At 35.6% G+C, this 114,470-nt stretch overlaps 4 protein-coding genes, 3 long non-coding RNA genes and 1 pseudogene across 19 annotated transcripts; 1 reads left to right on the forward strand and 7 right to left on the reverse strand.

The window, feature by feature from the left end:
• Positions 1 to 4,909, reverse strand: part of LOC133877228 (disease resistance protein RPV1-like) — a 5,330-nt pseudogene extending 421 nt beyond the window's left edge.
• A 2,486-nt stretch (positions 4,910 to 7,395) lies between these two features.
• On the reverse strand, positions 7,396 to 12,142 carry LOC133877230 (uncharacterized). The gene is made up of 3 exons (XR_009901700.1): positions 11,887 to 12,142; positions 8,808 to 8,880; positions 7,396 to 7,685 (listed from the first exon to the last, which is right to left on the reverse strand). It is a non-coding gene; the product is annotated as an uncharacterized LOC133877230 (long non-coding RNA).
• An 11,203-nt stretch (positions 12,143 to 23,345) lies between these two features.
• On the reverse strand, positions 23,346 to 29,675 carry LOC133877227 (disease resistance protein RPV1-like). Its single transcript, XM_062315477.1, has 6 exons — positions 29,360 to 29,675; positions 28,358 to 28,898; positions 26,135 to 27,230; positions 25,482 to 25,757; positions 24,459 to 25,364; positions 23,346 to 24,365 (listed from the first exon to the last, which is right to left on the reverse strand). The coding sequence occupies exons 1-6, from the start codon at positions 29,439 to 29,441 to the stop codon at positions 23,850 to 23,852; spliced, it is 3,417 nt and encodes a 1,138-aa protein (XP_062171461.1). The 5' UTR covers positions 29,442 to 29,675; the 3' UTR covers positions 23,346 to 23,849.
• A 7,141-nt stretch (positions 29,676 to 36,816) lies between these two features.
• Positions 36,817 to 49,742, reverse strand: LOC133877229 (uncharacterized). 7 transcript variants are annotated; one of them, XR_009901695.1, is made up of 11 exons: positions 49,440 to 49,742; positions 49,031 to 49,092; positions 48,689 to 48,789; positions 44,940 to 45,305; positions 44,360 to 44,514; positions 38,972 to 39,170; positions 38,820 to 38,886; positions 38,219 to 38,300; positions 37,960 to 38,124; positions 37,410 to 37,806; positions 36,817 to 37,158 (listed from the first exon to the last, which is right to left on the reverse strand). It is a non-coding gene; the product is annotated as an uncharacterized LOC133877229 (long non-coding RNA). The 7 variants fall into 7 exon arrangements; XR_009901699.1 differs by lacking the exon at positions 49,440 to 49,742 and having other exon boundaries at positions 37,410 to 37,507; positions 37,606 to 37,806; positions 49,031 to 49,369; XR_009901697.1 differs by lacking the exon at positions 49,440 to 49,742 and having other exon boundaries at positions 38,972 to 39,162; positions 49,031 to 49,367.
• Positions 49,743 to 49,919: 177 nt separating this feature from the next.
• Positions 49,920 to 53,288, reverse strand: LOC133876941 (disease resistance protein RPV1-like). The gene is made up of 5 exons (XM_062315162.1): positions 53,049 to 53,288; positions 52,419 to 52,694; positions 51,340 to 52,314; positions 50,544 to 51,083; positions 49,920 to 50,450 (listed from the first exon to the last, which is right to left on the reverse strand). Exons 1-5 carry the CDS (start codon positions 53,286 to 53,288, stop codon positions 49,920 to 49,922), a joined length of 2,562 nt encoding a protein of 853 aa, XP_062171146.1.
• Positions 53,289 to 53,417: 129 nt separating this feature from the next.
• LOC133876942 (disease resistance protein RPV1-like) lies at positions 53,418 to 55,203 on the reverse strand. The gene is made up of 2 exons (XM_062315163.1): positions 54,680 to 55,203; positions 53,418 to 54,141 (listed from the first exon to the last, which is right to left on the reverse strand). Exons 1-2 carry the CDS (start codon positions 55,201 to 55,203, stop codon positions 53,418 to 53,420), a joined length of 1,248 nt encoding a protein of 415 aa, XP_062171147.1.
• A 1,991-nt stretch (positions 55,204 to 57,194) lies between these two features.
• On the forward strand, positions 57,195 to 57,911 carry LOC133877287 (uncharacterized). Its single transcript, XR_009901726.1, has 2 exons — positions 57,195 to 57,530; positions 57,602 to 57,911. It is a non-coding gene; the product is annotated as an uncharacterized LOC133877287 (long non-coding RNA).
• A 13,363-nt stretch (positions 57,912 to 71,274) lies between these two features.
• Positions 71,275 to 81,751, reverse strand: LOC133877600 (disease resistance protein RPV1-like). Of its 7 annotated transcripts, none has more exons than XM_062315973.1 (12): positions 81,321 to 81,751; positions 80,370 to 80,877; positions 78,041 to 79,130; positions 77,362 to 77,640; positions 75,686 to 77,263; positions 74,857 to 75,602; positions 73,695 to 73,805; positions 73,407 to 73,472; positions 72,399 to 72,473; positions 72,239 to 72,279; positions 71,812 to 71,960; positions 71,275 to 71,726 (listed from the first exon to the last, which is right to left on the reverse strand). In XM_062315973.1, the coding sequence occupies exons 1-6, from the start codon at positions 81,433 to 81,435 to the stop codon at positions 75,015 to 75,017; spliced, it is 4,158 nt and encodes a 1,385-aa protein (XP_062171957.1). In that variant the 5' UTR covers positions 81,436 to 81,751; the 3' UTR covers positions 71,275 to 71,726; positions 71,812 to 71,960; positions 72,239 to 72,279; positions 72,399 to 72,473; positions 73,407 to 73,472; positions 73,695 to 73,805; positions 74,857 to 75,014. The 7 variants fall into 7 exon arrangements, with proteins under 7 accessions (XP_062171957.1, XP_062171959.1, XP_062171960.1 ...); XM_062315975.1 differs by adding an exon at positions 72,772 to 72,916 and having other exon boundaries at positions 73,695 to 75,602; XM_062315976.1 differs by adding an exon at positions 72,772 to 72,916 and having other exon boundaries at positions 72,399 to 72,513; positions 73,695 to 75,602.
• Between the last annotated feature and the right edge of the window lie 32,719 nt (positions 81,752 to 114,470).

The raw sequence follows: 114,470 nt of genomic DNA on the forward strand, positions 1-114,470 counted from the left end.
GACACCTCCATTTCCTCTCCATTTACAATCTCCACTATTTTTCCTGAGGGATGTCCGAGCACCACCACTTTATTTCTTACAACAGGAATGGGTAAAATTTTTGGGAGAAGAACCTGTCGGTGGTTTCTAGTTTTATTATGGATTATCAAGGCCATTTCACTCATTGGCGGATCCAATTCTTCCTTTTTTGCATAAACAATGCAAATAAGCAATATGCAAAGCTCACCTTCTGCAAGAGAAGGAACATGAAAGGATATTGAAGATCCAATTCTCTTATGACAGAACCAATCTGGAACCTCAATGCCAGGGAGGCAAACGAAACGGTTACACATATCACATTGGGGTGATGGACACTGTTTCAAAAAAAAATGTTCACATCATTGAACGAGAGAGAGAGAGAGAGAGAGAGAGAGAGAGAGAGAGAGAGAGAGAGAGAGAGAACCAACCTGGAGGAGACTCTCCTTCAAAGCAGGAGATAGATTGTTGCAATCAAACAAATCAATGAATGAATTAGAATCCAAAATTAAGCCCTCAATATTATGCAGTTTGCAGCAGTCAAAAAGGTGAAGACTGGCCAATTGAGAAGTAGTACTAGTACTCTTCGAAATTGAGACTGTTTCCAGCATTGAGCAGGCAGCTGCAAAAAGGACCTCTACATTTGTGGGGAGGTCTAATATTGAAACAAGAGATTCACACTGATCTAAATACAAGTATTGTAATTTAGGAAGGCTACGGATGCAATCAGGTAGTTTACTAAAATTGTTTTGTGATAAATCCAAGCCCTGGAGTGAAGCTAAACTCCCAATATCCTTGACAATCTCATTGTCAGACAATTTGCAGTTACTGAGAGATAGTCTTCCCAAAGAACCAAATCTAGCTCGTAGCAAGCTAATGGGATTCATGTTTTTTGGAGATATCCACTATGAGAAACTTGAGAACCGAGGTTCTAAGAATTGACCCTCACATCCACTTAATGATACACCTTTGAAATTCTTTGAAAGACCAAAGGAGGATGGTGGCGTCTCTTCTAAAGATATCATATTCTCTAGTTTCTCCGGTAACTCATCAAGTTTCAAACCGGACAAGTTAAGTCTTTCAAGAGATTTGAAGTTAGAAATACTTCTTGGAAGATTCTTAAGGTTATTGCATCCATTTAAATTCAGTAAAACTAGACCTTTTAGATATTCAATAGACTCATGCAGCTCAACCAAGTTTATGCAACCTTCAAGTATTAGCATCTCCAAATGTGGGACTTGTAAGAAGTTGGGAGATTTGGTAAGATTTTTGGAATAGCTGAGATTAATAACTTTCAACTTGTTGAGTACCTGTGAAAAAGAAAACAATTATATTCTTTTTTAGAAAAGAAAGAAGCATTTCTTGTGAGTTATATATTTAACATCAAGGGACTAAAATGCATAGCAAGACTTGTCATACTCTGTTATCTTTCCAAATTTGCTTGATATTACTATGTTGCATGTCAAGAACAACAAGATTCTCTAGATGAAAATTTTGTGGTAGAAGTTTCAGAGGGCATTTATGCCAACAAAGCCATCTTAGCTCTTTGGAAAGATGTTTGAAACATCCTGTAAGAGACACAGTATTGATCTCAAGCAATCTCAAATTCTTCATCTTTGCAAATGTACATCTTCAAGTACAGGCAAATTTAGGACGAGACCTTCCACTGCTTTTGTTCCCTGACAAAATAGATAGTTGGATTAGCAACACATCTTCTCATCTCTATTTATAGCTAAAACACCTTCGAATTGGAGTAGGCTTAGATATTTTCACCTCCACAATTTTTTTTTTCCAAAAAAAAAAAAAAAACCACAAAATGATTTAGGCATGTACTAGAATGGCCTAAGACTTGATTGCGTACCTCTTATTATTTTATTTATTTTTAATGTTATAAGATTTAATTTAGAGAAATTTTGGATTTATGATCATAGATAAATGTCGATATGTTATTTGAATTATGACGTATGCTTGGCAAAAAGACAACTTTCATGTATACCTACATAACACATATCATGCGAATCTGTGTGTGTGTGTGTACACATGGCTATATATAATTGCAATGTCTCTTACCGTATGTTGTCTTAGTACATTTAATGCATCCTCATGAAACCACAACCTGCTAAGTTTTCCAAGATTATAAGGTCGCTTTTTGCGAACAATCTCCCTTCCCATATCTCGAATAAGATCATGCATCCTCAACTTATTTTGCATATCAATTGTTATGAGGGACCTCTAAACGAGAAGACTAAGATCACTTTTTGGAAGAAACCCACAACCATGAAGTATTCTGATGGCATATTCTTTGTCCATACCGATAAAAAAACATGCAATATCAAGAAATGTCATTTTCGCATAGGGTTCTAGTGATTCAAAGCTTAATATAAGAATTTTTTTGAATATTATTGTAAGGAATTCGTTGTAATTTTTCTAATTCACTTTTCCATTCAAAAACACTTCTTTGAGATAGAAAAGAACCCAAAACCTCAAGAGCTAATGGAAGTCCTCTTGCATACTCCACCACACTAATCAAAAGCTCCTTGTAATCATCTGTTGGACTGGCCATCTCAAAGGCATGATAGGAGAAAAGTTGAAGACACTCCCAATTATTCAATTCTTCAACCTTATATTTTTTATTGAATCTAAGTTGAGTAAGGATATGCTCATCTCTTGTTATTACAATGATTCTACTCCCTGAACCAAACCATTCAAAGTTTCCAACTAATGCTTGTAGTTGTGTGTTGTGATCCACATAATCAAGAATAACAAGAACTCTTTTGTCACGAAGTCTTTTTTTAATCTGTATGATTCCCTCATCAACACTGTCAATCTTCAAGTTCATTTTCAAAATATTATTAAGAAGTTGTTTTTGTAAACGAACTAAGTCATTGGGATTTTTTGAACTTTCTTTCAGGTTTGAAAGAAAACTACTTCCTTCAAAAACAACACATATTTCATTGTACACAACCTTTGCTACGGTTGTTTTACCAATTCCACCCATCCCATAGATGCCCACAGTGCGAACGACCCTTGTTTCAAGATTTAATAGATTTTTCATCTTTACAACATGAGAATCTATTCCAACTTGATGCTGGGCAACATTCATGCGAGCAGGATTTACTTCATACGAAGCTTCTTTAACAATCTCCTCAATGAATCTTGCTTCATACCTGATTATTAAGATTCATATATGTGTATGGAAAATAGAAAAAGAAAAATAAAGTAAGCACAAGGAAGGAAAAAGAATAAATAAAATGATGAGTCATCAAGAGGGTACGTATCAAGAAGATATGTTATCATCCCATATTCCCATATATGCCAGAGACTAAGATGTCATGGCAAGCATCTAAGTTATAACATATTTATTAAGAATATCAATGAAGTATATTTGTTCATAATTTATTGTCCTACTCAATGGCATCCCATATATATATATATATATATATATATATATATATATATATTATTTTCATGGACAAAGCCATTAACCATTTTACAGGAAGTAAAATGATTTAGCTATAGTCCACACGGTACATGTGGATCTCATCCCCATGAATTTGTATATAGCATGAAAATTTAACAAGTAGATCGAGTTAAATAACACATGACAAGCCTATCTCTATATTTTGATTGAATAAGACGCAAGTACTCTTACCACCGAAGAGATAGAAATTGATTAATTAATTAAGAGGGAGTAGAATAGAATTAATGGAATAGATAGGGTTATTTTTCCCCTTTTTTTTTTTTCTTTTTTTTTTTTTTTCTTTTTGACATAAAAGACAAAAACAAATTAAAAACTGCTTTAAAGAGCACAAGAGTTTGTAGCATAATACCCATTTGCAAAGCTTTCAAGATCCCAACCCGAACATTTCGCAGCTTCAGTAAGAGATGCTCTCCACCTTTGCACCCTCTTTATATTAGTTTGAAACCGCTTTTCATGCCTAGCAAAGGCTTCCGCAAAAGTTCCGGTCTGATTTCGAACATCTGAGGGGTTTACGTGATAAAATACCGAAAGAAGAATACTGCCTATGGTATTCTTACAGTGCACGATCTCTGCAAGTTCATTGAGGCACCACCTCGAAGAAGCATATCCTTTGGAGAAAACCACAATCGAAAACCTTGATCTTTGAATCGCGTTGAGAAGTTCGGTACAGATGTTCTCCCCGCTTCGAAGCTCCTTGTCATCTCGAAAGGTACGAATTCCAAGTCGTACCAAGGCAGAATAAAGGTGATCGGTAAAGTTTTTTCGGGTGTCTTTACCTCTGAAACTCAGGAAGACATCCCAACTAGATTCAAAAGATAATGGAATTGTTGTGGTAGCCATGGAAGACGAGGTGCTTCTTGTGGTTGGGTTGGAATGAACTGAAAAATGAGACATATTCGGCAAGTTAACGAGGAGGAGGATATTTAATTTTGCAAAGCAGATCGAAAAATGAGAAAGTTCATCTACTAAACATAAATCTAAATCTAAATCCAAATTCAATTTCTTTTTATGATGATTCATTTTTTTTTAGATCCTCTAAGGCCTGAGCAAAGTTTCACGCTACTAATTAATAGGCCAGGACACGATAATGATGATTAAGTGGTATCCAAACTTACTAATAATTTGGTTGCTGATTTTTATTGAAACATATAATTTCTCTATTATTGAAAAAAAAAAATAGCAACAAGAAATTCCTACCAGAGACCATAATTTCTCAAGCATTAATATAATTTCTAAAACATTAATATAATTTCTCAAAAAAATAGCAACAACAAAATGGGTTTAACGTACGGTCTGTTTCTGGGTTTGATGGCCGATAAAAGACTTGGATTAGATTTCGTGGGAAACCAAAACAAAAAGAGAGAAAATTTTGGGTTCAGACTTGAGAGAGAAAGGATTTGATGCACAAACTCCTCATAAAAACACGACTACTCCCTCAACTACTTCTGATTTGATAGGTTTGTTAAGTACATTGACTTATTAATCTTAATTCTAAGTCAACACGAACGTGGCACACATTAGTGCAAGAAGTTGACTTCCATATGTATTCTAAATGGAGGGAGTAGTCGTGTTTTTATAGACACAATTTTTTTTATAGACACAATTTTTTATAAACCAATTTCTAAATGTGACATATGTCCTTTAAATTATGAATGAAGCATGTGAGAAACACATGCAATTAAAAAAACAATTATAAAAAAAATTATATTCTAAATATATTCTAACAAATATAAAGAAAATTATAGGTATGCAACGCTCTGACTTAGAAGCAAAACTTCACATTAAACCTTTAGTTTTAAGATGAACGAAAAGATAATTTTTTTAAAAAATTATTAGTATGTAACGCTCTGGTCAGTCTTTCATAGTCGCAAAGTCATATAAAGTACACCAAAGCAATTTAAAGGAGAACATGCGAATGTATTATAAAATGTACTTTATTAAAAATATAAGTGAATGCAAAAACTCAACGCAATCATTTGAATCTGTCATAGGGTTCTAAGGCCCTAAGATGATTAGTTGTATCAATCACTACCTTCTTTTTTCTTTTTCTTTTTTAATGTTTGATAGACGGGATTTGATTCCTACACAACACCATCACAACAACTGCACAACACTCCCTCACATGGGAGTGGGCCCCCACACACTAAGTCCCACCCCATATGAGGAAGTATTGTGCAGTTGTAATGGTGATGTTGTAAATCTATCATTTTCGACCCATATTCATTTAATTACTTTTCGTTTCGATATGTTTGCATTTGCTTTAAGTAAATTGAAAAATTAAAAATACTTATTTAACAATATAACTCAAAGTCAACACCCTAGCCTGTATAAAATAGTGTCAAAGACGGGAGTTGAATTTTCCGAATGTGGGTGCACGTTTCACGCGTAAATGGTTATACCCCTCCATTTTTAATTTGGTCAATGAAGTTGAGGTCCCTCAAAGTGTGAGACGGTGACAATACGTTAACTATTTAAACAAACCAAAAAAAAAAATGAGATAAATAATCCCCTGCCGGCCTATGGGGTGGCTTACACACCATCCAAATCTATTTGGAGTGGCTCGCAGGTTTTCATAGAGCTGCAGCCACAGTGGCGGAGCCGAGACTTGAGTTTAGGGGGGTGAAATTAAAAAAATATATATATATATATATATATATATATATATATATATATATATATATATATATTGAGAGAGCAAAACTAAAAAAATAACTCCTCCCATTAACATAAAATTTCAAATTAATCAACAATTGAATTTAATTTAATTTTTTTCTATTTTTAATTTTATAGAAATAAATCTAAAGATTATTTGAGAATACTAAATCTTTCTTGTCAGATGAATGGTAGATAAAAACTATATTATGCAGCATTTTTCATTTTTTTATGCCTTAAAATAATTCTCTTTTTTTTTTCAAAGAACATAATAGTTTACTCATAGAGAATAATAGTATAAATAAATGGGGTGAAAAGTATTTATTATTTTTCAAAAAAGAAAAAAACTTGTAATTTGATGACACAGTTATCGATCCTTTGTAGATGCTTACCACAATAATTCCCTTTATGAATCCTCTGTAGACACAATAATGTGATTTAACGACACATTATTTTTCATCCAGAGACGACCATTAATTTCTTTTACCTTCTTATTTATTTATTTATTTATCGCCAAACTCTAAATTTTAGACAACCCCTCTGCTCGGCCAAAACAGGAAAAAAGTTTTCAACTTGTTCACTCTGTTTCAGTGTTTCACTCTCTCTCTCTCTCTCTCTCTCTCTCTACTATTGGTGGCTTTAAGGGTTTTTATCTGGTTCTATATGAGATGTCAACAGCCCTACAAACGACGAACACCTTGCAAACTCAATGAGCTTGGATATATTGGAAATGGTAGGGTTCATTTCTCATTCTTGGCTGGGTTTGGCAAAGTGTTTCCTGCAAAACTCATCTTTCTTTTTGTCTTTATTCGTAGTATCTACATACTCTCTCCCTCTCTCTACATTTTCCATGTATATGAATACTTTATAAGTAGAAGAGTTGTTGAAGATGAGGGATGGGGTGAGGGGGCCGGGGAGAGGCACTTGTAGAAAAATTAATTTTGTGAGGGAAAAATGAAACTTTTAGAAGGTGAGGGGGCACTAGTGATGAGTTGGGAGGGGGGGCGAGTGCCCCCTCTTGCTCCCCATTGGATCCGACCCTTGTGACGACTCTTTTTTTTTTTTTTTTTTTTTTTTTTTTTATAATATAAATCAGAACATTTGCATAAACATTAATCTCTTAAATATAAACGAGTCATCACAGTGGCACGACGATATGTCGTAAAGCCAACATAAGGTACATACCCCATAATATATACCTGATAATCAAAGTAACACACCTAATAACATCTATGCAGCGGAAAACATAATTTGAACAGCAGAAGTCACATCTATAAACATAAACTGATATTTACACAAAAAGAGCCATAATGTCTATTTGCTTAAGGCTTATCCAAATAATAATTGCATCGAAGAATGGCTTTACAAATATTATGTGACACAAGCGTCATAAGACATATACCAAACCTATAAAATAAAGGACACCCAAAGTCCCATAATTATGACCGTCGCGGCGAGCTTCAGTCATAATATCCCAAATACACTTTTACAACACCATCAACTACGATCGGAATACCTGCAACCAAAGGAACGTCATCTATACAGTTGTGGGGGTTTGCCACATCCGTATAGGTGGAATTATGAGCCCACCATCTTAGCATAAATAAATACACTAAGACCTCAGAGGTATACTATTCACTGAGTTTTCGCAAAGAACCAACTTTTCAATTTCTGGTCATGAGTGCACTATAACAGCCACTAATCTTATAAACTTTTGTTTGAAAACTCACATAGCTGATATAGCAAACACCGACTAATAGAAAACATTTAACATACTAGGCAACAAAGATTATACGTAGAAGATTCGTTATAGGAAACAATGGCATTTAAATCATGCAACCATCCGGTAGAAATATACATAAGTTCTTTTCCATTGAGACTCTTATGCATACTAATACGTCTAGCAAAACTACTCATAGTATAAAAACATCACTCATGAAAACAATGCTATACATGCTCATGTAAGTTTCGATTGTATTCCTATGGGGCGTTGGTCTCCCAATACTAGTCATGCGTATATTCCTAAGGGGCGTAAATCTCCCAATACTAGTTCATGTGTACGTTCGTATGGGGCGTAAATCCCCTGGGGCGTCGGTCCCCACATAGTTCATGCGTGTGTTCGTATGGGGCGTATGTCCCCCCACTAGTTCATACGTAAGGGGCGTATATCCCCCACTAGTCCATGCTTTTGGGGCGTAGATCCCCCTGGGGCGTATGTCCCCCTTCTAGTTCATGCGTTTGGGGCGTAGATCCCCCTGGGGCGTATGTCCCCCTTCTAGTTCATGCTTATGGGGCATAGATCCCCCTAATAGTTTGTTTATGCGTTCATGTTTCATGCTCAATGCTCATGCTTAAATACTATACATTTAATTTTATAATCATGCTTTTAACTCATGCTTTCTTTATAAAACATAAACAGTTCTACATGTCATTTCATAGACAATTTTCATAACTTAAATTTCCAACTTATACTCGTTCTAAAATCGCATATCATATTCATATTTCAAAACATCATCATAATTTCAATAAACTCAAAAGTACTCAAAGCATCTAAAACAGATCATAATCAACATACAGTTGGTTCAGGTTTGTAAAATACTATTCATTTTACAATTCATCATATATGAAAATAATACTTCTTAGTAAGTAGAATACTCACCTTGGCTGCATTGGACTCATGACTCGAACTCTACATTGGAGAACTCATTAAAGTCTCCAATCCGGACACTATCCTGCAAGCATTAGTAACATTAGACTATGTTATTGAACTCTATACTCAATGACACGTACACTACCTACGTGCTCACACGTCGCTTAATCCGCTTCTAAGGATAGTTAGGTACCTTGATTACCATTATGTTGATCATTGGTTATAGATTATTCATCTTATTATCTCTAAGATACCCATATTATCCTACTTGCTTATTTATTTATTTACCAACTTAACATTATATATCGGACCCATATGCATGTGTGTGTATATATATATATATATATATATATATATATATATATATATATACACACACAACACAAGTTAAGTTTTAGCCTAATTTGATAGTACATTAACTATTCCAAATGGATTCAAAGCCTTACTAGGTATCTTAAGCTATTATTAGGCTAATTCTCGGTTCTAGGTCCTTATTATATCTTGCTTATTAACCCAATGATGCACTTAGAGCACTAGTAGCAGATGCCCTATAAGTGGTTCTATTCCCTAAAATAAGGAAAATTTGAAAAAAATCACAAAAAATCAAACCACAATAGATGCCCTATTTTAGATGATGACCCTTGGGAAGCTACAGTGCTTCCCAATACATTGGGAAGCACTGTAGCTTCCCAACATGTTATTATAATCCAAGAAAAAAGATAGTCTCTCTCCTCTCTCCTCTCACGGTTCCCAATCGCCTCCCTTCTTCTTCCTCGTCGCGCGTCTCTCTCTCTTTCTCTCTCTCTCTCTCTCTCTCTCTCTCTCTCTCTCTCTCTCTCTCTCTCATGTCCTCTACTCTCTCATTCTCCAGAAGAACCATCGGAGAACAGCCAAAAATCAAACAATATCACTACAACCCAAACAAACAAACTCAGAGTAGATATCCAAGACTCTTTCTTCTTCTTCCCACCGCTTCTCTCTCTCTCTCTCTCTCTCTCTTTCTCGGATACTTGTGCGACTCCTCCCGCCGCCACGTGACAGCTCTGAACCTCTCTGGATTCAATCTCTCAGGCGCACTTTCGCCGGATCTCGGCCACTTGCCGCCCTGCGCTTCCTCTCCAACCTCTCTTGTCGCCACCAACCAGCTCTTCGAACCATCCTAGGCGAGCTATCGTCCCTCTCTGTCCTCCGATTCCTCTATTTAATCTCTCAACGCTCCCCGAGCTCTGGATCGATTTGGGAAGTGGGCTGTGCGTGGAGGAAGAGAGAGTAGGTGGAGAAGAGAGGGGGTGAGTTGGGGGATATCTGAGAGAGAACCGGAAGAGAAAAAAAAAAAAAAAAAGTCTCAGAGAGAAAAAGAAAGAAGAAGAAGAAGAAGAAGAGGAGGAGGAGCAGGAAAGTGGAATCTGGAATGAGTGGATGCTTCTGAATTGCAATGAAAAAAAAAAAGATAAAAAAAGAAGTAAAAGATAAAAAAAAAATATTATTTTAATATATAGGGAAAGATAAAGGGAAGCTGTTGTGGGGTGCTTTTGTATAGGGAAAAAAAAAAGTAGTTTGGTTCCCTAAATTTTCCCTAAAATAGGAAAAATGGTTGGGAACCTGCTGTTAGTGCTCTTATACATATTTGTTGTATCACATTATTATTGTTCACCCTTATGCATTTATTACATTGTCTTAGTACGCCCGTTGTACACTAATTCTTCCTCATTCCTTCTCTCTAATTCTGATCAATCTATACAACAAATCTCTCAAAATTAGCCCAAATGGTCCATAACAAAGAACTCCCGCCCAATACTTGAAATCCTCATTTACATATTAGAATCAACCCCCCTATGAGTCATACAACTAATCCACATCTCATAATCAAACTATACTCCAATCTAAAAATGAACACCCAATCCCAAGATATTAGTAATTTCAACATAAAATCAATCATCCAACAAACAACACAAGGATTAATTAAAATCATCTAACAAGCCATAGCTTACCTTCAAGACTCTATATAACCAATACTAATACGTCAATATTTAATGAAAATCAACTCTCAACAACCCACATGAAAACTAGAATTCTATTACAACACACAACAAGATTCCTTATATAAATTGCCAAGATTTTTCCTTATAACCAACCTTCAATATCAATGGTCATTCATTAAAATAAGTCAAAACCCCTCTTTTACATACAATCGCCCATAGTCATTAAGGACTACCAAGGATCAACCACAGACCTTAGACGCCACATAAAACTAAATCCATCACAAGTATTAACCTTAATCCTCAACAATTAATCAAAAACTAACATTATTAAATTACTAATCCAAAAATCCATATTTGAATCCATTAAAGCACAACACCAAATATAGCAAGGTTTTCCTTCACATCAACTCACTAAAATTCCAATGATCATAAGCCACAATTGTCTACCAAATTTCTTCCAAAACTAAACCCAATTCAATCAAACATTCTACCATCAACATAATGGAGCAATAACCATCAATTAACACAATTATCCCCAATTTACTACTACCGACCAGATCTGAATTTTCCCAAACTACCCTTCATAATCACTTTTCATTCCAACATCAAGCACTTACCACAAAGCATCCTTCATAGGTTATCAAAAATCAAGAATCAAAATCTATAACAACATCATTCGGCCATCACCAAGAGATCATTAACAATTTCATTTTCGCACCATGAATCCTATCCAAAATCAATTCATAACATAGTATAAATCATAGATAAAAACTATAAAACATTAATCAAATCTACCAAAAACCAAAACCCCATGAGGCTTATACCATTCGGCCATCCCACCCATTGAAACCCTAGATTTCTTCTATCTAAACCATACCCAAATCCAACCTCATTTTTTATAAGCATCAACCCTAAAATATAACTACAGAAATTACCCAAAAGAAAACCCTAGGATTTCAATTTATAAATCAAACCCCAAAGAAGGACCCATTCGGTCAAATCGACAATAACACACACACACACACACAACCGGCCAAACCCACAAAAGTGCCTATATGAAACCCATTCCGAAATCAAACTAAAAAGCTAGAGGAAGAGAATTTTACCTTGTTGATTTTCGTTGGTTTTCCCCCATGGCCGCGCTACACACACACACCATCACGGAAATCTCTCTCACGGGTGGTTCTGTATTGGTGTGCGAGAGATGAAGGGGGAAAGGGAAGGGAAGAAGAGAAAAGAAAAGGGGAAGTGGGTTAGGTGGCGTGCGTGAACAGAAAGGAGAAAGAGGTAAAGAAAGAAAAGAAACAAAAGAAAGAAGAAGAAGAAGAGAAGTGTGCGGTGAGGGAGAGAAAAATGGGGAAACGAAAAGAAAGAAGAGAGGTGATTCCCGTACATCACAACTACAACAAGTGTACAACACCCCTCTCACATGGGGTGGGCCCTATGTAGGGCCCACCCAATGTGAGAGGGGTGTTGTACACTTGTTGTACATGTGATGTACATTTATCATTTTCCAAGAAAGAAAGGGGAAGAGAGAGGGATTGGCCATGTGTCACTTTAAGAATGGTTGGGACAAGATAGAGTAATCTTCTCCTACCCAATCCGGCAATAACACGTGGCAAGATAGGATCTCCTTATATTTAAAATCCCCAAGATAGGATCTCCTTTATCAATGGAAAATGTTAGATTTACAACATCAATACTGGGGTCCACCCTCATGTGAGAGATTGTTGTACAGTTGTTGTATTGGTGTTGTACAAGAATCAAATCCCTTTATCAATTAATACTTGACCCCACATATTTTTAAACCATACTTTTATTAATGTAATTAATTATTTATTCAACTAGAACTCACTATAATAATTATTACTCTTTCCATTATTTTACCATAAGCTCATTTTATTTTAGTTACATAATTATTATTACCCATGATATAATTATAAACCCCATCAATTTAATAATTGTAATTTATTAATTGCTAAGTTACCTATTTATTTTCTTGGTCTTTACAACCCTGGCCGGAGGTGAGCTTCAAGCCACTCCTAGCCCCATCTAGGGTGGCTCGCAGGCCACCCTAGAGCTGGTGGTGAACTTCGAGCTACCCCCAGCCTGCTCTGGGGGCTCGTGAGCCACCCCAAATAGGGCTATGGGTGGCGCGCGGCTACCACGCCAAAGGTAGTGTAGGCCACCTCTAGGGGTGACTTGCAGACTAGTCTCAAACCCTAATTTTTTTTTTCTTAAAGAAAAAAAAAGGTAATATTGTTTTTAATTTTTAATATATTAATATATTTTCTATTAAGAGTAACACATATCACGCTTTTATTGAGTTTGACGTGGCAACCTAATAGTTTCTGTCAAGTAGTGAACGAAAATTGACTGTAAGGAGTAATTTTTCAATTTCACCAACCACAGAAACCTCTCAATTAATTTTTATACCACATAGAGTGATTTGTAAATTAAGTCAATCACAATGACCAATTTTACATTTTAACCAAATATTAATCCAAATCATATCAAAATTTAGGGGCTAAGTATGATTTTTCATTATTAATAACTTTTTTACTCAACTATTAATCTTTATAATATTGAAATGCACCAACCTTCCGTAAATCATTTCATCATTAAAATTAAGGGTTAAATGCAAAATTGGTCAATATGCTTTTACTGTGTATCAAATTAGTCATTGAGTTTTCAAAAGTGATAAAATTATTTTTGGGGCTTTTTAAGTGTGTAAAATTAATCCTTCTGTCTATTATCATTAGTACGATGGTTGCCACATGTAATAAAAAAAAAAAAAAAAAAAAAAAAAAAAAAAAAAAACCAATTATTCCAATTATATTGCGCCATATATATATATATATTTGAGCGTCTCCAACAAATTAGATAAACTCCTCATAATAGGTATTTTTAGCTAATATCACCAAATTTTCATCTCGAGCATATTAGATTTAGAAGAGATAGATATATTTTTTTGCTACAGCCAATATCTAGATATTGTTATTCGTTGTAGCACACTATAAGAATAAAATATTGTTTTTCTTGTTGGAGAAAGAGCCATCAGATTGCGTGCTCTCTATATCTTTACTTTTATCTTTATTCTTAAAGCATTAAAAAATAATATTTAAAGAAAGTAGATAATTTGTTGGAGTTTATATTAAAAAATTAATAGTTAAAATATAAAAATATGTATTTTAAATAGCTAAAATAGCTATTGTATTCATATTGCTGGGATGCTCAAAGATGTGACAAAGTCTAGTGTGTATATATATCCCCAATGACTACTAAACATTGTCACGTGCATCAAGTTTGTAAAATATTTGTGTAATATTTGTATAATATGTAACGTCGTTAGTCTTTTCTTTATTACACTTGTTCTTAGGGGCTATGCTAGCCCAAAATTTCGTTGCCACTAAATCTTTATCCACCAACCCCAAAAAAAGAAGATGGATGGTGATTTATCAATTTCTTTATAAAGTTTCACCATTTCTCAATTCACATATACATAGAAAAATTAGAAGATTTTTCACACTCATATATCACCGATTGATGTGGCTGTTGTAAAGAACTTTTTTTTTTTTTTTTTTATGAAAAAAAAAAACAAAAAATAGTACTAAGAAGAACCACTTAAAATATGTATACCATGTCAACCAGAGTAAACAATAACATTACTCCTATAAAAAAGATAGCGTGTAAACAACTATTTATTGCTCGACAAATACAAAGGTCAATTAAGGAAAAAAAATTTAAATAAATAAACAAGAAGGAAAATTACACTTTACCCTCCCAATGTTTCGCCCATTTTTCAATCTTGCCTCCAAAGTGAAAATTTTTGCAATGGACCCCAACAAAGTTTCCTAATTTTGCATTGTAGCCTATCCATTAGAGAATTCCGTCTTCCCTGGCGGAAAATGCCGTACGTGCGCAATAATTTAGTTTTTCTACTTTATATATACTTTTTATCCACTTCCAATTGACTCAACAAATGTGTATCTAAAGTTGTCACAATGATTCCACTTCCTATACCAAACCTGTGCTTTTCGACTAACATGTGTAGGTTTTCAAAGTCAATCACATCATCAAGAATAACAAGAACCTTTTTTTCCATGAAAACTTTCCTGAATTTTAATGATTCCTCTATGAGCATTCTCAATCTTCAAATTCATTGTCAATTTATCATTAAGAAATTCGTGTAAATGAATTAAGCCACCGGGCTTTTTTGAACTTTCTTTTTAAGGTTTGAAAGAAAACTACTTCCTTCAAATGCATGCATTACATATTTCATTATAGACAACTTTTTTCTAGGGTTGTTTTACGTACTCCACTCATTCTGTAAATGCCCACAATATGAACGACGTCACTAGCTTGTTTCAAAATTTATTTTTAATATGATGAACACGATACTTACTAGGTGTTTGGCGACTTCCAAGCTAGCGGGATTTACTTTACACAAAACTTCTTCAACAATCTTTCTAGTGATTCTTGATTTGTAGCTAATTATTATGATTCAAATAGAAAATTGTAATACCCCGTATTTTCAAATATTAAATAAAATATCTTAAAATAAGATTTAAGACCTAATAATATAAATTGAATAAATATGAATATTTATTAGATAATATTCATCAATCTTTTTATTCATCAATTTTAAGTATAAATGTTTATAAGATTAAATATTTACTAGAAATATAATAATATGTCTAATTTATTAAAGAGATTTAAATAAAAGAAAATTCGGATGAACAATATGTCGATCGATCCACTTACTATTCATGCCGATCAATCGACTATTTGTATCGATCAATCAACACTAAATAAAGGGAAAACCCGTGTGAACAGTGTGTCGATCGATCCACCAAAAAAATCGATCGATCGACTTTCTGTAGAAAACAGATTCATGCACTGAATCTCCAAAAATCCGATTTTTTTATACCAATTCTCCCCAAATCTTCTTCCCAGCCGTTGAATACGATCATTTTGAAGCAATCTTGGCCATCCATTTCACTATATAACGAAACCCAATCTTTTCCTTTGATCACACACCTCATTTTCTCAATTCTCTCCAAAAACTCTCTCAAATTCTCTCCCAATCTCTCTCAAATTCTCTCCCTCTCTCTCTCTCTCTCCATCAACAAGATACATAGAAGGAGGAAGATCAGAGAAGCTCTTTCTCTCCCGTGGGTAATCTCTCTCAAGCTCTCTCTCTCTCTCTCTCTCTCTCTCTCTCTCTCTCTCTCTCTCTCTCTCTCTCTCTATTTCTCAATCTCTCTCTCAGTTCACCTACTGTGAAGGAAGAAGAAAGAAAAATAAGAAGAGAAGAAGAAGAGGAAAAGAAAAAGAAAATGATATTTAGTTTTAATTAAAGTTTTGTTTTAATATTGTAATTTTGTGAGTTATTTGTTAAGTAATCTAACATTTTTAAGATGTGTTTTAAATAGGGTATTTCAAGCGGATTATTGAAATATAAAAATACGCCGTTATGATGCCCGAGTGAAAATACATTATTTTACAAAATGCGCCGTTACGCTGCCCAAATAGTTTTAAGTATTCTAAGCATTTATTATATTAACATCGTTACTCTACTCAAGTTTTATAAGGTTAAAATAAGAAATAAACATGAAGTTATTACACTTGTGTTTAAAGTATAAAACTCATTAATTATATTAACGTATTTATTAAGTTTATTTGATATAAAAATAAATATATATGCTTTTAATGTTAAAGCTTTTATAATGCCATTTTAACTAAAATGGGTATTTTGGTTATCATTTATAAATACTATTTTAATGTTCGTATGAGATATGTAGCAATATAATTAATCAATTTTATATGCCGTTATAATGTCCAAATGACATTATATTAATTAAAGATAAAAAAAAATGAAAAAAAAGAAAAGAAATATTATGCTTAAGGATCTTAATAAATGCTGTAATAAATTCTGTATAAAAGATTAGTAATAAAATATAATTGGACAAATTGAAAATGTGGAGATAATTAGGAAATTATATAAAGGTTTGAAAGTCAGGAATGAAGATAGAATTAAAATGCACTTTTAGTGAATTATACTAATTCACTATTTGCTTGTATTATATATGTTTATGTTGCAGTGATTATATTTGTGAATGATTTCCTGAAGCTAGAAGAATTACTGTGAGTATTTCTTACTCACTGAGGATGGTACGTGTGGTTTAGTTTTTCATGACTAGTGACTGCTGTTTTATTTAATTGTATTCATATGGTTTGGCATTTGGTATGTTTAACATGCTCTGGTTGGAATTATGTATATGATGTTGTTTGCATGATCATATTATGATTTATGAATGGGTTAATAAAAAGACTGGAGGTTTAGGAACTAAGGCGTTAGTGAATTGAGGAGACCAACGGATGAACTGAGGTTTACGTACCAAGACGTCAAGCAATTGACTATACCAACGGGTAAACAGAAAGCTTAGGTACCAATGCATCAATATACTGATAAGACCGACGGATAAACTAAAGGTTGAAGAAATAATGATAATAAGCTAGCGAGCATAAGGCCCACAGTGGGAGCACAAGGCTCCGTAGTAGAATGGCGAGCAAAAGGCTCACAGTCGAGGCACAAGGCCTAAGAACCAACAAGCTTTACAGTTAAGGAGCACAAGGCTCATAAGAGAACCCTTTAGCTAAGCACAAGGCTTTAGTAAGAATGAATGCAAGTATATGACTTAAGTAAATAAAGAGTTAAAGTAGATAAATGAATGTGATTAAATGTATGCGGATATAACTGTTATCATTTGATTGCATTGTATATGGTTAAATAAATCGGTGTATTACTGTGGTTGAAGACCGTTGACTCACTCGACCATAGCATGAGATTGTGGTGTTAACCACAATCACATGCGAGTTTTTACAAGTATAAAGGAAGCAACTTAAGGATGAGACTTTTAGCATATAATCATTATTTGGAGAAAACAGTAGTTATGTATTTATTAAGTGTCGCATGTGGCACATATTGTATTATTTTATAATGTAATTATTATATAAGAACAAAAGGTTATTATTTTTATATATTAAGGTTATTCAGTCAGCTCTAAAGTTTCATTGTTAAAGAAAAATTATATTCTGCTGCTAATTTATAACTCTGATGAGTTAGTAATGTCACATGGAAACTAAAAAATTTTCACTTACACTTTTTGCAAAAGTGGGGAGTTACAATTTAGTATCAGAGCGGTTAGCTCTAAGGACCAGTTACAGCTTAGTGTCAAACTATAACTTGGGTAAGTTACTGTTTGGTATCAGAGCAATTCGCCTTGAGGACTGTTAGACTTGACCATAGAAGTTTAGGAATGACACAAGAGCTATAGGTAAAATAAACAACATTTTATAAAAGCTTTTGTGTGAAATATAATGGTTGATGAGATTAATAACTGTTGTCTACAGTTAGGATTTCTTATATATGGTCATCTATGCTTGCATTGTGTAATTCTAATGATGATATGTTTCTGTGATAATTATAATGATGTATGCATCGTATGATCTTTATATAAGATTATTGATAATCATGTTAGTAAGCATATCAATATCATTTGTGTGTTAGAGAATATGCTGATATGATTTTCAAGTTAGGAGCTCATAAATTTGATTGGCAAGTTATATATATATATATATATATATTTGCATGATTAGTAAAGGGTTTGCAATAAAAACTGTTTTGGTTTTGGACCCAAGAAAATGTTTTAAGTTTATTGAGTATATCTTTTAAACATTGTTACTTTGATTGTAAAATGATTTTCTGACACGATGAAATGATGTTTAGATGCGATGAAAATGTTGTTAAAATAAAAGTTTTATGAAAATGATATATCTATATTATAGACATATTTTATTTTATACTTGTCTCTAATAGCAACTGAGACACTCCATTAAATAAAAGGGAGGAAACTCTTATTTCTTCTCTAAACGCAAGGAGTAAAACTTTTGTTCCTCATTTGAATGCGAGGAGTAAAACTCTTGTTTCAGGATGGGAATACCCATTCGTGTAAAACAATCCATTAAATAAAAGGGAGTTAAACTCTTATTTCTCCCAATGAATAGATGGACTTAAACTCTTATTCTGGAATGAGACTACTCATTCTTGTATTATTATTGTATGTTTTCAAAAAGTTTTGAAACAAAGAAAATTCTTTATGAAAAACTTTTTGAGTATGTGTGCTATGCATGTGTATGTACACTTAGCACATAATACTACTTTAGATTATGTGCCTAGTGTTGTGATTTTGTGAATGATTGTTTTTGTTTACTCTTTTATAGTCACTAGGTAAATAACAAGATTATCAGGACTAAACACTCTTTAATAAGATTAGATAGCACTAGAAAATCCCCTCCTGAATAATAATTTGGATAGGAAATATCCACGTGATCTTCATTAGGTCCGAATAAATTATATTGCCTTATTTTGTTAACGTCGTAGCTTGACGCAGAAAAGATGCTGCCTTATCGACGTCGTAAGAATCAAGACAAGCATCACCATGAAAACTATAATGGAAGTATTCCACCTCTACCTCCACAATTCTATGAAGCCTTGATCCAATTCATGGCTGACATCTCTAGACAATTCGCCAAAGCGATAGCACGTGTGCCACAATCCAATAACCAAGTCGAACCTCTAGGTTGTTCACTCTATGACTTTTCTAGTCACAACTTCCAATCATTCGAAGGTGTAGAAGGACCAAGCGCAGCTAAAGCATGGCTCACTGACATCGAGATACTATTCGATATCCTCAGCTGCACCAATGAACAGAGGGTCCAATGCATCAGATTAAAGTTGACAGTCGAAGCTGGAAGATGATGGACCTCCAAAAAGGTATTACTAACAGAACCCGCAAATGAAACGGTAATTACATGGGATCTATTTAAAATTGAATACAACAGGCGATTCTTCCCCAGAGCTTAAAGGCAACCGAGAGCTATCGAGTTTCAAAATCTAGTCCAGGGCGACATGATGGTGGAACAATACTCCGCCAAATTCATTGAACTCGCTAGGTTTGCCGCTAACTTAATCCCCAACGAAGAATCAAAAGCAGAGCGGTTTGAAAACGGGCTCAACCCTCGCATCAAGGAAATGATCATATGCCTCGAGATCAAGGACTACGCTAGATTAGTGGAAGTAACATCTCTTGCGGAGAGAGGAATTCGTGAATCAATAGCAGCCTATAAACTAAAAATGCAATTAAAGCAGTAGACATCATCTCCGGCAAAGAGGCTGGCGATAGAGTATGATTCCAAACCAGCTGTGAGCAAGAATTATCCGCCTGCACTTGGAGATTAGAAACCTCGTTGTAGCAAGTGTGGGAAACTACACATGGGAGATTGTAAAAAGGGAAGCTCGAACTGTTTCAAGTGTGGTAAACCTGGTCATTTCCTGAAGAATTGCCCAATGAATCCTATAGAAGAGACAAGGTCGCAAGGAATTCGATCGCAACAACGAAATTCTGCTCGAGCACGAGTATACTCTCTCGTTCTTAACGATGCTGATAAGGAGGAATTCGTAAATATGGAGATACATACCATATAAGGTTAGTACCTGTAAGCACCGTGATCGGTAAATCAAACCCATAAAATAGAGAATGGTACTATATAAAAATCATGGTACTATATAAAATATTATTTTCTTACACCTTTTTTTTTAAAGGATAAGAACAACCGCTTATCATAGTCGGAGTTTTCTTCTATGATAAGTTTCTTTCTAAAAATAGTAGATGGAATTTCAACAATAGGAGAATAAGATAAAAGACTTCTAATGAGACAAATGATAGAAAGAAAATATGTATTATTTTCTTTTTTCGTTTCTCTCTCGTAATGATCAAAGTTAAAATAACCTGTAGATTGATAAAAATCTTACGTTTAAAATCTATATCACTAGACTTAAGATTTAATAATTTTGAATCTTTTCCCTTAATATAAACCTTGTGCGATATAAGGTTTATGAATTTCGAGGACGAAATTTCATTAAGAGAGAATGGATATAATACCCCATATTTTAAAATATTAAATAAAATATCTTAAAATAAGATTTAAGACCTAATAATATAAACAGAATAAATATGAATATTTATCTATAAATAGAATAAATATGAATATTTATTAGATAAATATTCATCAATCTTTTTAGTCATCAATTTTAATTATAAATGTTTATAAGATTAAATATTTACTAGAAATATAATAATGGGTCTAATTTATTAAAGAGATTTAAATAAAAGGAAATTCGGATGAACAGTATGTCAATTGATCCACCAAAACTATCAATCGATCCACTTAATATTCATGTCAATCAATCGACACAAATAGTCGATCGATCGACACTAAATAAAGGGAAAACCCGTGTGAACAGTGTGTCGATCGATCCACCATAAAAGTCGATCGATCAACTTTCTACAGAAAACATATTCATGCACCAAATCTTCGAAAATTCGATTTTTAATACCAAATCTTCTTCTCAGTCGTTGAATACGATCCTTTTGGAGCAATCTTGGCCGTCAATTTCACTATATACGAAACCCAATCTTTTCCTTTGATCACACACCTCATATTTCTCAATTCTCTCTCAATCTCTCTCAGATTCTCTCTCTCTCTCTCTCTCTCTCTCTCTCTCTCTCTCTCCAGCAACAAGATACATAGAAGGAGGAAGATCAGAGAGGCTCTTTCTCTCCTGTGGGTAATCTCTCTCAAGTTCTCTTTCTTTCTTTCTCTCACTCTCTATTTCTCTATCTCTCTCTTGGTTCACCTACTGTGAAGGAAGAAGAAAGAAAAATAAGAAGAGAAAAAAGAAAAAGAAAAAAGAAAAGAAAATGATATTTAGTTTTAATTAAAGTTTTGTTTTAATATTGTGATTTTATGAGTTATTTGTTAAGTAATCTAACATTTTTAAGATGTGTTTTAAATAGAGTATTTCAAGCGGAGTATTGAAATATAAAAATACGTCGTTATGATGCCCGAGTGAAAATACATTATTTTACAAAATGCGATGTTACACTACCCAAATACTTTTAAGTATTCTAGGCATTTATTATATTAACACCGTTACTCCGGTCAATTTTTATAAGGTTTAAATAAGAAATAAACACGAAGTTATTACACTTGTGTTTAAAGTATAAAACTCATTAATTATATTAACGTATTTATTAAGTTTATTTGATATAAAAATAAATATATATGCTTTTAATGTTAAAGTTTTTATAATGCCATTTTAACTAAAATGGGTATTTTGATTATTATTTATAAATACTATTTTAATGTCTGTATGAGATATGTAGCAGTATAATTAATCAATTTTATATGCCGTTATAATGTCCAAATGACATTATATTAATTAAAGATAAAAAATAAAAAAATAAAAAAAAAAAAAGAAAAAAAAAAAAAAAGAAAGAAGAAGAAGAAATATTATGCTGAATAAATTATGCATAAAAGATTAGTAATAAAATGTAATTGGACAAATTAAAAATGTAGAGATAATTAGAGATTAATCAATTTTGCTTGTATTATATATGTTTATGTTGCAGTGATTATATTTGTGAATGCATTCTTGAAGCCAGAAGAATTACAGTGAGTATTTCTTACTCACTGAGGATGATACGTGTGGTTTAGTCTTTCATGACTAGTGATTGTTGTTTTATTTAATTGTATGCATATGGATTGGCATTTGGTATGTTTAACATGCTCTGGTTGGAATTATGTATATGATGTTGTTTGCATAATCATATTATGAGTTATGAATAGGTTAATAAAAAGACTGGAGGTTTAGGTACCAAAGCGTCAGTGAATTGAGGAGACCAACGGATGAACTGAGGTTTACGTACCAAGGCGTCAAGCAATTAACTAGACCAATGAGTAAACCGAAAGTTTAGATACCAAGACATCAATACACTGATAAGACCGATGGATAAACCAAAGGTTGAAGGAATAATGATAATAAGCTGGCGGGCACAAGGCCCACAGTGGGAGCACAAGGCCCCGTAGTAGACTGGCGAGCACAAAGCTCACAGTCGAGGCACAAGGCCTAAGAACCAACAAGCTTTACAATTAAGGAGCACAAGGCTCATAAGAGAAACCTTTAGCTAAGCATAAAGCTTTAGTAAGAATGAATGCAAGTATACGACTTAAGTAAATAAAGAGTTAAAGTAGATAAATGAATGTGATTAAATATATGTGGATATAACTGTCATCATTTGATTGCATTGTATATAGTTAAATAAATCAGTGTATCACTGTGGTTAAGGATCGTTGACTCACTCGACCACAGCATGAAATAGTAGTGTTAACCACAATCACATGCAAGTTTTTGCAGGTATAAAGGAAGCAGCTTAAGGATGAGACTTTTAACATATAATCATTATTTGGAGAAAACAGTAGTTATGTATTTATTAAGTGCCCCATGTGGCACATATTATATTATTTTGGAATGTAATTATTATATTAAAACAAAATGTTATTATTTTTATATATTGAAGTTATTCAGTCAACTCTGAAGTATTATTGATAAAGAAAAATTATATTACGTTGCTAATTTATAACTCTGATGAGTTAGTAATGTCACGTGGAAACTGAAAAATTTTCACTTATGCTTTTTACAAAAGTCGGGCGTTACAAATATAGATTGAACAACAAAGTAAGTACAAGGATACAAAAGAAAAGGGTAAAAAGATGGATGAAAAATTACAGGAGTCCATCGTATAATACCCATTTGCAAGGCTTTGGAGATCCCAGTCGGAACAATTCGCAACTTCATTAAGAGCTTCCCTCCACCTTTACTACTGGGTGTTTGAAACCGCTTATGAGTAGCAAAAGCTTTAGCAAAATTTACGGTCTGCTTTCGAACATATGAGGAATCCACGTGATAAAATATAGGAAAAAGAGTGTGGCCTATTAGTTCTTACGGTGCATGATCTCTACAAGTTCATCAAGGCACCACTTGGAAAAAGCATAGCCTTTGCAAAAAACCACAATAGAGATTCTCGATCCACGAATCGCATCGAGTATAGTAGTATCCATATCACCTGAAACAGTCTTCGCTTTCAACATTTTCACCTAACACTTAATCGTCTATAGTAGTATCCATATCACCTGAGACAGCATCAAAATAGACACACTCGTCCGCACTTCCATCTCTATCAACCACTATGTGAACTCCACACTTCTTCACTTTAGCCCAGCTCGAAAGCTCGAAGGACACCTCCATTTCCTCTCCATTTACAATCTCCATTATATTTTCTGAGGGTCCGAGCACCACCCATTTATTTCTTACAACATGCCACCGGCCTAAAAGCAAATGATCTGACATGCTTACAGCAATGGGAAAAATTTGTGGGACCTGTCGATGGTCTCTAGTTTTATTATGGATTTTCAAGGTAATTTCACTCATTGACGGATCCAGTTCTTTCTTTTTTGCATAAACAATGCAAATAAGTAATACGCGAATCTCACCTTCTGCAAGAGAAGGAACATGAAAGGATATTGAAGATCCAGTTCTCTTATGACAGAACCAATCTGGAACCTCAGTACCAGGGAGGCAAATGGAACGATTACACATATCACATTGGGGTGCTGGACACTGTTTCAAAAAAAAATGTTCACATCATTGAACGAGAGAGAGAGAGAGAGAGAGAGAGAGAGAGAGAGAGAGAGAGAGAGAGAGAGAGAGAACCTGGAGAAGACTCTTCCTCAAATCAGATGACAGATTGTTGCAATCAAACAAGTTAATGTGTGAATTAGAATCCAAACTTAAGCCCTCAATATTAACCAGTTTGCAGCAGTCAAAAATGTTAAGACAAACCAATTGAGAACTCGGCGAAATTGAGAGTGTTTCCAGTGATGAGCAGGCAGGTGCAAAAAGGGCCTCTACATTTGCGGGGAGTTCTGATATTGAAAGAAGAGATTTACACTGGTCTAAATACAAGTATTGTAATTTAGGAAGGCGACGGATGCAATCAGGTAGTTTACTAAAATTGTTTTCTGATAAATCCAAACCCTGGAGTGACGTTAAACTCCCAATATCATCGAGAATCTCATCTTCAGACAATTTGCAATTACTGAGAGATAGTCTTCCCAAAGAACCAAATCTACCACCGGGAGATCGTAGCAAGCTTATGGGATTCATGTTTTTTGGAGATATCCACGATGAGAAACTTGATAACCGAGATTCTAAGAATTGATCCTTACATCCACTTAAAGATACACCTTTGAGATTCTTCAAAAGACCAAAGAAGTATGGTAATTGCTTAATAGAGGTTCTCTCTATCGGTGGCTCTTTAAAAGATATCATATTCTCTAGTTTCTCCGGTAACTCGTCAAGTTTCAAACAACCAGACAAGTTAAGTCTTTCAAGAGATTTGAAGTTAGACAAACTTCTTGGAAGATTCTTAAGGTTATTGCATCCATTTAAATTCAGCAAAACAAGACCTTTTAGTTGTTCAATAGACTCATGCAGCTCAACCAAGTTTGTACAACCTTCAAGTATTAGCATCTCCAAATGTGGGACTTGTAAGAAGTTGGGAGATTTGGTAAGATTTTTGGAATAGCTGAGATTAAGAACTTTTAACTTGTTGAGTACCTGTGAAAAAGAAAACAATTATATTCTTTTTTAGAAAAAGAAGAAGAAAAAGCACTTCTTGTGAGTTATATATATTTAACATCAAGGGATTAAAATGCATAGTAAGACTTGTCATACTCTGTTATCTTTCCAAATTTGTTTGACATTACTATGTTGCATGTCAAGAACAACAAGATTCTCTAGATGAAAATTTTGTGGTAGAAGTTCTAAAGGGCATTTATGCCAACAAAGCCATCTTAGCTCTTTGGAAAGGTGTTCGAAACATCCTGTTAGAGATACAGTATTGATCTCGAGCAATCTCAAATTCTTCATCTTTGCAAATGCTTCAGTTCTCAAATGTACATCTTCAAGTACAGGCAAATTTAAGACGAGACCTTCCACTGCTTTTGTTCCCTGGCAATATGGATAGTTGGATTAGCAACACATCTCCTCATCTCTATGTAAAGCTAAAACACTTTCGAATTAGAGTAGGCCTAGATATTGTCACCACAATTATTTAAAAAAAAAAAAAAAAACCCAAATTGATTTAGACATCGACTTGAATTGACTAAGATTTGATTGTGTACCTTCTTTTTTATTTAATGTTATACGACTTAATTTAGAGAAATTTTAGATTTACGATCATAGATAAATGTTGATATGTTATTCGAATTATGATGTATGCTTGGCAAAAAGACAAAACATTCATGTATACCTACATAACACATATATCATCATGCGTCTATATATGTACGTGCACATGGCTATATGTAATTGCAAATGTCTCTTACCGTATGTTGTCCTAGTACATTTAATGCATCCTCATGAAACCACAACCTGCTAAGTTTTCCAAGATCATAAGGTGACATTTTGCGAACAATCTCCCTTCCCATATCTCGAATAAGATCATGCATCCTCAACTTATTTTGCAGATCAATTGTCACGAGGGATCTCTGAACGAGAAGACTAAGATCAATATTTGGAAAAAACCCACAACCATGAAGTATTCTGATGGCATATTCTTTGTCCATACCGATAAAGAAACATGCAATATCAAGAAATGTCATCTTTGCATAGCGATCTAGTGATTTAAAGCTTAATTTAAGAATTTTTTGAATCTCCTTGTGAGGAATTCGTTGTAATTTTTCTAATTCACTTTTCCATTCATAAACACTTCTTCCAAATAGAAAAGAACCCAAAACCTCAAGAGCCAACGGAAGTCCTCTTGCATACTCCGCTGCTCTAATCAAAAGCTCCTTGTAATCATCTGTTGGACCAGCCATCCCGAAGGCATGATAGGAGAAAAGTTGAAGAGACTCCAAATTATTCAATTCTCCAACCTTGTATTTTTTATCTACTCCAAGTCGAGTAAGCAGATGCTCATCTCTTGTTGTTACAATGATTCTACTTCCTGAACCAAACCATTCGAAGTTTCCAACTAATGCTTGTAGTTGTTTCTTGTGATCCACATCATCAAGAATAACAAGAACTCTTTTGCGATGAAGCCTTTCCTTAATCTGTATGATTCCCATATCAACATTGTCAATCTTCAAATTCGTTTTTAAGATATCATTAAGAAGTTGTTCTTGTAAATGAACTAAGCCATTGGGCTTTTCTGAACTTTCTTTAAGATTTGAAAGAAAACTACTTCCTTCAAAAACAACACATATTTCGTTGTATACAGCATTTGCTATGGTTGTTTTACCAATTCCACACATCCCATAGATGCCCACAATGCAAACGTCACTTGTTTCAAGATTTAATAGAGCTCTCATGTTTACAACATGAGAATCTATTCCTATTGGATGTTGGGCAACATTCAAGCGAGCAGGATTTACTTTATACAAAACTTCTTCAACAATCGCCTTAATGAATCTTGATTCGTACCTGATTATTATGATTCATATGGAAAATAGAAAAATAAAGTAAGCACAATGAAGGAAAAAGAAGAAATAAAATGATGAGACATCATGAGGGTACCAAGAAGATGTTATAATCCTAGAGACTAAGTGTGTAACGACCCTAGGAAGAACGCTAGCCACATCTGCGCTATCACCTCCAAAAGGACTAGTCCATTTTAAGCTTCCTTAGAATCCATTATAAAGCCCAGTTTCACCTAGTAACTAGGCAATGTGGGACTTAGCACCCATGAGTATCTTTATAAACTACTTATTCTATGTGAGCTATTCATCTCTTCCCAATATGAGACCGAGGTGTTACAAACCCCCCCTTAAACCTCTGACGTCCTCGTCAGAATCATATCATGCAATGCTCTAGTACCACATGACCTGGCGTTACTAGGTGGCTCTGATATCATTTGTAACGACCCTAGGAAAAACGCTAGCCACATCTGCGCTATCACTCCAAAAGGACTAGTCCATTTGAAGCTTCTTTAGAATCTATTATAAAGCTCAGTTTCACCTAGTAACTAGGCAATGTGGGACTTAGCACCCATGAGTATTTTTATAAACTACTTACTTTATGTGAGCTATTCATCTCTTCCCAATATGGGACCGGAGTGTTACACTAAGTTGTCATGGCAAGCATCTAAGTTATAACATATTCATTAAGAGTATCAATGAAGTATATTTGTACATAATTTATTGTCCAACCCAATGGCATGCCATAAAATATTATTATTATTTTTTTTCATGGACAAAAGCCATTAACCATTTAACGGAAAGTAAAATGATTTAAATGTGGATCTCGATCAGCCCCATGAATTTGTGTATATATATATATATATATAGCATGAAAAGTTAACAAGTGGATCGAAGTTAAATAACACATGACAAGCCTATCTCTATATTTTGATTGAATAAGACGCAAGTACTCCTACTATACCCACCGAAGAGAAAGAAATTGATGAATTAAGAGGGAGTAGAATAGAATTAATGGAATAGAAAAAGGAAGAAGAGTGCTGCCTAACAAGAACAACATCAAGAATAACAAGAAAAAGGACAAAAACAAATTCAAAACTGCTTGAAAAAGCACAGAAGTTTGTAGCATAATACCCATTTGCAACGCTTTCAAGATCCCAGCCCGAACAATTTGCAGCTTCAGTAAGCGATGCTCTCCACCTTTGCACCATCTCCATATCAGTTTGAAACCGCGCGCGCTCTTCATGTCTCGCAAAGGCTTTCGCAAAAGTTCCGGTTTGTTTTCGAACATCTGAGGGGTTCACGTGATAAAATACCGGAAGAAGAGTGCTACCTATGGTATTCTTAGAATGCACGATCTCCGCAAGTTCATCAAGGCACCACCTGGAAGAAGCATAGCCTTCGGAGAAAACCACAATCGAAAACCTTGATCTTCGAATCGCGTTGCGAAGTTCAGTGGAGATATTCTCCCCTCTTGGAAGCTCCTCGTCGTCTCGAAAGGTGCGAATTCTGAGTCGCACCAAGGCAGAATAAAGGTGATCAGTGAAATTCTTGCGAGTGTCTTCACCTCTGAAACTCAAGAAAACATCGTAATCCCAATGAGATTCAAAAGATAATGGAAATGTTGTAGTAGCCGTGGAAGACGAGGTGCTTCTTGTGGTTGAGTTTAGATGGACTGAAAAAGGAGACATATTCGGCAAGTTAAAGAGGTGGATATTTATTTTTGCAAAGCAGATCGAAAAATGAGAAAGATCATTTACTAAACATAAAATAAACATAAATCTAAATCCAAATTCTTTTTATGATTATTCATTTTTTTTAGATCCTCTAAGGCCTAAGCAAAGTTTCACGCTACTAAAGAGGCCAGGACACGATAATAATAATTCAGTGGCATCCAAACTACTAATAATTTTATACTTTTATTTTTGCTGATTTTTATTGAAACATATATATAATTTCTCTATTATTGAAAAAAAAAAAAAAAAAAAAAAAGCAACAAGAAATTCCTACTAGAGACCATAATTTCTCAAACATTAATATTGAAGCAAGGCAAGCATGCACAATTTTCATATATATATATATATATATATATATATATATTAAGTTGAGTTTTTTTAAAATGCTTGAAAACGGTACCGTCTTCGTTTTGGTCTTTGGATTCCGGCAGGGGAAAGCACAAAGGCAAGCATCGTTGCATCACACTGATGATTTGGCCCATGGGTGGTAGAGTGAGATAGAGAGGGATGGATGGATGGCCGGCCGGTGGGGGGTAGTTTGGGAAAGAAAACGTGGTTTGGGGGATGCCAACAAAATGTTTCTGGGTTTGATGGCCACTAAAAGACTTGGATTAGATTTTGTGGGTAACCAAAAAAAAGAAGAAGAGTTTTGGGTTGAGACTTGAGAGAGAAAGGACTTGATGCACAAACTCCTCGTGAAAACACAACTCCCTCAACTTCTGATTTGATAGTTTGTTAAGTAAATTGACTTATTAAACTTAATTCTAAATTAATACGTAAGTGGCACGCAATATTGCAATATACAAGTTGACTTTCAAATATGAGGGCCGCTTTCGAGCATCGTAACCGTCCGTTTTTCAACGTACAACTTGTTTGCTATCGTTTACTTTCCCAAAAATTCCTTTTGCAGTCATATTATTATAAGGACATAAATTTCATACAGACCAAATTTTAATAGTGACATGTATTTTTTACATGTGAGATGTATATATTTTTTTAAGGATACAAATTTTTTACAAATCAGTTTCTAAAAGCGACATGTATCTTTTAAGTTATAAAGAAAGCATATGAGAAGTACATGCAATTAAAAAAATATATACATTTCACGTATAATGAACACATATCATTATTAAAAATTAATTTGTAAGAAATTTTCTACAAACTACTCAATCTATTTGGAATTCAAATCGTATTATTCTAATTCCTAAACGTGGTCAACACTTAACGAAGCTATCACCCAACCTTCTCTTTGGGAACACACCACATGGGTCTCGATCGCAACTTATGGTAGCTTAAGAATAAGTCAGCCCACTGTAAGCTTAGTTCATACCTCTACTATGGAAGAAGCAACAGTACTTCACATTAAATCTTTCGTTTTAAGATGAAATAAAAGATAAACCCATAATTTCACATGGTTCGATTACAACTTACGTCTATAGAGATAAAGTCTTAATGGCTACATTATCTTTTTTTATTCACTTAATTAATTTACAAACCAAAAGGTTTCTATTTTTAACAAAGTAGAGAGAACACAAAATGATGTGAAAGATCAAATCAAATCAAATTTGAATGTATTCAAATCTAATTTGATTTGATTACAATCAATGTTGAAATCAAATTTTATTATATCAAAACACATAATATATTCTAAAAGAAAGAGACATAAAATGAAGTAGCTCTATGCCAAAAAGTAAATTATAGGTATGTAACGCTCTGGTCCATTAAGTTAGGTTTGACTACTTAGTCTCTCGTAGGCGCAAAGTCATATTATAACCTACACCAAAGCAATTTAAAGGAGAACATGTGAATATATGTATGATAAAAATATATATCGTTTATTAAAAAATTAGGTGAATGCAAAAACTCAACGCAATCATATGAATCTGTCAGAGGTTCCTAAGGCCCTAAGATGATTACTTGTATCAATCACTTCCTTCTTTTTTATTTTTGTGTTTTTTAATGTTGGATAGTATAACTCAAATAAGACCAGGTGTAGATAGACCCATATTCATTTAACAACTTTTCTTTTTGATGTGTTTATTATGTACTATACTGCTTTCATTTGCTTAAGTAAATTGAAAAATTAAAAATACTTAATTAACATAACTTTATGTCAACATCCAGCATAAAATAATATGAAGACGGTAGTTGAATTTTCCAAAATGTGGGTGCCACGTTTCACGCATGAATAACCCTCGGCGTGGTGCATCCTAGCTGTGCATTTTGGTCAGCGAAGTTGAGGTTTTTTTTTTTTTTTTTTTTTTTTTTTAAATTTTTTTTTATTTTATAATTAAATAAAAAAGAAAGGACTTCTGATATGATTAGGGATGTAAACGAAGCAAAGCTACCCGTGAGCTCGCTTGGGCTCGGCTCGATAAGGCTCGGCTCGTGCGCGACTCGGTTATTAAATGAGCTACTCGTGGACACGAAACTATATTCGATTATTAAACGATACATACCCGTATAAAACCCGGCTCGCTCGTTTAAAGCTCGCGAACATACTCGTATAAGGGCTCGGCTCGCTTATTAGCCCGACTCGTATATATTTATTAATAAATATATGTATATATTAATTATTACAAATAACTTATATAGTGTAGTATAATATATTATTTATTAAGTAACAATTTAACAATAATCATTGTGATATTATATAGTATATATGTATATGCATATATTGAATATTAATTATTAAGTAACAATAATTAATTGGTATAAACTATAATTAAATAATTATATCTATATGTATCTATATAATATATAATTTAATGATAAAAGTTAATCATATGGTCATATCTTAAAAGATCTAACTATTAAGTATTTAATGGTAGTTGAATCAGCATATGCAGTAACAATTTATATGATATTAAATTTAGAAGTTAGGTGATATACTAATATGGCACAATGTATCTTCATTATATAATAATGTACATTACATAATAATAATGTGATTCATATCAACAACACTTATTTTGTATAATTATTGACTAAGCATGATCCAACATTTCATTTGGATATGATTAAGTGTGTATATATATATATATATATATATGTTTGTGTGTGTGTGTGTGTGTGTGTGTGTGTAAGCCTACTAGGCCATAACATAACTATAAATTATAGTCACATAATGTCAGATAATTCTTAAATCCTGTATACAATTCATAATAACATAAACTATAAAGATTAGGTTATAAGTTATAACCAATATAACATTTTATATGATACTAAATCTTAAAAGTTAATTGACATACTGATCATATGGTATAGTGTATCTTCATTATATAATGTAAGTTATACAATAAACATAAGATTTATCATTCATATCAACAAGACAATAACACTTATTTTGTATGACTAGTGACTAAGTATGATCTAATTATGTAAATTATGTAATATGATCTAACAATTTATATGGGTATAATATAAAGATTCATATATGATATGATTATGTGATATGTAATATATATATATATATATATATATATATATATATTAAGCCAATAATGCTATAACTATACGTTATAGTCATATACTATCACATAATTCTTAAATTCTAACTCATAAGTATATAATTCATAGTAATGTAAAGTTGTAAACTATAAAGGTTAGGTTATAAATTATAACTATATACAATAAGTACATAATTTTGATATAATCATATGATCTGGTAATTTATATAATATTAAATTTTAAGTGATATGACAAATTATATATTTATTATACAATGTAATAATTATATCAACAATACTTATTTTGTATCATTGTATGATTAAGTATGATCTAAGATTCTAAGCACATAATTTAGATGGACACTTATAGCTTATTTTAGCTCAAGTATAGAATAACAAATAAGCATGGTTATTATTATTCATATAATAAGATGTGCAAGAAAATTGAGTAATTCTAGATGTCAAACCCATGTCATTTTTGAGTCACTCTAATAATGATGTAACTTTTAAAATCTTCATTGTATGATTGAGAATAATTATAGAAGTCACTTATTTGTCACTCTCGTGTCCCTCCAAGAATAATATAGGGCTTGTTTGACAATCGGTTTTCAACTTTTCCTCTTTTTCTTTTCACTTCTCTCAAAAAAATCAAATAAAAAAATTCTAACTTTTTTACACTTTTTATATCACATCAATCATATTTTATTACTATTTAAATAAAAAAAATACACCACAAAACAAAAGATTTTCACTTTTTTATAAAATATTTTCAAATTTTATATCACATCAATTACTTTTTAATATACAACACACAAATATTTCACAATACAATTACTTACCAAACAAGCCCATACCTTTTAAAATCACCACTTGATCAAAATTTAATAGTAATTAATCACAAACTCAATGAAAATTTTAAAGTCATATAATTTTTGGAGAGACACAAGAGTGACAAAAGAGTGATTTATAGCATTACTCGTGTGATTGATCATTATTGAATTATGATCAAATTGTAATTTTGAAAGCCACATCATTATTAGAATGACATAAAATAAACATAAGTATGACACATAAAATTACGTAAAAAAAAAATGATACCAAACTCATTTGATTTAAATTTTTTTTCTCAATAATGTAGTATAAAAATAACAAAAGATCTTGATCATATTACAAATAAATAAATAAAAAAATTCTAAAAATATTTCTTCACTTGCAAGCAAATGCCATATTTATACGCATATGTTGTTAATTGTAAACAAATAAATCTCAAGAACCCTGTTTAAAAAATTCGTAGATGGATGCAATATATAATATTATAATTCCTTAATTTGAGTGAAAGCAAAGGAGTTTGATAAAAAAAAAAAAAAAAAAAAAAAAAAAAAAAAAAAAAGGAGGCCATTTCTCATTTGATTTGCCACCACCTTTCCTATTAGGACAATAGAGCGTTAATTTACTGTTTTAATTACACGTGGGCCACCCTCATCCACGTTTAGTGCCTTTTCATTGTTCTCAATCAGTCCATCACTTTTTTCAAAAAAAAAAAAAAGTCCATCACTGTGCACAGTGCAACCCACGTGATCTGCCAGACCTGATGCCTTGTCTAAGTTGTCTTCTCGAAGACTCTAATTTCTCTTCTCTAGTCACGCTACAGCCTGAAAAACACGCACACCGAGTACCTTTTCTCTTCTTTCTCCCACTCTCTCTTCTCTCCCATTTCTTTTCTTCTCATTTTCATTCCTCTTGCGCCCGCCGCCTGGATCCGAACGCGAGAGAGATTTAGAGATTGAGAGATCGAGACAACCCAAGAGAGAGACCGGGGGCAGTGAGAGATCAAGAAAGAAGAAGAAGAAGAAAATGGTGAAACAATGTATGAGAATCTGTCAAGAAAATGTAAATCTCAAGCTTTTACTTTCGATTTCGTTATATCCACCATGATTAAACTCGAAAATGATGTTAATTTCATAGGATTTTCTTAGTCTTGATTTATGTTGAGATTATGAGGCTATTGTTCTTGCGGGTTTTGGCTTACCTTGGTTTAGGTTATACTGAAATATGTCCTCACAAGCCGGGCGAGCCGAGTGCTCGATAAGGCACTCGGCTCGTCAAAAAACCGAGCTCAAGCTCGAGCTTGGACAAGAATTTACAATTGGCGAGCCGAGCCAAGCCCAATATTCAATACCCGTCACGAGCTCGAGCCGAGCTCGAGCTAATGAAAATTCCAAACGAGCCGAGCTCGGACAACCACTACTCGCCCGAGCTCGGCTCGTATACATGCCTAGATATGATACGAAAGAAAGAAGAAGTTGGCAATCTTTCAAATAAAAAAGGGGTGAGCTTCCCAATATTAGACTCAAGCCAAACTGAAACAGCGGTGAAATATTTACAAAAAGTAGAAAATGAGACAAATAAATAATCCGGTCTTTTTAAAGGGCTGTACAAGGCGGTTTCAAAAGTGAAAGAAAAACAGATCAAGACAAGTCCAACTGAATCCCCACTTGAGATATGCAAGAATCACCAAAAGATAGCAGGAACAGTACAAATGCTGTTAAAGTCTGAAAAAACGACTGTAGTAAAGATAGAAACCAATACAATTTCAAATACGGAAGTTTCTCATAAAAAAAAACAATAACCCAAGTACCAAAAATAAACATCAGCTAAAACAACAACAGAAGGTTGGCTGAGGGGGGTGGACTGGGAGCCGTTGCTGGAAAGCTAGCCTCTCTCCAGCAGGGATCGTAGAGGCCACCAGGATCCATCAAAAACTGGGACGGGAGAAGCATGGTCACCACGCACTGGAAAGGGAGACAAACTCCCTGGTGCGTGCATGTCATACTCCAATACATGGAAGACGGAAACGCGACGACCATCGGTGGAAGAGGAAGAAGCTGGCGAACCCACTGGTGAGATACGTGTTGTACACTATTGGACGGAGGAGCATAGATCTAGATTCAAAGATTTCAACCCAACAACAAAGAAAAATGATAGAGCATCTATTGTGGTTCTCTTTGTGTCTAAGGGTGTCAAATCAACAAAAAAGACCAAATAAAAAACTACAATAGATGATATAGCATTTCTTAACAACAAATTCAATATTTTAGTATAAAAAAATAAAAAGAAATGTTAGAGCATCTATTAATATTATTCTCGGTTCCTAGTTGGTGAGGTGAGGTGATATTTATTTATTTTCATTAAAAAATTGAATTGTCCATAGGGGTACAGGCTGTGTAGCAGGTCCTTTTGAGATAATTTTCTTTCATTAAATACATTTTTTTTTTACTGCCAGCAAGTTCACCGTGATTTCAAAAAAAGAAAAAAAAAATTATTGTTTCTCTCTCCTCAGTCCTCTTTTCCCTCTCCCCTGTTTTTTTCATAGAAATCGCACAACTCTCTCTTTCTCTCTCTCCAAAAACATCAGATCTAAGTCTCACGCCAGTTTTTTTTTTTTTTTTTTTTATTATTATTATTTTTTTTTTATAAGATGGCAAATAAATTCAGAGGTGACGCACAGAAAGCCAAGGAGGGTTTTTTTTTTTTTTTTTTTTTTTTTTTTTTTTTGTGTCAAATACTATGGAAGATTTATGATAAGGTGATCTGTAAAATATTGACTATCAAGAACAAAAATAAAATAAAAGAAAATGAAAAATTTATAGAATCATTGGATTGAATATTGGCATTAGCCTATAGTTTTAATACATGAAGAAATTAATAATAAAATAAAAATAAAAGTGAAAATAAAATAAATAGAGACAACATATTTTATGTGGTTCAGTCAGGATAAAGTCAAAAGGGCTAAATTACTCTTATTTCTCTTAATGAATTTATAATACAAATTATCTCGATTTATAGAGATGTAAAGAGAATACAAAAAGGTATGCGAGAAGATCAAATCAAATCAGAATTAAATGTATTCAATTATAATCTGATTATAATTAATGTTGAAATCAAATCTCTCACAATATATTCTAAAAAAAAAACAAGTTTTAACATATTTTAAGTGGATATTCTTATAACTTTTTTGCTTCCACTTGAAATTTTGGTAACTGTCTGCACCAAATATTTTTCTTCACGAAATCATGATTTTAGTTTAAATTTGCGCATTTTTAAATAAGCACCCAATAGCCTTATGCCACTAATTATTTACAAAATTTTCCATGATTTTAGAACATGCGATTTCTAATTCGCAATGCCAAATGCCTTATGTTTTGCAATTTCTTTTAAAAATATAGATTATTCTTTTGATATCGCAATCCCAACACACTTTTAATATCATTTTTTTAAAACAAATTTAAAAAATAAAAAGAAAAGAAAAGAAAAAAAGGCAGCGCCCAACTTTCTCCTTAGCAATGTCTGTATTATGCGCCAATTTTATAAATGAAAATTTTATTTTCTTCCAAGAGAGAGGCCTTAAAGAAGAAAACATGTTTACCACATTATATAATAAACGTAAAAGCTTCCCTACAATGAAATAGGACTCTTGTTGTTTATTAGAAATGTAATTTCACATCTTATCATCGATTGACATAATTTAATTTATTAATTTACAATATATAAGAAAAAAGATAAGTATCAAGATGATGTAGCACGGGAATCAAATTGTCATGATCGAAATAATTGTGGCATATCTATACGACTATAGGAACTTGGAACAACCGCAGAATTATCAGCTTAAGCACCAAAAGTGGGTTTCCTCACTCCTCATTCTTCTGCAGAATTGACAGCACTTAAATCCACACTGAGGTAATTAACGAACCTGCCCAAAAACACCAATTAATTATTACTTGAAACCTTATGAGAACCAAGTGCTGTTTTTGTGTAAAGCTACCACTTCTAAAATGCTCTGTTTATAGTCGACATGCATACGTGATAAAAGCTTCGTGAATGATCTCCCAAAAAAAAAAAAATGGTTCCTATATATAAGCATGTCCATGACACAATTTTGGACCTCAAGGGGTTTAAACAGGGAGAGAAAAGAATTCATTTAGTAAGATAAAAAATCAGTACCTTTCCAGTTATCATGGTGTATATACATGTTGAGTACATCCATGATCCGTGATAGTTCTTAAAGTGTGTTGTTGCATCATAACTCTGTTAAACGGAAACTGGACTTGCTTAGCAAGCATCAGCTAGTAAGAGCAGCAGCAACAAGGTAGCAGTGGAATCAAGGCAAGCATTAAGAAAACAATCGGAGATCACTTACTCTTGATGTGAAGCAATCCTCCAAGGATGGTTCATTGAATGGTTCAAATCCCTCAATAGATATCAAGAATATCTTATCAACAGGCCCTACAAGGTTGATTGCTGGTTTAAGTTTGGTCTGAGGATGGTCAGTTTCCGCCTAAATCCAATAAATTTTCCCTTTGGAGCAATGTTGTCAAAATAGGAGCAACTGAAAAGTTTCCTGCTCAACCATAGAAGGATCACAAAATGGGGGCATCAAGAAACATAACAGTAGAAAAGGAGCACAAGAATTATTTGAATAAATATCTAAGAAGTTATTGCTCTAAAACTGCACGTAGGGATTTCCAAGATGCACTCTGTGTGAACACCGTACCTTTCTTGTTTTCGGCTGAGGCAATTTGGGGGCCAGGGGGAGTGGTGATGGTGGCAGTAGTAGATCAAGTGTGCAGACTAAAAAGGTTCCCACAAGCACTCCTAACAAACAATATAGATGCAGAAGGATTTCCTTGGGGAGGCAAACTCTATCTTTCCTGAGCACCTACAAAAACATTTCAAAGGGTGGATAGCAATAACTCTAGTGAAAAAAGTTCAAAGAATATCTCATAGCTAGATTAAACTGTTATTAAACAAACCTCAATCAAAAGTAAAGTGGATATAGTCTTTCACATGCGCATATCCTTGGCGAAAATCTTTGATGATAAAATCACTTTTCAGCTAAAAGTGAACGAAAGGAATTCACATGCATGATTCAATAAAACAGGACACATTTTTCAGCTAAAACTTCAATATGAACGAACAAGAGATACATTTGAGATAAAAAATAAAATAAAATCTTAAATGTCTGTATTATATAAGCAGCTCCCCAGCTTCTTTAGGAACGAATATGTGGGTTGTTATGGGAGTAAAACAAAAACAATAAAATCAAATGGACAATTTTCTTGACTTGATGCCTGTGCCAGAAAAACTTTCCATGATTTGATATGTATCATCTTCGAATTCAAATGGACCGACACCATGAAGATGTGTATGTGGAAACGTGCAAGTAGTAACAAAACATTTACGCCTAACTGCAGTAGTATATACTTCGCAAACCACTCATCCAGCAATCAGGAACAGGGAGGGAGAAAAGTAGGCACAGATTCGTACAAGAAGATAAAGATACATTTAATTCCAAAATCTATATTCTGCTAATATAACGACTGACCAAACACGAAGGTTGATTGCCACACAAACCTATCCTCCAGCTTATAACACAAGTCAGTCAGATATGCTGAGTGCCAAATACACCAACCAACAAATCCTGCAAAATTGCTGCCGCATCATTCCATGTTCCAATTTAACTTAATAGCTCAAGAGAGAAGGCCCAGGAATGACTAGAAACTCACCTAGCTTGCTCTGCCAAAGATATCTACTAGAGCCTTGTATCTGCCAATGCTTGTCATGCTCCTAGATGCTTGTAAACAAATGGATATATATCTCCCAGTTCCATGCCATTTGCACCATTGGCATGACCTCCACCAGCTTTACCAATCCTATTTAATAGATAAGATATATATTTTCCTTGCCGCTCTGCAACCTTGAAAACTAAAAAGGAGGCATATTAAAGAGCCAATACCATTTGTCAATGATCTCCTCTCTCACCACAACCACGTGACTGAATCTCACAGAAAATCACCTCCTGAAAAACCTCCAAGCAACAAGCAGCTGATTTCCAAGACTTGATGACTTTAAGGAAGCTGCAGTTTTTCAGGGCACTCTCCTCTAGAAACTGCTACCAACAGAAAACATGGGGCATGCTCTGCCTCCAGATTTTCTGCATTTCCACTCTTGTAGTTAACGTGCTTTAGCTTTCTAGCTACCTTAAGCATTAGTCTACTTATTTAGTTTACCTCATGTAAAAACCTTCTCTATAAATAGTGTACTGAATGAAATGCTAAGCAAGACAATTTGCATCAATTTTATCAGTGTCTTCAAACTCTTATATGGTATCAGAGCTTCACTGACTAACGTCCTCTTTTAATTTTTTTTCAAAATGGCAACTCCACCAACTTCTACTCCTCCCCCACCACCAGCTTCTCCCATTTCCTCCACGACACTCCTCAACCCACCACTTTCAACCCCAACTGTTTCTACTAGTGCCATTTCCTTCCACAACTCTGTCACACACAAACTCACCCGTGACAATTACAGCTTATGGAAGACAACTGTTGTCCCTATTCTTAAGGGCCACTCACTTTTCGGTTTTGTCGATGGCACGTCAGAATGCCCTCCACAAACCATTACTGCCTCCTCTGAGAATGGTGATACTATCAATCCAAATCCTGCCTACCTGGCTTGGACTATGCAAGATCAACTAATCCTTGGTGCACTCACCTCCTCTATGACAGAATCTATTCTGTCCCATGTTGTCAAGTGTACAACTTCCCGAGATGTGTGGCTTACTCTTGAACGCCTGTTCACCTCCCATTCTCGAGCATGGACTATGCAAGTCCACTATCAGCTTGCCACTTTAAAAAAGGGCAACACCTCCGTTGCAGACTATTTTCATAAATTTACTTGTCTCACGGACACTCTTGCAGCTGTTAATCAGCCCCTGAATGATTTTGAGGCCATCTCCTTTCTCCTTGCCGGTCTTGGAACCGATTATGACTCCTTTGTGACTTCTGTCACTACTCGTGTGGAGCCCCTCACGATTGAAGAAATTTATGGCCACCTTTTGGCCCATGAGCAACGCATTCAACATCAACTTTCTTCTGTCGATGTTTCTCTTGCAGGTGCTAACTTTGCTGCCAAAGGGAAACCACCAAGAGGTGGTCGTGGTACCAGATTTTCATCCTCTGGCCGTGGCTATACTACCTCCAACACTGGTCGTAGCTCTACTCCTCTCCACTCATCCCCCCTCCGAGGTAAGGGGCGTGGCCATGGATTCTCTTCCTCCCCACGACCTGTGTGCCAAGTTTGTAACAAAGCAGGTCATATTGCCTTGGATTGCTATCAACGGTTCAACACCAGTTTTCAACGTGACTCTCCTCCCAACCCGCACGCTCTTATGGCTTCTCCTCAAGCTCTGGCTGATCAGACCTGCTGGTACCCTGACTCCGGCGCCTCTCACCACATTACCTCTGACCTGGCTAATCTCAACCTGAAGGCTGAAGAATATACTGGTTCAGATCAGCTTCGTGTTGGTAACGGTACTGGGCTTTCTATTCACCATATTGGCAACGCCCAACTCTCCACACCCACTCTTCCCTTCACTTTATATAATGTTCTGCATGTTCCTCACATTACAAAAAAATTTGTTGTCTGTCCATCAGTTCACCAAAGCCACTAACACTTTGAATTTCACCCTTTTCATTTCCTTGTGAAGGATCGGGCTACGGGGAAAACTCTCTTGCGCGGGCGGAGTAACCGTGGGCTCTACTCATTTCCATCTTTTCCTGCTTTCAATAACTCACCCCAACTTGCTGCCATGGTGGGTGAACGAACTTCGGTCTCTGGTTGGCATTCCCGCCTCGGTCACCCTGCCTTTCGTGTTTTGCGACCACTCCTATCCAAGTTTCAGCTTCCTTTTGTTCCCAACAAGGACCCTCCTGCTTGTGCGGCTTGTTTCAGCTCCAAAAGCCACCAACAGCCTTTTTCTCACTCTCACACACGTAGCCTGGGTCCTCTTGATCTTATATACACTGATGTTTGGGGGCCATCTCCAATTTGTTCTGTATCTGGTTTCAAGTACTACGTGTCTTTCCTTGATGATCTTAGTAGATATACCTGGCTTTTTCCAATTGCTTGTAAAAGTGATGTCTCTACTATTTTCAATCAATTTAAGCTTTATGTTGAACGCTATTTCTCTTGTTCCATTAAATCTGTACAATCTGATTGGGGTGGCGAATATCGCTCCCTTTCCAAAATTCTTCAACACCATGGCATCACTCATCGCCTTTCTTGCCCCCACACTCACCAACAAAATGGTGCTATTGAACGTAAACACCGTCACATTGTGGAAACCGGTCTTGCCCTATTATCCTTTGCTAGCGTTCCTCGTCAATATTGGGATGATGCCTTTGTCACTGCGTGCTACTTAATAAATCGCATGCCCACTCCTCTGTTAAAAAATCAATCTCCTTTTGAACTCCTCTTTAAAATTCCACCAGATTATAAAATTCTTCGCATTTTTGGTTGTGCTTGTTGGCCTCATCTCCGGCCCTACAACTCTAACAAACTGCAACCTCGCTCTCTTCAGTGTGTTTTTCTGGGCTACAGCTTACGTCACAAGGGATACAAGTGTCTCCACCTCCCCACAGGTCGTGTTTACTTCTCACGTGATGTCCTCTTTCAAGAAGACATTTTTCCATTTGCCATTACCTCCTCTCACTCCTCCCCACCTACTGTCAACTCCCCTCCAACACATCCACGTGACCCTCCTATCATTCTCCCTCCCACAGCACCAACACATCCACGTGCTACTGTCCAACCTGTCTCAAGTGCAGCCCCTCACACTCCATGTGTCATCCAACCCCCCTCTCCTTTTCATGCTCCTCCTCACACCGACACCACCCTATCTCGGGCCACGCACAGTTCATCCCCCTCCCCTTCTCACGTTCCTTCCCTCCCAACTCTTCCTGACTCTCCCTCACCAGTAGCCCATTCTCCCTCCAACACTGTCTCCCCACCTGGTGCTCCCAATCTCCAAGTTTCTCACCATCCTATGACCACACGGTCCAAACACAATATCTCCAAACCAACCCTTCTTCCAAATGGCCAACTCAAGTATCCCCTTCCTCATGCCTTGTTCACCACTATTGACCTGGATGATCTTGAACCAACATGTTATTCTACAGCAATCAAGCACCCAAGATGGCGTGAAGCAATGAATGCCGAGTTTGATGCTTTGCTAAAAAATCAGACATAGCAACTTGTTCCACCTTCCACTGCTCGCAATATCATCGGCTGCAAATGGGTTTTTCGTATCAAACGTAAAGCGGATGGCACCGTCGATCGCTACAAAGCCAGATTAGTCGCCAAGGGCTTTCATCAACAACCGGGTGTGGATTATGGTGAGACTTACAGTCCTGTGGTTAAACCCACAACGGTACGCACTGTTTTATCTCTTGCTATTTCTGCTGGATGGGCTATACGCCAAATTGACATCAACAATGCATTCTTACATGGCACCCTATCTGAAGAGGTTTTCATGTCCCAGCCTCCGGGATTTTCTCATCCACAATTTCCCCACCACATATGCAAGTTACATAAAGCTCTTTATGGGCTCAAACAAGCCCCTAGGGCCTGGTTCTCTCGCTTGAGCAGCAAACTTCTTGCTCTTGGTTTTCGTGGTGCAAAAACAGATTCCTCCCTGTTTATATTCAAATCTCCTGAGTTCACCATGTTTATCTTAATTTATGTAGATGATATTATAATCACATGTTCGAAGGCCTCTGCTATTGATGACTTGTTGTCTCTTCTTCAATCTGATTTCTCCATCAAGGATCTTGGTCTGTTAAATTTTTTTCTTGGCATTGAAGTGGTCGACACACCTGATGGTTCTCTATTGTCCCAAAAACGCTACATTCTGGACATTCTTCGCCGCACCAACATGGTTGCTGCTAAACCAGTTTCGTCTCCAATGTCCACTGCTACCAACCTCTCTGCCTTTGAAGGTGCTTTCTTTGATGATCCTACCTTATACAGGAGCACTATGGGTGCCTTACAATACCTCTGTACCACCCGTCCTGATATCTCATTCACAGTGAACAAGCTCTCTCAGTTTCTGCACCAACCGACTGTCCTCCATTGGCAATCCTTCAAGCGCCTTCTGCGATATCTCAAGCAAACTATCCACTTTGGTCTTCAAATTCACCGGTCTTCCTCTACCACTCTTCAAGCTTTCACTAACGCGGACTGGGCGGGCAGCCGCGATGACCGCCGTTCCACAGGTGGCTATTGTATCTTCCTTGGTCAAAATCTGATTTCTTGGAGCTGTCGCAAACAAGCTACCGTCGCTCGTTCCAGCACTGAGGCTGAATACAAAGCCCTCGCCAATGCTGCCGCTGAAATTACATGGCTTCGGTCTCTTCTCCATGAACTAGGCATTTCTGCTCCCAATCCGCCAATCCTTTGGTGTGACAATATTGGTGCCACGTATTTATCTTCCAACCCTGTCTTCCACGCTCGTACCAAGCACGTGGAGATTGATTTCCACTTTGTTCGCGATATGGTTGCATCCAAAACTCTTGACATTCGTTTTTTGTCCAGCCGTGATCAAATTGCAGACATCTTCACCAAACCCCTATCCACCGCTCGTTTTGCCTCTCTTCGTAGCAAGCTCAACGTCCTGCCTTTACCGTTGACCTTGAGGGGGCGTGTCAATGATCTCCTCTCTCACCACAACCACGTGACTGAATCTCACAGAAAATCACCTCCTGAAAAACCTCCAAGCAACAAGCAGCTGATTTCCAAGACTTGATGACTTTAAGGAAGCTGCAGTTTTTTAGGGCACTCTCCTCTAGAAACTGCTACCAACAGAAAACATGGGGCATGCTCTGCCTCCAGATTTTCTGCATTTCCACTCTTGTAGTTAACGTGCTTTAGCTTTCTAGCTACCTTAAGTATTAGTCTACTTATTTAGTTTACCTCATGTAAAAACCTTCTCTATAAATAGTGTACTGAATGAAATGCTAAGCAAGACAATTTGCATCAATTTTATCAGTGTCTTCAAACTCTTATACCATTTGTAGAAATGCATTTTCATGAGCCAAAAAGAACTAGTAACTAACCTTCCACATGGAGATTTTAGAAGTTCCAGAGAGTTAACAAGAGGAGAGGGGCCAACACCCATAGATCACACTAACAGCCCATATAGAACCTCAGTGCCATCATTAAGAATTAGCTTCTGAGCTTTTAACATCCTTAATTGACAATCCTACAAATCCTGACAAAGAGAAACTACTAAATGAAAAATGAATATATAGATCCATAACTAAAATTTGGGGGAAGCTGTGGTTGGGGGTTAATGATTGCAATGTCCACAGTTGTTCAACATCCCAAATGTTGCTAGTGAGAGGTGCCTCACGTATCCTTAGGAGAAGGCCCAAGTTCCTTTAAGAGAAAAATGGTTCCCTTTGGATTTTACCTTTTACAACCAACAACTTAATTTATCTTCCACAACAAAGATCAGACTAAAACTTTCAATTTGAGAATATGCAATACATAATCGATCCACAGCAACATTTTTAAGACAGACAAACAAGTTCTTCCTAATAATCATGTACCTCTTACTTTTGTCAACTGTTTAGTAGCATATATAGTGCTTGAGGCGATCATCAAAGGAATTCTATAACTTATTATAGCGCTTACACATGTGGCCCACGCAGGTGGAGGCCAGGAGGGGCGTGAACACCATGTGGTTCCGAGGAGACGCCACACCAGGTCGTAGAGCTTGGTGTCGAGGCCCTTCATGAACCTGCAAGCGGCCCACCCGGAACCCACCACCACCATCGTCGGCTTCACCTCTGGCATCGTGGGCCCTAGGCCCGAGTACTGACCGGTGGCTTTGGTGCTCAACCACGCCAGAGAAGCCAATGGAAATGGGTTCAGCGCTCTGTTTCTGGGTTTGATGCTGGAGACTCGGATTAGGCTTCTGTGAGTGAGGGAATTTCAGTGACAGTAGGAAACGGTTTCTCATGCAGTTTACCAATTTGCTTTTCTATCCGCCACAACTGTCTACAAAGAAAAAGAAGAAAAGAAGAATAAAAAAATAAATAAAATATTTTATTTGATTTTATAAATATTAAATTTTAAAAATAAAAATAAAAAGGCAGCAAGGGATATCTGGATACCATATATTTGGGGTGGAATTGTGCAGAATTATCTAGAACTAGCATATAACCCGCACTATGTGCGGTTTTTTTTTTTTTATTATTATAATTTAATTTCCAAAAAAAATTGAAAAACACATCTTGAGAAAGAATAGCAAAAAATAAAATTTATTATTTTTTTTTTTTTTAAAAAAATGTAGGAAAGAAAGATAGCAAGTCAAGCACCTAGCTCCGCCAGATTCATATCAAAAGAGATAAAATAGAGCCATACAATGTGAATCACTTTCTTCACTTATGGAAGTTGAAGAAGAACCTAAATCCATAATTGATAACTTCAAATTTTTTGAGTAGAGCTCTTTGCAGGACTACCCTCCATTTGTCCAACCAAAAGCAAGTGAAACCAAAAGTAGCAATGTACAACATATCAATAAGTAGAAATCTCGGATAAGGAATTTGATCAATGAATGAATTATCCTAACATCATATGCTGACAAATCTGAAAGCTTCAAGCACAATGTGCTTGCATAAACACAATCACCAACTTCTAAAGCACCAAATTTCAAATTCAACAGTTTATTTTGTCACAAGTAAAATTACATTAGAAAATATGAGTGGATGTGAGAAAGATGCCAGAACTTAAAACCAAGACTACACATGCCCATAAAAAATTCCATCAAACTGGGGCAATTCAAAGTAGAGGTTTGAGCCAAATAAAATTACAAACAAACGCATATATGTATACAAATACAATAGACTAATTAAAAAAAATATAAATGGTTAATAAATAAGGATATAAACAACTCTTGAACTTCAGGGCTATCTACACTAAATGCTATGTATCTACATACTACAATTTGACTTACACAATTTGAAGTAATTTAATATATCAAGGTATTTTTTTATGGTTCCAACATCAATGAATTGCAATTAAAGGAACAATTTATCAGCAAAATGCTAGAATTATACTCATGAAGATGCAGAATTGCCAAAAATACTGCAGTAAGAGCCCTAACATTATGATTTCTAGCATTACTATGCACTGAATGGGTATGAAACAAATTGTTATTGTGAACTCATTCTATTGCATGAAACCACGGTTTTTGCATAGTGAGTGAAAAAATTCATATAAGATCAACCTAATTTCATAAGAGAGTGATTGTGGCCATAAGATGCAAAACAAAGCCTACCTGCTCTTCCTCCAATGCCCTAACACCTTGCTGAGAAGTGAAGTGTTTCTCTCACAGTCATTTCAGAAATATGCAAGTTATATTGGCTTATATAAGCTAAATAGCTAATGTCTTTTAGAAACAAACTCATTGAACTTATAGCCATTATAGGAGATCTCCCCTAGACCTAGAAATCATATTTTATTCATATTTCATCAAACAGACAGAATGCCCAAGCGTATTAAAAATCATACAAAGTAATCAAATGAAAAAGATCAAAATTTACAAACAAAATTAATATCTCACAACAAACCCAGCAATACACAATCATTAACCTAAGATACTACAATCTGAAGCAGTATACACAATTTTAAACCACTTAGGCAATACGAAGCATATCTCTCACATCAATATTTAAACAACGCCAATTCATAATGTAGAAACCAAAAAGTTCTCACAGCACATTATACACATTCATTTCCTTAATTTTTGACATATTTGAAATCAAACAACATAAAGTGGTTTTAAACAAATGACAGTAATCTTAGATTTACTTGGTTCTCTTGATCTACTACAAATCGCCATTCGTGTTTTTATTTTTTATTTTTTATAGAACTCTATGGTGTCTCGCAAAGGGAAGTTTGATGTTAGTTCATTCTATAAGACTCTTGTTTTTAAGGAGTCTGTTTCTTTTCCTTGGAAGAGTATTTGGCGAACTAAGACTCCTAGGAAAGTGGCTTTTTTCGCATGGACGGCAGCGCTAGGGAAGAATCTTACTTTGGACAATCTTAGAAAGAGACAAATCATTGTGATTAATAGATGTTGTATGTACAAAAAGAATGAGGAGTCTGTGGATCATCTCCTTCTTCACTGTGAGGTCGCTAGTGTTCTGTGGAATGCCATTTTCTGCCGTTTTAGTCTGTCTTGGGTGATGCCTCGTCGGGTGGTAGATCTTTTTGCTTGTTGGTGGACGGGTGGCCGCTCTCGAAATGCGGCGGTGTGGAAGATGGTTCCTAGCTGCCTCTTTTGGTGCTTGTGGATGGAACGTAATGATAGACAGTTCGAGGACAAAGAAAGATCAATAGAGGAACTCATGTATTTTTTCTTTTCTTCTTTGTATTCTTGGACAGCCGCGTTCTTAGCACCTTCAGGGATTAGTTATAATGATTTTCTTGTTTTATTTTCCTCTTCTTAGCAGCCGTTCTTGTATACTCCCTGTGTACTTGATCGCTTTTTGCGTTTAATAAAATTTTACTTACTTATCAATTTTATTTTTTTTTTGTAAGAACTAAACCAAAAAAAATGTAGACACTGTAGAAATATTTTTAGTAAATTTATCCCCAGCAAACTCAGAAAATCAACAACCCTCAAACGCAACTATCCAACAAATCATTCACTGGCCCATATCACATTTTTTATGAAGAAGTTTTTTCATAACAAACACTATAAAGAAGAGCAAATTAGGAACAATCAAAATCCTAACCGCAATTTTGTCAAGAGTAAATACAATCCATGTATACCAGTGGAATAAAGCCAAAGCAATAATAAAAGCCCTTGCCACTTCATTTTCAAAGCCCTGAATTCCTTCATCATCAATTTTTTAACACACAAAACCGCATCAGTAAAGCCAGAAACTAACTAATAGCAAACACATAAGGGTTACAACACTTAGTTCTTGACCAAAAATTCTAATAGACTAATTGATTTGTTTATATATATATATATATATATATATATATATATATATATATATATATATATATATATAAATGGCACTCATGTTAAAGTATATAATTATCCCTCAATCAATACATAGCTGTACCAAGTTGAACTTACTGCTATCATGTTCACTATCCAACTTTTATTGTTGCTCTGATTCAGAATTCATCCAAGGAAAGCAGAAAACAAACAAACATATCAAGATTTTTTTTTTAGAAAATATAAAAATCAAGAAAAACCTGGAAATAATAAAGAAGCCTTTTTCAAGACCCAAATAAAGTCATCCAGATGTATCAATATGAAGTAAAATAATTGACGTGTCAATCCTTGACTAACTAACTCTAAAAAATTTGAACATCATAGCATCCCTGAGATAAAAATGATAGATAATGTATATACCAACCTCTTAGATTTTCTCAATGTACGCATCTTATCCCTTCTCAGAACCTTTCTTAATATTGCGGTCAAGAATTTCCTTTGGCACACAAAGCTCTTTGGCTTTCTCTGTACATCAAAGTAAAGACAACGGTCATTAAAAAACCTAACCAAAAATAGGGCAGCAAAAAAACTTCATGGCAGTTTCACGCTAATATCCCTAAAAAACAGAGAATGCTACCAAGCAGAACCCACTGTAAAAAAACTTTTGCTAGTAGGTAAATTGTAGGAGCAATGTTTTAGACCTTTTTTTAATTTACTTTCAAACTGTGAATTCAAGAAAAAGTCAACTAAAAATGGAGTAACTTACGCAGAAACGACTTCCTTTCCAATCCTTGAATATAGCTTTGCCTTCTTCGCATCTTGCACCCCCTGCATTTAAATCACATTTAGAAAGATAAAGTCGAAGGCCACAAAAAAGTCTTCCTGGATTCATGATTAATAAAAACCTTGCATCACACACAAAGAGTTCAAGTAGAAAAAGGGTTGGGAAAAAAAAAACTGAAAATTGAAAGAGAATAAATGACCCATATTAAGATTGAAGTAATCTCTCCTAAAATATATTTAGTTATTTCATCAAACATATAGCGTTCAAGTAGAATTGCAAGAAAACAACCAAAGCAAAAGTGACAACAGAAATATTCCCTGATGTTCGTCTGAGAGTGAGAGAAAAGGGAAAAAAAAAAAAACCGTAATTGGAGAGAGAAAAGAATGTGTACCGAAAGCCCCCAAATAAACATAAAAAATGACCCACTTTCAATTTTGCAGCAAAGCCAAAAAGAAGAAAAACTGAGAAATACCAAAACCAAAAACAGAGAGAGAACGTGTGTTAGAGAGAGAAAAGGAAAACGGAGGAAGAATGAAGAGAGAATAGCGGAGAAGAAGAAAGAGAAGAGAAAGAAGGGAAAGTATAAAGAAGAAAGAGAGGGAGAGGGAGACAGAACGTCTGTGAAAGTTAAGAGAGAGAAGGGAGGGACGGTGGGGAAGAAAACGTTTGGGTTTGGAGAGAGAAGGGAGAGAAGAAGACGTTTGGTTTTGACAGTTTTTTTTTTTTTTTTTTTTTTTATCAAAAAACAACACATGTTACACATTAAACACCGGTTCAGTTTTTTTACAATCACCGGTTCATGCCACGTGGCAGAGTTTTGGCTCTCACTTAGGCAAAACTCAACTTTTATATATATATAAGATAAGATTACTCATAGATCACACAGATGGATTCCAAACCTCTTCACTTCCACAATTCGCGAATCAATTTCACACTTTTTTGAGTTATATATAGATCCTTGGCCCCACATTTGTAGATGGACGGCGACCTCTATTTCATCTCCACTTTCCGTCTGAAATCTTTCTATCCCCTTAGGCCTATAGTTGGCCATAGGCATATAGTTGGCTATCTTTATTGCATGTATATGATCTTCATAGTTATAAAAATCTGGTAAAACCCTAACAAATGGCACCACATTCCAGTTGTTGGACTGGTCTCTCGAACTTTTATTACAAAGTCTCCATTTCCATTCCAACCGACCCCCTCGAGCTAATATGTCTCCAGGTGCTTCCTTGTTTACTGCATAAACAACGCATAAAAGCACGTGGCGGATTTTACCTTCCAATAACGGACGTCCACGAAAGGATATTGAAGAACCGATTGTCTGATGGCTAAACCAATTTGGAATCTCACTTCCGGGGAGGACAACGAAAGGATAAAGACCAATTTGGAATCCCACCGTCTATATCAAAAAAGTGTTTGCGTCATAAAATGAGAGAGAGAGAGAGAGAGAGAGAGAGAGAGAGAGAGAGAGAGAGAGAGAGAGAGAGAGAACCTTGAGAAAATACAGGAGAACACTCTCCCTAAAATCAGATGATATATTGTTGCAGCTTCCCATCCGAATAGAATTTGGCATACCTTGAAAACTCTCCAAATTTTGAATCTCAACCAGTTTGTGGCAGTTATTAAGTACAATACATTCGAAGTACTTTCCTCTGACATAGGCTTCGTCAAAATCAAGGCCAGAAGATCCTGAACTCTCATTCGTCAGAACTGAGATTCTTTCCAATGATGTGCAGCCCTTTGCTTCCAAATGCCTTACACTTGCTGGAATTGAAATTGATTGAAGAGTAGTACACTCATGCAAAGTCAAAACCATTAAGTTAGGAAGGCGGCTGATGCAACTAGATAGGTTACGGAAATTGTTTCCTGATAAATTCAATATTTGGAGCAAAGATGAACATTCAAATTCAATGGGGATCTCGTCTTCAAATAAATTGCCGACACCGAGTCTACGCAAGGACAATGGGATTTGCCTAATAGCAGTTCCGTCTGCAACCAATTCTCTTAAAGCCATCATATACCCCCATTGTTCCTGTAATATGTCAAGTTTTGAGCAGTTAGACAATTCAAGTATTTGAACTTCAAAGTTACAAGTGCTACTAATTGGAAGACCCCTAAGCTTCTTGCACCCACTGAAATAAAGTCCCCCAAATTCTTTTAGATGTCCAATGGACTCGTGAATCTTAACTAAGCTTGTACAATCTCTAAATGACAGACAACTTAGAACTAAGTTTTGTGAGAACTCGATCTGGTGATTCGATCAGACATTGACATCCAGAAAAATTTACATCTTTGAGATTCCTCAAAAGCCTAAAGGAGGATGGTACTTGCTTAATAGCAGTGAAGCTCACGTCCAGATATTCTAAAGCAGTCAAATTCCCTAATTGCTCCGGTAAATATTCAATATTAATGCACTTGCTCAAGTAGAGAATTTGAAGAGATTCTAAGTTTGAAATACTATTTGGAAGATTCCTAAGCTTCTCACAACTTTGTAAATTCAATTTAACAAGTCTTTTGAGATGTCCAATGGACTCATGAACTTCAACCAAGCTTGTGCAACCTTCAAGATTCAGTCTCTCCAAATGTGGGATATGTGAGAAGTTTGGTAATTCGATGAGACTACTACAACCAACAAATGATACAATTTTGAGATTGATCATGGAAAGGCCAGGGGAGGATTGTAGTTGTTCCGGTAATTTTTCAAATGCCAAGCAACCAGACAATTCTAGAATTTCAAGAGATTCTAAGTTAAAAATACTTCTTGGAAGGTACTTCAACTTTGTGCAATTCTTTAAATTCAAATAAACAAGTCTTTTGAGATGTCCAATGGACTCATGAACTTCAACCAAGCTTGTGCAACCTTCAAGTTTCAGTCTCTCCAAATGTGGGATATGTGAGAAGTTTGGTAATTCGATGAGGCTACTACATCCAACAAATGATACAATTTTGAGATTGATCATGGAAAGACCAGGGGAGGATTGTAGTTGTTCCGGTAATTTTTCAAATGCCGAGCAACCAGACAAGTCTAGAGCTTTAAGAGATTCTAAGTTAAAAATGCTTCTTGGAAGGTACTTCAACTTTGTGCAATTCTTTAAAATCAAAACAACAAGTCTTTTGAGATGTCCAATGGACTCATGAACCTCAACCAAGCTTGTGCAACCTCCAAGTTCTAGTATCTCCAGTTGTGGGACTTGTGAGAAATCTGGTGATTTTGTGAGATATTTGGAATTGCCAAGATTAAGGACCTTCAACTTTTTGAATATCTGTGAAAAACATAAAGAAGAGAAAAATGCTTGTTAGTTATACATTTAACATTAATAGGGAAAAAAAAGAAAGAAAAGAAAAAGCATTATAAGATTTGTTATACTTCTTTCTTCTCCCAAACTCGTTCAACTTTACTGTGCTGCATTTCAAGACTAACAAGGTTCTCTAGATGAAAATCGTGTGGTAGAAATTCTATAGGGCATTTATCCCAACAAAGCCATTTCAGCTCTTTGGGGAGATGTTCATAGGATCCTGTAAGATGTACATTATTGATTTGGAGTAACCTCAAATTCTTCATTTCTTTAAATGCTTCAGTTTTGCAATCTACATCTTCAAGTACAGGAAGATTTAAGATGAGACCCTGCACTGTCTTTGAACCCTGACAAAATAGATGGTTGGATTAGCAACACACATTCTCATATTGTGTAAATCTAGAATAAGTTTGAACTAGAGTATGCCTATATATTCTCAACCTGACTTGATTTAAAAAAGTTTTGAATTTAAAGTCAAATCACTTATGAGTTACATTGATATACTATTCAAACTATGAAGCATGCTTGGCAAAATGGCAAACCACTCATGCATACCTACTTTTTTTTTTTCCTTGAGCATCTCATGCATTCCTATGTAACATGCATATTGTGCATGTACATGTGCCTGCGCATGTGTTTATATGTGTATATGCACATTCCACCCCTTTTTTTTCACAAGTAAAAATGCATATGCCTCTTACCGTATGATTGCGTAGTACATTTAACACATCCTCATAAAACCACAACCTGCTGCGTTTTCCTAGATAATTGCGCGATTCTTTGCAAACAATTCCTCTTCCCATATCTCGAATCAGATTATGCATCTTCAACTTCTTTTGGTTATCAATTGTCACAAGTGACCTTCCAATGAGAATAGGGATACCACTCTCTGGATAGAAATTACAACCATCGAGTATTTTGAAAACATATTCTTTGTACATGCCGACAAAAAAGCATGCAATATCAAGGAATGTTTCCTTTGTATAGCTATCCAGTGAATCAAAACTTATTTCAAGTATTTTTTGAATCTTTTCATTAGGAGTTCTTCGTAATTTTTTCAATTCACTTTTTCATTCAGCAATGGTTCTTTCTTTAAGAAAAGAACCCAAAACCACAAGAGCTAATGGAAGTCCTCCAGCATAATTCACTGCTTCAAATGATAGCTTCGAGTAATCTCTTCTTGGATTGTACACATTGAAGGCATGCCAACTGAACAATTGAAGAGACTCCATATGATTCAGTCCTTGTACTTTATATTTTTCATCTACCCTCAATTGAGTTAGCAAATGTTCATTTCTAGTTGTTATAATAATTCTACTTCCTGGACCAAGCCAGTCCTTTTCGACTAACATGTGTAGGTTTCCGAAGTCATCCACATCATCAAGAATAACAAGAAATTTTTTCCCATGAATTCTATGTTGAATTATATTGGTTCCTCTGTCAACATTCACAATCTTCGAATTCATTTTCAATATATCAGAAAGAAGTTGATTTTGTAATTGGATTAAGCCATCAGGCTTTTCTGAACTTTCTTTAAGGTTTGAAAGAAAGTTATTTCCTTCAAATGCATCACATATTTCATTGTAGACAGCTTTTGCTAGGGATGATTTACCTATTCCACCCATTCCGTAAATGCCCACAACTCGAACGTCTCTTGTTCCAAGATTTAATAAACGTTTAATATCTTTAACACGAGGCTCCATTCCTATTGGATGTTTGGCAACATTCAAGAGAGCGGGGTTCACTTTACACAAAACTTTTTCAACAATCACTTCGATGAATCTTGATTCATACCTAATTATTGTGATTCAAATAGAAAAGAGAACAACAAAGTAAGCATAAGGAAAGCAAAAGAAGAAAGAAAATTATTATTATTATTTTACGCGATGACAAACAATTAGGTTTTATCAAAATTATTGATAATTATCATTTAAATAAATTTCTATGTAATTTCTTCTCCTATTGACATGTCATGAAACAATTATTTTTGTTTCTTTTAGCATAAAAAAGCTATCAACAGTTTTGAGTAAAGTATGGTTACAATATCATTCCTCTCAAGTGTACGATGGTTTATCTAAAAAGCAATCCTAGACTTGATAATTAAGGGAAAAAAGTTTCTCTAGATGGCATGATCTTGATACACTGATAGAATGGGCACGGAAAAGAAAACCATCAACTCATTCAACTCAAACACTAATTTCTTTAATACGTTTAGGGGGTTTTGTTAAGTCTTCTTCTTTTTTTTTAATAAACTTTTGTCTAAAATGTAAAAGAAAAGAAAAAAAAAAGAAAGAAATGCATGACAAAAGTACAAGAGTCCATATCATAATACCCATTTGCATCGTTATTAAGATCCCAGCCAGAACAGCTTGCAGCTTCAGAAAGTGCTGCTCTCCACCTTCGTACCCTCTCCATATCGGTCTGAAACCGCTTTTCATGCCTAGTAAAGGTTTCTGCAAAAGTTCCGATCTGGTGTCGGACATCCTTGGGGTCCACGTGATAAAATATCGGAAAAAGAGTTTGGCCTCTGATATTCCTACAACGCATGATCTCCACAAGCTCATCAAGGCACCACCTTGAAGAAGCATAGCCTTCGGAAAATACCACAATGGAAATCCTTGATCTACGAATCGCATTGAGTAGTTTGGTAGAGATGTTCTCCCCTCTTCGAAGCTCCTCGTCATCTCTGAATGTACGAGTTCCGACGCCCACCAAGGCGTTGTAGAGGTGATCGGTAAAGTTCTTGCGAGTGTCTTTACCTCTGAAACTCAGGAAGACATCGTAATCCCAATCAAATGGAGAAGATGACGAGGTGGATCTTGTGGTTGAGTTTGATTGGACTGAAAAAGGAGACATATTTGGCAAGTTAAGAGAAGGATTTTTTGGAAAGTAAATTGAAAAATGAGAAAGAATATCATTTACTAAACATAAATTAAAATCCAAATTCCTTTTATGATGATTCATTCTTTTCTTCTTCATTTTTTTTTTTTTTTGGACCCTCTAATCAAAGTTTCACGCGCGCTACTAAAGAGGACACGATGATGAGGATCGGATTCACCGGTATCTGAACTTACTAATAATTTCATATTTTTATTTTTGCTGGTTTTTAATAAAAATATAATATCTCCATAATTGACAAAAAAAAAAAAAAAATGGCAACAAGAAATTCCTAACAGAAACCATAATTCCTCTAACATTAATATTGAAACAAGGCAAGCAGAAAGAGACTTGGATTGTAGTTGAAGTTAGAAAGTCTAAAGTTAATGCTTGGATTATATATATGTTGAGTTTTCTAAAATGGTTGAAACGGTACCGTCTTCGTTTGGGTCTTGGACGCCGACAACCTGGGAGACCTCGTTTTGGTCTTCGGATTCTGGCCGGGGAAAGCACAAAGGGAAGCATTGTTGTATCACACTGATGATTTGGCCCATGGGTGGTAGAGTGGTAGATAGAGATGGATGGTGGGTGTAGTTTGGGAGGAAAGAAATCGTGGAGGCTGGAGAAGTGAGAAATGTGGGGATGTTAACGCTCAGTTTCTGGGTTTGATGACAGAGAAGTTGGATTAGGATTTCTGGGTAACGAGAAAGAGAGATTTTGGGTTCAGAGGAGGGATAGGAGAGAAGGGATGAGAAGAAAATGAGGATGAAGCTTCGTGAAACTCGCTATGTGCACTTTCCTACCATCTCTCTTGATGCACGTGGGCCACCTTTGTCTATACGGGTAGTGATGAGAAATGATACTGGTACACAATGTTTACAACAATGTTACAACAGTCCTACGTGGAAAGACTGTTTAAACGTTTTTTTTCATTTTTTTTCATTTTTTCGTCAAAACCGGTTGGAGGGGAAATGAAATTTCATTTCCCCCCAACGCACCCGCCCTCTCTCTCTCTGAATTCTCTCCGTACAGTCCCCGTCCTAAATCCGGCGTCCGGCGTCCCTCTCCGGTCCTTTACCGGAGTTATCCTCCTCCGTCCGTCGGAGACCGCCGCCCGCAGCCCCTCTCTCTCTCTCTGGCCGGATCTGCCTCCTACGCACCTCTCTCTCTCTCTCTGGCCGGATCTGCCGGATCTGTCCATCGGAAACCGCCGCCCGCAGCCCCTCTCTCTCTCTCTGGCCGGATCTGCCTCCTACGCACCTCTCTCTCTCTCTCTCTCTCTGGCCGGATCTGCCTGCTCCGTCCGTCGGAAACCGCCGCCCGCAGCCCTCTGTCTCTCCCGCTCGCTCCGGTGCCGGTCGTCCCTGTCCCTCCGGTAACTCTCTTTCTCTCTCTGAAATTATTGTTTGATGTTAGTTTTTGTGTGGTTTGCAATTATGTCTTTCTGATCTTTCAGTATCTAACTTGACCAGAATGGATAGACAGCGCCGTGAAGAAGAGCAAAAGAACAGTTCTTCCAAGAAGGCACCTGAGGCAGAGCAGTCCATTTTGATTAGGGTGTGGACTTATGACTTTCTGTACAATAAATTGAAGGCTCAAAGTTATGATATTTCAGATAAATAAGTGCTTTGATGTCTTCATATCCCTCAAATGCATGATGGAATTTCCTTTTAATTTGGATTTACAGCTGTATTCTTGGTTCCACTTTGTAGGCCACCAGTCCTCAAACAGGTGAACAAGCTCGAGGAAGCTTAAAATTAATGAAAGACAAATCATAGAATTGTACATAGAATCATAGAATTGGAGTTGGCTATTTTTTGTGAAGCATCACCTGAATTTTCTAAAATACTTTCAAGAAGTGGATGGTTTAAATTATTTAAAGTTTCTCTATTTGATTCAAGATTGGTTTGGGCTCCTGATATGGTCATGCATCAGTTTATAAAACTCTAAACTGAAAAAAGTATCTTTGGGATTTAAAAAAAATGATATTTGCATATTTGAGTTTCTTCATGGCTTGTCTCTTTTAGTAACTGAATTGCGCTAGTGAAAAAAAATGGTTTTTGAAGCAGATGTTGGTGAACAGTGATGGTAGAACTATGGAGATGGAATAAATGTTTTACACGATATAGGAGCAACTAGATGATCATTTACTCTTTAGGAGCATTCTTTTCCTCAATTTACTCTTGAAGTTGTTCAATCTATGTTCATTGTGATTGACTTGAATTTGGATTGCAGAAAGTGAGGATGGGAGAGTAGTTAGGGAGTTTGCAGTATTGCTGGATGCTTGTGAAGCTCATCTCGACAAGGTGAGATCCCCATACTTTTAGCATCATATGATGAAGTGTAATAAAAAAAAAATGATGTCTTGGTTTTTCAGAGTGGCAATACAGCTTGGGATGTAGATGAACACCATCAGGATGAAATTGAACTAGACAACTTCATTGAAGATCAAAAGAACATCGACATTTGCTCATGAAGAAGATGAACCAAAGCAAAAATTTAATCGAAGATCAAGGCAACGTTGCAATGTATTTTGTTGTGTTTTGACACTTTTGTGCTGCTTTTTTTTCTTTTTTCTGTTTTGTTCTGTAATGTTTTACCTCCTTGCAAAGGCAACATTGAGCCCAAAATTATCAAAGTCTGGTTTTAGAACCACAAGTAGACATGTGAATATGTTCAAGATGAAATCACGTTCACTTTGTCATTGTTCATTTATTTCTCTTTGTCTTGGATTTTCCTTTGAACCTCAAACTCCATTTTTTGTGGAAGACCATATGGACAACCCCAAGATATACACATGTTTTAGGCTTTATTGACCTGATTACCTGAGATTGGATATGCAAGAATGAGGTGCTTTGTAAATCTTCATTCTTCTTTGCTTAAGGTTTGAGTTTTATACAATTATGCCTTGGGCTATTGCAAAACAAATTTTACAATATGTTTATTTAAATTTCAAGCCTGTTTCTTCTTTTTAGTCTACTATATTATTCTTAATGGAATTGGACTCACTTCATGAGCAAAAATACATGTAAGAGTCTCAATAGAATTAGAGGTCCACCATTATTACATTCCTCAATTTCTTCCTAGCACTGACATTAACATCAGCCTACCAATTTAGCATGACAATGGATGGTTTCGCCACCAGCGCCATGTCATTGGAGGGTACCTGATTAAAAAATTTCAATCCATCAAATTCATAGTTAACATAAAATTGGTAGAATTATGAATTGCTATTTCTCATTAATCCAAGTAGACAATATATGTACACAAATATTTACAGAGCATCGAAACAACGTCGCTGAAGTAAGTCGACATGTCAGAAAGTCTACCAACTACATATTGCTGGACTACATTCACACCAAAATCTTCCTACAGAATCCTTTTTTTCTCCCCCTTTTCTTCAGATACGATTTGAGCTGCGAAAACCAGGGCCTTGTTCGAGTGGGTTGCATCCAAACAAGCCTTGAGTTGTCCCACCATGCTCCATCAATTTTCCTTTGTACAACTCTTGGCTGCTACTTGTTCCAAGATGAGGACTCTCGTCTAAATGCTGCCACATAGTAGTATTCCATGCATCCTGTGGAGAAAATTAACCAGAGGTAAAAAGACAATTAATTACAATTTAAGACGGATTACAATCAAAGCTTGAAGAAATGGACTCCCAATTCAAAGTCTTACCCATTCAATCGAAAGCGACAATATCAAACTCAAGAAAAAGTGCAAAACCCAAACAGCACTACAAAAACTTTAACAAACAACAAATCAAAGTGAATTCAGCTGCAAACCATATACTCCCAAGTCCCAATCAAAGTCTCAGCTCTGCTCTCAATCATCCATAGATTGCAGTGAATAGAGAAATAATGGGGGGGGTGAAAAGTCATAGAAATACACACAAACACACAAACAAACCAGCACTAGAATAACCGTAAAATGATAAATGAGACATCACTAAAAGGGTCATTCGTCAAATTTACAAAATAATGCATCATGAAGACCATTATTCTGATTCAATAAATGTTAACTAACACATACTACTAATTACTAAAATGTGACAAAGCTGTTGCAACCAATAAAAAAAATAATATATGAGATAACCAAGTATCAACTATGAAAGAGACACAAAAAAACCAGCTCTTTATACAAGATCAAAGGAAAACTTGGACATTAAAAATGAAAAACTGAACACTCTTCAGTAAGGACTAGTTCGAAAAATAGGCTTCAGCTATGTGATAATGAAAAAAACCGAAGACAGATGAGATGGGGCTGATTTCCAGGACACTTACTACTAAGCAATGACAAAGAGAAACAAGGAAATCTTGGTCCAGTGACTCCACTTTAGCACACTCCAATTTCAAATGCAAGGACACTTACTACTATGGAGGGCCAAGACATACAAATTGAACAAATTCGATTAAATACCAAAGTGGCAACGCTCGTGGTCAACGAAAAAAAATTGTCTTGCTTCCAAACTCGGCCTTGTACATATCTGACCTTTGGCTTGGGTTGTATTTTCTAACTCTACCTTTCATGGCTTGGAAAGTCTCACCCCAAAAAGAATGAAACAAACACAGACGAAAAAAAAAAAAAAAAAACCCCAATCTGCAACACTTATACTTCGTTTTCTTTAACAACAACAAGCATTTCGGAAGCAGAATATGCAACAAATTTCAGATTTGTACAGTGGGAAGAGATGCAGATAGGGATGGATGAAGCAACTCAAAAAAGCCAAAAACAACTCAAAAAACCAAATCTGTATGAAGAAGAGAAAATCCAAAGGAAAATCGAAACAAAACAAAGAAGATCTTACGGTGGATGGGTCGTCGGAGTCGTCTGCGGTGGTGGTGGTGGTGATTCAGCTTGGCTCGTCACCGGCAGTGGTGGCCCGGCTGGGATCGTCGTGGCGGAACGGTCGATGGGTCGTTGGAGTCGTCAGAGTTGAACGGGGGATGGAGGCCGGAGATGGGATAAATAGTGATCCGGCGGGAGAGAGAGCGGGGCTGGGGGCGGCAGATCCGGCGGGAGAGAGAGCGGGGCTGGGCGCGGCAGATCCGGCGGGAGAGAGAGCGAGCGGCGCTGGGGGCGGCAGATCAGGCGGGAGAGAGAGCGGGGCTGGGGGCGGAACTCCGGTGAAGGACCGGGGACGGACGCCGGAGGCCGATTTGGGGACTGTACGGACAGACTTCAGAGAGAGAGAGAGGGGGTGCGTTCGTTCAGCTTTGGGGGGAAATGGAATTTTTCATTTCCCCCCAACCGGTTTTGACGAAGGCTGTGTGATATTAAAAAAATGAGAAAAAAGGTTTAAACAGTCTTTCCACGTAGGACTGTTGTAACATTGTTGTAAACATTGTGTACCAGTATCATTTCTCGGTAGTGATCGGGGGAGGCCATGACCGGCTCCCTCCCTCTTTATATTAAAAAATTCACTTTCAATCCACTTTTTATTTTTTATATTATTTTATTCTTTCTTTTGAGTTAAAAGAGAATTTTTTAATATAAAAGGAAGGAGGGAGGGAGCCGATCAATGATAGGGTTGGCAATTTGGGTTCACGGGTTGGGTTCGGGTCAACCCGACTGACCTGATTATATAAACATGTCAAACCGAACCCAACCCGACTATTAATCGGGTTGTGACACGCGACCTGAACACGACCCGATTAATAATCGGGTAACCCGAACACTACCCGACAAACACGACTAAAAAACGTGTCACCCGTTTACCCGACACGACCCGACTAAAAAACTGTCTGATTTGAGTTTATCAGTTTGTTTACCACAAACACAAAGGTTCATATATTGTGAATATACAACACTACTGCAGTACTGCTTTTCTAGTGTATGTGCACTGCAATAATTATGAAGATATTTTGCTTTGGAATGCAAATACAATCTCTCTAGCTACAAATTGCGATTTCATATTTGTTTCCAAATTATTATATCAACACTGAATATATATATGCCATCAAAGGGCGGTTACCCAACTAACCAAGGTGGCATTTTGAGGTTAGCGCAGGGCACAGACATTAATTCACACACACACCACACCAAAAGATGCATGAAAAATTGAAAATTCACTAAGAACTGGTATTTCCTCTGAAGTACACGCAGACTGTATAATATACTGTTAATTAGATATCAAATACTTACAATGTTCCAACATCTACTTCAGCTACAGAACCAACCAAGAAACCAAAATCTCAAAAAACAAAACACCAATCGATCAAGCCATAACCGACCCTTACCACCGAAATCAACACCCAAAAATCCCCAAATCAAAAACCTTAATTCAATTCAGTCCTCTCCAACCGAAACAGGGGAAGAAAAATCAAATTAATAAACAACCCATTACCCACAATATTTTCCTTTAAACACCATTCGGTTAGAGCTTCTTCAACCAACCAATCAAACCTAAATCTCAAAAGGAAACCAAACCAACACGGCAACACCCAATCACCCATACCTTGAGGAGGAACTGAAAAGTTTGGCGTAGAAAGAGCCAAAGAGGGGGAAAACGCCGGATGGTTGGCGTCAGGCGTGCGGAGTGCGGCGGGCGGGCGGGCGACGGGAGGGCGGGCGGAGTGCGGGCCGGCGGGCTACTAGGCTAGGGTTCCACCGTTTCAGCCCTTTCTCACTTCTCAGTAGACTTAGTTTCTCAGTTTCTCCTTTTGGTTTCGGGTTAGTCGGGTTAGAGTGTTAGAATTAGACACTTAGTGTTTTAGATTAGTTTTTTTTTTTTTTTTTTTTAAACCTTATCGGGTCACAATCGTGTCTGGCGGGTCAACCCGCGGGTTGACCCGCCAGACACGATTGTAATCGGGTACCCGATTACAGTAAATCCTAACCCTATTTTTTCGTGTCGTGTTCGTGTCAGGTTCGCGGGTCGTGTCAAAAATTGACAACTCTAATCAATGGCCTCTCCCCAATCACTACCCCTGTCTATACCACATTTGCTTCTCTCAGAAAAGCAAACGCGATATTGGCAAAAAATGTGTGGAATAAGTGAAAGTGAAAATGTGAACGTGGAATGTTGGAGTAGTGATTGGGGGACCTTCCCTTTTTAATAGATAAATTAATTTTATAAAAAAAGCATACTTTTTTTAATAAAATTAATTTATTTATTGAAAAGAGTAGAAGAGGGCCGGCTACTCAGAATGTTGATATATTCATTATGTTGGCCGCAATAAAGGAAAAGAGAAACTTGTAAAATAATAATAATAATAATAATAATAATAAATAAAAAAAATGGAGAGTGAAGACGGGAAAGTCTTTGTGGCCTGTGGGGCATCTATACATGTCCGTACTTTCACTAGCTAGATGCTCTATACAGAGAGAGGAACAAATTTGAAACCCGTAACAGCAACAGCCCTACGCCATTCAATCACCGACGGCCATGGCGTGTCATTATCTTGTATTAGTTCTTTTTCTTATATTTTAAAAAAAAATTTCTGAAAAACATCAAAAAAAAAAAAAAAAAAAAAAACTTCTTACAACAGATGCCATATGTTTAGATGATGGGGTTGAGAATGAATAGTAATTCTCTATTTATATATGTTTACTATTCATTTCTTATGTATTATTTTAATATAAAAGAAGTATAATTAATTGATATAGGAAAAAGAAAAAAAAGTAAGAAATAGAGAAAAAGAATAAAATAAGAGTAAAAAATAATATTTAATTGATATAAGGAAAAGTAAAAGAATCTATTATGGACTATTTTTTTATAGGGAAGTAAAAAGTAATTTTGTTCCTTAAATATAGAGAAAATAGTTAAAAATCTGCTGCTAGTAATCTTCCTTACCCTGCATCAATAACCATTAGGTTATAGAAGAAGAACCTCAAGAGCCCTAGGCCATTACTTTAATTTACAAAAACGAATAACTGCATGATGCTAATTTGGAGACCCAGATGATTTGGAGAGTGCGACTGCTATTTAAGGACACGTACAAGACAACATATGAATAAATGCACACAACAGAACACGTAGAAGACAACATATGAAAACGTTGGAAGGCCTCTATCATGCTCTGTTTTTGAACGATGAAACAGAGGATGTGGAGAACGTGTTTTAAACTTCTTCTAAAATCCAACTTCTTTCTAACTTATTTTCTCTGTATAAATTAAACAATATTTAAATTATAAATTTTCTTGTAACATTGTCCCCTCCCCGCCGTTGGATCTTCGCTAAGCAGACATCGCCGAGCCGTCCAGCAAGAGTCGGAACTGCAGCGGAGTAACGGGGCCAGGGGCGGGGTTCAGGCCGAGCTCCATGGAGTTCCAGGCACCGTACCTGGACCAGGTGCTGGAGAACGTGTTGTCGCCCCATCGAGCCACGGCCGGTTTCGCTGCCTGGGTTTTGCTGTTCCAATATTTTCTACAAGAATGTCTACGATAACAATATGATATTTTATTATTATTATTTTTTAATTGAAAAATGACAAATGATAGGGTATTATGGGTAGAGAAATGCTAAGTGTACTTAAATTTTTACAAAAAGAGTTTTACTAACTGATGTGAAACCTCATAAGTGGCTCCACATCAGTTTAATAGTGAAATAAGTTAAAAAATATTTCAATATATAAAGACGAAAATGCCCCTTCCATCTATTAGTGAATATAGCACACCGGAAAAACAGCATACTACCAGAAATTCCCAACCACTCACCTCGACACCTAATCTCCAGCCAAATAGGCCAGAATCCGGCCAGTCTGGTCGGGAAAGAGCCAGATCCCCGCCATCCCCGCTAGCCGATCGGGAATAGCCAGATTCCGTCCAGCCGGGCGGGATTCGGCCGTTCTGTCCTAGGGAATGGCAGTTCTGGCCGTTCCCGACCAGATCCCGTCCAGTCCGGCGGGATCCGGCCGTTCTGTTGGGGGAACAACCGGATCCCGCCCATCCCGGCCGTTCTAGTCGTTCCCGGCCAGATCTCGTCCAGCCCGCATAGGATCCGGCCGTTGTGTTCAAGGAACGGCTGGATCCCGTCCAGCCCCTCGGGATCCGGCCATTCTGTCCGAGAACGGCCGGAATCCGGCTGTTTTGGCCGAAGAACGGGGTCGCCGGCGAGAACTAGATCCGACAACGGGAAGAGGATTTGGCCCATTTTTTTTCATGACTGATGATGAAGGATATTTTTGTATTTGTATAACATGTCATGTCCATTAGTAAAACTGTCTTTGTAAAAGTTTAAGTACCCCTAGCATTTCTCTTATGTGTATATTTCGTCAAAATGACATTTTTCAAATGTTTTGGTAGTTTATGAGGGTAAAGTCAAAGCGTATATAGTTTGGGAGGCTATCCGTAGAATGACTGGTAGTTTGAAAGGTTAAATTGTAATTTTCTCTTAATTTTTAAGTTATATATATATATATATAAGACATATTAGACATACCCCTAAGCATTTTCATATATACAACCAAGTTTTAAATCTATTATTGAATTTGTAGGTCTTTAAATTTACTATTGAATTTGCAAAACCCAATGTATGTGGATCTGACAAATTCAGTGGTGAATTTAAAAATGAAATTTGTAAAAGATGATCAATTTGTATCATTTCTTTTAATATATATATATATATATATATATATATATATATATATTTGTATTAAGAATGACACGTTTTATCATTCTATTGTTGATGGCGTGACACTCTAATGAAATACATCAAGTTTCTAGACAAAATTTGACTGCAAAAACTAAATTATTATTTTGGCTTACCTCGATAATCTCTAATGACTAATTTTGGATTGTAGAAAATAATTTGTAATTTAGGCCAACTACAATGACTGATTTTAGATTTATCCTTTTAAGAATTCGAGCTATCTACGTGATACTAAAACATTCATAATTGACCTTACTCAAAATTATGGAATGTATATGTTGCAATTTATTTAATTTTTTAGAAATACGACTGTGGTTGTTTATAAGAAATATTGTAATTTCACATATTATAATCATTTGATTTAGTTCTTGACTTGTTAATTTCCAAAAGATAAAGAAAACGATCCTTGTGCATCAAGGATTCAAGAGCTAGCAATATATATGGAGCACTGGAATCAAATTGTCATGATCAAACAATTGTGTGGTACATCTATATACCACACAACTAATTATTACTTGAAACCTTGTGTGTAAAATGCTCTGTTTATAGTCGACATACGTGAGAAAAGCTAGCTTCGTGAATGATCAAAATAAATAAAAAATAAAAATAAAAAAATAATATAATAATATTAATAAAAAATAAAAGAGTTCCGAAAAGCATGTCCTTTGAACCTCAAGCTAGGGATCTAAACAGGGAGGAGGAAGCAAGATAAAATTCACAACTTTCCACCACAATCAATAAAAATGATAATACTGCAGAAAGATAAATGGACTAATATAATAGATTAAAAAAATCATCAAACATACTTCTTGTCATCTTTCACTATTCTTACAGTGGGGTTTTTTTTTTTTTTTTTAATGAATAAAAAAAATTAAAGTTGGGCAAAAATTAATTAAACATTTCAACTAACATAATAAATAAAAATAATTCATTCTAAATTTAATTATTTTTTAAAACATATAAATATTACTTACAATTTAATTCAATTGTCCTTGACGAGTCTTCATACCTTGAAATCACTTCATAATTTTTTTTATTGCTGAATAATCAATCATTCATCTACTGATTTCATATTTTGTTACATAAATGATTTTTAATAATATTAATTGTTGAAAATGCTCTTTCAACAATTGCTACAGTAAGATCAATGTCAACGTCACCGATGAATAAATAATTAAAAAAAAAAAATCTAAATATAAAAGACTAGCCATAGCCTATATATCACTTGTAGAGTGTTAGATTTTTTTGACTTTTTCCTTGTATTGTTTTACTAGATGTGACGACCCTGTCAGACTGCTAGCATGCATGCAAGTCCTAACAATATATATATATATATATAATTTTAGAGAAATACATAACTATAAACTCTCATTTTACTCTTATTTATATAAACTAATAATATTGTTAAAAAAATTAAGATACTATATTCTTTTTATTATTTTTTATATTATTGATCTATGTAAACAAGGCTATGATAAGAGTAATGAAAATATATAACCAAGAATTTCTTATAATTTTAAAGGGCCTTACACCCGGCAAACCAGTCATCCAAGTATCCAACTACCATGAACATGCAGATAGGAAAAAGAGTAGGGATAGACTCCTACAAAGAAGATAAAGATTAAAGATACCTTTAATTTTGAGTCTGCTAATATCGTGAACAAACACGAAGGTCGTGAGCCAGTTCAGATGAAATGCATAAAAAGTACCTTCATGTTATCTTCAATCCATTAGCTTAATGTTACTTTTTTCTTTTTTTTTTAAATCGATCAATTTTTGTCTAGATATTTTTAAAAAATAAAAAATAAAAAGGAAAGGAAGAAAGAAGAAATGCATAAAAAGTACCTTGTCTGCCATTGTGAATGTGGAAAGTTGATTTCTTGGTCGGTCTCTCACATGGGTCTCTGAAGACAAACGAAGACTCATCATGTTTTCTTTTTGACTAACTCTCTCTTGGGTGAGCCAAGAGTTGGGTCTGTGGTAATCATAGCGATTGCGTGGAAGCTTACGAGTATGTCTTCTAGTCTTATTTTTGCTACTCAAAACACTTTTTTTTTTTTTTAAAATCATTATATTTTTAATACAAATTCTAATAAATTATTTATTTCATCATACATTTTCTTTAAATATTATTTTTCAATATGTTAAAAGAAGAGAGAAATCAATAAAAAAAAAAAAAGTAAATCATTGCCCTCAATATTATATTGACTTAATGTGCTACAATGAACTTAAATCTTTTGGGTATAAAAGCTCATTGTAGCAAAAATCTTACTTTGAAGCATCTGTTGGAGATGCTTTAAGACAGGTAATTGCCGTGCAATAACCACTCCCAAGCTTTATATATATATATATATAGTAAGTCCTTTCCTTCCTTCCTTTTGGACATGGAATAATGAGATCGGATCTGTTTAAATTTATTTATATTTTAATTTTAGTCATAATTTTTTACATTGTAATGACTATTTTGGAGTGTTTGTTACTATTGGTATCACCTAATTAAGCTTTGTTTTGTTAATATAATATCTATGTAAAAAAATAAATAAATAAAGCCCTCTCCCTCCCCTCCAAACCTTTTTTATTTTCCAATTACGATAGTAAGGATAATGTATTTGTAAAAAAAAATTATAGACAACCCATTTCGTTTTCCTGGATTACGGGATAATTAATTCTTCAAGAAACCTTTTTATTTTCTCTTTTTAGAAGAGACTCAAAACAACGTAACATTTATTTAATTGTAACGAAAAAAGACAAAGTGCACATCATCTATGGGTATGCACTTTAGTTGACAAAAAAAAAAGCATCACGGGATATTTGAGTCTTTTTGGCCAATGCCGCCACCCTCTTTTGGGGAGGAGGATTCATTAATTTCCTGCAAAATGGCATCGCATTTGTGAGGTTAATCAAGATATTATATTATTAACATTCAAGTATCCGATCAATAATTCAATATCATTACATAATCAAAGAGAAATCATTAGAGTTTATTCCATAAGAAGAAGAAGAAACTCGCTCCATGCACTTTCTTAGCATCTTTTTTGATGTACGTGGGCCACCTCTCTTTACCACAGAGGAGAACGGGGTTGTCAAAGTAGCAGGATTTTTACGATTTCAAAAAAAAATTATTTTAAAAAGATTTTTCCTCAATTTTAAAAAGAAAATTTTTTTTTTACTAAATTGAAATAAAGTATTTTGTTCAAAACTTTTATACAACATAAAATATATATATAAAAAAAAAAAAAAATTCAAATATTTTTTTTTGGCCGAGAATTGTCTTCTGCTGAATTTTGACGCGTAAAGGAAGTTGTGGCTGGAGGTGCTTGAGTACAGCTAGGGAATAGGATTGTGGGTAGAATTGGGTAGAGTTAGGTTGCGATTTGTCTTTTGTCATCTATGGTGCGTTTGGGTGTTGAATCCGAATATTATTCGAATATACTGTGCGAATTACGAGGTTTAACTTTGTGAGATAAAATTTAAAAAAATTTAAAAAAATTAAATAAAATATAATTTATTTTTGAAAAAAATAAAATATTATTCAACTTTATTCAACTTTTTATATCATATTTGACTTATGGAAAGACCTGTTGCTTCTTAATCTATCTGATCTGAATATGACTGGTACCTAATTACCTATTGTTAGAAGAAAAGCAAACGCGGTATTGACAGAGAATGTGGAATAACTGAAAGCGGAAATGTGAATGTGGAATGTTGATACATTGGCCGCAATAAAGGAAAAGAGAAACTAAAAACACAAAAAGATGGAGAGTGAAGACCGGAAAGAAAGTCTTTGTGGTGCATCTGGAACTTATGTGGAATTCATTTGTGGTTATTATAGATTTAATGACAAATTTGTACATTTTTTATTTGGAGATCTATAAAAAAAAATGTGTAATAAAATGAAACCAAACATTCATATTTTTAAAAATGTTTTTATTTTATTTCGTTATTAGAACATGTGTTTACTCAAATACATGTCCAAACAAGAAAGGTCGTCTCCCGTGTATTCTCACATATTTTTACTCTATTACAATAAGTTAATGCAAAAGTATTGCACCGAATCTAATATATCTCTAGAAAGTATATGGAATAAGAGTAATGATTCACTACCACCTAAATATACAACTTTCCACCACCTTGTCTATGTGGCAAGGTGGTCCATCACTTTAATTTATTTTTAAAAAATAAAAAAATTTAAAAAGTAGTGGGGGACCACCTTGCCACATAGGCAATGTGATGAAAAGTTGTATATTTAGGTGGCATTGAATCATTATTCATGGAATAATTATATTTCAATGTGATAAAGGAAAAGAGAAACTGCTAAAATATATATATATATATATATATATATATTATCGATCTTAATATTATATATATTCACTCAATATGTATAAGAGTTTACTGTAGCATGCAGACATTTTACTTTTAACCATACGCTGAAAAGTCAAAAGAATTCATATTAGTTAAATATAAATAATATGAGTTCTTTAAAGTATCTGTTGATCGAAGATGCTCTAAGACATACTTATGTTGTGCAATAACTGCTCCCAAGCTTTATATATATATATATATATATATATATATATATGAAATTAAAGTTAATGATTGTTATACAACTCTTTTTGTACAATTTTGATTATTTTTTTTTTCAAATTAACTATTAAATTTATTTTTTTACATATGGGTCTTAAATATTAAATGGTTGATCTTAAAAATAAATTGTTAGAGTTGTATGAAATGTTTTGCAGATGACTTGCTCATCTTTTCTGATGTTAGCCCTAATTCTATATCCATTATTAAGGCTGCACTTGTGGAGTTTGAGCAGCTGTCTGGGCTGCATACTAATCCCTCGAAGAGTTCTATCTTCTTTTCCGGAATCTCTGCCAGAAGAAAGGATGCTCTGTTAGCAGATTTGGGGATGAAGGAGGGTCAATTTCCTGTTGGATATCTTGGCCTGCCCTTGCTTTCCTCCAAACTTTCTGCTGCTGATTGTAGTATGCTGCTTGATAAGATTGCAAGCCGAATTACTTCTTGGACTTCAAAGAACTTTCATTTGCAGGAAGGCTACAGTTGCTAAATTATGTTCTTTATAGCCTTCAGGTTATTGGTCTGGGTTGTTTATTTTTCCTAAGCAGATTCTAAAAGAGATTAATCAGAAGTTTAACAGATTTTTGTGGAATGGGAAGGATGGGAGTTTTGCAAAAGCCAAAATTGCTTAGGATTAGGTTTGTTTCCCAAAAGAAGAGGGTGGCTTGGGGTTGAAGAATCTGGAAGTTTGGAACATTTCCTCTATGATGAGGCATATTTGGAGCTTATTTGCTCGGTCTGGCTCCACTTGGGTTGCCTGGGCTCAAACCTATTTGCTGAAGGGAATGAGCTTTTTTGGAGTGTAAGCATTCCCCATAATTCCTCTTGGTGTTGGAGAAAGATTCTAAAGCTTAGGAGTATGGCTCAGGGTTTCATTAAATTTGAGGTGGATGGATCACTGGCATCCTTTTGGTGTGCTGCTTGAAAATTTTGGCTACAGAATCATCTATGATTCTCAAAGTAGGTTGGATGCAAAGCTGGATTCTGTGCTTAGAAATGGTTTATGGTGTTGGAAGCTAGCTCGGTCTGAAGCTTTGGTTGCTCTTCAAATCAAACTTCCTGAAATTCCTCTTGGTATCACTGGTAAGCCAATCTGGACCATTGCTAAAAAGGTTACCTATATCAGTGCTGAAACCTGGAACTTTCTAAGGAAGAAGAAGGACAATGTGGACTGGTGACTTTTAGTTTGGTTCCCACATGCGATTCCAAAACAAGCATTTATTGTTTGCCTTCCTATGCATAACTGGTTATCTACAGGTGATAGATTGTTGTCTTGGGGTTACACAGGTGACACTAAGTGTGTTTTTTGCAGAAATTCCATTGAAAGCAGGGACCATATCTTCTTTTCCTATAGCTTCACCTATAGGATTTGGAGAACTTGTATGCAGAGATGCAATCCTTTGGCCCCTCCTTCAGATTGGTTAGAAATCGTTAATGATGGATGCAGCAAATGGAAATCTAAAGCTTTGGAGGGTGTCCTATGTCGGTTGATTTTAAGCTCTACTGCATATGGCATATGGCATATGGCGTGACAGAAATGAGATTAGGCACAACGGGCATCCAAGGACAGAGGAGCAGATTTTGAAGGCCATTTTTTGGGAAGTCCAGTATAGGATTTCTGGAAAAGGGCGTTTCAAGAAGAATCAAGAAAATGTCAGCCTTTGCCACTGCTGGAACATTGATACTAGTCTGCTGTTGTAACTCTTCACTTTTCCTGTCGTGTTGACAGTTTTGTTCTGTTTGAGGTCTGGTTTTTTACCATCTTGTTATGTTGTTTTCTTGATTGAGGTGTTTTAGAGCTTGTTTGCTCTTTTGTTTTGTTTGTTGGTTTTGGAGTTTTTTGTACAGTTGGTTTTGCTTTTAATATAGCTCACTTATTCATCGAAAAAAAACAAATAGATGATACTTGAAGAAAGTAAAACAGACAATCTACATGCATCAATCTGAGAGGATTATATTTCATCACCATTTCTTCATAGTTGTGACCCAGGGCCTAAAAACAACAGCCAACTTCAATATGAACGTACAAGAAAAAACAAAAAAACTTAATTGTCTGTATTATATAAGAAGCACCCCAGCTTCATGATTTAATATCTACCATCTTCGAATTCAAATGGACTCACAACTTGAAGATGTATATCAGGAACAGGGAGGGAGAAAAGTAGGCATAGACTCCTACAAGAAGATAAAGATACCTTTAATTCCAAAATCTAGATTCTACTAAATCACGACCAAACACCAAGGTTGATTGCCACACAAATCTGTTCCTCCAGCTTATAACACCAGTCAGTCAGATATGCTGAGTGCCAAATAAACCAACTGACAAAGCCTGCAAAATTGCTGCTGCATCATTTCATGGTCCAATTTAACTTAATAGCTCAAGAGAGAAGGCCCAGGAATGACTAGAAACTCACCCTGCTCTGCCAAAGATATCTACTAGAGCCTTGTATCTGCCAATGGTTGTCATGCTTCCTAGATGCTTGTAAACAAATGGATCTCCCATGGTTCCATGCCATTTGTACCATTGGCATGACCTCCACGAGGACCACCAACTTTACCAATCCTATTTAATAGGCACATTAAGGATATTTAGTTATGCACAAACCATGGCCACTCAAAATCCTTATCGTTATTTCAAGTATGATAGTAAATCTCAAACTAGAATTGCCGTCTGGCCAAACAAGCTATTTGGTAAATCAACACTGCCATCAACAGATATCCAGCATCCCTTTTTGTCCACCACATTTTTAATGGGGGTAGCCCCGTTTGGAGTACAAAGACTTAATTCAGTCCCTAATTTAATATAACACAACTAAAAGTTATCTGAGTAATAAGATTTACCTTCCAAAACATGAGCTGTGATGTTCTGGATATTAATGATTCTGCAATATGCAAATAACACAAATCTGCAATCAACTAGCTTATATCTAACTTCAACAGTTTGCCAGGAAGATTGCTAATATCTTCACAAACAAAAGTTGTTCATAGAAAAATAGCTTACCTGAACCAAAGCTGGAAGGGTTGGTTTTCCAGTACTTTGAACAAACCCACTGCAATCACCAATGGCAAGCACATCCTGCACAGAAGGAACGTGTAACCACTTGTCAACACCAATCCTGAAAATACGAATAGCATTTGTTAACTCTTTCTAATGCCTATGCTCTTTTAAGCATGCCTACCAATTTTTGAATATGAATAAGATAGACATGCAGAGCAAAAAAAGCAAAAATGAACCAATTTACTATGGAACTGTGATATAACAAAACATTATGGCATTCAAGGGAAAACCTAATCAGAAAAGGAACGAGCTAGAAAAATGTGATGTATAGGAGGCAATAAAATTTATTTTCGAGACAAAAATTGAAAAATTTTACCTAAATACCATACAAGTACTGAAATCCAATTTTCCAGAATTTCTCAGCCAATTGTTCCAAGAGTTGGAGAGACCTCATATTGGACTGGGAATGATGTAGAAATGCATTGTCATGAGCCAAAAAGAACTAGTAACTAACCTTCCACCTGGAGATTTTGGAAGTTCCAGAGGGTTAACAAGAGAAGAGGGGCCAACACCCTTAGACAACACTAACAGCCCATATAGAACCTCTGTGCCATCGTTAAGAATTAACTTTTGAGCTTTTAACATCCTTGACAATCCCACAAACAAGATGGAAATCCTGACTGAGAGAAACTACTAAATGAAAAATGAATAGATCTATAACTAAAAGTTGGGGGAGGTGGTTGTTGGGGGTTAATAATTCCAATGTCCAGAGTTGTCCAATATCCCAATTGTTGCTAGTGAGAGGTGCTTTACATATCCATAGGAGAAGTCTCAAGTTCCTTTAAGAGAAAAAGGGTTCTTTTGGATTTTACCTTTTACAACTGACAACTTTATCTTCCACAACAAAGATCAGACTAGAACTTTCAATTTGAGAATATGAAATACATAATCTGCAGCAAATATTTTTAAGACAAACAAACAAGTTCTTCCTATTAATCATGCATCTCTTACCTTTGTCAACTGTTTAGTAGCATAGTGCCTGAGGCGATCATCAAAGGAATATAATATCTCATTTGCCTGTGAATCCAAGAAAAATTTACTTAGTATTTCCTTGAAACAAGTTTCGCAAGTCTGCAATGGTTTTTTGTCACAATAACAGTTCTAGTGATGCCTCGAAGCAAGTACAAAACATTTTTCAAGCAAGGTGATTGTGTAGCTATCCATAACACTAGTGGAAATAGTTTAAAGGAAATCTTAGTACGGACAAGAATATCTCATAGCTTAAGTTGTTAAACAAACCTCAATCAAAGTAACTTGGACATAGTCTTTCGCATGCGCATATGTTTGGCTAACATCATTGATGATAAAATCACTTAGTTCACCACTGAACTCAACTCCCCTGTGAAATGCCTGCCTCCAACCCAAATTCAATAGTAGCATCATGTTCTTAATTCAAGAAAAAAAAAAGATTATTGCAAAAGCATACCAGGCTAGTCAGACAGCATCATGTTTAGGAGCAGCTTCCTACAAATTTCCTGGGCATGGTAAAATTCCCAAAGAAAAATCGCATGTTCTTTCACCCCATGGATTCCAAAAGTTTAGGGCTGTGCCCCCAAAGCAATTACCAATTTGTCACATGCAATCCTAAACTTCTGCACCTTCAATTATCCAAGACCAAATTTCTTACAGTCGAGCCTTTGTGACGTTCAAAACCCCAAGACTGATATAGACCCACATATGTGTAACTAGACTATTCGTTAGATTTATCTTATTATTGCAAACACCCAATAGGCTGTTATCATCTCAATCATTTTAGACTAGTATGTCATGGCAAACAATTAGGTTTTATCAAATTTATTGATGATTATCATTTAAATATATCTCCATATAATTTCTTCTCCTATTGTCATGCCATAAAACAATATTTTTTAATTTTTTTTTTTTTTTAATGTTTCTTCTGGTAGAAAAAGCCATTAACTGTTTCGCCCAAAGTTTGGTTACATTCATCTCATTATAATTCAAATGGAAAAGAACAATAATATAAGCATAAGGAGAGAAAAAGAAGAAATGAAATTATGACTCATCTGACATCATATGGGTGTTATCATCTCAATCAATCATTTAAACAAAAAAACGTCCATATATGATTTGATATCTATCATCTTCGAATTCAAATGGACTCACACCATGAAGATGTATATGGGTAGCCCCTTGAGGTTTGGAGTCCCTTGAGGTTAATTCAGTCCCTAATTTAATATAATACAACTAAAACTTATCTTAGTAATAAGATTGACCTTCCAAAACAGGAGGTGTGATGTTCTGGATATTAATGATTCATGCAATATGCAAATAACACAAATCTGCAATCATCTGGGATATATCTGATCAATTCAACAATTTGCCAGGAAGATCACTACTATCTTCACAAACAAAAGTTGTTCATAGCTAAAAAGTAGCTTACCTGAGCCAAAGCTGGAAGGTTTGGCTTTCCAGTACTTTCAAGAAACCCACTGCAATCACCAATGGCAAACGCATCCTGCACGGAAGGGATATCCGGCTACCATATATTTGGGGGGTGGGAGATTGTGCTGTCAATTTGGTGAGGGATCGCTATAATCGTCAATCCTCACTTTCAGAGATCTCGTCATCTCTTACATTTGGCTCGTGCTCATCAACTACAAAATGAATTCCACACCTCTTCACTTCCATAATTTGCGGATCAATTCCACACTTAATGTCCATATGATCAATTCCTTGGCCCCACAATTGTAGATCGACATCCACCTCTATTTCATCTCCACTTTTCATCTGACTTGTAATATTTGGTGCCCAATGATTGTAATCACTCACTCGTGCAACTAAATGATCTTCAAAGATATCAAAATGTGGTCCACTAGGTATAGCCCAATCAAAATTTCCCACGGTATACCAGTCATCCCTGTTGTTGGACTGGTCTCTATAACTTTTATTACGTAATCTCATTCTCCATCTTAAGTCACGCCGTTGATCAGCAAATATCTCTCTGGGTGCTTCCTTTTTTACTGCATAAACAACGCAAAGAAGTATTTTGCCTCCGATTTTACCATCCAAAAGCGAAGGTACACAAAAGGATATTGAAGAACCGATTGTCTGATGGCTAATCCAATTTGGAATCTCACTTCCGGGGAGGAGAACTTCAGTAACACTGTTGCGTGTCTTGCTCATCATCTGTTTCAAAGAAGTATTTACGTCATAAAACGAGAGAGAGAGAGAGAGAGAGAGAGAGAGAGAGAGAGAGAGAGAGAGAGAACCTGGAAAACACTCTTCCTAAACTCAGATGATAGGTTGTTGCACCCTCCCATTCTAACAATAACTTGTGGTACACATCGCAAACTCTCCAAATTTTGAATCTCAACCAGTTTGGAGCAATTACTAAGGTAAAAAGATACGGGATAGTTGTAAATCATACCGCGCCAGTCGAGATCATCAAGGTAAGAAGATTCTGAACTATCATTCGTCAGAATTGAGATGCTTTCCAATGATGTGCAGCCATGTGCTTTCAAAAAACTTATACTACGAGGAACTGAAATTGATTGAAGAGTAGTACACTCACTCAAATCCAATTCCTCTAATTTAGGAAGGCGGCTGATGCAACTAGGTAGGTTATGAAAATTGTTTCTTGATAAATCCAAAGTTTGGAGTGAAGATAAATATCCAAATTTAATGGGAATCTCATCTTCAGACAAATTGCAGTCTCTGAGATCTAAATCTGTCAATGAGCATAATTCAGAATTGGATAACAAACGTATACGGTTGGAGCTTTTGGGTGATATCGGTCCTCCACATCCAGATGATGTTAAAACTTTTAGATTACTCAAAATACCCAAGGACGATGGTAGTTGCTCAATACCAATTCTGTCTGCATCCAACTTCCGTAAAGCCTTCATATTCCCCAATTCTTCCGGTACCTTGTCAAGTTCTGAGCAACCAGACAAAATAGGAACTCTAAGAGATTCTAAGTTAGAATTGCTAATAATCGGAAGACTCCTAAGCTTCTTGCAACTTCCTAAATTAAGTACTTCAAGTCTTTTTAGATGTCTAACGGACTCGTGAATCTTAACCAAGCTTGTACAACCAAACAAATCCAATTTCTTTAGACGTGAGGTTTGTGAGAACTCTGGTGAGTTAATGAGACGTTCACAACAATTAAAACTTAAATCCTCAAGATTCTCCAAAAGGCTAAAGGAAGATGGTAGTTGCTTAATAGCAGTGAGGCCCAGATCAAGACTTTTTAAAGCCTTCATTTTTACCAAATTCTCCGGTACCTTTTCAAGATTATTGCAACCAAACAACTTGAAAATTTCAAGAGATTCTAATTTAGAAATGCTACTCGGAAGACTCCTAATCTTCTCGCAAAAACATAAATTCAACGAAACAAGTCTTTTTAGAAATCCAATGGATTCGTGAATCTCAACCAAGCTTTTACAACCTTCAAGATTCAGACTCTCCAAATGTGGGGCATGTAAGAAGTTTGGTAATTCGATGAGACTACTACATCTTAAAAATGATACAATTTTGAGATTCATCAAAAGACCAAAGGAGGATGGTTGTTGATTCGGTAATTTTTCAAATATCAAGCAACCAGACAAGTCAAGGGTTTCAAGAGATTCTAAGTTAAAAATGCTTCTTGGAAGGTACTTCAGGTTTGTGCAATTCTCTAAATTCAATAAAACAAGTCTTTTGAGATGGCCAATGGACTCATGAAACTGAACCAAGCTTGTGCAACTTTCAAGTATTAGTATTTCCAATTGTGGGACTTGTGACAAATCTGGTGATCTAGTGAGATATTTGGAATTGCTAAGATTAAGGACCTTCAACTTGTTGAAAATCTGTGAGAGAGAGAGAGAAAAAAAAAAAAAAAGGTACTTGTTAGTTATACATTTAAACATTAAGAGGAAAAAAAAAATCACTATAAGATTTGCTATACTTTATTCTTCTCCCAAACTCGTTTGACTTTACTATGCTGCATGTCAAGAATAACAAGGTTCTCCAGTTGAAAATCTTGTGGGAGAGATTTTAGAGGGCACTTATGCCAACAAAGCCATTTCAGCTCTTTGGAGAGATATTCATAGGATCCTGTAAGTTGCACATCATTAATTTGGAGTAATCTCAAATTCGTCATTTTTTTAAATGCTTTAGTTTTCAGTACTTCTACATCTTCAAGTAGCAGGGGATTTAAGATGAGACCCTCAACTTTCTTTGAACCCTGGCAAAATAGATGGCTGGATTAGCAATGCACATCCTCATCTTGTATTAAGCTAGAATGTTAACTTTGAAATAGAGAAAGCCTATATATTCTCACCATAATTTAACAGAGAATGCTAGAAGTGATTTGAACATGATTAGAATTGCTTAAAACACAATTGCATACCATTTTAATGTTGAAAACTACCTTACTTGATTTATAGAAGTTTTTAAAGTCAATCACTTATGAGTTATGTTGATACACAATTCAAACAATGATGCATGCTAGGCAAAAAGGAAAATCTCTCATGCACACCTACATAAAACGTAAATTATGTGCATCAGAACATGTGCATGTGTTTATATGTGTAAATGCATATGCTTCTATTTTTTTAATAAGTAAAAATGCATATGCCTCTTACCCTATGTTTGCGTAGTACATTTAAGACATCTTCGTGAAACCACAACCTGCTGCGTTTTTCTGGATATTTGGGTGATTCTTGACAAACAATTTCCCTTCCCATGTCTCGAATCAGATTATGCATCAATAACTTATTTTGGCAATCAGTTGTCACAAGTGACCTCTCAATGAGAATAGGTATACCGATATTTGGAAAGAATTTACAATCATCAAGTATTTTGATAGCATATTCTTTGTCCATACCGACAAAGAAACATGCAATATCAAGGAATATTTCCTTTGTATACCTATCTAGTGAATCAAAACTTATTCCAAGTATTTTTTGAATCTTTTCATTAGGAGTTCTTCGTAATTTTTCCAATTCACTTTTCCATTCAACAATGCTTCTTTCTTTAAGAAAAGAACCCAAAACCACTACAGCTAAAGGAAGTCCTCCAGCATAATTCACTGCTTGAATTGAAAGCTTTGAGTAATCTTCTTTTGGATTGACCATCTTAAAGGCATGCCAGCTGAACAGTCGAAGAGACTCCCAAAAATTCAGTTCTTCTAGTTTATATTTTTCATCTACCCCCAATTGCCTTAGCATATGTTCATTTCTAGTTGTTACAATGATTCTACTTCCTAAACCAAACCATTCCTTTCTGAATAACATGTGTAATTTTTCAAAGTCATCCACATCATCAAGAATAACAAGAACTCTTTTGCGATGAAGCCTTTCCTTAATCTGTATGATTCCCATATCAACATTGCCAATCTTAAAATTCATTTTCAAGATATCATAAAGAAGTTGTTCTTGTAAATGAACTAAGCCATGCTTTTCTGAACTTTCTTTAAGGTTTGAAAGAAAGCTCTTTCCTTCAAATGCATCACATATTTCATTGTAGACAGCTTTTGCTAGGGTTGTTTTACCAATACCACCCATTCCGTATATGCCCACAACACGAACGTTACTTGTTCCAAGATTTAATAAACCTTTAATATGATCAACACGAGACTCCATTCCTATTGGGTGTTCGGCAACATTCAAGCGAGCAGGGTTCACTTTATACAAAACTTGTTCAACAATCTCTTTGATGAATCTTGATTCATACCTAATTATTGTGATTCAAATAGAAAAGAGAACAACAAAGTAAGCATTAAACAATTATTTTGATTTCTTTTAGCAGAAAAAAGCCATCAACTGTTTTGGATAAAGTATGGTTACAATATCATCCCTCTCAAGTGTACGATTGTTTATCTAAAAAGCAATCCTAGACTTGATAATTTAGGGGAGAAAAAAAAAAAAAAAGTTTCTCTAGATGGCATGATCTTGATACGCTGATAGTGGGCACGGAAAGCAAAACCATCAACTCATTCAACTCAAACCCTAATTTCTTTAATGCATTTACCCCTCCAACTTCCACTCTATTATTAATGTCCTCTCAAATTACCAATTGTGTCAAAATCCTCCTAAACTTAAAAAAAAATGTCAATGTACCCAAGACTAACAAAAAGACAAAAATGTCCTTATAAATTCGAAAAACAAAATGAAAATTTAAAAACAAAATTTTGAAAAAAATAAATTAAATGAAACAAATTTTAAAAAAAAAACGAAAAATAATAAAAACAAAAAAAAACAAATAAATAAATAAATAAGAAAAAAAAAACTGAAAGATAAATAAAAAAAATGAAAAACTGGTTTTTTTAATTGATTTTTTTTTCTTTTTTCTTTTTTTTTTTTTAAAAAATATTATTTTTATATAATTTTATGGATTGTATTTTTGTTATTAGGAAACATTGACATGTTTTAGTAGTTTAAAGAACACTAACATAATTGGTAGTTTGGGGGACATTAACAATGGAGTAGTAATTTCAAGGGTATGTCTAGTGTCTACTTTTTTTTTTTTTTGAGAAACTTCACAAAACTCCTCTCAACTTCCACTCGATTTGAAACTACCACCAAAGTTAAAAAAAAAAAAAAAAAAAAAAAAAAAAAAAAAAAAAAAAAAAAAAAATTTCACAATTTCACCCCTCAATCTTTGAGTTTGTTGCAATGTCCCCCATCTGTTAGGATTTGACGTTAAATCTGACGGCAAAATAGGTCAAATGACTTTTATACCCCAAAAACGTTTATAAAATTCCTAATTTATTCTTAATTTCAAATTAAAAATTTTAACAAAAACTTATAAAAAAAAAATTTTAAAAAAAAATATATATTATGAGACCCACGGTGGGCACCCCATAATCGAAGCTCCTCTTTTTTCCTTTTTTTTTTTTAATCAACTTTTGTTTAAAATGTAAAAGAAAAGAAAGAAATGCGTGACAAAGTACAAGAGTCCATAACATAATACCCATTTGCAAGGTTATTAAGATCCCAGCCGGAACAATTTGCAGCTTCGGTAAGTGCTTTTCTCCACCTCCGCACCCTATCCATATCGGTTTGAAACTGCTTTTCATGCCTAGCAAAAGCTTCCTCAAAAGTTCCCGTCTGGTGTCGGACATCCGAAGGGTCCACGTGATAAAATATCGGAAAAATAGTGTGGTCTATGGTACTCTTACAGTGCACAATCTCCACAAGTTCTTCAAGGCACCACCTGGAAGTAGCATAGCCTTTAGAGAAAACCACAATAGAAATCCTTGATCCACGAATCGCTTTGAGAAGTTCGGCTGAAATGTTCTCCCCTCTTGGAAGCTTCTCCTCATCTCGGAAGGTGGATATTTGGAGCCGCTTCAAGGCGGTGTAGAGGTGATCGGTGAAGTTTTTACGGGTGTCTTGGCCTCCGAAACTCAAGAAGACATCGTAATCCCAATCAGATTGAGAAGATGACGAGGTGGTTTTTGTGGTTGAGTTTGATTGGGCTGAAAAAGGAGACAAATTCGGTGAGTTAAGAGAAGGATTTTTTGGAAAGTAAATTGAAAAATGAGAAAGAATATCATTTACTAAACATAAATTAAAATCCATATTCTTTTTATGATGATTCATTCTTTTCTTCTTCGTTTTTTTTTTTTTTTTTTTTTGATCCTCTAATCAACGCGCGCTACTAAAGAGGACACGATATTGATGAGCATTCACTGGTATCTGAACTTACTAATAATTTCATATTCTTATTTTTGCTGGTTTTTAATAAAAATATAATTTCTCCATAATTGAAAAAAAGAAAAAATGGTTTGGCAACAAGAATTAATTCGTACCAGAAACCATAATTCCTCTAACATTAATATTGAAACAAGGCAAGCAGAAAGAGAGTAGGATTGAAGTTGAAGTTAGAAAGTGTAAAGTTTTAAATGGTTGAAAACGGTACCTTCTTTGTTTGGGTCTTGGACGACGACAACCTTGCGAGCCTGGTTTTGGTTCTCGGATTCAGTCTCCCGCTTCCGCTTCAAGCTTGGTGGTATCACACTGAAGCTTTGGCCCATGGGTGATAGATAGAGAGGGATGGTGGGGGAAGTTTGGGAAAGAAATCGTGGTTTGTGGGGTAATAATAGGAGAGAAGTACTGAGAAATGTGGGGATCGGATGTCAACAAAATGGGTTTAACGCTGATCAGTTTGTGAGTTTGATGGCAGAGAAGTTGGATTAGGATTTCTGGGTAACGAGAAAGAGAGATTTTGGGTTCAGAGGAGGGAAAGTGATAGAGAAAGGGATCAGAAGAAAATGAAGAAAGCTCCGCGAAACTCGCTACATGCACTTTCCTACCATCTTTCTGAGAAAAGCAAACGCGGTATTGACAGAGAATGTGGAATAAGTGAAAGCGGAATGTGAATGTGGAATGTTGGAGAGTGAAGGGATAAGAGGGGAAATGATTCCTACATAAAAACAAAAAAAATAATAAAATATTATCAGCCACGTCAGCTTGTTGTGGGACTGTTGTGAGAAATGAGTGTAGGGATCATTTCTCTTTAAAAATGGGGGAGTGATCCTTACACTCTTTGTACACAACAATAATACAACACCAAGGCACATTGGGGTGGGACCCAAGGAAAATGTTAGATTTACAACACCAATACGACAACTATACAATAATCCCTCACACGAGGGCGGTAAGAATATATATATAAATAAATAGGCATACAAAACAACCAGTAAACGATCCTGCAACAAAGCAAGCTTTAATCAGATCGAAGTGGAGGGATGTAACAAATTCTTTTGAAAATCAACCACATTGACACTGCGGACTAATCCCACTGGGCAATTAGTGGCTAGCATTAGCGAGGCTCAAATATTAATTTAGAATTAATATGCGGATTTAGTGAAAGATTACAAACAAATTAAAGAAGGTGAGCATGTGAGATGTTTTTTTGGCTGTTGAGGGCGCAAGAATGTCATTGTTGGCGAAGTGCTTTGTGAATATGGACGTACTCCACCTCGTCCACGATCCCTATATATCGGAAAACAGCACCACCCATTCTCCAAATCCACTTAGAGCTAGCATTAAGGAAAAGGAACAGAAGAAAATAAAAAAATAAAATAAAAATCGTGAAATTAATTTTTGACCCATACGTAAGTCCCTTTAGATCTCGCCGTGGCAAGCAGTTGGCTGTTCGGGTTGATGGTGGTGGTACAGTCTAGCTAGGGGTGGTTTTCAGGGGTGAAAGCTACAAAAAAAAAAAAAAAAAAAAAAAACCCTTCAAACGTACGTTTGGTTCAGTCTACTCAAGTTTTAAAACGGTGACATGCATTTGGATTAATAAGAACCCAAAACAATTATGTTCGTTCATAAAATTACAGGATCTATACTGACTGTCCGTTAAAAATTAAAGAATCTGATCTATAATTTTAAATTACAACACATAAGCCGAATCTGCTTCCATTAATGATAGTCACATTGCATTTGTTCACTTGAGCTTTATGTACACAATAATAGGAAAATGTTTCATGCATGTAGGGCCAGTTTTTCCTGTCTTAGGTGGGTTAGGTGAATGTCTTCTAAATAAGATTTCCTTATAGAATGAGGATCTTAATTAAAAATTATGGGCATAAATTTCTTCCAAATTGATTTGGAGAAAATTTCATCTCTTTTACTCTAATAAATGCCAAGTGTTATTTAACATGTGAGAGACACTTACTAACCCAAATATTGGGTTTTGAGGAAACCTCAACATGTTACTATGTTAGACTATACTTAGCATTTATTAGAGTGAGTTGGAAGAAAGAAATTTCTATACAATAATTATTATTAAAGATTTTTCAAAAAAAAAATTGTTTTAAAGCTATAATATGATAAAAAGTTAGTAAATAGTCTTTAATTAAGGCCACTAGTTACCACAAAGAAATAATTACTAATTAAAAGCTTCATTATTCACTTTCACGAAATGTCTCAATGCATGTCTATAAATTATCCACCATCCATAAATTCTTAAAAAGTCCCACCACTTATTTACCTTATAAAAAAAAAATTAAAAAATAAAAAGTCCCATTTTCACATTCTTAAAAGTTTAATTCCAACGTGAAAAACCTTGTCTCCAATGTCAATTTAAATGAAATGCTCAGAAGAATATGGAGTCTTTAAAGTTCATAAATTTTCATTATTTGCATTGTACAATATATACATAGAATTAAACGCTCAGAAAGTTTTCAACAACTATTTTTTTTTTCCCATCATATATATTCTATTTCAAATCAGTACTATTTATAACTTCCCATTTTTCTCTTTATTCTTTTTGTCCTTCAAGTCTTATCCGAAAATTGAATTCCTCTCCTCTTCTCCAATTTCTGATTTTCTAACAATTCACAATTCAGGTCCTTCAATTCAATCAAGTGATAAGTCACTACAAAAAAAAGGGATTTGTGGACGATTTTTTTATAGACGGTTTTTAAAACCGTCTATAAAAAAAAATTCTAGACGTTTTTTGGTTAAACCGTCGGGAAAAAAAAATACGGACGGTTTTATTAAAACCGCCCGTAATTATAAAATTACAGACGGTTTTACAAAACCGTCTGTAAAAATATATTGACGGTTTTGAAAATTCCAGACGGTTTTTTTAAACCGTCTATAATATTTATAGACGGTTTTCTCAAAACCGTCGAGCCTTGATAACCTAAAATTAGAAAGAAAAAAAACCCCAGCTAGCCCAGCTCACAGTCTCCAGAAAGTTCGACACTCTCTCTCTCTTAGAGTCTCTCACACCCGGCCGCCGGCGCTCTCTCCCTTCTCCGATCCGGTGCTATCTCTCACACGGCCGCCGGCGCTCTCTCCCTCCGTCAGCGCTCTCTCCCTCCTCCGGCGCTCTCTCTCGCTAGCTCGGCTAGCTTGTACCTCAGCTCGACCCATCCGGCCCCTCCCTCTGGAAGTCGAATCCGGCCGGCCTAGCTTCCTCCTCTTCTCCGGTGACGCCCCCAAACGTCCCAGCTATCCCGGGAGCCAAACATAGCCTCCATTTTCCCGACCCCCGATTTAAAGGTTGGTTTTTTTTCCCTTCTCCTTCGTGGTTCTCAACAAGCAAACTGAACTGGCTTTAGTTTTACATTAATTGTCAATTATTAGTAATATACATTAATTTGAAGCACAACAAATATTGAAACATAATCATATAAGTATGATCTGTTATTATACCAAGTTAGTTTGCAATTCAGTCTTCCACGTACCTATGTAATTAATTAACTTATTAGAGTACCGAAATAGCTCATAATATGTCAAAACTCTAAAATAAATACAAACATTTGGGACTGTTAATCCACCACGCATCGTCATCAGTAGTACTAGTATATCAGACAATTTTATAGATAGGGATCCACATATATCCCAATATGATTTGCTTGGGAATGCTGCTTGTTGCCACCATTTCATTGATCCGCACTAAAACATTTGGTGAAGGTTGATAGAGAAAGGTAAGGACCTGCCCCATTAGTCAACTAAAGAAGATGAAGGAAAAGCTAGTTTGTGGACAAAAAATAAAGACAGATTTCTACTTCTTTCAATATCATAATCGTTTCCCAAATTATAGGACAAAGCTGGTGATGACTTTGGAGGATATAATTTGATGAAGTCCTAATCTCCACAATAACTTTTTCCTTTTCTTTTTGGGCTAAGGAAAGACTTGCAAACACTGAAAATAAATGCTTAAAAGTCTGCTAGGTTGTCTTCATGGGAGAAACATGGCCGTGGGTGAATTTTGATGAACACCTAGCTATCACTTTCGGCCATTTAATTAATTGATTTTATAATGATCTTCCAGCTGAGCCAACACATGTTTGCTAGCTCTATATATGATGAAGACACCAGGCCCGGGCCGGCCTTAATTTGTTAATTTTTTCCGATCGAGTTCCAAATATATTTTTGATAACCCAATTAATAAAGAATTAGAGCTGGAAAAGCATATCCACTACAAGGTAGGGCTGAGGACTTGTTCGTTTGTTGATAGGTGCTAGTCAGTGTGCATGCACTTAATAATTTTATGGAAATTAAGGCTGAAGCATATCTCTCAGGACCCTCTTACGATTCTAAGGGTTAATTAAGGATTAAACTAAATTAGTACTATTCATTAGTACTAGGCCTTTTAGATGATCAGCAGTTAGACTCCCAACAATTGATATCAAAACAAACACCACGTTAGGTTCGAATCACAAATGAGATGACCCGGCGGATTAAAATGTATATATTGGTATTATGTATAAGCATAATGTTAAGTCATTAAATACTGTAAGTAAATAGAGTTTCAAAAAAAAATGACCAGTATCAGGTCAATAATAAGCCACTGTGAATGTCGGATTCAAAAACGCGATAAAATATTGTTAAAAGGTTTAAGCAAATTAGTTTCCAAACAATATTATTAGAGCTTTTAGATGAATGATTAGTCCCTTAACAGAGCTTATGAGCGGCAAACTGATCATATATATATATATATATATATATATATATATATATATATATATATATATATATATTAGAATCAAGATAGATAAAAAATCTTGGCATAAAACTGTGAATTTTGATTTTTGTTCACGAGAATTAAGCCTTCCAATATTATATCGTATAACTACCTTTCCGAACTAGCTATGCTTATTGTCAAAACAAACAAACCTAATCGTTAACCTAATACTCTTGGGCCACGTTTGCCTTAATTGCTTGTTTGATCCTTTTATTTTATATATATATATATATATATATATTAATAAATAACTCAAAATACAAAATACTAAAAAAAATATTAAAAATCACTTTAATTTAACCTTTATATCATCAGAACACTTTCAAACAAAAAAATATTATCTAAAAAGCATTAACAAAGTAAGCAATTTTTTATTTTTATTTTTTTATGTCAATAAAAAAAATCATTCGCTATTATTTTAATTTTTAATTTTTACCATCCAAATGAATTTAAAGAGCAAATTAAGGAATGATTTGGCATTCCTTTTTCTCCTTTTTACTTTTTTGCTCTTTTATGGTCTTTTTCTATGAACTATTAATAGTATGATGATGTTGGTCCTAAATGTTACTCCAAAATATAAGAGAAACTAAACCATAATTTTCAGTTTCATCTTGTTTTGGGTGGAAATGGTGGAGTTGTTTTCTTTGGGCTAAATTTTGGCCCAACTGTGTGCTTTTATAGAAAACTCCAGCCCATGTTGGACAAATTAGAACTGGACAACTACTGTGTTATTGACATTAATATTGCTTAGACACATTATTGAAGTTATAAATGAATCCACATGGTGTTTAGGTCTTGTTTTGACATGGGATTTAAGACTGCTAAACTTGACATATATATAATTTGTTCCTCTTTTCATATTTCTAACTTTCGTGAACGATTAACCCTTTATCAGAAACATAAAAATATTTTGTTACCATATAGCTTATGCGGTATATATGTTTTTGTTACCATAAAAATGTCTTCTAACAGCTTTTGCACAGGAAAAACACCTCTGTTTTTTCAGTTTTCAATATCTTTTTCTTCTTCACATGATGTAGTTAGAAAGATGGATAAGAGTTGGATGAAGTTGCCGGGAAGTTCGCGAGAGTATATTCGCGGGGTTATGGCGTTTGTGAAATTTGCACGTGAACATGAGAGTAGAAAAGGGGTCATTGTGTGCCCCTGTAAGAAGTGTTTGTTGGGCAAATCATGGTCCTGTGAAGTTGTATTTGCCCATTTAATGTCAGGTGCCGGGATTATTGAGGGTTACACTGAGTGGATAATGCATGGGGAATTACCTGTCCCTCCCGTTCATAACGAGACAACACATGAAGCTCCCAGGACGCTTCAAGTGGATAGCATTCCACTAAATGGGGGGTGATAAGCGTTGAATTTTACACATTCAAGCCCCTTAACTTATATATGTTAATTCCTTAGCATTGTTATTTGTTTGATTTTGTGTTGTTTTATTATTTTCAGGTTTTAAATAAAGATGCAATTAATTCTATTAATTTTGGGCTTAAAGCACACTTTGAGAAGACTTGGAAGATATGTTTAAGCTTAACCAATCATAATAGAATACCTATATGATGTGGTTAAGTTTAATCAAATCAAGTGAATGATTAAATCGGAATTTCTCTACTAAGAGTCAAAATCGGATTGAATTCAAATTTGGATTCTGAATATGTCTCAGTGTTTAGATCATAACTTTTGCGTCAGATATCGGATTGTAATGAAATTATTGGCGTTGGAAAGCTAATAAAATATTTAACAAATATTTCAGAAATAGCTTTTCTCTAATTCTAACATTTACTATGTTAAAATCGCTCCGCAATAAAAGACTGCAATTCTGGCCGAATTTGGAATCCTTTTCCTACTTGGATTGAAGTTTCAATCTCCTACTTGGACAAAAAGACTCAAGAGACGATTTTTCTGAAATTCCAAGGGCTTCTAGGACTTGTGTGCTCCTTATAAATAGACCCCTAAGCTTCAAGAGAGTGTGTGCTTGGTGCTTGGTGCTTGGTGCTTGGTGTTTGGTGCTTGGTGCTTGGGCTTGGGCTTAGATTTAGACAGAAAATTCTTCTCGGAGAACGAAACACTGTCCAATATTTTGCTATGTTATTCTTGAGCATGCTATTGATTTTGAATTCTGATTCGTATTTCATTAGTGAGCTTAACATGATGAACACATGATCACTTGACTAAGGAATTAAGAAGTTTTGTTATTTTCTTTGGCAGCATGAGATATTACTTGTTTCAATTTGATTTTCACAAGCACATTAGCACGTAGTTTGTGGGGTATGAAATTTGAAATCGGTTATGTCTGTTATCAATATCTTGGATGCAGTTGGGTAACTTGTTGGAGGAATAACCTTGGCATAAAAAAAAAAAATAAAAAATAAAAAAAAGAAAAAAGAAAGAAAGAGAATAATATTGATCACTTTGAGCTTTTCGCTGAGTAACCGGATCTCTTGCCTCATTAAGCATTGAGTATTCGTGTCAAAAGGTGTAAGTTTGTTTTGATTGATAAAATGGCTAAGTTCAGCTTCGTAGCCTTTTTTACTTGAGTTAGTAAGTCTTTAGGGTGTTTTACACCTAATGCCCTAAAACCATCTGGTTTGGGAGTCATTGACCTAACACTTGTTATATGGGTCAATTAGAAAGCTTAAGGGAGCTAAGCATTGCACAGCCTGCATATATAAAAATAATAATAAATATATATGTCTTGGTTGTTTTATCTAATGAGGAGTCCAACGAATTTTGAGTATTGAACCATTCATGATTGAGATTAATTTTGAAACCTCATGATTATGTGTTAAGTTCACTTTACACTAGTTGAATCTTGTGAAATCTCATAATGCCATGTTAGTAGCTTAATTTTTAATTCCCTGAAATTGTGAAGATGGAGTTTATTTTGTTAAGCTTGCTAATGAATGAGAACCATTATTTTTATGATGCTGCATTCTTGGGGATAACATGGTAGGAAAATTGTTTGTGGGTATCATTACTGGCAAACCCTCACGAGACTTCACTCGTCCACTAGGGAGTTCTAGGGGTTTAAAAGGCTTGTTGCATACGCTAAATGCAATCGTACATCCCACGAAAGAAGGATTTATCTTGTTTTCCAATTTTATTTCTTGTTTTGTATTGCTAAGGGACTAGCAATATGTAAGTTTGGGGGTGCGATAAGCGTTGAATTTTACACATTCAAGCCCCTTAACTTATATATGTTAATTCCTTAGCATTGTTATTTGTTTGATTTTGTGTTGTTTTATTGTTTTCAGGTTTTAAATAAAGATGCAATTAATTTCATTAATTTTGGGCTTAAAGCACACTTTGAGAAGACTTGGAAGATATGTTTAAGCTTAACCAATCATAATAGAATACCTATATGATGTGGTTAAGTTTAATCAAATCAAGTGAATGATTAAATCGGAATTTCTCTACTAAGAGTCAAAATCGGATTGGATTCAAATTTGGATTCTGAATATGTCTCAGTGTTTGGATCATAACTTTTGCGTCAGATATCGGATTGTAATGAAATTAGTGGCGTTGGAAAGCTAATAAAATATTTAACAAATATGTCAGAAATAGCTTTTCTCTAATTCGAACATTTACTATGTTAAAATTGCCCCGCAATAAAAGACCGCAATTCTGGCCGAATTTGGAATCCTTTTCCTACTTGGATTGAAGTTTCAATCTCCTACTTGGACAAGAAGACTCAAGAGACGATTTTTCTGAAATTCCAAGGGCTTCTAGGACTTGTGTGCTCCTTATAAATAGACCCCTAAGCTTCAAGAGAGTGTGTGCTTGGTGCTTGGTGCTTGGTGCTTGGTGCTTGGCTTGGTGCTTGGTGCTTGGTGCTTGGGCTTGTGCTTAGATTTAGACAGAAAATTCTTCTCGGAGGCCTGACAAGTTGAAGAGGAGAAGAACATGGCAGGAGGCCATCCCAGCACTACGATGAGCGGCTAAATTTCTAATAGGGTGTTGATGTAGCCCTTTCCAAGTAACAATGGTTTAATTGTATTTTAGTTTGGGATTTTCTCTATGCATGATGGTTGTATAACTGTGAGAAATGATTTTAATGTTTATATTCAATCATTATGAATTTCTTATCTTGTCTTAGAAAGTCTTTTTATATTGATTGAACTCAATCATTCACTTCATATTTTCTGTGATTATGTAAATGATTATTATACAACGGTTTTAATTGATATATGATCAAGAGGATTAGATAGACCATGCCTAGGGAAGACGGATTGTACTACACCCTAGTTTAGTGTAATTTAGGTAGACGGTCCGTGCCAACCGAAGATGGATTATACTTATTCTTTAGAGGTAATTTCTTGACTACTCGAATGAGACGAGCCCTTTATCATGCATAGTATGAATTTTCCTTATTAATTTATGATTGACCATTGTTATGCGGTGAGTGGTGAAATCAATCCCCTATTCTTTATCTTATCCCTACTATCTTTAAATTTATGTCTTTTACTTTTATGCATTTATTTTTATAAAACAAAAATCAAACATATTTTAAATTAAGTTATATTTAATCTCGATAAGCTTGATAATAATACCTACGCAGTCCTTGAGGTTCGACACCCTCAACATAGCCCTATCCTATAAGGATTCGTACTATTGCGAGTGGTAATTTTATTATTGATATATTTTGGTAAACAAAAGACCACATCAGGGGGTCCAGTGGGATGCAAGACATGTTTACTGACGTTTTTGCGATGCACGATGTTTGTGTAGAAGTCGGTGGGTCTCAAGTGGGAGTTGACGCCGAAGCCGAATCCGAGTCTGTGGATGTTGAAATTGAAGACTCCAATAGGGTGCCGAATAAGTTAGAAGATTTGCTAAAGGATGCTGATACGTCACTCCATGGAAATACAAAACATAGCAAATTGGGAGCTATTGTGCGTCTATATAGTATTAAGTGTATGAGCGGTTGGAGCAATACATCATTCTCCATGTTGCTCGAATTCATCAATGAGCTGATGCATCCATATGCAAGTTTGCCTAAAACACTGAGGGTGGAAGATCTGGATCGTCTAGAGAAACAAATACCCATAATCTTGTGCAAATTGGAACGAATATTCTCTCCGGGTTTTTTTTACATCCATGGTGCACGTAATCATACATTTAGTATGTGAATGCAAACTGGGCGGACCGGTACACTATAGGTGGATGTATCCCATTAAGAGATAATGTTAAAATTTTGTTAACTTGACATTTGTTCAACCGAATGACCTATTACAATATATATGTCTTATGTGATGATCTCATGGTCTGGCTTTAATGTAAGTGCCTTGGTAGATATAAACGTACCGTTCATAATAAGGCCGCACCCGAAGGGTCTATTGCAGAGGGTTACATTGCAGATGAATTGTTGACATTTTTCTCGCGATATTTAGTGAACGCGCCAACGGTCCACAATAAGGCCCCAAGACACCAAGAGGAATCGAGAGGGGCGACCAATTGGATAAAACTTGATAATATCACGTTTGAGCAAGCACACCGATATATTTTATTCAACTTTGACGATTTCCTTCAATTTCGCACGTGAGTGACATTAGTAAATACATATTATACGCCTCTAAATACAATGAAAAGTAACCTATACATCTTTTGTTGACGTGTAGGATGCACATGGAGTCGCTAATGGAACAAAACAACTAGGAACGTATCTCGCATCAACAGTTGGAGAAGCAACAGAGGGACCAATTATGTAGTTGGTACAAGTCATACGTAAGAGAATTGTTGGTTTGAATAATTATTTGCCTATAAAAGCATCATGAAACCCGGATTTTGAAACAATGTGTCTAAATCACAGGTTGATAAGTTGGCCGAGGCGGATAGAAGGACATTGGGAGAGAAACTTGTAAGTCATGCTAAAGGCCCAATGTTTGATGCTGTAGAATATAAGTGGTATGTGGTTAATGGCGTGTTATACCGCACCCTGAATGTCGACGAAGAAAAAAAAAGTCAAAACAGTGGAGTGTGTGTCACCACTGAAGATGGTCCCAACTACTACGGTAAGCTAACTCAAATAATCGAGGTTACATACTACGACTTGACGCGGTATGTGCTTTTCAAGTGTGATTGGGCCGACATTCAACCGAATAAGAGATACAAAAAAGACGAATATGGATTCGATCTTGTCAATTTCAAGAACCTAATACACACGGGTGCGCGACTAACCGATGATCCGATCGTACTACCAAATCAAGTATCGCAGGTGTATTATGTCGAGGATCTTAAAAATTTAAATTGGGTTGTTGCTGTAAGGACAAAACCTAGAAATGTGTATGATGTTGGCAGTGGTGAAAGTGATGATTATGCTGAGGCTGACAGTTATCATGAGCACGAGCCGTTCAACGTCAAAGTAACGTGTGACGTTGGTTTTGATGACATTGATTGTGCACGTTCTAATGTACCGGCCACCCAAGCAACATAATAACTGTATGTATGAATATGGTTAAACTATGATATAGAATTCAAATATATGGTGTCTAGAATGACTTACTTATAGTCGTCTCACTTTTATTTTCTAAGCATGTCGTTTCTGTTGCAAAAATATTGTATATTTTATTTAGTATTAAATGTGACCCATTTTCATGTGTTTGTAGGTAGACATGGCCCCTAAACAAAGAACGCCGCAACCAGGAAAGGATTTTTGGGCGCCTATAAACCGCACACCGATTGAGCGACCGGTTGTAGGGTCGGACGATACGACACAAGACCCTAATGAGACACAAGGGGGCGTAGATTGTCAGTATGTACTACATGAGCGACCGGTTGTAGGGTCAGACGATACGACAAAGGACCCTAACGAGACACGAGGGGGCGTACATTCTCAGCATATAGTACATGACCAACCGGTTGTAGGGTCAGACGAAACGACACAGGACCCTAACGAGACACAAGGGGTTGTAGATTCTGAACAATGTGTAGCACCTGATATGGAGTTTGGATCATCAGCACAATCAGTATCCGAGACTTCACAACATAGTGGTACTACTCGGGTGCCGCGTATATTACGGGATGGGAAAGTTTACACAATAGGTATGAATTTTTTTTATATTTGATGGTAGTCGATCACTTTGGTAATTTTGTACTATTATAGTAATAATCAAGTGTGACTAACATTTTTTTTATGAGTTGCAGATGAGCAGGGTAGAAAGAATGTTATGACTGTTGGTAGTCCTAAGGACATATGGCACATACCTGATGGGGAAAATGTGGTGATCGAATTCAACCTATCCTACCAACCAACCGGCCCGGGGGTTGAGAAATTTAGAAGAATTTGTAGGAAGATCATAAGAAGTGGTAAATTCGTACGGCTGCATGGTAACTGGAGGACATTACCATTGGAAGGGAAGGAATATATGTGGCGCACCCTAACAGTATGAAAATTTCTATTTCCATGTAAATAACTTCTTATTTATAGTTTTGAGTCTTATATTTCCAATTAATTAAGATATGGGATATCATTTTTTGTGTAGCTCAAATTTCATTTTGAGCCTATTCACCTACTCGCGCACATAAATAGATTAACGTTGATGGACCTATCAAAGAAAAGAAGGCAACACAGGTACGAGGTGAAGAAGAGTCTAAAGTTGAAACAAGGTGATACCGTACAATCTGTGATTAGTAGGGCTTCACCAACGCCAGTCTTCGCTGCAAAAGACTTCGAAATGCAAGTTGATACGTGGTTGTCTTCGGCTGATAAGGTATTTTAATTTATTTCTTATTGGTCTTTTCTTTGTAGAAGAAATCCACATATTAACATTACCAAATTTATAGGAAAGAGCGTTGAAGTCCAAGATAAGCTGTGCCCAAAACGCACTTCTTCACACTTTGGGATCGAAGAGCATCGCACAAGCTGCACGAGAAATGGTACGTCTAATAGATAATCGTTCACGGCTTGTACGTACTGCGGTAATATAATAAGCTTATAACTGATAATGTTAATGATATTGCAGGAGGAAGACATAGGAGAAACACCGAACCGAGATGATATGTTCATTGTTTCGCACACCAAGAAAAATGGGAACCCTGTGAATGCAGCGGCTGGAGAAACTATCGTAAGTGGTAAATACAACATATTAGTTCTAGGTTCAAGTTCTCACCCTTGGATGTTTTGTGCAGGAGAAGATGAGAGAAATTATCGAGAATCAGTCGCCTGCAGAACGAGTGTGTTCACAGGGGTCAATCTATTGGTCGCATAATGATGCATGTGCACAAGTGCTAGGACAAGAACATTCCGGTCGTGTACGCGGGGTAGGGCTAGGGCCCACTCCCGGTAAATCCACCTCTTATACCTCCGGACAAGGATCGATCTCTAGTGCGCCTACTCCCAAAGAACAAGAAATGGCTGCTGAGATGGAACGTTTGAAGACTTTGTACGAAGCGCAACAGGAAGAGCTTGCAGCTGTCAAACGTATGGTAGCCTTGATTATGGCAGAGAAACAATCATCAATGGGAAACAACGAAGAAAGTGATGCTTTGGTTTACACTAAACTTTTGATTAATCAGTCATTAATTGTCCCCTCTTACTGTTCATTGGGATTGTTTTATTTTTATTTCAAATTTCACTAGAATAATTTATGGTTGAAGAGGAATGCTAATAGTTAAGAGGAATGTTAACTATTATATGCTTAGGTTGAATCTTGGAATTCTCGTGAACATGTCTTTTTAGTTATTGGGGGAAAACATCGTCAACTCGTATTTTCTATTAGCTACAATTTTTGCTGCTTATCAATGATCTTTTGTAGAACTTGCTACTCTTTGGTAGTGTAGGTGCTGAAATGGCTCTGTAGTGCAAAATACTGTCATTATTTTCTCTATTCTATCATTAGCTTAGCAGTGTGATATTGATAGTTAAAAGTTAGCTACTTAATTCCTAATGCTACTACTAGTTTAAGGATCTATTCTATCATTTGAAGTGAAAAAAAAAAAAAAAAAAAAAATGAAGTTTGCTTGTATGAGTACGTATCTAGGCAGTTATTTTATAATCATTACTTGTGTTTAGTTTTCACCTAAAAACATGTTAATCATAACTTCATTAAGATGATTCTTACCTAACAATTTGAGATTTGTATACCTATTGCAGCAAACACTGGAAGCATAAATGAACAAGATGGTTGAAGCAAGCAATGCACACAAGGTCGTAAATCGGATTAATTCTCCTCTGGGCCGGCTTGTATGCATTGATGATTATAATTGTGCATGGAAACAACTTGTTTTAATATTTTTGGATTTTTAATTATGTATTTATATTTGAATTCTGTAATAGGTTACGTTGTGAGTAACCTATTACGTTGTGAGTTGTTTAATTATATTTTAAATATGTAAGCTATTGGACTATTGTTATGTTGTGAGTTGTTTGAATTTGGAAATAGATTTGGATTTGAATTTGTATTTGAATTTAGATTTGAATTTGGGATTTTGAAAATGGATTGGAAATGTTGTATTAGGATTTTTTTTTTTTTTTTGGATTTTAATTATATATTTTTTTAAATAAATAATAATTCTGGACGGTTTGGGCCCAAACCGTCCAGAATTATTTGGGTATTCCCCGTAATTAATCCCAGACGGTTTGGGACCGTCTGTAAATTACGGACGGTTTGGGCCCAAACCGTCCATAATTTTTACGGACAGTTTGATCCTAAACCGTCCGTAATTTTTTATGGACGGTTTGACCAAAACCGTCCGTAAAAGATTATGGACGGTTCACAAATAACCGTCCACAAATTATTTTACCGACCCATTATCCTGGACGGTTTTAAACCGTCTGGACCTTTTTCTAGACGGTTTTTTTTTCGATTTCTGGATGGTTAAAACCGTCCAGAAATCCCATTTTTTTTGTAGTGAGTTATACGCGATAAAAAATGAAAAATCAATACTCCTACTTCCATTATTATTATTATCATGAATGAATGATAATTAATTATTATGAAGTTGAAGTGGCCGGAAATAGTGAACCTAAAATACTCCTGCCCGGCCAATCGACTTCCTAAAGGACATGTATCCTGGAGTCTCTAGCTAGTTTTATTAAAGAATGTCCACACGATCTAACCAGTGTTTGGGTTCTTCCTTAATGCGGTTCCTTGTTTACTGCATATACAATCCAGAAAATCACCTTGCCCAATAACCGATTGCATGTCTGATTGCTAATCAAATTTGGAATCTCACTTCTGGGGAGGAGAACGGAGCAAACCCCATCTGTCTGGAACATGGTATGTTTCAAAAAAGTCTTTGCGTCATAAAATGATCGAGAGAGAACCTCGAAAACACTCTTCTTAATTAGTTCTTAAAATCAAATGGGTTTAACACTCAGTTTCTGGGTTGATGGCCGAAACTTATGCTCCATTTATTTCGGCATAAAATGTTTTTAGCATTTTTTAGTGTTTGGTGGAGACGAAAATAATGATTAACGGAAATAATTTTCAGTTTTACCATAAAAGTCTTTCTAATTTTTGGAAAACCATTTACGGTTTTCAAAATCGTAAATCGCTTTTCGAATTTAAACTCTTCATTCTTACACGCACGTTTGTGGAAATCCGTTACAGCCGAGCATTAGAGTTTGTTGGTAGCCCGAATCTACCGTTGAAGGTCCCGAATTTCGGTATTCGATTGCCAGAATTCGGCTGCCAAGATTCCGGCGATGGACGGCTGCCACCTTCAAGATTCTGGGCATCTAAAAATGTTGGCAAAAGGCTTCACCAGGTCTATTGTTAGACCCTGCCTGACTTCAAGTAGTACGGAGACAACATTGAACAATTAATTAGTGAATTTGAGGGTATAGAGATGAGTCATTTAGTTGTAGAATTGATGATTTTGTCATTTATGTTAGACTAACATTGAACAATAAGTTGTTTGGCCAAGCAGTTGATTAAACCCTACTCTCAAGGAGGATTTTTGGATGCTAGTTAACTGTCCTCATGTCTTCAATTTCCAACTGAATCTGAGATAAATCCTTTTTAGATATGGTCATGATTTCATCATGAGTTGCAGTGTAGGAGGCAATGTGCCCTGCAGAGGGTTAAATTATGTTGGTGAAACACAACATCTAAATGAGCTATATCTCTAATAAAGCCACCTCTCCCCCCAAACGATTTTTTTTTTTTTTTTTTTTCCAATTACGATAGTAAGGATAATGTATCTGTAAAAAAAAAAATAAAAAAAATGAAGACAACATAACCTTTTTATTTTCTCTTTTTAGAAGAGACTCAAGACAACAGAACATTTATTTAATTGTAATGAAAAAAGACAAAGTGCACATCATCACGGGATATTTGAGTCTTTTTGGCCAATGCTGCCACCCTCTTCTTGGGAGGAAGAGGATCGTTATCCTCCCTTCATTAATTTCCTGCAAAATGGCATCGCATTTGTGAAGTTAATCAAGATATTATATTATTAAGATTCAACAGTATCCGACCAATAATTCAATATTATTGCATAATTATCAAAAAGAAACCAATTTTCAGTTGAAATTCATACATGCGTTCTTTATGTACTATGTTCGAGCATACATGTATATTTACAAATAAATCTAGATCGACCTTGTTGATATAGATGTATTGATAGAGACAATGTTCAAATTCAAGACTTTTATTCTGATACTATTTTAAATCAATACTTATTTTAAAAACTAAGCTAATAAAAAAGTGAAAGTTTATTAATTTAATTTATATTCTAACAATGTAAATAAGAAATTCGATTCTTCACTAGTAATTACTTATAATGCCCATTCAACTGTTTTTAATTCCCACTAAACAAACTTTGAATTAAGTGAGACACAGTTTTGTTAATTGAATTCAAAATTCAAATAAATTCATATCAGTGTAATAAAATTATAATCCCCTAGCTTACCCTCGTTCTCTGCATGAGGAGGATTAGGTATAGGATGGGTCCGAGGGCCTTCGTAGTCTACATTAAACAAAGTCCTCTCATTTTCTGCACGACAAGGTTAAAATACTATATTGAATCACCAATTAGTAAAAATATTTTCTATCCTTATCAAAGAATATTATAAAATATGTATTCAAAAGTGATCCATGAGAACTCCCAAGGGGCTAATTAGCTCAAATAGTTAGGGCTTTGGTTTTGGTGGCATTTCCATTAGTGAGTGCAAATAATTTTTTGAGTCCATATCTATCGATGAAGTCGGAGTCTTGTCCGATCAATTCAAAAAATGAATATAAACATTATCAAACATACTTGAAAGTGAAGTGGCCACATTCGTTACAGGAGGAGGAGGAAAAGGATGCACCCTCGGCATATCATCATCTGCCTCACTTGATAAAGTCCTTTCACTCCCTGCACAAGGGGCGTGTATTAACTTATGCAATCAACTCAAATAATACAAAGAAAATAAATATAATGGTTTTTATGGACCGAAATTCTCTACAATTGAAGTTTCATATTGTTAGCCGACGAAGTCGGAGTCTTGCCTGAACAGTTCAAAAAATGAATATAAACATTATCAAACATACTCGAAAGTGAAGCGGCCACATTCGTTACAAGAGGACGAGGAAAAGGATGCACCCTGGGCATATCATCATCGGCCTCACTTGATAAAGTCCTTTCACTCCCTGCATAAGGGGTACGTGTATTAACTTATGCAATCAATTCAAATAATACAAAGAAAATAAATCTAATGGTTTTTACGGGCCAAAATTCCCTTCAATTGAAGATTCATATTGTTAGCCGACGAGTCGAAGTCTTACTTGATCAGTTCAAAAATAAATATAAACATTATCAAACATACTCAAAAGTGAAGTGGCCACATTCGTTGTAGGAGGAGGAAAAGGATGCACTCTTGGCATATCATCATCGGCCTCACTTGATAAAGTCCTTTCACTCACTGCACAAGGGTGTACTAGCTTATGCAATCAATTCAAATAATACAAAGAAAATAAATCTAATGGTTTTTACGGACCAAAATTCCCTACAATTGAAAATTTATATTGTTACTTTTAACCCTTTTTATTTTTTTTCGGGCAAGGGTATGTGAGAGATATTTTCCTACCCGAGCAAGGGGCCCATCCGAGCGTGGCGCCTCTCACTATCCCTTGTTATTGCCCTTAATTACTCCCTCCTCTTCAGGTAGCTAGGGAATGGTAGGGAAAGATGTTTTCAATCAACATTGTTATTAAAGAAAAAAGAAAAATACCATAAGGGATTGTGCGAGCAAGGCCCGTTATGGAAAATGTAAGCAAGAAGAAGAAACACAGCCATGCTTGAAACCCCATAGCTCTCTCTGTCTCTTGGAGAAACAATGTGAAAATCTGTTCATGACCATTCCCTATTTGTACAGGAAAAGTTGTAGCATTTAAGTCTAGCGAATCAAACCTGATTTTATCAGATTTGTTCATCAATGATGAGAATCTAAAAACCAAATTGATAGATCTTCAATTTAACGAGACTAATACTACGTACCCTTTATACTCATTTCATATCATCAATAAGTGTTTGGCTCATTTGGATGAAATTAGCTACAAACCAGTCTAATAAAGTGGCATGTACGTGTACGTATTTCTTAAAGCGTATGAGAAATATATATATATATATATATATATATATATATATATATATATATATATATATATATATATATATATATATATATATATATATATATATATATATATGCATTTTTATTGATACTATTAAAAAAAAACACATGAGGAGCACATGTTATTAAAAAAATATATGATTCTCACATGCTTTTGGAACGTGTCACTTTATTAGGGTCTGTTTGGGTTTAGGATTTCAAAAAGTGCAATTTAAAATAATGATTTTAAAATGTGGTTTGAAAAAATAATTTTTAAAAATGTAGTTAAGTATTTGGCAAAATTGTTATTTAGCCTTTAAAATCACAAATGAACCTTTAAAATTCTGTGTTAAAAAAAAACATTTTACCTACGATTTGAAAATGCATATTTTCTACATTTTCAAATCGCAATTTTTAAAAACGTAGTTCCCAAACGATTTATGTTCTGCGATTTTGTTTAAAATCGCATTTATTGTTTACAAAATCACAATCACAAACGCACCGTCAAATTAATTTGTAAATATTAACTACAAACTCGGTCCGTTTGTTTAAGTGTACGTGTACGTGATACAATAAATGGTCCAACAATATGGGTAAATAAGGTAAATTTTGTGAGTTAATGGCCTAATTAACTGCATAATGGGTAATTTATTATTGTAAATGAGGTTCATTAATCTATAAAATGGGAGTTTTATGTATTTACTATTAGGTATTATTAAGACAGATATATATGAGACATATACCTGTTTTTTTTTTTGATATTATATACTGGTGTTTATGAGTCAAAAATACGCATTTTTAAGAAAGTTGGTAGAAAATTAGTCGTACAGTAATAATGGCTAATTAACTTATCAATTAAAAATGGTAAGTAAATTGGGCTCACAAACAATTGTTCAACTTCCCATATATTTACCTTAACCATCTATGAACTATGTTCTGTATCACAATTCACACACTTAAGCAAATAACTCAATCAATTTTAGATTACGAAAAGTATCTCTCTTATCAATGTTAAATTTTGATTTTTGTCAAAATATTAACTCCTATTTTGAACTTGAATAAAAGCTAGAGTAATTTAGGGGCTAAATATGATTTTTCATCATTAATAATTTTTTCTTTTCTATTAATAACTTGTTTACTCAAATATTAATCTTTAATTTATAATATTAAAATGAACTAACCTTGCATAATTCATTTTATCATTAAAATTAAGGGTTAAATACAAAATTGGTTGTTTTGGTGCCCCTTCCAGGTTTATGGGCTGGATCCGAGAATGCATCTCTAGTCCTAGATTTTCCATTACTCTAAATGGAAGTCTAGTTGGATACTTTCAAGGCAAAAAGGGTTTAAGGCAAGGAGATCCTATCTCTCCTTACCTTTTTGTTTTAGCCATGGAAGTTTTATCTCGGTTGTTGGAGGTTTCAGCTCTTGATCACCCGGATTTTAGGTTTCATCCTAAATGTTCTTCTTTTAAGCTCTCTCACCTTTGTTTTGCTGATGACTTGCTCATCTTTTCAGCTGCAAATTTGAGCTCTCTCAAGGTTATTAACGATGTTTTGGTGGAGTTTGAAGAGCTATCGGGGTTGAAATCTAACCATGCTAAAAGTTCTTTATTCTTGGCTGGTGTTCCCTCTGCTGCTAAGGGAGCACTTTTAGACTTTCTGCAAGTGTCTGAAGGTTTCCTCCCGGTCAGATACTTAATTGGGAGTTCCTTTAATTTCAAAGCGGTTGGCTACGGTTGATTGTGAGGGTCTTATGGCTAAGATCACTAATAGGATAGATTCTTGGCTCGTCAAACATCTATCATTTGCAAGCCGATTGCAGCTCATCTCCTCAGTTCTTTACAGCTTGCAGGTTTTTTGGGCCCGGGTTTTCATCCTCCCAAAGAAGATTATTCGGTTGGTGGAGCAAAAGTTGAATAGATTTTTGTGGTGTGGTCAAGATTGCAAAGCTAAAGCTAAGGTGACTTGGGAGAAGATACGTGTGCCTAAGAAGGAAAGAGGTCTTGGTCTTAGTCGACTCTTAGAAGGCTAGAAGTGTGGAATAAGGCTGCTATGCTTAACCACATTTGGAACCTTATTGCTCAAGCGGGTTCCTTGTGGGTTGCATGGGTGGAGGACAATTGGCTTAAAGGTAGAAGCTTTTGGAGAGTTTCTATCCCTCATCCATGCCCTTCGAGCTGCACAAAAATCCTTGAGCTTAGGGAAAAAGCTAAGGATTTCATTCATTTTAGTATAGGTGATGGTGCTCGGACTTTCCTTTGGTATGACAATTGGTAACCTGACGGATGCATGATTGAGAAGTATGGTTACCGAGTCATTTATGATGCTAGAAGTAAAGTGGATGCTACAATATCTTCTATTATCCGCAATGGAGATTGGTTCTGGCCCAGTGCTCGTTCGGATAATATTGTAGTCATCCAATGTAGGCTGCCGGAGGTGGAAATTGGGGCTACTGCTGACAAGCTAATCTGGAACAGTAAAAAGGAGACTTATTCTTGCTTTGATACTTGGGATTAGAGAAAGGCAGCTTGCTGTCTCTTGGTGGAGGTTGATTTGGTTCCCTAAGGCTATTCCAAAACATGCTTTCTGTTTATGGTTATTATTCCGTACGGAATGCTCTCCCCACAAAAGAAAGGTTATGTCATTGGGGGTTTGGAGGTAGTAGCCTTTGCCTTTTCTGTCTTGGCTACTAAGGGATCATTTGTTTTTTCAGTGTAGCTTCGGTAGACGCATTTGGGGAGAAGTAATATTAATGAGGACTTGCCTCATCACTAATGTGGAAGTGGAATGGGAGAAAGTTGTTGCCTGGTCTGCTATGTTGAAACGAAAAGGTTTTTGTGACTAATTTGTGTAAACTCTGTTTGGGGGCTACAGTTTACAATCTTTGGAAGCAAAGGAATGATCTTGCTCATGGGAATGTTCCTCGCGCAGAAGAAAGCATTGTGGCTCGCATTCGGTGGGAGGTTAGGTTCGAAAATGATGGCTGGTCTCCATGCCAAGGATACTGCTCACAACCTCCAGCTGCTGCAAGTATGGAATTTGCAATGTAGTGTAATTGGTCCCTAGCTTTTCTGTTGCTACAAAGTTGGTGCTTTTTCTGATTTGTGGTTTGTAATGGGGTTTTAGTTTCTCTGTTCTTACAGAGTTAGTGTTCTTCTAAGTTGTTTGTGCTGCTGTATCAACTTGCCGTTTTTTACTTGCTGGTTTGGGCTGTTGTTTCCGCTTGGTGTTGCTTTGTTTTGTGTTTCTTTGTTCCCCTTTTCTTAAGGATTGTATCCAGATTTACTGGAGAGACTTTTGTTCTTGAGTTTGGTTTATAAAGCTTTTATTCATAAAAGAAAAATATAAAATTGGTCCATGTATTTTTTTGGTTGTGTATCAAATCAATCCTTGAGTTTTCGAAAATGATAAAAATTATTCTTTGGACTTTCTGACGGTGTAAAATTAATATTTCCATCTATTTTCATTAGTAGGCCATTTGCCACGTGTTGGAAAAAAAAAAAAAAAAAAAAAAAAAAAAGCCAATTACTCCAATATTTTTTTTCAAAAAAAAAAACATTTGGCCTACTCACTAAAATTCTTAATTCTGCCCCTAGCTTTCTTGGAGATTTCCCACCATTTTGAACTTCATCTATATGCATGTTTATATCATGTACTTATGTTTCACAATCCAACTTTCCAACCTACAAAGATGTCGTAAGTGATATATATATAAAGTGGGCTGTGTCTACGTTTGCATAGAAAAGAAGGTTGCCTTTAAGAAAATACTATATATAATGAATTAAGTAATAAGAAACAGACATGAATGTTCACATTCATGGAAAAATCGGTATATTATATATTTCAGCATTAATATTACACAGCCCCATGGGTTGTTATAAACACACGGTAATCTTGGTCTGCACGGCTAAAATTAGGATTGTCCCTTGTATCAAGGGATTTGTAATTAGCTCCCTTGATACAAGGGATTTACAATTAAGGCTTCACCTAGAATAAGGGGATTTACAACTCCTACAATCACGAAGTTCACAGCTCACGCCACCCCTTCAAGTTGATGCATACCGGTCTCTCATGCCCAACTTGTCAAGTGAATTATAAAAGATTCTGCTGCATACCGCCTTTGTGAGTACATCTGTCAACTGGTTTTCAAACTTCACGAAAGGAAATCTAATCATCTTGTCCTCAAGATTTTGCTTGATGAAATGTCAGTCCACCTCCACGTGTTTGGTTCGATATGTTGGACAGGATTATGAGAAATATCAATGGCAGCTTTATTATCACAGAACAAATTCATCTCACAGCTTGGGGCAAAACCTATTTCCGTTAGTAGTCTTTTAAGCCAAAGAAGCACATAAAGACCTTTAGCCATTTCACGGAATTCGGCTTCTGCACTTGACAAAGCCACTACATTCGGTTTCTTACTTCTCCACGTCACAAGATTCCCGCCAACAAACACGAAGTACCCCGAGGTGGATTTTCGGTCTAATATATTTCCTGCCCAATCTGCATCTGTATATCCCTCGACGTTGAGGTGACCATTTCTAGAAAACATAAGCCATTTCCCTGGGGATGACTTTAAGTATCGAAGAATTCTAAGCACCACATCTATGTGATCCTCACTCAGATAGCGCATAAATTGACTTACTACACTTACTGCATAGGCAATGTCCAGGCGAATGTGTGATAGATAAATAAACTTTCCAACTAATCTCTGTACCTTTCTTTTTTTTTCGGCACGCGATCTGGATATTCTCCCAGTTTGTGGTTTTGGACAATTGGTGTGTCTACCGGTTTGCAATCTAGTAGTCCCACCTCAGATAAAAGGTTTAGGATATATTTTCGTTGGGAAAGAAATATGCCTTGCTTCGATCTAGCAACTTCAATTCCCAAGAAATATCTAAGCCCTCCCAAATTCTTCATTTTGAACTCAGTCGCCAAGTGTTCTTGGGGTCTTTATATTTCTTCCAGATCATCTCCTGTAATGATCATGTCGTCTACATAGATTATTAAAGCTGTGACCTTGTCCCGTTGATGCTTTATGAATAAAGTATGATCTGAGTTACTTTGTTGATAGCCATATTTCTTCATTGCCAAGTTGAATCGCTCAAACCATGCTCTCGGTGATTGTTTCAAACCATATAATGCTCGCTATAATTTGCACACCACCCTGACTTCGGAAGTTATTGTGTAGCCTAGTGGAACATTCATGTAAACCTCCTCCTCCAAATCCCCATGGAGAAAGGCATTTTTCATATCAAACCGGTGCAATGGCCAATCAAGGTTAGCGGCAAGGGATAATAATACTTTAACTAAGTTCTATTTTGCTACCGGCAAGAAAGTCTCTTGGTAGTCTACACCATATGTCTGGGTATAACCTTTTGCTACTAGCCTTGCTTTGTATCGATCAATCGAACCATCTGATTTGTGCTTAATGGAGAACACCCATCTACACCCCACCATCTTCTTTCCCTTGGGCAAGGGAACAAAAGTCTAGGTTCCATTTTTCTGCAATGCCTCCATTTCTTCCTTCACAGCCTGGGTCCACTTAGGATTTGTCAGGGCCTCATGAATATTGGTAGGAACAATATCCAAGGAGAGTTCGTGCACTAATGTCTTGAGTGGTCTAGAAAGCCTTTTTGTAGACACAGTTGGCAACTGGATACTTGGAGCTTCGTTTTCCAATGTCTGGAGAATATCTACTCGGTGATTTGCCACGATTATGCCTGAATGGTAGAGAGTAGCCAACAGGGATATCTATATCATTAGAGTTTGAAGCTCTAGTAGAAAAGCTTACCTCAAGGATATTCTTAGGAGATAGGTCTTTGGGTACTGAGGCGTGAGAGGGGTTGTCTATTTCAGGTTCAGCTTTAAGTGGTGCAGATATCTCTTGTGAACATGTATCTTCTTCTAAAATCACACCTCTTTCTGTATCAGGCTCAGGTTCCTCATTGGCATGGATTTCTGTGTTGTGTTCGTTCGGCCAGTCAAAGCTTAGCCAATTCAGCTCGTCATCACTCCCCCTGACGAGGAGATGTGGATAATGAGGAAGAGAATAATGGATCGGACTCCAAGAAAGTGACATCCATGGTCGATCACATAGGTGCGTTTGGTGGTCGGATCATAGCATCGATAACCTTTTTGATGTACAGCATATCCCAAGAAGAGACAGCGAATGGCACACGGATCAAGTTTCATGCGTTGGTTTTTATGAAGGTGGACAAATGTGACACACCCGAAAATCCGAGGAAGCATTAAATTGAAAAATTAATGCTTGTGAATCGAGATGTACTATATTGTTTTCATTTGCTTAAGTAAATTGAAAAATTAAAAAAACTTATTTAACATTAATATAACTCTAAGTCAACACCCTAGCCTGTATAAAATAATGTCAAAGGTGGGAGTTGAATTTTCCAAACGTGGGTGCACGTTTCACGCATAAATAGTTATAGCCCTCCCAGCCGTTCATTTTGGTCAATGAGGTTGAGCCTCGCTCTCACGTGTGAGACCTGACAATGCGTTAACTATTTTAATAAAAATAAGAGATAAATAACCCCCGACCTATGGGGTGGTTGCACGTCACCCAGCCTCATTTGGAGTGGCTCGCAAGCCACCCCAGAGCAGGGGGTGAGCTTCAAGCTAGGGTTGGCAATTCGGGTTCACGGGTCGGGTTCAGGTCAACCCGACTGACCCGATTATATAAACGTGTCAACCCGAACCCGACCCGATTATTAATCGGGTTGTGACACGCGACCCGAACACGACCCGACAAACCCGACTAAAAAACGTGTCACCCGTTTACCCGACACGGCATCAATTTCACTGTTTTCACATGTTTCAATCTTCAAATTTATTTTTTTTTACCTTCATTTTTTTTTAATCGGGTTATAATCGTGTTGGCGGGTCAACCCGGGTAATCGGGTTATAATCGTGTTGGCGGGTAATCGTGTTATCGGGTCAACCCGTGCAATCGGGTCATAATCGGGTTGGCGGGTCAACCCGCGCACGATTATAATCGGGTCATAATCGGGTCAACTCGATTATGACCCGAACCCGATTATAACAAACCCAAACCCGGTTTTTTCGTGTCGGGTTCGCGGGTAGTGTCAAAAATTGCCAACCCTACTTCAAGCCACCCTGGCCTATAGGGTGGATGCATGGCCACCTCCATGGGTTGGGAGTGGCTTGCCGCCACCCCAGCTCCTTCAGAGTTAGTGGTGAGCTTCGAGTCACCCCTAGACTGCTCTGGGGAGGCCCGCGAGCCACCCCAGATGAGGCGTTGGGTGGCTCACAGGCCAACCCCAAACCCTCCTTTTTTCTTTAAAAAAAATAAAACTTTAAATTTTTAATATATTAATATTTTTTTTATTAATAGTAAAATGTGTCACGCTTTTATTAGATTTGACATGGCAACCTAACGGTTTCTGTCAAGTAGTGGAAGAAAATTAACTGTACGGAGTAATTTGTCAATTAATTTTGCCTACCATAGAGACCTCTCAGTTAATTTTTATACCATATTGAGTGATTTGTAAATTAGACCATCCACAATGACCAATTTTGCATTTTAACCAAATATTAATCCAAATCAGATCAAAATTTAGGGGCTAAGTATGATTTTTCATTATTAATAACTTGTTTACTCAACTATTAATCTTTATAAATTATAATATTAAAATGCACCAACCTTCCATAAATCATTTTATCATTAAAATTAAGAGTTAAATGCAAAATTGGTCGATGTGCTTTTACTATGTATCAAATTAGTCATTGAGTTTTTAAAAGTGGTAAAATTATATATTTTTGGGGCTTTTTAACTGTTTAAAATTAATCCTTCTGTCTATTATCATTAGTGTACCATTTGCCACGTAAAAAAAAAAAAAAAAAAAAAAAAAAAGCAAGGTAGTTACTCCAATTATATTGCGCCATATGTATATCATCTCCACTAATTATTGTCAGATTATCAAATAACGTCAAATCAACTCTCTTATAAGTGTTGTCAAAATAATGTTCTATTGTCTTTTTCCAAAACATAAGTCCTTTGGTGTTGCATCCGTTCTGGTTTGTGGGGGGAGGGGGCTTGCCCCTGACCCCCTGCTTGTTTCTTCGATTCGTTGTTGCTTTATGTCCTTATTGTTTCGGCCGAGCACTGATCTGTGGGCTGCTATTTTTCTTCTCTCTCAGTTTCGCTATGTAAAACCAAGAGATGAAGGTAATTTTCTCCAATCCTTCTGAGGATTTGGAAGGTTGAGGGTTTTAATCTTTCGTTGGGTTGATTTGGGTAAGATGCCAGCGGTCAACCAGTGGAAGGAAAGTATTTTGTCTCGGTTTACAGGCCGCTTATTTTAAAGCTAGATCTATGATTCCCTGTCAACTTCTGCATGTCATGCACCCATCCAGGATGTTCGTTGTCATCCTCCACCTCTATCGCACCTAGGCGTATTTTCCCCGGCCATCAATACACCGAAGCGTGGTGTGCATGCGCTCCTCACTCGTCGACACATGTTGGCTCCATCATCTCCTCCAGTTCGTGGTTGGCGGTTACCAGGAGTTTCGCGTTTTTTCTGATTGTTGAAGGTCTCCCTGTGCTCATTTTAGCCGGCCACTGTTGTTTTGTTATTGTTCTAGTTTTTTAAGTTTGTATTATGTTGTTACCCTTGGAGCCTGGCTTGGTAGATTTTAGATCTAAATTCGACTGTAATGGTTGTTTTTATATTAGAATCTATACTCTCTTATCTCCTCTAGTGGAACTCATGTGTAAAGAGGGGCTTGTATTATTTGTTCATTTGCTTAAGCAGCTGCTCCCCAATTCAAGATTCAGTCATTGACTTCGTTTTTAGGAGTCTTTGTACAACTAATCACTGTCATTGACTTTTTGGATCTCATATTATAATGAAGATTTCTCCTTGTTCAAAAATAAATAAATAAATTACTCTCCATAAGTGCTATTCTCTCTCTCATAAGAAGCCACCCCAATAAAATCCATAAATTCTTTTGAGTTTCAGCATCTCCAACAGATTAGGTAAACTCCTTATAATAGGTATTTTTAGCTAATATTACTAAATTTTCATTTCGAGTATATTATGTTCAAAAGAGGTAGAAAACATTTTTTGCTACAATAAATACCTAGATATTGCTATTCATTGTAGCACACTATAAGAATAAAATATTGCTTCTCTCGTTGGAGAAAGAACCCTCAGATTGTGTGCTCTCTATATCTTTAATTTTATCTTTGTTATTAAAAAATTGAAAAATAATATTTAAAAAAGTAGATAGTGAAATAGATAATCTGTTGGAGTTTTATATTGAAAAGTTAGTAGCTAAAATATAAAAAATATGTATTTTGAATAGCTAAAATAGCTAGTATTGCTATTTTGAATAGCTAGGATAGGTTAGATTATTTGGATTAAATAAAATTATATTTTTTAGGGTTACCTTAATTATTATTTGTTTTCTTCAATTGAACCTAACTAGTTAATTCCCAGAATAACTCATACGTAACTCTAGATTTTCTATAGCGCTGTAGATTTTATTTTTCTTTTTACGAAAAAAACAAAAGGTTGAACTTATGTCGGTATATATTATCACACCATAAGTTACATTTATTTTCTCATTCTTACACTTTGGTGAATTTAACTGAAATCCTCTATGTTTCAATTTCACAATAAAATAATACATCTTCTCAAAATTGCACATCTAATCAATGGTTGAAAATAAATTTTGGTTTAGAGTAATACTACATACCATACAGAATTTTGGTTTGTAAAATATGTAGCATTAGTCTTTCTTTAATTATTACACTTGTTTTTAGTGGCTATGCTAGCCCAAAATTTAGTTGCCACTAAATCTTATCCACCAACCCCAAGAAACGAAGATGGATGGTTATTTATCAATTTCTTTATAGAGTTTCATCATTTCTCAATTTATATATATAGAAAAAGTAGTAGATTTTTCACACTCATTTCACATTGATTGATGTGGCATGTTATAAGGGACTTTCTTTTTTAAAACAAAAAAACAAAATGTTGGTTTTCATTTATTGGCTAAATTATGTTGACAAAAATGCTACCATATTAGGGAGTACTCCGTATTTCCAGAAGACTTTCAGAATAATATTGCAAGAATATATTTATCAAAAATTTAAAGATTTTATTAAAGAAAGATTTCTGAAGACTTTACAAATTCTGAAAAGTCGATTTCCTTGCAGAGCGTCCAAACAGTCAAGATCAGTGTTCGGATCGGACGATGGCCATAGAGAGCTCATGCATGTTCGCAATATGTCTAGACGACCCAGCGGACGCAAGCCACAGAGAGTTCATGTTCAATACCTATTCGAATGGCCCAGCGGAAGCAAAACACAGAGAGTCACTATTTGCAAGGATGTCCAGACGCAAAAGTGAAGACTGTGGATAGAAAAGCTTGTCCATGTAGATGTCTAGATGCTAGGTTGGCCTATCCAGACGCGCTTCAGCAAAATATGAAATTGCTAATACCTTTTCGGAAGCGCTATGACATGTTCGGACGCCGCGGCCTAGAAATTCGAGTCTAACTAGAATTAGGATTTCTAGAGCCTATTTAAAGGGGCTTCTAGGCAGTGTTATTGTAAAAATTCCTATAAAAAATTCCAGTGTGCTAAGAGAATGTTTATTAGGCAGAAAAGTTATATGTATATCTCTTAGAGTATTTCATGTATTTGTTGTAACCGTTCAACTATTGAAGTTTAACTGGGGAGGTGCTCCAGTTAAGGAAGTCAATTGAAGAACTCTTCAGACGAGTCTGAGAGAGGGGCAGACAAGTAGGCATTTGTTATAGTTCAAGAGAATGACTATTGCAAAGAGTTATGAGTACGAATTTCTTGTAACTAGTTATTTATTCTGTTAGTTAATTTCCTGGGTTTCGCTGCCTTGAAATGGTTTTTAATTCTCTTTGGTGCAAAGAGTTTCCACTTCGTAACCAAATATCTGTGTTATTTATCTTTATTGCTTTGCATATTTGGTTATCTGTTTGGTTGCGGTTATTTAAGAATCTACATATATTTTCACAAAAAATAATGCTACGAAGAACCACTTAAAGTACACTATGTCAACAAGTGTAAAATAAGTTTAAAAAGTAACATTACTCCTCTAAAAAGGATAGTGTGTTAACAACTATTTATTGCTCGACAAGTACAAAGGTCAATTAAGGGAGAGGAAAAGAAAAAAGGCTCGGGCTTTCAAAAAAAAAAAAAGGAAAAAAAGAGTAAAAAGTAACATTTCTCAAAATTTGTTTGGTTTTCTATTTGCTTTTTTAATATATCAACTCTCGTACAATACGAAAACATGCAAGGAATTTAAACATTCTTTTTTTTTTTATTGAATAATACAAAATTTATTTATGAATAAATACATGTACGTTACAGTACTATAAAGGAATATATCTTATCCTTTCCGGCCACCGTTGCCACCTCCACCCTTATTTTTAGTCGGATAGTGACTGCGGTTTGCTGATGGGTCACTGTAATCGTCCATGCTCACCTTCAGAGACCTTCTCCCTACGGCCGATACCATTTCATTCCCTATAACATATTCTCACATTCCGTTAGAGATATTAATCTTATAACAAAAATCAATTATTTTATATTTAACTTAAACTTTTGTCACAGTCCCCGTGATATCAGTGTTACTAAGCGAAGGTTTGATCCGGAACACAAGAAGATGAGTATTAAAATATAATTAAATCAACTATTTTTTATTAGTTCATACTTTTGCGACAATTAATTGTCGGTATTTGTTATATATTAATTATATTATATATTAGCTATATGTTACATAACTTACATGAACTCTTGATAGGGCTCTCTCTCTCTCTCTCTCTCTCTCTCTCTCTCTCTCTATATATATATATATATATATATATATATATATATATATATACCCTTAAAAATTAATTTTATCTCGATTTTTTTTTTTAAAAAAAAAAAAAAAAAAAAACGTTTGGCCTCCTCACTAAAATTCTTAATTCCGCCCCTAGCTTTCTTGGAAATTCCCACCAATTTGAACTTCATCTATATGCATGTTTATATCATATATGTAATTATGTTTCACAATCCAACCGAAGATGTCAGTGATATAACTATTCTAAAGAAGCTAAATCAATATTATTATATTATAAAGTGGTCGGTCTACGTTTGCATGGGAAACAAGGTAGTCTTCAAGCAAATACTATATATAATGAATTAAGTAATAAGAAACAGACAAGAATGCGACCAAGTACACAGAATCCAGCTATCCTAATGCACAATCTACGATTCAACAACACATTGCTCATCTATTCAAATGCAAACAATGCCCATCTTACTTACTGTGAGCACCTCCTATCGATAGGGTTCGCTAATGTGAGAGAGCAGATTAGCTTCACACTAGCTTGTTCAGACCGTCCGAGTATGCACCCGTTGAGCAAGTGGCTAACACATGTATGGAGTTCATATGCTCTCTCATATTAACTGTAGGTACGTATTATATACAATAATGAACACATGCATGTACGTGTTATGCAGACATATACTTAGTTTGATTGGTTAAATTTTTTATTTTTTCTTTCTAAAACATAAACATCCATTAACAAATAACACAAATACAAAACATTATTAAAAACAAGAGAAACATGCATATATACCTGAAAGTGACATGATGCTTCGAGCAGAACACGTAATGACGAAGGCAAACAAGAGACACAGGCATAGGCGAGCTCCATTTGCCATCTCTCGCTCTCTCTCTCTCTCTCTCTTGTTAAGGCCTCTGTCCGGTCCGTCTCTATTTATAGAACCAAAAACGCTGATGCCAGAACAAGACGTGGCACACGGTGATTGCAAGATAGGAGTTGACGTACGTATCGAAATGCGGGTGCCACGTTTAGTGCGTCCTAGCCGTCCATTTTATGGTCAACGAGGTTGCCATTGCTTAGTTGCTTACTATCCCGGAAAGGGAAACAGCTTCCTTTTGAAATTCAAAAGTTGCAATCATATTATTCTAATGAAGTGCATGCTCTCGCTCTCATGCGGTCAGTTCCATTTTGTTTTATAGTGCATCCTCAGTACTATAGCACCATCCAGTGCATGATAGATTGATAGTGATGGCGCACTTAAGCACTATACGCCATCACAAATAGAAGAGCAACACCAGCATGGTCCTCTGCTGAATCAAGTCCGTCGATTCAAAGATGGTGTACCAAATTGACACTTGGTCGACCGATCTCCAGTGATTCGCGACCATTTAAAAGATAAAATGTTTGTAGTACTATTACAACTTTTATTATATCTCCTTATAAATTTATGTGACTCTTCATTTTTATGGAAATGATCAGTGTCAAGTTCACACGTTTTAGTGGCTGACGTGAACTATCACCTCAGTTTATAAATATTGTAAGTGTCAAGTGGATTGTCACATTAATTTATAAGGAAATTGTATTATAAATTGTATTTTCCCTAACCACACCCTTATTAAAATATTTGAACCAAGAAAAAAGATCTAATGAAAAACCATTTTAGATGGTATATATGATATCAAATATGATGTGCAAAAAACTAAAAGTGAATCTAGGTTTAGGTAAATATGGTCCAAGCCTTGATACACAATTACACAAAATTCATTTAACTAATTTGCAAGTGAGATCACCAAAGTACTGATAGACTCATATATAATTCATTACTATTAATTTGATAGATTTGTTATGTATTCTTTTTTTATCCAGATAGGTTCGATTTGAGCATATAAAAAACACATACTTTTTAAATGATGATATAAAAAAAAAAAAAAAAAAAAAAAAAAAAAAAAAAAAACATGTGTTTCTCACGTATTAATTAAAAAAATAATAATGTACGTATTTCTATTTCTAGTATACTAATTTTTCCAACTCAATTTGGATAAAATTTATGTCTCATTAATTATGTATTACATAGCTTTCATGTTGACTTTGAAATTGCATAATCTTTTATTCTTGTCTTTTAAGAGATTTGGGGCATAAACTAATAATAATAATAATTAATTAATACATATAGTATTCATAGGGATCCGGCTTCCATGCGGTAGTTTTAGGTGCCGTAGTGGTTCCACAAAACGGTACCGTTTTCCACTTAAAAAAATTTGCAATTTTTTTAATAAATTTAAAAACCAAAAATATTAAAAAAAAAAAAAAAAAAAAAAAAAAAAAAAAAAGTTTGGGTTTTGGGGGTGGCCGGACCACTCCCAAAGGCCTTGGGGGTGGCTCGGCCACCCCTAGATCGGCCGTATGGGGTGGTCTAAACCACCCCCAGGCCCTTGGGGGTGGTCCGGCCACCCCCAAAATGCCAAAAAAAAAAAAAAGGGTTTGGGTTTTGGGGGGTGGCCGGACCACCCCCAAAGGCCTTGGGGGTGGCTCATCCACCCCCAGATCAGCCGTAGGGGGTGGTCGAAACCACCCCCAGGCCCTTGGGGGTGGTCCGGCCACCCCCCAAAACCCAAACCCTTTTTTTTTTTTTGGCCTTTTGGGGGTGGCCGAACCACCCCCAAAGGCCTGGGGGTGGTTTAGACCACCCCATACGGCCGATCTAGGGGTGGCCGAGCCACCCCCAAGGCCTTTGGGAGTGGTCCGGCCACCCCCCAAACCCCCTAACTTTTTTTTTGTTTTGTTTTTTGGCCTTTTGAGGGTGGCCGGACCACCCCCAAAGCCGACTGGGGTGGTTCGTCCACCCCCTTGGCCAATACCGGCCACCCACTTGGGTAAGCTGGCTACCCCTTATTTATTTATTTATTTTTTAATATTTTTTGTTTTTAATTATTATTGTTTTTATAATTTTTAAATTTATTAAAAAATTTGCAAAATTTTTTAAGTAAAAAACGGTACCATTTTTCACTATAGCACCCATACGGTAGTTTTAAATTACCGCATGGAAGCCGGATCCAATTCATATTACTAGCCGTTAGTCAAGCCATTTGGTCAAAACCATATTTTTCTTTCAGAGTAATTAGTGTCGCGGTTCGTCAAGTGCACTAAATCACGACATCCAGAGTAAGTCAACTCTTT

Source organism: Alnus glutinosa, chromosome 9 (genome assembly GCF_958979055.1).
Source record: "Alnus glutinosa chromosome 9, dhAlnGlut1.1, whole genome shotgun sequence".
Lineage (NCBI taxonomy): Eukaryota > Viridiplantae > Streptophyta > Magnoliopsida > Fagales > Betulaceae > Alnus > Alnus glutinosa.

Excerpts from the sequence above, each read along its gene's own strand:
- LOC133877227 (XM_062315477.1), bottom strand. The coding sequence starts at position 29,441 with ATGGGCCAAATCATCAGTGTGATGCAACGATGCTTGCCTTTGTGCTTT. Across the intron at positions 25,758-26,134 it reads ATGTACTAGGACAACATACG|GGAACAAAAGCAGTGGAAGG; the intron begins GTAAGAGACATT and ends CCATATTGCCAG. Across the intron at positions 24,366-24,458 it reads TGAGGAAGAGTCTTCTCCAG|TGTCCAGCACCCCAATGTGA; the intron begins GTTCTCTCTCTC and ends TTTTTGAAACAG.
- LOC133876941 (XM_062315162.1), bottom strand. The coding sequence starts at position 53,288 with ATGTACAAAGAATATGTTTTCAAAATACTCGATGGTTGTAATTTCTAT. Across the intron at positions 52,315-52,418 it reads GAGTTTGGGAGAAGAAAGAA|ATATTCAAAAAGTTGAAGGT; the intron begins GTATAACAAATC and ends TGTTTTTCACAG. Across the intron at positions 51,084-51,339 it reads TTTTGAGGAATCTCAAAGAT|GAACAATGGGGGTATATGAT; the intron begins GTAAATTTTTCT and ends GACATATTACAG.
- LOC133876942 (XM_062315163.1), bottom strand. The coding sequence starts at position 55,203 with ATGTCTCCTTTTTCAGTCCAATCAAACTCAACCACAAGATCCACCTCG. Across the intron at positions 54,142-54,679 it reads CTTAATAACGATGCAAATGG|GTATGAATCAAGATTCATCG; the intron begins GTATTATGATAT and ends CACAATAATTAG.
- LOC133877600 (XM_062315973.1), bottom strand. The coding sequence starts at position 81,435 with ATGGGCCAAAGCTTCAGTGTGATACCACCAAGCTTGAAGCGGAAGCGG. Across the intron at positions 77,641-78,040 it reads ATGTACTACGCAAACATAGG|GGTTCAAAGAAAGTTGAGGG; the intron begins GTAAGAGGCATA and ends CTATTTTGCCAG. Across the intron at positions 75,603-75,685 it reads TTAGGAAGAGTGTTTTCCAG|ATGATGAGCAAGACACGCAA; the intron begins GTTCTCTCTCTC and ends TCTTTGAAACAG.